Genomic DNA, 144,179 nt, shown 5'->3' with positions numbered 1-144,179 from the left:
GACCTATAGGGTGGGTTAGAGCTTTCATCCCAGTGATTGATTCCTGGTGCAGACACAGAGATGACTGGTCCTGTCAGGATCCTCTCTGTCCTGTAGCAGATCCTTCATCACTTTTGGCCCAAATGTCTGGGACTAAGGTTATGCTTCAGGTCATGCTGCTCTGATGTCCCATTGGCAAAGCACCAAACAATCTACAGGGAGGAAACGTGCTGATTGTACACACAGCACCAGGTTTGCGGGGTGGGGAGAGAACTATAGCAGGTGACACGACCTACTTTCAATAAAACGAAAGTGGGGTCTGCTTTCCCTGAAACTGTGGTATCCGTGAGGGACACCATCCACACAGTGACCCCTTTGTTGAGAGGGAACTCCTGCTCAGACTCTACTTCCTGAGTATATGGAGGCTATTTGATATCCAGTGGGAGGGGTGGGGGTGTTTTGGGGAACATCAGACAATCTGTGCTACCTCTTCTGTCCCTGTCTGACTGAGCTGGGAAACCTTCAATGAGGCAGGACAGCCAGCAGGTCCAGTCCTGGGCCATGAGACATGTGGGAAAGTGAGAATGAGGGTGACTGGGGGAAACCACAGCCCCAGAAACCACCCAAGCCAGTGTGTGTGGCAGGCCCTCCCCCACAGTTAGCCTGAAATGGGGAGTTCAGCAGCCTGTTCTTTAGGAAGGGGCTGTGGTGACAGAAGGAACTATGAAAATGGGGTACGTGCACAGCCGAATGACAGGAAGGAATCCTGACAATTATGAGCCTGAATTTTTGTCATTTTCTCACAGTCTGCCTTCAATACAACAAGCAGAGGTATAATTAAAATTGACTAAGGTGGAAAAAAGTAAAAATTGAAACCTGCTCTAGAGTAAGTGAAGAGATGATAAGCTTTTAGTAAAGGATTACAAAGTTTGAACAACATTCCTGATAAGCATCACATAACTATGGGAAACCAGCTGGGAAGATGATGAAAACAGATTATCACTGAGGACTTGGGTGTAGGTAACATGGCACAGGGGTGAAGAGCATGGGCATTGGGTCAGTAGGCCTGGATTCAAATCCATACTGCCTATCTTCCTGGGCCTCTATTACTGTCAAGAGATTTAACCTCTCTGAGTCAAAATGAATACTGATTAATTTCTTGTAAAGCTCTTACAGCAGAGTCTGGCACCATATAAAATTTGTTCATAATTCTACTTCTAATGATACGAACTTTATTAGGATTTGGCCACGGTCCTTTCACATACTTCTGGTTTTATGCATTGTAGTTCACACCGTTCTATCTGGATGAATGTTTACCTTTGAGGCACTTGCTCACTATAGAAATTCCAGCTCAGGGGACCTATTGGTCCTATTGTCCCAGGGGCCTGACATCATGTCCCTGCTTAGTGTTTTCCCTAAGAGTCTGCAGGGCTTGTTAGAGTGGCCAAGATCAGGGTTGGTGTCAGAGGATACGAATTCTGACTCTGCCAAATACCAGTTAATCATGGAGTGTAACTCCTCTCTGTGTCTTAGGACTGTTTTTTCCTGGGCTCTAAAACAGGGAGTAATCCAGTGTCTTGTAGTTGGAAGGCTCAGGAATGAGACATGGAGCTCCCAGCACAGAGCCTGGTTGCCAGGTTCCATTTGTCCTGTGATGGACCCTGCCTCCTCCCTTGAAGGCAGCGAACATAGCAGCATGTCCAGCTCTCCACTGAGGCAGCCGTCTCTGTTTCTCAGAGTGTGAACAGTCCACCAACATCATTGAATCCATGCTGGGGGAGGAGATGCTGTGTGAGAAGGGCAAGCGGGCAGACATTTTGGCTGAGAAACTCAGGCAAGGAAGGCTCTGTGTGGGATGCTGGAGGGAAGCTCTGGGCATCTTGACTTGGGGAAGCAACAAATCTGGACCTGAAGAAGGGCAGAAACCATCATGGACATCATATTATACAAACATATCTAAGACAATTTAAAGAACAGTGATTGGTAAACAATGGACGCCAATGACTCAGAGCCTCATTCTCTCCTTTGGAAAGAAAAAATCATATTCACCAAATTCAAGGGAACAATTTGTGACATTTTGCACATTGACAATGTTGTGAGATTAACACCTCATTTATCTTTTACATGGTCAGTACCTGGCTGACCACAGTCTGCCATGCTTTCTTTCAGAAAATGCTGTCTTCTTGGCCCTGCCATTCTCCTGAGTGCACCAGTGAACAACAGCCATACTGTCCACACTTCTGTGTCTGGTGCTGTGTCCATTCATTACACGCTGCACTATATGTAGTTTTCCAGGGAAATGCATGTGCCCCAAGAGAGCAGCTGAAGGGACATCTCTCTGAAGTGTGCCGAGGAGGACCCCTGGCTTTGTTTACAGAAGGAAGATGCAAGGGATGTCCAGGGCATGAACAGGAACACACTCAGATACAGAGGAGACCTTGATTAACCTACTTTCTCTGCCACAGAACAGGTCACCACACAGGCCAGAATTCCATGGGCTCCTTGAGGAAATTCTGCCAGAAATCTTCACAAAAGCTCTTATAATCTATTACTCAACTCTGCATTTTACAATTTTCTCTCTGTCCCACCTTAGGCAATATTATATCCTAATCAAATATCAGGATAATGTGCTAACCCATTTGTATCAGAAGTTACAGGAAGGGAAAGATGTTTCCCAACTACTCAGTAAGCATCTCTAGGACCTACCTCCTCACCCATGATGATGCTGAGCATTTCCAAGGGCAAGGTTTCCAAGGGCAACTGGCTGAGGGTTGCAGTATGGCCAAGTGCCTTGCCCAAAAGCCCAGCCCAGGTAAGATGCCCTGATTGGCCCCTGCTTCTCCAAGTCCCTGAGCTTCCAAGAGTCTCCCCACCTACTCTCACAGTTGCAGCAGCTGTCCTGGGTTCACCATTGCACGTGGGGCCATGAGAGGACCAGGACTGGGAGGTGGGAGCAGAGAGAAACAATTCACAGGGTGGAGATCACGGTGGTCCACCCTGAGGGGACACAGACTTTTGTGTAGGAGACAGCATCAACCATCGTTAGATCCCAGAAAGGGGAATGAGACAGGAGGCAGCTTATAACTTGTGCAAGAATCCCTGCAGTAGTGGGAGCTTACCAGACTCAGCACGGTCTGTATTAACTGTGAGTGGGAGACTGAGTGTTACTGTCTCCATTACTGTCTCCTCATCTGTAAGGTATATAAAATAAATGTTGTCCCTGTAGTGATCAAATGGGAAAAATCCTTAAATGCACTTCAGTAAAAAAGAAAGTCCCTGGGCACCTGGGTGGCTGAGTGGGTTAAGCCTCTGCCTTCATCTCAGGTCATGATCTCAGGGTCCAGGGATCAAGTCCCACATCAGGCTCTCTGCTCAGCAGGGAGCCTGCTCCCCCCCCCCCCAAGCTGCCTTTCTGCCTACTTGTGATCTCTGTCTGTCAAATAAGTAAATAAAGTGTAAAAGAAAGAAAGAAAGAAAATAAAAGAAAGGCCCTGACAGTGTGGCGTTTGATGAGGTACTGGATGCAGTAGGACTTGGGGGTGGGAATGCAGTTTAGACTGGAACCTTTTCATAGACAGGTGTCCCCTTGAGACTACTGAAGACCCTGTGAGGGTCCATGAAGCCCCCATTGGAGAGATGTAGGACAGGGTGGATGTCCTATTGTGAGGGCAAGGAGGAGGCTCTGTGTGAGAGCTGTGAATGCACAGAGAGTCTGTGCCTGGGGTGGGACTTGGGATATGCTGCATGACACTGTTGCAGAAGTTAAGACTGAACCTGGACAACAGTCCCCTGATATGGACAACAAGAGAGAGGAGAAACAGTTGTCCAGGTTCAGTGATGCTGAGCCTCACTGCCTGATGGATCAGAAACCCAGACCACAGCAATTCTCAAATATGCTGCCCTAAACTCAGTAAAATATCTACTTATATAAAGAAACTTACGTCTCGAGGGCCATAGAAACCACTTTGTTTATAGTGGTGATGTGGGAAATTACTGATGGGACATTTCTGGATTTCTTTGCAGAAAATTATGACAAAGCAGATGATGAAGAAGAAGAAGAAACACTGACCCCAGGGTGACAATGAATATACAAGAACTGGTAATGTGTGGGTAAAAATGTACAGGGATGTAGAAAGAAAAGTAAATGAGGTCAAGAGAGCCCCGGGTGCCAGATGCAAGGATACATAAGACTGCAGAGGGTCAACCCCGGATGCCCTGTGAGCCTGGCTATCTATTGTCTCTATTGGGCTTGTAATACTAAGATGAATTAGCAGCTTTAGGGTTCCCCATACATACAAAATATCTGTTCTTTCCTGTAAATGAACACGGGGAAGAGATGCAGATCTATTTCCTACATGGTTCTCTAAGATCTGTGGTAGGAAGGTGACCATAAAGGAATTCATAAACAGACAACTAGGAAAATTAAAGACCAAGAGAAGTACCTAACAAAAAACCAAAAACATGGTCTTTGCATTAGTGTCATGTGACACTATTTATACAAAGGTACATAGGAGGCACAAATTCCTGCCATCTGCAAACACTCCAGAGCTGGAACCACTTGATTAATCCATGTTGAAGTCAACCCAACTCAGGCACGTGGTGATAGCACCTGGGCTGGTCTCCATCTGCGCTTCATTTTGTGACTGTACCATACTAGGATAGTTGAGTCTCATACCTTGTCAGTTTTTCTGTGGCTGGTGCTCTGAGTATCTATCTCCCAGTATGAGGGCAGCCACACTCTGTCTCTTGTAGAATGGATAGCTTTTCCCCCTCCAGGCAACAGCCCTTTGCTTCTACTGACACTCCCTATTAACTCCCATCAAAACCAGCAAGGAAGCCACACTGTCTGATCTTCCTGGTTTTATCTTCTGTCGTTCCTGTCTCACCTGGCACAGCAGGGAGCAGCACAAAGTTGAAAAGATGGAAGTCCCACAGGAGCAGATGAATGTGTTCTGATACCTTCAACTCTGCAAGAAGGGCATGACAGTGCCCATTCTTACAATGATGGAGAATTTCCATTAGAAGAACATATATTTGGCTCCACTCCAGATTTAGCCTGTGAATGCTCCCATTCTAAAGAGGCTGAAAGTCCACGTGTTCCCTCAGGTTGTGTCCATATTGTTTGTTCCGTACACCTTGTCTACACCATGGAAGGTCATCTCTATACACAGGCCTTATAGAAACACATTGTTTAACTCAGGACATAATGGATTTGGAAACACAGAGGTCAGGTGGGTCAGGGAGCCTTCAACCATCCTAGGTAGGAGCCATGCCTTGGCCTCCATGACCCGAGTGTCAAGCCACTGCACCTGTGTTCAGGGGCAACAAACTCTATCCACCTCAGTAGGACATCCACAAAGATGTTGTCAGATACGCCCCTGTGAGTGGCTTCTGTGAGGCTCAGGGAACGGGCACCTTCACGGATGTCCTCTGACCAGAGGGCCGGGAACCTTCCCCAGACTTCTGTACTATCTCGCAGCGTGTCTCTTTCTCTCTTCATCAAGGAGGCCTGCACGCAAAAGGCAGCTTGGCCTCAGGCTTGTTTCTTGGAGTTAAGGCCCTGGTTTTCTCTTGCGTTGTGCAGGCTTAGGTTAGAGAAGGCATCCTTCTCCGTGGCACAACGTGTGCGGGGACGGTTTTGGCATCCCACAGTGACTCTTTTCCCACAGGGATGCACAGAACTTTACCTCAGGGGTTCACACAGACTCTGAGTTAGATCATTCCCTACGAAGGAGGCCAGGCGCTGAACCGTCAGAGTCCAGTCCCCCAGCCCTCATGCTTGCTCCTCAGGTCTCCACCCTTCTCTCTAATCCACCCTTCCTTCTTTGTTGACACAGTTCGGGGAGAACGCTTTTCCCAGAGAATGCTGTTGCTCTGAATTGAGGGCCCCGCTGGCTCATTTGGCTTCCAGGCCCCTATGCGAATTGGCTCTGTCTCCCCGAAACACGTTGTCCCACCAGAAGTGCTGGTGGCACCTACAGGTCCCCGGTGGGGGGGGGGGGGTCAAAGCCCTCGGGGTGTGTGTACGTTCCACAGTGGCTGAGAGAAGGCTTTCTGGCTTAGGCAAAACCTCTGACTGGGCCTCCTCTGTGAAGTTCATTCATGGAGATGAGGTGTTGGAGACTTACTCTGTACTTCTTGGCGTCACAACTGCTTCTCTCTTCACGGGACTGAGTGTGGCCTGTGGGGCAACTTCGTTGTCTCGAAGTATTCCCTTGGCACTTGCTTTGGGCTTTGCCACCTCCCCCCAGCCCAACCCTGTGGTTCCCCGCTTTTCGGGCAGGCCTCCCAGCTCAGGACACCTCCAAGGATGCGTGCCCCAAGGAGGGCGTCGACGTCCTGTCCTCTCCTCCAAATGGGTATGCAGCACAGTGCTTTCCTAAGGCTTGCTCAAGTGGGCCCCACCGAAGGTGACGGTCACAGTGAGTTAAATGGGGCTGCTGTGAGAAGTACTCCTGTGCTAGCTGTCCTGCTGTGTTTACTGTGCTGTGGGTCCCGCGGTTAGGGTAGCCTGACCAGTCAAGAGCCTGTTAGACATCCCTGTGAGGATCTTCTGTGAGTCCCAGGGAACGGGCGCCTTCACGGATGTCCTCGGACCCGAGGGCCAGGAACCTTCCCCAGGCTTCCATACCAACTCGCGGGCGCGACTCTTTCTCTCTTCGCCAGGGAGGCCTGTATGCGGAAGGCAGCTCGGCTTCAGGCTTGTTTCTTGGAGGTAAGGCTCTGGTTCTCTCTCGCATAGTGCAGGCTCAGGTTCAAGAAGGCATCTTTCTTCGTGGCACGACGTGTGCGGGGACGGTGCTGGCGTCCCACATTGACGTCTTTCTCACAGGGACGCAGAGGGACTTTACCTCAGGGAGACATTGAGTCAGCAGATCGCTTCCCTGTGTATGACTCAGGCGCTGAGGCAGTAGAGGTCAGCCCCTCAGCCCTTGTGCTTGCCCCTCCAGATGCGGGCCACTTACTCTCTCATCCAAACTTCTCTCTTTGTTGACAGAGTTCGGGGAGGATGCTTTTCCTGGAGAACGCTGTTGCTCTGAATTCAGGGCCCCACTGGCTCATTTGGCTTCCCAGCCCATGTGCGAAATGAATCTGTCTCCCTGAAACACACTGTCCCACCAGAGGTGCTGGCGGCACCCCCATGTCCCTGTGGTGGTGGCCAAAGCCCTCGGGGTGTGTGTACATTCCCTAGTGACTGAGAAAAGGCTTTCTGGCTTAAGTGGAAACCGGAGCTGTCTGGGCCTCCTCGGCGAAGCTCCTTCATGGAGCTGAGGTGTTGGAGCCTTGCTCTGTGCTTCTAGGACTCATGATTGCTTCTCTCTTTAAAGGATTGTGTGTGGCGTTCAAGGCAACTTCATCATGTCGACGTACTTCCATGGCACTTGCTTTGCGCTTCCACCCCTCCCCCCACGCCCAACCCTGCCGCCCCACCTATTTCGGGCAGGCCTCCCTGCTCAGGGCGCCTCCAAGGATGTGTGCCACAAGGAGGGTGTCGCCGTCCCCTCTTCGCCCTCCGTGTCCCCGTGGCCATCCCCTCTTCTCTGCGAGACAGTTATAAAGGCTTGCTCCAGTGGGGCCCACCGAAGGTGAAGGTCACACTGAGAGAAACGGCCCTGGTGTCCGAAGTACTCCTGTGCTTGCAGTCCTGCAGTGTGTGTTTTGCTGTCAAGGTAGCAGCAAGAGCCTGTTCGACGCCCCTGTGAGTGGCTTCTGTGAGGCCCAGGGAACGGGCGCCTTCTTGGATGTCCTCCAAGCCGAGGGCTGAGAAACTTCCCCAGGCTTCCGCACCAACTCGTGGGTGCAACTCTTTCTGTCTTTGCCAGGGAGGCCTGCACATGAATGCAGCTCAGCTTCAGGCTTGTTTCTTGGAGGCAAGGCTCTGGTTCTCTCTCATGTTGTGCAGGCTCAAGTTTGAGAAGGCATCCTTCTCCATGGCGTGACATATGCGGGGACGGTGTTGGCATCCCACACTGATTTCTTTTTCACAGGGAAGCCGAGGGACTTTACCTCAGGTGTTCACACACAGTCTGAGTTAGCAGACCACTTCCCCGCATACAATGCAAGGCGCTGAGGCGGTAGAGGCCGGCCCTCAGCCTGCGTGCTCGCCCCTCAGGAAGCAGGCTGCTTCCTTTCTCATACACACTTCTATGTTCTCGGACGCTGTTCAGGAGTGGACTTTTTTCCCGGGAGAATGGTGTGGCTTTGAATTTAGGTCCCCATTGGCTCGTTCACTTTCAGGTCCTTGTGCGCAATGACTCTGTCTCCCGAAACATGCTGTTGTGCCAGAGGTGCTGGCGGCACCCATAGGTCCTTGGGGGTGGAGGCCAAAGTCCTCCCTGTGTGCATGTTCACCAGCGTCTTAGAGAAGGTTTTCTGGTTTGGGGGGAAACCGGAGCTGCCTGGGCTTCCTCTGTTAAGGTTGCTCATGGAGCTGAGGGGTCTGTGCCTTGCTCTGTGTTTCTAGGTGTCACGACTGCTTCTCTCTTCATGGGACTGAGCCTGGTGTGCTGGGCGACTGCGTTGTCCTGAAGTCATTCCGTGGCTCTTTCTTTGAGCTTCTGCCCCACCCCTTCGCCCCGCCTCCCCCCGTTTCGAGCCGGCCTCCCTACTCAGGGCACCTCCAAAGATGTTTGCCTGAGGGAGGGCATCACCATCCTGTCCTCTCCACGAGACGTGTATGCAGTACGGTGCTTTCCTAACGTTTGCTCAAGTGGGGCTGACCAAGGGCCAGGGTGGGTCTGGCTGAGAGAAATGGGGCTGTTGTTAGAAGTACACCCGTGCACTCAGACCTGGAGTCTCTGTTCTTTATCTCGTGGAAGCTCCTGAGGTAGGCTCTTCCCTGTGGCTGTCCCACGGTTTATTGGAAACTCTTCCCTCTTCCCAAAGGAAGCTGTCTGCCAAGGTTGCGTTCCCTGCACACCCCTTTCTCTATTGGCCTATTCCCGATGTGTCCTCACCCAGACTGGGGAAGGCTTCTGTCTTCAGACTGCAAGAAGGTGGAGGAAGGGTAGCTTCTCTGGGCCCCTCTTTCTCAGATTTGGGGACATGGCCCCTTCCTTTGGCTGCCAGGCACCCGGTGGAAAATGTTTCCTTCCAGAGGAAAGAGAAGTCAGCCCTGTGGAGGGATGGTCTCCTCCAGCGTTGCTTTGCAGAGCGGAGTCTGTGGCATGCTCCTTTTTCCGTCCCTGTCTGTTCTGCAGCATGCAGGTCTGGTGGGCGAGATGGAGACCGTTCCTCCACTGGGCTGTCTCTGCGGCTTCAGCGTATGCCACTTAACCTACGTGTGCACCCCCCCCCCACACACACACAGCTGAGTGGGTGGACCCCACCCACACTTGCTTTCACAATCCCCCTTGGTGCTAGGGTCATCTGGGAAGACATTTTGAAGCAGGGCGTGGTCTGTCCCGTGCCATTTCTTCGTTCTTCACTTGGGGTTCCCTTGAGCCTCCACAGAGCTCTGAACAGGGTTCTAGCTTCCAGAAGCCAAGGTACAACTGTGAGTCGCGCTCTACCCAGACTGGCTTCTCAGAGTGGAGTGCATAACACGTTCATCCCCCCGATCCCCACCCCACCCCCCAGGTTTGGGAATGCACTTCTAGCATCAGGGGAGGCCATGTTACTAGAAAACCGGTGTCTCTGCACTGTGTCATCTTTCTCCAGTTTAAGCGCCAGGTGCTTTCCTCCTGCTGCCCCACGGAACCTGGGAAAGGGTCCTCTCTTCTGGAAACAAGATGTCTGCTGAAAGCTGCCTTCCAGGCCCATGCACGCCTACAAAGGACATGCACCGTCCCTTCCCCCTGCTTCCTCACCCACTGGTCAAAACACTTCTGTCTTCAGGCAGCCAGATGTTGAAGGAAAGGCGGGTTCGCGGGGCATGGTGGTGGTCGCTTTTGTTGATGGTTGCCAAGTCCCACCCTGAGAGCTCCGTGGAGGGCCACAGCATTCGGCTGAGGCTCGGGGTCCGGCAGCGGCCATGCTGGGTGGGTGGAGTGGTGGGCGCACACTGTAGCTGTTTCAGGTTGGTGGCTGGAACCCCGGGGTCTCGCAGCACCAGGAGGCTGCAGTCTGCACGGTTTTCTTCTGTAATCCTGAACAAGGAGTGTGCCATAGGTTCGGGGAGCCATTTCCATGGCGCCCTTAGAACCAGGGTTCTGCCCCAGTCAGATGCCAAGCCCAGGCTAGGGTTCCAGTTAAGGTCTGGGATGTGTGAGGAGACTGTCCAAAGGGCAGTGAAGAGCCCTGCCCTGAATCTTGAGTGGAGAGTGAGCCTTAGGGCATAGCTCAGGATTAGAGTGGTGTGGGGGGAGCTCTCAGGGCCTAGGGCTATGGCAGGATCAGGGTTCAGGTAGTCACTGAAAACATGCCACCAGCTCCACTATGGCACTCGCTGGTGCATTCCTCGTGTCTGTATTCCTAGAGAACTAGTTCCACGCAAGGCCTGTGTCCCAAATTGCTTTGGTCCTCAGACTCAGAGTTCGGGGAACTGCAGGGCCAGTGCCAAGCCCAGGGTTAAGAGTGATAACCCAGGAGGTAAAAGGCACCTCATTGACGGTGGTGCTGAGAAGGGCCCTGGAGTTTGGGGGAGGGCAAGCACTATAGGGAGCGGCCACCTTCCAGTTTGGGATCAGGGAGACACTCCTAGTGTTCCTGACATGTAGGCGCATCACAACAAGCTGGGCGGCGGCAACTTCTCCACCCGTTCCCAGTCCCCCACTTCAGATTCTTGTTCTTGCCTGAGTCCCTCCTGTGCTGCTCACTGATTCATCTGGCATCGGTCAAGGGCGTCAGCTCCATCGCACCCTCAGAACTCGGGTTGAGGCCCAGTCAGTTCCACCACCAGGGCTACCGTCAGGGTTGCAGTTGGGGAGATGATAGGAGTCGATCCCATGCCAGTGTGGGGCTCTGAAGCCCGAGATAAGGGTGAGCTCTCTCGGAGTTTCTCAGATGTTAAGGGTGGGGTCCTTTTCTTTCTGGTTCCCCACAGGCCACTGAGCATCTTTCAGTCTTCAGGAAAGAAGTCATTGTGAGAGATGGTCTCCCTTCAGGATCCTCTCTTGGGGGGAATTGTAGGGCGCTTTCATGTGGGACTTCCTCACAGATGTCTGGTTGCCGCGGTGGGCACTGAGTGATTTCTCACAGGTAAGGAAGCAGAGGGCATTTTCCGTTGGCGTTCTTGCTTCCCATTGAAAATGGGCCTCCACCTTCCAGAAACAAGAAACCATCTGTACAGCTTGGTTCCTCGAACCTAAGTACATGGGCCTTTTGCCTTACATTGCTACACTTCCTACTGCCAACACTGTCTCTCTTCAGGGACGAAGATGCTCATTGTGGAACTTTTTCCCCAAAGTGGTTTCTGTGAATTCCATGTCCCGCATGTCTCCAAGGCTTCTGCCTCTAACTATAGGGATAATACTGAAGGGGGTGACTAGCACTATTTGCCAGCGAGCTAACCATAACAGGTATAAGAAATACCTGTTCCCGGGCAATGGGAGCCTTCATTGGCTAAACCTTGAGCCATTTTAGTAAGAAACTTGAATTCCTCATGCTGAAAGAGAAAGAAAACTTCTTGCCTTGGCTCTTTTCCCTCTGCTGATCACCAGTGAGCACAGTTACAAGTGGCTTGGGTATATCAGTGGTGCTTTGGGCAAATAGCAAATGTTTTTAACTGGGTCTCTTGGCAGGATTCCGTGCAAGGGAAAAAAGTGTTCTGGGCTTGATTTTATGATGAAGGCTTGTCAATCAGCAAGGAGAAGGAGACAAGCTGGGTGCTTATCAGCAGGCCAATGCCATCCAATCACGAAGAAATTAGTTGTTTGTGTATCTCTGTGTCTGTGTTCATTATATCAAGAGTTTGTGGTTTGCTGTGTGTTCTGTGTTTGGATCTGGATGTGTGCCCCTAGTGTGCAGATTGAGCAGGGCCATCACCAGCCTGAGATGGTGATTGTTGTATTTTTGTCTCCAGATGAAGTCTGGAGGCCTCCCTTGTTTTCAGGAGCCACTCAAGAAGAGAAGCTACAAGAGGTCTTTCAAACAGCAGGAAGGATGGGCCTGCCCCCTTTTGTACAGATCCAAACCTCCAGAGGAGACCTTGATGCCACTCTTCCTCTGCACCTGCTGCAGGGACCAGGAGGAGTCAGAGTCCCATCTGGCTGATGGGGATGAAGGACAGACAGCATTTCCTGTTGTTAAAGAACCCTATCTCCCAGTCTGCTCAGCCCAGCACTGAGCAAAACATGCATAGTTTATATAGCAGCTTGTGACACTGCTTCTAAATGCTGCACCGGCCTGGGAACAACCAATGGCCATTTTTTGCTCCAGTGTCTGTCCTCAGATCATCAGCTCAGGGGACACAGGACTCTGCTTCTTACAGATTCTGGGAGCTCCATAGTCTTTTCTGAAGTCCACGAGGGACAGCGTCACCTTGAGGCCAGTGAGGTTCAGTCAGCACTACTCCCAGATCCATGCATCCCCTGGTCCAGCTCAGCACAACTGCCGTCATCGTGGGCATCTGTCTACAATGCTGCTCCTGAGGTTTTTTTTTTTTTTTTTAATTTATTTTTTATTTATTTTCAGCTTAACAGTATTCATTATTTTTGCACCACACCCAGTGCTCCATGCAATCCATGCCCTCTATAATACCCATCACCTGGTACCTCAACATCCCACCTCCTGCCCCTTCAAAACCCTCAGATTGTTTTTCAGAGTCCATATTCTCTCATGCTTCACCTCCCCTTCCAATTTCCCCCAACTCCCTTCTCTTAACTCCCCATGTCCTCCATGCTATTTCTTATGCTCCTCAAATAAGTGAAACCAAATGATAATTGAGCATTGGTGGTATAGTGGTGAGCATAGCTGCCTTCCAAATGATAATTGACTCTCTCTGCTTGACTTATTTCATTCAGCATAATCTCTTCCAGTCCCATCCATGTTGCTACAAAAGTTGGGTAATCATCCTTTCTGATAGAGGCATTAACATTCCATAGGGTATATGGACCACATCTTCCTTATCCATTCGTCCATTGAAGGGCATCTTGGTTCTTTCCACAGTTTGGCGACCATGGCCATTGCTGCTATAAACATTGGGGTACAGATGGCCCTTCTTTTCACGACATCTGTATCTTTGGGGTAAATACCCAGGAGTGCAATTGCAGGGTCATAGGGAAGTTCTATTTTTAATTTCTTGAGGAATCTCCACACTGTTCTCCAAAGAGGCTGCACCAACTTGCATTCCCACCAACAGTGGAAGAGAGTTCCCCTTTCTCCACATCCCCTCCAACACATGTTGTTTCCTGTCTTGCTATTTTAGCCACTCTAACTGGTGTAAGGTGATATCTCAATGTGGTTTTAATTTGAAACTCCCTGACGGCTGGTGATGAACATTTTTTCATGTGTCTGATAGCCATTTGTATGTCTTCATTGGAGAAGTGTCTGTTCATATCTTCTGCCCTTTTTTTTTTTGATTTTTAATTTTTTATTTTTTATAAACATATATTTTTATCCCCAGGGGTACAGGTCTGTGAATCACCAGGTTTACACACTTCACAGCACTCACCAAAGCACATACCCTCCCCAATGTCCATAACCCCACCCCCTTCTCCCAAACCCCCTCCCCCCAGCAACCCTCAGTTTGTTTTGTGAGATTAAGAGTCACTTATGGTTTGTCTCCCTACCAATCCCATCTTGTTTCATTTATTCTCCTCCTACCCACTTAAGCCCCCATGTTGCATCACCACTTCCTCATATCAGGGAGATCATATGATAGTTGTCTTTCACTGCTTGACTTATTTCGCTAAGCATGATATGCTCTAGTTCCATCCATGTTGTTGCAAATGGCAAGATTTCATTTCTTTTGATGGCTGCATAGTATTCCATTGTGTATATATACCACCTCTTCTTGATCCATTCATCTGTTGATGGACATCTAGGTTCTTTCCATAGTTTGGCTATTGTGGACATTGCTGCTATAAACATTCGGGTGCACGTGCCCCTTTGGATCACTACGTTTGTATCTTTAGGGTAAATACCCAATATTGCAATTGCTGGGTCATAGGGCAGTTCTATTTTCAACATTTTGAGGAACCTCCATGCTGTTTTCCAGAGTGGCTGCACCAGCTTGCATTCCCACCAACAGTGTAGGAGGGTTCCCCTTTCTCTGCATCCTCGCCAGCATCTGTCATTTCCTGACTTGTTGATTTTAGCCATTCTGACTGGTGTGAGGTGATATCTCATTGTGGTTTTGATTTGTATTTCCCTGATGCCGAGTGATATGGAGCACTTTTTCATGTGTCTGTTGGCCATCTGGATGTCTTCTTTTCTTCTGCCCATTTTTTGATATGATTGTCTGTTTTGTGTTTGTTGAGTTTGAGGAGTTCTTTATAGATCCTGGATGTCAACCTTTTGTTTGTACTGTCATTTGCAAATATCTTCTCCCATTCCGTGGGTTGCTTCTTTGTTTTCTTGACTGTTTCCTTGGCTGTGCAGAAGCTTTTGATTTTGATGAAGTCCCAAAAGTTTATTTACGCTTTTGTTTCCTTTGCCTTTGGAGACATATCTTGAAAGAAGTTGCTGTGGCTGATATTGAAGAGATTACTGCCTATGTTCTCCTCTAGGATTCTGATAGATTCCTGTCTCACATTGAGGTCTTTTATCCATTTTGAGTTTATCTTTGTGTACGGGGTAAGAGAATGGTTGAGTTTCATTCTTCTACATATAGCTGTCCAGTTTTCCCAGCACCATTTATTGAAGAGACTGTCATTTTCCACTGTATATTTTTCCTGTTTTGTTGAAGATTATTTGCCCATAGAGTTGAGGGTCCATATCTGGGCTCTCTACTCTGTTCCACTGGTCTTTGTGCCTGTTTTTATGCCAGTACCATGCTGTCTTGGTGATCACAGCTTTATAGTAAAGCTTGAAATCAGGTAGCGTGATGTTCCCAGTTTTATTTTTGTTTTTCAACATTTCCTTAGCGATTCTGGATCTCTTCTGGTTCCATACAAATTTTTGGATTATTTGCTCCAGCTCTTTGAAGAATACCGGTGGAATTTTGATTGGAATGGCATTAAAAGTATAGATTGCTCTAGGCATTATAGACATTTTAACAATGTTTATTCTTCTGATCCAAGAGCATGGAATGGTCTTCCATCTTTTTGTGTCTTCTTCAATTTCTTTCATGAGTGCTCTGTAGTTCCTTGAGTACAGATCCTTTACCTCTTTGGTTAGGTTTATTCCCAGGTATCTTGTGGTTCTTCGTGCTATAGTAAATGGAATCGATTCTCTAATTTCCCTTTCTATATTTTCATTATTAGTGTATAAGAAAGCCACTGATTTCTGTGCATTGACTTTGTATCCTGCCACATTACTGAAATGTTGTATGAGTTCTAGTAGTTTGGGGTGGAGTCTTTTGGGTTTTCCAAATAAAGAATCATGTCATCTGCAAAGAGAGAGAGTTTGACTTCTTCATTGCCAATTTGGATACCTTTTATTTCGCTGTGTTGTCTGATTGCTGTTTCTAGGACTTCTAATACTATGTTGAACAAGAGTGGTGAGAGTGGGCACTTTTGTCTGTTCCTGATCTCAACGGGAAGGCTGCAAGCTTTTTCCCATTGAGGATGATATTTGCTGTGGGTCTTTCATAGATAGATTTGATGAAGTTCAGGAATGTTCCCTCTATCCCTATACTTTGAAGCATTTTAATCAGGAACGGGTGCTGGATTTTGTCAAATGCTTTTTCTGCATCAATTGAGAGTACCCTGTGCTGCTTCTCTTCTCTTATTTTTTTTTAAAGATTTTATTTATTTATTTGAGAGAGAGACAGTGAGAGAGAACATGAGCGAGGAGAAGGTCAGAGGGAGAAGCAGACTCCCCATGGAGCTGGGAGCCCGATGTGGGACTCGATCCCGGGACCCCAGGATCATGACCTGAGCCGAAGGCAGTCGTCCAACCAACTAAGCCACCCAGGCGTCCCATTCTCTTCTCTTATTGATTTGTTTTATCACATTGATTGATTTGGAATGTTGAACCATCCTTTTAGCCCATGGATGAATCCCACCTGGTCATGGTGGATAATCTTTTGAATGTGCTGTTGGATCCTGTTTGCTAGGATCTTGTTGAGAATCTTAGCATCCATATTCATCAGTGATATTGGTCTGAAATTCTCCTTTTTGGTAGGGTCTTCGCCTGGTTTGGGGATCAGGGTAATTCTGGCTTCCTAGAAAGAGTCTGGAAGCATTCCTTCTGTTTCAATTTTTTGAAACAGCTTCAGGAGAATAGGTGTTATTTCTTCTTTGAAAGTTTGGTACAATTCCCCAGGGAATCCATCAGGTCCTGGGCTTTTGTTTTTTGGGAGGTTTTTGATCACTGCTTCAATCTCGTTACTAGATATCGGTCTATTCAGGTTGTCAATTTCTTCCTGGTTCAATTTTGGGAGTTTATAGTTTTGCAGGAATGCTTCCATTTCATCTAGGTTGCTTAGCTTATTGACATATAACTGTTGATAATAACTTTTGATGATTGTTTCTACTTCCTTGGTGTTAGTTGTGACCTCTCCCTTTTCATTCATAATTTTATGAATTTGGGCTTTCTCTCTTTTCTTTTGGATCAGTGTGGCCAATGGTTTATCGTTCTTATTGATTCTTTCAAAAAACCAGCTTCAAGCTTCATTGATATGTTCTACTGTATCTCTGGTTTACCTCATTGATCTCAGCTCTAATCTTGATGATTTCCCTTCTTATGTGTGGAGTTGGTTTGATTTGTTGTTGGTTCTCCAGTTCTTTAAGGTGTAGAGACAGCTGCTGTGTTCTGGATTTTTCAATTTTTTTGAGAGGCTTGGATGGCTATGAATTTCCCCCTTAGGACCGCCTTTGCTGTATCCCATAGGTTTTGGACCGAAGTGTCTTCATTCTCATTGGTTTCCATGAATTGTTTCAGTTCTTCTTTGATCTTCTGGTTGATCCAAGCATTCTTAAGCAGGGTGGTACTTAGCTTCCTGGTGTTTGAGCTCCTTCTGACCTTTTCCTTGTGATTGAGCTCCAGTTTCAAAGCATTGTGATCTGAGAATATGCAGGGAATAATCTCAGTCTTTTGGTATCGGTTGAGTCCTGATTTGTGACCCAGTATGTGGTCTATTCTGGAGAAGGTTTCATGTACACTTGAGAAGAATGAGTATTCTGTTGTTTTAGGGTGGAATGTTCTGTATATATCTATGAGGTCCATCTGGTCCAATGTGTCATTCAATGCTCTTGTTTCTTTATTGATTTTCTGCTTCGATGATCTGTCTATTTCTGAGAGAGACGTGTTAAGATCTCCTATCATTAATGTATTCATATCAATATGACTCTTTATCTTGATTAACAGTTTTCTTATGTAATTGGCTGCTCCCATATTGGGAGCATAGATATTTACAATTGTTAGATCATCTTGGTGGATAGTTCCTTTAAGAATGATGTAGTGTCCTTCTGTATCTCTGACTACGGTCTTTAGTTTAAAATCTAATTTATCTAATATGAGTATCACCACCCTAGCCTTCTTTTGAGGCCCATTGGTGTGAAAGATGCTTCTCCATCCCTTCATTTTCAGTCTGGGTGTATCTTTAGGTTCAAAATTGGTCTCTTGTAGACAACTTATGGTTGGGTCCTGTCGTTTTATCCAATTTGCAACCCTGTGCCATTTTATGGGCACATTTAGGCCACTCACATTGAGAGCGATTATTGATAGATACGTTTTTATTGACATGAAGTTTTCTTTCTGTAGATTGTCTCTATATTTCTGTTCAATGCTATTAGGATTTTTCCTCTTTTATAGAACCCCCCTTAATATTTCCTGCAGTGGCAGCTTGGTGGTTGCATAGTCTTTTAAGCCTTGCCAGTCTTGGAAACTCTTTATCTCTCCATCCATTTTGAATGTCAGTCTTGCTGGATAAAGTATTATTGGCTGCATGTTCTTCTCATTTAATGCCCTGAATATATCTTGCCAGCCCATTCTGGCTTGCCAGGTCCCTGTGGACAGGTCTGATGTTATTCTGATGGGCTTTCCTCTGTAAGTAAGGAGCCTCTTTGTCCTAGCGGCATTCTAGAGATTATACCTACAATTATGATTCCTCAATTTGACTATCAGGTGTCTTGATGTTTTTTTAGAGTGTATAATCTTGGGTGGAGACCGTTCAGCCTCTAGTACATGAACGCAGGTCCATTTGCGAGATTGGGAAAATTTTCATGAAGAACTTGTTCCACTATATCTTCTAGACTTCTTTCTTTCTCCTCCCCTTCAGGGATTCCAATAATTCTGATGTTGGAACGTTTCATGGCATCATTTATTTTCCTGATTCTGTTTTGGTGGCTTCTAAGCTATTTGTTCCAGGCTTCCTCCTGATCCTTTCTCTCTTATCTGTTTGTCCTCCAGATCACCAATTCTATCTTCTGTCTCAGCTACCCTAGCTTTGAGAGAATTTAGATTAGATTGGAACTCATTGAGAGCATTGTGAACCTCAGCCCTGGTAGCTTTTAGCTTTGCCCTAACATTGTGAACATCATCTCTGTTCACTTTCAGCTCGGCCCTAATCAATTCCATTTGGTCATCTATGCTTTCTCCAACCTAGCTATTGCCTGGATAATTGTTAGTCGGAGTTCTCTTTCCGACATATTGTCTATGTTGATAGCCATTAGCTCTGTTGCAGAAGGTCCATCCTCTGTATTTTTCTTCTGTTGGGCATTCCTCCTCTTAGTCATTTTGGTGAGAGATTGCAGAATGGGTGTAACTGGATGTATCTACCGTGGTGCAGTCAAGGTGCACCCTGGAACACTTCTGAGCAATCAGGAATCCCCACCCATATGAGAGTCAAGAAAAAAAAAAAGAAGAAAAAAAAAGAGAGAGAGATAGGAAAGAAAGGGAAGATGAAAGAAAAGGTCAGCCCAAATGGGCCCCAATGTACGATTTATGAAGTATACAAACAAAAACAGACAAACAAAAAGACTGATAAAATTATATGACAAAAAAGGGGCGCCTGGGTGGCTCAGTGGGTTAGGCCGCTGCCTTCGTCTCAGGTCATGATCTCAGGTTCCTGGGATCGAGCCCCGCATCGGGCTCTCTGCTCAGCGGGGAGCCTGCTTCCCCTTCTCGCTCTGCCTGTCTCTCTGCCTACTTGTGATCTCTCTCTCTCTCTAAAATAAATTAATAAATAAAAATCTTAAAAAATTATATGACAAAAGAAAAAATATATATATATATGCAAATAAAGAAAGAACCTTGTCGAAAAGAACCCAAGTGTAAGATTTATATACTATCAGGACAAACACAAAAACACAGAAACACTGGTGGAGGAAAAATATGGGAGAGTGGTTATAAATTCTCAGTTGGGCGAGGAAGGTTGTTTTGATTCTTCCTGGATGTATCTTGATATCTTTGTTAAAGGACTCAACTCTCCTAAGATAAAGGGGATTAACAATTGGTTTACCTATAGGGGTTGTATTGATTGGGGAAAGGGGATTACTTTGAAGTTTAACTCTATATGAGTATTAGAAAATAAAAATAAAAAGGAATAAACTAGACTAAACTAAACTAAAATTAAAGAAAAATAAATTAAAAAAATAGAAATGCACAAGAAAAACACAGGTGTATGTATCAAAAAGTTCAGGTTAGAAGGTTATTATGGACAGCTCACTGTAATGGTAAATAGGTTAAAAAATGATCTATATTAAAAAAATGGACCAGAATAGTGGGAACGAGTTAAAAATAAAAGTTGTCCTATAAAGTAGTGGTGGTTGTTCTCTTGTAGTCTTTTTTTTTTTTTCCTTTCTTTGTTGGTTTTCTGGGGGAGGGAACTGCCACGTGGGTTTTCAGTCAATGATGTTCCCTGAGTTAAGTCCTCCTGCCTCCCTCAAGGGGGTGGGCTCTGAGGAAACTGGTTTTTTTCAGTCTTTTGTTCTCTGGCAGTTTTTATGTTTGTTCACTATTTTTTTTCTCTCACCTTGACCGCTTTTGATGTTTTTTGTAGTTGCAGAGGAAAAAAAACTGCACCCTGACCTCCCTCTCAGAGAGAAGCCTCAGTCTGGCTGCAGAGCCCAAATAAGTTCCCCCTTGGCCGCTGGCAGAGTAGGTTCCGAGTTGCGGTCCCTGGGGATGCAGGACCTTTTGCTTGTACCCCCAAACCATGGCAGCGGCAGGTGTCTGGGCAGCTCCAAACCGCCAGAGAGGTTCCAAGCAGCAATCACGCACACTGAGATTTTCCCAATGGCCCAGGCTGGGAGTGCCTGGTCTTCTGGGTCTAAGAGCACCCGGCTTGTGTGTACCTCTTTCCGGGGAGGCTGTGGGTCGCACACGTGTTTCAGGTCTGAAAACGGGACGTAGGCCCGAAAGCACCAGACTGGGCCTTCACGCACCTCTCTCAGGGGAGAGTTTGGGGCGCATGTCTTAGGCTCTGAAACAGTGGCACGGGTCAAAGAGAGCCGGCTGGGCCTTTGTGTACTTCTCTCAGGGGAGGATCAGGGGCGCCTGCCTCTCAGGCTCTATAGCATGGCTTGCGCATTCTGTCATCTGGTGAGGCTCCCAGCCCCTCACAGGAGCCAGACCCCATGCATTCTCCCACACGCTGGTGGCTTAGGGACCAAGATCTGGTTTCTCCGCTGCACTCTCTCTAGCTCAGCACCAGGGGAGGCTGTCCTGGGACCGGGGACTTAAGCCCCTGTCCCTAGCTGCCCCAATTCCCACAGTTCCCCCTCCCACCCCGCCACAATCCTTTGCTCTTTTGGAATGCTTTCAACTAGTCTCCAAGTTAATGCTGGTCCCCAGACACAGGGCACTCTGGCTTATATTAGGGGTATTACTTTCCAACCGGTCACCTCTGGTGGCTCTGTCCCCCTTTTGTTTATCTTCCGATATCAGTCTGCCGTTCCCACTCCACTTTACCTGCCCACTGGCATCTTCTGCCCCTGTAGAGATCCAGATGTGTATAATTCTGATCTCAGGCTGATTTCATGGGTGATCGGAGTTCTTTGGTAGGTAATCAGCTCACTTTAGGGTACAGGTTTAAAAGGCGCCTCCTCCTCCTTCCCCGCCATCTTGTCCCCCTACCGTTCCTGAGTGTTTTGAATGCACACTGTTATAGCTGTGGCTTCCCACATGCCATCTCCTGGTTAGCCTAACACCTATTCTTTTAAAATCTCCAAAGTTTTACCTCCTCACCCTACTTATCCTGTCCCCTTTCATCACCCTAACTTCTCTCCAGGGATTAGGGACTCATGACCAAGGCAAGTCCATTGAAATTCCTGTGTAAGACAAAAAGGATCATTTTTAAAACAATGATGTTATCTATTTGACAGATAGAGAGAAGAGAAGCAGGAGGAGAATGGGGAGTGGCAGGCAGTCGGAGGGGGAGAAGAAGTCCAAGGAGCCCAAGGAGGGTTTTGATCCCAATAACCTTGGAACATGATCTGATCCGAAGGCAGATGCTTAACTGACTAAGCCACCCACCCACATTTCATGGGTGTAGCTGTCAGTGGTGGCGGTGGCTGCAGTGGTGGCTGGCTCCCTGGATCCGTGGGCTCATGTCCTCTCCTGCAGCTGCTCCAGTCCCAACATTTGCCCCTTAAGCCCCCGGGTTCTATTTGAGTACTATTATCAGTCCCTTGCTATCCCACCACCACTGCTTTCAAAGCTATCACTGGTCTCCCAGGTGCAGGAAGCTTTTGTATTGGGGTATTACTTGTCAGTGGCTAGCTTCTGGTGGCTCCCTACCTCTTCTGTTTATCCTCCAACATCTGTCTATGCAATCACTACTTCTTCCTTCATACCTCTTAACTGAAGATCTTTCTCCATAGAGATCCAGACATATGATCTTACATCTTAGGCTGATTTTGTGGGTTTTGGGTGTCTTGAAAGATAACTAGCCTTAATATAGGAAAGGTGGAAACAGAGTCCTACACTCTGACATCTTGCCCTCCAACAAGAAGAATGATTCATCATATAGATCGTTTAGAAGTTTGTTGTGAAAATGTGTATGCTGCCAAGAACAAACAACACTTTCAATGAAATCCCCATAAAATACCATTAAATTTTTTCATGGAACTGGAACAATACAAAAATTTGTATGAAACAAGAAAAGATCCGGAATCGCCAGGGGATCTTTGAAAAAGGAAAATCAAAGTTGAGGGTATCAGTGGCTGACTTCGAGTTACATTACAAAGCTGTAAAACAGCATAGCATTGTCACAAAAACAGATATATAGATGAATGGAACAGAATAGAAACCCCAGAAAAGGACCCTTTACTTTATTTTCAACTAATCTTCCAGAAAGCAGGAAACCATATCCAATGTAAAAAAGACAGTCACTTCAATAAATGGAACAGGAAAAATTGGATAGCCGTATATAGAAGAATGAAACTGGACCACTCTCTTACATTCATAAAGATAAATTCAAAATGATTGAAAAAGCTCAGTGTGAGAAAATAATCCATTGAAATCCTAGAGAAGAACATAAGCAGTGATCTCAACAGCAGCCACAGTAACTTCTTTCAAGACACATCTCCAAAGGCAAGAAAAACAAATGAAAAATAACTTTTGGTACTTCATCAAAATAAAAATTTCACTGCAAAAGAAACAGTAAATAAAATTAAAAGAAACCCAGGGAACATTCAAATTAAAACCACATTGAGATATCACCTTACACCAGTTAGAATGGCCAAAATTAGCAAGACAGGAAGCAACATGTGTTGGAGAGGATGTGGAGAAAGGGGAACCCTCTTACACTGTTGGTGGGAATGCAAGTTGGTGCAGCCTCTTTGGAGAACAGCGTGGAGATTCCTCAAGAAATTAAAAATAGAGCTTCCCTATGACCCTGCAATTGCACTCCTGGGCATTTACCTCAAAGATACAGATGTCATGAAAAGAAGGGCCATCTGTACCCCAATGTTTATAGCAGCAATGGCCATGGTCGCCTAACTGGGGAAAGAATCAAGATGCCCTTCAACGGACAAATGGATAAGGAAGATGTGGTCTATATACACTATGGAGTATTATGCCTCCAATCAGAAAGGACGAATACCCAACTTTTGTAGCAACATTGAAGGGACTGGAAGAGATTATGCTGAGTGAAATAAGTCAAGCAGAGACAGTCAATTATCATATGGTTTCACTTATTTGTGGAGCATAACAAGTAGCATGGAGAACAAGGGGAGATAGAGAGGAGAAGGGAGTTGGGGGAAATTGGAAGGGGAGGTGAAGCATGAGAGACTATGGACTCTGAAAAACAATCTGAGGGTATTGAAGGGGCGGGGGGTGGGAGGTTGTGGTACCAGGTGGTGTGTATTATAGAGGGCACAGATTTCATGGAGCTAAAATAATGAATACTGTTATGATGAAAAAAAAAAAAAAAAAGAAAAAAGAAACCCAGGGAATGGGAGAGCTATTTGCAAATGGCATTTTGGATAAAGGGCTAAACATGCATGGTTTATAGAGGAGCTTGTGACCCTGCTTCTAAGCACCAGATAAAGATATTATCCAAGATCTGTAAAGAACTTCTCAAACTCAACACCCAAGAAATAATCCAGTTAAGTAATGGGCCTAAGACATGAGCATACACTTCTCCAAAGGATACAGTCACATAGCTAGGAGATACTTGAAGAAATATTCAACAATACTATCCATCAGGAAACTACAATTCAAAACCACAATGAAATACCATCTTATACCATTTAGAATGGCAAAATTAAAAAGAAAGGAGACAAATGTTGGCAACGATGTGAAGAAAGGGGAACCCTCATACACCCTTGTTGGGAATGCAAGCTGGTGCAGCCACTCTGGAAAACTGTATCCTGAAATCAATTCCTCAAGACTTTAAAAATAGTGGTACCCTATGACAAAACAATAAAACCACTAGGTATCTACCCCAAAGATACAGATGTAATGAAAAAGGGGGCACCTGCACCCCAAAGTTCATAATAGCCATGTCCACAATAGCCAAACTATGAAAGGAGCCAAGATCCCCTTCAAAAGACAAATGAATAAAGAAGATGAGGTCCATATATACAATGGACTATTACTCAGCCATCAGAAAGGATGAATCCCTGACATTTGCATCCACATGGATGGAACTGGAGGGGATTATGTTAAGTGAATTAAGTCAAGTCAAGAGAGACAATGATATGGTTTCACTCATGTGTGAAATATAAGGAATAATGTGGAGGACCATAGGGAAAGGGAGGGGGAACTGAACGGGAAGAAATCAGAGCAGGGAAACAATGATACACTGTGGACTCTGGGAAAGAGACTCAAGGTTAGATAAGTGAGGAGTGGATAGGGTAACTGGGTAATGTTTATTGAGGAATGTTGTGATGAACACTGGTTGCAACTAATGAATTGAACACTATATCAAAAACTAATGATGTATTTTAGGCTAGCTAATTGAACATAATAAAAAAGACTTTTAGAATCTGCTTCTGTTGAAATTTTTGTTAGGAATCTCCATAATAAACTTTCAGTAGCCTCTGCAGGCCAGAAACCAATGCTGCAGACCTGCCTGTAATACATGAAGATGTGGGTGGATTCCTCTTCATGAGTTTTTCCTATATATCCTGAGGTTCCTGCTCCTGCTAGGAAGTGGCGTTCTTTATTCACCTGATGATCTTGTTTCCAAGGAGTTTTATAGCTCCATGTTTCATAACATCAACCTTAGTTCCTCAAAGCTCTTTGGTTCTGAGTTTATGCAAGTCTCTCTCCAATTTGACATTACAGTCAAATCCTTGGTAAAATAACCAATGTTTCCAATGATGTCCAATTATCAGGAGAATAGATCCCTATTGACTTATGCGAATGATTATAATTTCCATGGATGGAAGAACACTCACTGGGACCTTTTGAATTTCAGAGGTTTTATGTAACAAGAACAGTAAAATGCTTCAATTTGTTCACAAGTGAATACTTTATCATGTTTCTGTAAGTCATAGATATTTTTTCTCTTAAGAATTTCCTTAATCTGGAAGAGTAAACATTAGAGAACCAACAGTGTTTCAAATAACAGTCACAAGTGTGTGATTTTTTATTTCATTTAGTCCTAATTGGCTACTTCTTATTTAATTTGAATGCAACATTTTAGTCAGTTCTTACCCATTTTATTTTTACAACCTTAAGGATAAGGACTACATGTTTTGTACTAAAAGCCCTTTCGATGCACTTCCTTGAACATGAAATGTATTTTGCAAGAGAATAAGAATTATTAATGACAAAATTAAGAAATAGACATTGTTAAGGTTCTAAGAATTTATTATGATGCAAATCACAGGAAATTGTTATTTCTTTGACAAACAACACTTCAATAATCAAAATATCAAGTGATGACCTCATAACAGAAGATAATATACTAATGAAATAAACTTAACTAGTCAGGGAGACTGTTCATTATTTAAATCAAGGGAAATTTTGTTAAAACTTTAGAGTTCTAAACCACATGGCTATGTAGGTTTAGTGATAGTCAAAGACTCGATAAAGGTAAAATATAGAAATCTGTTTTTTGGGGCAGGCAAAGAGAAAATAACTGTACCCATTTTCTCATCAAGAGCAGAACAATTCAAGAAAACTTGTCTTTTTGACTAGAGAGAAGACTTTCAGTCTTAATATCAGTGTACTTTTTAATCCACTCTTTTCAATCTTGGTCCTGACCACACCTAAATTTACATTCCAAAATTTTCCCATCACAACCCTTCTATAACTTTCTTTTTGCACACAGACTTTCTCCCAATCCATTTCCTTCCAAACAACCTGTCTCATTTAGAACAAAATTACCTTTTTTTTTCTTTCAACAAAAATGCACTCCTAGTCCTTTTATCTTTCTTACATATCCCCTACTTTTCTACATAGAGTCTTCTTTCCCTTATTCCCTCAGTCTCAATAACACTAAGCAGAATTTTGCACTCCTAGAAGCCTTAGTCTCCATTGAGGACTAAGTAATAGCCAATTGTGAACTTTTCATGAGCATTCTTTAGAGAGCAATTTTATAAACTGCTTAAGCACAAAGCATCTTTACCTCAAGACTCTAATATCTTTAGGTTTTTTGTGATAAGAAGTCAAAAGACAAAAATCTATGTCCAATGATAAATGATTTAGCACTTTATCTTATTTGGAGAAGACCTTGACGTCCAGTGAAATTATTCCCATTTATCATTCAAGCAAAACTTTAGTTTCAGGTTAACAAAGTATTTGAAATTTATCTTAAAAATTACTAATGAAACACTTGGAGAGAGAGGAAATTAGCCATCATTTCAAGCCATTTTTGTTAAAAAATTGCAAAGGAGAAAATATGAGCTTATTTGACATTCAGCCAACTTCAGTAGAGTAAGAGTTTTACATTTAACATTGATAACTTAATGCTCTTTTAATTAAGCCAAGAAAGTAAATTAGTTTAAATAATGAATTTTTTCCCACATGAGTCACCTTCCTATTGTCAATTCTTACCTGAGACACTGTTGGAGAAATCTGGAGTGGGCAGTGTTAGGTCCAGGAGGTGTTCCACTTCTCTCCTTGATACTGAGGGGAGATGGAGCCATGATGTCTAAGGCACTGAGGATGGTACAGAAGCCAGAGAGGCAGTCTGCCCCCAAGGTCGTGTAGAAATGGAAGGAGGAGGGGAGACAGAAGATTCAAAATGCTGCCAAAATACAGCAGAAGGCAGACTCATCAGCTCCAACAGAGGAACAGATGCCATATTTTCCCACCAAGGGGGAAATAATTCATGGTGGGCTAGAGAGAACAGGGAATTTCCTGGAAACAAAGGGAATTTGAGCAGCTGCTTGGGAATATTCCTTAGACTAACCACAGCTGCCTCCAACTCTATTAACCCAGGATAAGAGTGAGGGAGAAGACCCACAACTAAGAGAAGGAACAGTGAGAGAGTCAGAGGCCCCTTTGTGAGGGAGGGCCTGTGTTTCCTCCAAAAACCTGGGTTTATTTGGAGGAGTCAAATTTAGATAATTATCCAGTATGCCAGGAGAGAGGTTAATAGCCAGACATATTTGGGTAAACATTCTGCCTTGTTGCCTACAGAAGACATCTGATAGATCCTAGAGAAGCAGTTTTATAGGAGTTCAGTCCTTTCCTATGTTTTGCAAACTGAATTGTTTCCAGTGGGTTAAAGTTTAACTTTAAGGGAGAGTCCTTGCAAACCAAAGGTGAAGCTTACTGAGGCCATGTTACCTTAAAACTAAAGGAAATGGAATGCCCATTACCAAACCTCCCAGATGCAGGGTGGCCTCCCAAGCAGGATATGTCAGAGGTTCCTGTCAACCAAGAGACTGGAGAAACAAGAAATTTCTCAAACAAGAAATCTCGACTTATCATAATCTTGCCATCCTGTGAAGGCATTCCTGCAATAAAAGGCCCCATAAGATGGAAGCTGGTGTCTCTAATCTACCCTAGGCACATCCTAGTTGCATCCTAGGCACCTGATGGGTGCTTAGCACTGAAATACTGTGATGTGCCATCCTTTGCCCTGAAGGTTGCATACTGCTCTGCCATTTTTAACTCATGAAGAATACTAGAAATAAAGTTTTACAGTGTGGGAAATTACTAAATTTTGTAGTTTAAGTAATTAGTAGAGGACATTGGCAGAAAACAATAAGATAGAAACACAAAATGGTCTAAGTGACATTCCAACACAGTCAACTTCCCCAGGAAATGGTCCACAATGGCGTTTGAATTCCATCTGGAACTGGTTTTGTTCACCTTACACCTTGAGAACCCCAACCACCCTAATCCTAAGCTATGCCCTAAGGCTGACCCTCTACTCAGGCTGCAGGGCAGGGGTCCATGCTGCCATTTGAGGAGTCTCCTCACACTTCTCAGACCGTAACTTGAACCCTATCCTGGAGAGTGGATCTGATTGTGGCAGAACCCTTGTTCCAAGGGTGTGTAAGGAAATGACTCCCCAAACCCACCCCACATGTCGTTCAGAACTACAGAAGGAAAGCATGTGGCCTGCAGCCCCTGGATGCTGCAGGACCACAGGGTTCCAGCCACCAGTCTGAAACTCAGCCACAGTAGGTGTCACCCCTCCCCAACAAGGTCACCGCTGAACTGTGAGTCTCACCCTAATGCTGTGGCCCTTCACGGAGCCCTCAGGATGGGACTCTGCTGTGCTAGGGGTTTCATCCATAGTGCCTTCAGGATGAGCATGCAAAAGCTTGGGCTGGACAGGGTCGTAACAGGTCCAGAACCCAAGTGGTGAGGCAAAAGTCGATTTTGGACACCTGGGTCAATGCCAGGCTAATCAGTCAAGAATAAAGAAGGACATTCTGGTGCTAGGACAGACTAGGAGTGTTTCTGAGGACCGTGAGCCTAGGGAAGACTAGAGCTTAGGAATACTAAACATATTTTGCTGAGGCCAAATTGGAAGCCAGCTGCTCACCCCAAGGCTAGCCCTCCATGCAGTGCCCTGGGTGCTTCTCTGCAATACGTCATCACATAGGAGCCTACCAGCTCCGGTTTCTCTGCCTAACCCTAGCAAACGCTCTGGCCCTGTCTGTGAATGCTTGAGTTAAGTGCTATGTAGTTTTCTCAAAACAACAAAACAAAAACAGAAACAAAAAACCTACACTATACAAAACCCTCTGCCAACAAACATCCTCCATCCTGAACAGAGACACCTTTTTGAAATTTGTGCATGGAAGTGTAAGGAAAGGGCCATCCATACCCTTACCTCTGAGGAACAAGTTTGGGTCGCAGGCAGCACAAGGTCACCTGAAGATAGAATCAATGTCTGGAAGCATAAAGAAACTTCGAACCACCAAAGGTGAAGAAACAGCAATGTTAGAGAACAGCCTTCACTTAAGGATTTTCATGCCTTCATGGAAGCAGTCTCATAAGTGTATGCAAGAGCGTACTTAGGTAAGGGTCATCTACTCTACCCTGAGAAATGAGTCTGTGTAGAATGCAAGCCTAAACTCACATCTTATTTCAGGAAGAGAAGCACAGCAGTGTTTTCTAAGTAAGAGCAGAAGCCTAGGGGATGTATCATATAGTGAATCCTAAGAAACAACTCTGGAGAAATAGTCCTTCTACTAACCTTCTTTCATGAAGAGAGAAGTGTAGAGGGTGTGGGAATGCAAGGAAAATGCCCATGTACTTAGGATCAAGGAACCAGTCTGTACACTTTCTTATTTCTGGAAGGCAGAGGCCCTTTCAATGGGAAGTGAGAAAGCCTAAGGAAAATACCATCTACTTCCTTACCTGTGAGAAATCACTCTGTGCCTATGGTGGCTACCAGATGTATGTGAGGAAGCCTAAAAATAGTGCCATAACCTTCATTCCAAGAGAGGAGCCTGAAGGTAGAATGTGTCTTGCTATGACATCTTCTTCCTGAAGACAGAATAGTGCTCACTGGTCTGTGGGAAAGCATAAGGGAAAGGGCTCTACTCTTACATCTGAGAAACTCTGAGAAACCTCATCCTTAACTCAGGCCTCAGAGCACGGACACACGATGCCATGGGATTGACTCCTACCATCTCCCTGACCACAACCATTCCTGGTGGTGGAACTGAGTGGTCCCCAACCCAAGTTCTGAGTGCAAAATGGGTCTGACTCACCTGGCCAATGCCCGATGAATCACTGAGGAACACAGAAGGGAATCAGGGAAGAACAAGAACCTGAAGCGATGGACTCAGAATGCCTGTGGATGTTGCCAGTGACCATGATATAGTGAAGAGGAGCGTCTTGCTGAGTCTCAATTGAAAGGCAGTTTGCTCACTCTACTGCTTGCCATCAACCAAACCACAAGGCCCTTCTCAGAGAGGTTCCTTCTACTTCCCCGGTTGTCATTCCTAACTCTCGGCTTGGCTCTGGCTCTCTGGGGCCTTGAATACTATCTGAGGATCAAAGGGATATGGGACATGCACCTGACACGGGACGAGTTCTACAGGAATACAGAACCAAGGTTGCCATGGGCAAGTGCCAGAGTGGAACCAATGGCATGTTTCTTTTTAATATATACATATTTTCTTTATTGATTTGACGGATCATGAGTAGGCAGAGAGGCAGGCTTCCTGGGCAGGGAGCAGGCTTCCTGATAAGCAGAGAGTCTGATGCGGGGCTCAATCCCAGGACCCTGAGATCATGACCTGAGCCAAAGGCAATGGTATGGTATGTTTCTGATGAAAACCCGAACCTCAGTCCCACGAGGGACCTACATACTGAGACCCTCCCCCTTCTACCTCAACCATGGGCTTCACACTAAGATTGACCATCTACTCGGGCTGCAGAGCAGGTCTCCACGATTCCAATTGGGCAGTTTCCTCACACTTTCCAGACCATACCTTGAACCTTAGCCCAGCCTGTGAATCTGACTGTGGCAGAACTCTTGTTCTAAGGACACCATGGAAATGGCAGCCCGAACCCATGCCACATTTGGCTTTCAGGACCACAGAAGGAAACTGCCGCCTTCAGCCCCTAAGTGCTGCCAGATCACAGGGTGCCAACCAGCAACATGAAACTCAGCCACAGTAGGAAGGACTTATCCCCACCATGGCCGCAGCAGAACCTTGAGGCTCACTCTAATTCTGTGGCCCTCCAGAGAGCCCTCAGGATGGGACTCTGCCATGCTAGGGGCTCGCCCCTAGTGTCTCCAGGAAAGGTACACAAATGCTTGGGCTGGACGGTGAAGTGGAATGTACAGAAACCTAGAGGTGAGACAAAAATGGATTGTGGACAACAGGGCAATGCCAGGAACTCAGGCAAGAACAAAGAAAGAGGAGATTTGACAAGATGGCAGGAGGTGCCATTTCAACCTGTACCCTAAAGTGAGCTGATTACCTACCAAAAAACTCTGATCACCCATGAAATCAGCCTGAGATGAGAATTATACACTTCTGGATCTCTACGGGGGCAGAAGACACCAGTGAGCAGGTAAATTGGAATGGGAACATTGGACTGATATCGGAAGATAAACAAAAGGGGGAGGGAGCGACCAGAAGTGACCCATTGGAAAGTAATACCCCAATACGAGAGTGCCCTGCGACTGGGAACCAACATTAACTTGGAGTCTGGTTGAGGGCACTCAAAAAAAGCAAAGGATTGTGGGGGGAAATTGTGGGAATTGGGGCGGTTAGGGACAGGGACTTAAGTCCCTGGACCCAGGACAGCCTCCCCTGGTGCTGAGCCAGAGAGCATGGCTAAGAAACCAGGTCTTGGTCCCTGAGCTGCCAGCACTCCTGAGAGCGTCTGGGTGGCAGCTCCCATGAGGGGCAGGGAGCCTCACCAGCCAGCAGAACCACAGCCTTTTGCACTCTCCATGCACGCACCGTGCAATCAGAGTCTGAGTCACGCCCCACACGCCCCCCTTGAGAGAGGTGCATGCACCTCAGCTCTAAAAATAAAGCTTCCCTATGGCCCTGCAATTGCACTACGGGGTATTCACTCCAAAGATACAGATGTAGTGAAAAGAAGGGTCATCTGTACCGCATTGTTCATAGCAGCAATGGCCACAGTCGCCAAGCTGTGGAAAGAACCAAGATGCCATTCAATGGACAAATGGATAAGGAAGATGTGGTCCATTTACCCTATGGAGTATTATGCCTCCATCAGAAAGAATGAAAACCCAAATTTTGTATCAACATGGATAGGACTGGAAGAGATTATGCTGAGTGAAATAAGTCAAGCAGAGAGAGTCAATTATCATATGGTTTTGCTTACTTGTGGAGCATAAGAAATAACACAGAGGACATGGGGAGATGGAGAGGGGAAGGGAGTTGAGGAAAATTGGAGGGGGAGGTGTACCATGAGAGACTATAGACTCTGAAAAATAATTGGAGCGTTTTAAAGGGGTGGGGGTTGGGAGGTTGGGTGAGCCTCGTGGTGGGTGTTATAGAGGGCACGTATTGTATGGAGCACTGGGTGAGGTTCATAAACAATGAAATCTTTTACACTGAAAAGATATTTTTTTAAAAAAAGAACAGAGAAAGACACTCTGGTCCTTAGACTACCTGGTGATGTTTCTGAGGAACGTGAGCCTAGGGAAGACACCAAAGCTCTGGAATACTAAGAATGTCTCACTGATGCCAATTTGGAAGCCAGTTGCTCACCCCATGGCTAGCCCTCCATCCTGTGCTCAGGGTGCTTCTCTGCAATGCCATTGCATAAGTGTATACCATCTCTGGTTTCTCAGCCTAACCTAGCAAATGCTCTGGCCCTGCCTGTGAATGTTTGAGGAAAGTGCTATGTAGTTTTCCCAAAGAGACCACACTATAGAAAGCCTTCCATCAACAAATGTCCTCCATCCTGAACAGAGACGCCTTTTGAAATTGTGCATGGAAGCATAAGGAAAGGGCCATCCTTACTGTTACCTGTGATGAATAAGTCTGGGTAGAAAGCAGCACAAGGTCACCTGAGGATACAAGCAGCCTTAGTGTCTGGAAGCATAAGGAAACTTTGAACCACCGAAGGTGAAAAACCGCAAAGTTAGAGAACTGCCTTCACCTAAGGCTTTTTGTGTCTTCACGGAAGCTGTGTCTCTTAGGGGTTTGTGGAAGCATCATTAGGTAAGGGCCATCTACTCTACCCTGAGGAATGAGTCTGTGTAGAATGCAAGACTACACTCACATCCTGTTTCAGGAAGACAGCAGCAGCAGCAGCATCTTCTAAGTAAGAGTAAGCCTACAGGATATGCTGGATACTGAATCCTAAGAAACAACTCTGGAGAAACAGTCCTTCAACTAATCTTCTTCCATTAGGAGAGAAGGGTTTTCAGTAGGAGGTGTGGGACTGTAGAAAAAAGGCCCTATGTACTTAAGTTCAAGGAACAAGTCTGTACAGACAGTTTCTTGTTTCTGGAAGGCGGAGGCCTTTTCAGTGGATGCTTGAGTGCCTTACCTGTGGGAAATCAGTCTGTGCCACAGGCAGCTACCAGATGTATGCAAGGAAGCCTATCAAAAGTGCAGTACCCTTCACTCCAAGAGAGGAGCCTGAAGGGAGACCATCTTTCATGATGACCTCTTCTTTCCTGAACACAGGAGATTCTCACCGGCCTGTGGGGAAGCCTAAGGAAAAGGCCCTACTCTTATATCAGAGAAACTCTGAGAAAGCTTACCCATAATTTGGACCTCAGATCACAACCCCGTGCTGTCATGGGATTGACTCTTACCATCTCTCTGATCTAAACCCTGACAGTAGCCCTGTTTGTAGAACTGACTGGGTGCCAACCCGAGTTCTGAGTGCACAATGGACCTGATGCATCTTGGAAATGCCAGACAAATCTGTGAGGAGCACAGAAGGGAATCAGGCAAAAACCAGGATCTGAATTGAGGGGCTCAGAGCGCCCAGGGATGTTGCCTGTGACCATGTTGTAATGATAAACCTACACTTCAGAAACACTAGGAATGTCTCCCTGAGTCCAAGTGGAAGTCAGTCACTCACCCTTCCACTTGCCCTCAACCAAACCGCAGGGCCCTTCTCGGCACCACCATCAGAGAGAAGCCTTCTACCTCCTAGGTTATCACTCTTAACCCTCAGCTTGGCTCTGGACCTCTGGGGCCCTGGAAACTGAGTCCGAGGTTTGAAGGGATTTGGGCACAGGCCTGTCACAAGATGAGTTCTCCAGGAATACAGAACCACGGTTGCCATGGGCAAACTCCAGAATGGAGCCAATGGCATGTTCCTGAAGAAAATCTGAGCCTCAATTCCAAGATGGACCTATACCCGGAGACCCCTCTCCTACCCAAGCCATGAGCTACACCCTAAGGTTGACCCTCTACTCAGGCCACAGGGCAGGGCTCCATGCTGTCATTTGGGCAGTCTCCTCACACTTCCTCAACCATAACTTGAACCCTAGCCTGGGCTGTGGATCTGACTGTGGCAGAACACTTTTCTAAGGGTACCTACAGAAATGTCTCCCCAAGCCACATTTGTTGTTCAGGACCCTGGAAGTAAACTATGCCACCTGCTGTGCCTGGGTGCTGCAGGACCATGGGATTCCAGCCACCAACCTGAAACTTGGGCACAGTAAGTGACTGTCCTCCAAAAAAGGTCACTGCTAAACCCTAAGCCTTACCCTGACACTGCAGCCCTCCACCGATACCTCACTATGAGACTCTGCCATGTTGGGTCTTCATCCTTGGTGTCTACAGGACTGGTATGCAACACCTGGGCTGAACAGGGGCATGACAGGTCCAGAAACCTAGTGGTGAGGCAAAAATGGATTGTGGACACCTGGGCCATGCCAGGGACTCTGGCAAGAACAAAGAAGGACACTCTGACACTTAGGCCGCCAGGAGTTTTTTCTGAGCATTGTGAGCCTAGGGGAGACTAGAGTTCAGGAATACTAAGTGCATCTTGCTGAGGCCAAATTGGAAGCCAGGGGCTCACACCAGGGCTTGCCCTGTTTCTGGTGTCCTGAGCCGTTCTCTGCAACTGTGTCACATACGTGCATACCAATTCTAGTTTCTCAACCTAACCCTAGCAACACTCTGGCCCTGCCACTGAATGCATGAGGAAAGTGCTATGTAGTTTTCTCAAGGAAACCCTCTGTCACTGAATGTCTTCCATCCTCAACAGACACCTTTTGAAATTGTGTGTGGAAGCAAAAGGAAAGGGCCATCCGTACCCTTACCTCTGAGGAACAAGTCTGGGTAGAAGGCAGTACAAGGTCACCTGAAGATAAAAGAGCCCTAAATGCCTGGAAGTGTAAGGAAACTTTGAACGACCAAAGGCAAAGAAACAGCGTTGGAGAACTCCTTCACATAAGGCTTTTTGTGTTTTCATGGAAACTCTTTAAAGGGTATGCAGAAGTGTAATTAGGTAAAGGCTATCTACTCTACTTGAGAAAGGAGTCCATGTAGAATGTTAGCCTGCACTCACACCCTGTTTCAGGAAGAGAGCTGCAGAAGCATCTTCCAAGTAAGAGTGGAAGCCTATGGGACGAGCTGGTTACTGAACCGTAAGAAACAACTTTGGAGAAACAGTCCTTCAACTTATCATTTTTCATGAAGACAGAAGCTTTTTCAGCAGGAGGTCTGGGACTGTAGAGAAAAAGCCCCCTTGCACTTAAGTTTGAGGAGCCACTCTGTACAGATGGTTTCTTGCTCCTGGAAGGTGGAGGCCTTTTCAAAGGGATGCTTGAATGCCTAAAGGAAATACAATCTACTTCCTTACCTGTGAGAAATCACTCTGTGCTGACATCAGCTACCAGACGGCAGGGAAGCGTAAGGAAAGGGCCGTCTGTACCCTTACCTCTTAGAAGGGAGTCTGCAGGGAAACCTCCTTTCATTTGAGAATTTTCCTGAAGGTTTGTCTCTTGCACAAGAGAAGTTATGCATGGAAGTGTATGGAAGGGGTTGTTCTTTTGCATACTCCTGAGAAACAGACTAGGTAGAATGGAGGACAAGGTCACATGAGGCTAGAAGCACTCTTACTGTCTTGAAGAATAAGGAATGTGACAACAATATAGATAAGGTTCAAGATGGACATGCAATATAGGGGATATTGAGGTTAATGAAGATAGAAGTGAAAATCTTATACATCAGGAAAACAAGGATCAGCACACTGCGACCAAACTGGAACTGTGATGTTTAAACTAATGTTAGAAAACATCTCACACATTTGGCCATTACTAAAGGAGAGTACACCGCCATGCAGTGGTCCCCTAACAACACTGGCACTATAGCCCAAGGGGAGTTCAGGCTGTGGCCCTCCCCAAAGCTGAATCCCATCTGTGAGGCAACCTTATATATTGGATACCCGGGAAAGACTCTGAAAAAGAGGCAAGATAAAAGAAGGAAACCCTGGGACACCTGGGTGGCTCAGTGGGTTAAAACCTCTGGCTTCATCTCGGATCATGATCTGAGGGTCCTGGGATCGAGTCTCACATCGGGCTTTCTGCTCAGCGGGAAGCCTGCTTCCTCCTCTTTCTCTCTCTCTGCCTGCCTCTCTGCCTGATTGTGATCTCTGTCTGTCAAATAAATAAATAAAATCTTGAGAAGAAAAAAAGAAGGAAACCTTGCCATATGCAACCCCGGTGGATGTTGCAGGTGTCCAAGTGTCTAGGGAAGACACTACACAGCAGGAAGGCAAGGATCAATTCCCTGAGGACAAACCAGAATTCATATGCTCACTCTAATGCTAACCCTCAACTCCCACCTCAGAGCCCTTCTGTGTGCAGTCGTCTGATCTGTGCCTCCCATCTCCCTGAGCCTTGCTTGCCATGGCACTGGCTCTTCCTTGACTTCAGTCGACAGGGTGAGGAAGGACAGGATTTGGGACCTACGACTGGTGCAGGCCAAATCCTCCCAGAAAGAAAAAGGAAACCAGGCCTCATGCAACCACAAGCATGAAGCTAAGAACATGGCTCTGAAGCCATCTTGCCCCTCAATGACAAGATGGGCCCATCTTGAGACAAAAGCCTCATCTTGCACTTCCTCCTGAAGCTCTCCCTCACTTCAGGCCTCAGGCCCTGGCTCCACACTCACAGCTCATACACGCTTCCAGCTGCAGGCCAGATCACAAAACCTAGCACCAGGTGTGGAAAAGATTTGTGCCAGAAAGAGAGCCCTGAGGGGGTACTGCATTGGACTCACCTTACCGACGTCTCAGAATTCCTCAGGGATGTGGCAGGAATCGAGCCACAGGAAGTCATGCTGTTGCTGCCCGACACCTAACTCTGAGGAAGCATGGGTTTGGCTCACATAACCTAGGCCAGATCGTCCATCAGGAAGAGAGAAGGGAAACAGGCCACTTGCAACCACCACATACCACTGGATAGGCAGGATTGAAGCCCCACACCTGAAACTCTACCCAGCAGGATCCTCCACCTGAGGCCACACCAGACCCCCGAGACCCTCCACACAGCCCTCATGAGAGGACACTGCACTGCCTCACAGGTGGCCCTTACCAACTGCGGGACTATGACCCAAATACGTGCCCTGGATGGGGCCCAGTCCAATATCTATCTGTACTTGTGAGGTGACAATGGACTCTGGAGACCCGGGAGAGGCCGTGCTAAATAGGCAAGAGCAAAGGAAGAAACCATGTGACTAGCAAACCCTGGTGGAGATGGCTGCTGACCATGATTCCAGGGAACGCACTGTATTGATGTCAGGATCACAAAGAGCATTTTCCCAGAGGCCACACCGGAACTCAGGTGCTCCTACTCCTGCTAGGCCTCCACTCACAACTCATCTTCTTACTGCCAGTGGATTAATTGTTTTGCATTGCCTGGATTCTCATCGTGTGTTTCGGCAGGAATGAGACATATGGGATGAGACATAGTTTAAATTATCTTTTCTGATATTCCTACAAATATGTGGACAATTATTCTGCATCTGACCAAGGCAGGGGCAGGGCCATGAAGGCAAGTTTGGGGAGGAGGTGGGGATGTAGATTCATGTGGGGGCAGGACTCTAAGTGGGAGCCCAGGGCAGTAGCAGTATGTCTTCTGAGACATGGCACCCTTTTTGCCACATCAGGGCCCTGGAGGTTAGGTCTCCCCAGCACCTGCATTCACCCTAAGCTAGCGCTGGACTCTGCTGGCAGTGTGGAGCACCTTCCTGTCCTTGAAGAAGGTAGAGCAGAAGATCTCATCATTCAGCCCCTGCCCCATCGCCTGTGTGGAGCTCTATTAAGACAGTGCCTGGCAGCCAGGCAGGAGGCCTCAGAGCCCTGTCTGACTGAATTTGCTGGTCTTCAGACCCAAGGGACCATTTCAGATATACCACACCACAGTAAGCACCCACCTCCACCAAGAAGAAAAACACGACACAGCTTCAGGGCTTTTGATGTGCTCTTACACAGGAAAGAGGCACCTCAGGAATCCTCTTTCCACCTGGCCCACCATGACATTGGCGTGAACATGCAGGGATCACTAGGGCATCCACTGCCCTGCAACATCCTTCAGCTCAGGGGTGGGACCTCCCCACATATCTCTCTTTCCCTGGAACTCAAGAGGAGGGGATGCGGCTTCCCTGGGATGGCTGAGAGAGGTAGCTTGACCTGACCTAGGCTGCTCTGTATTACCTTATGGCACTTCCTGCTAAATTCCCTAAGGCATTGGGGGCGAGGTTTGAGTCAATGCCTGCAGCATGTAAAAAAGCCATTCACTGGGGGTTTCTGGAAGCCAGAACTCCAGGAAGTAGGCAAACAGCAAGAGAACATCCTTCAGTATCAAATATCATGTCTCCAGCCAAGTAACACTGATACTGGACTACACTAGAATGTGTGTACCTGGTTGCTGGGGTTTCAATTTCTGTTGAGGTCTATGGTCAAAGAAGTGACTTCACTGCCTGGGATCACATACCTGAGTCCACTCGTGGACTGACAGTGTTCTGGGAGGCTGATTGCTCATGCCCTTTCTGCATGCAAGGCATCCGTACACAGTGACACCAACACACCCCTCTCCACAGGCCCCCAGGAAAGGTCTGGGTGCAGACAGGGCCCCAGCTTGGGAACACACCTGGCTTCAGACACAACTCTCCACTCTTACCTGTTTTTGACCCTGGATATGCCATTGTGCCTGTCAAAGATGTTCTGTGTCTTGTCTGTACAATACAGATTATTCTAGCCTGTACTTCCTCCAGATGTCCAGACATGTATGTGGTTAACACCTATGAAATTGGAGGAGGGGTGTCACAAGGAGGAAATAACTCCAACTACATTTTCTTCCTCTTCTCACTTTCTCTAAGTCTGCTACTGGTCAGATCCCACCCCGCAGTCCCTACTGGGGTGTGTGTGTGTGTGTGTGTGTGTGTGTGTGTGTGTGTGTGTTTGTGTGTGTATGTGTACGTGTACCCTCACTCATGTGTGGACACATATATTCATCAGTGCTCACATTCTGGGTCCCAAAAGATGACAGCCCCACCTATGGAGGGATGAGCAATAGCTTCCCAAGACCTTAGGCTTTTTAATTTTCAAAGCAAACCCTAAAGAAGGGATTGGAGCCTTGGCCCTTGAAGATCAGAATCCACCCTTAACCCTAGAGACTGCCTGTCCTTTGAGCCATTACCTCCTTTCCAGTGATGTGAGTAGGGGTCCATTCAGTGGGTTACCATGATCTGGACTCCTACTGAGACAAGAAATTGCTGGAATGCTTCTTGTCTAGGATATCAACATTTACCCTCACCCCCATACCATCTCCATGTCTGTACCACTTACTTCAACACAACTTTCTCCAGAGCCCTCAGTGAAGGGCTAGGTGCATCCAAGGCCTCAACTTGGAGAACACTCAAAGAGCTGGGTTCATGCCTGGTTCAGCCTTCTTACCAGTCTGTGACTCTGGGCAAGTTACTGACCCTGCAGGGGTCTTCTCCTTCTCCTCTAAGTGGTTCCCTGAAATCCTGTATCCTATTTACACATCTTTGTGTAACACCATCCCCTGGAGTGTGGTCTGGACTTGGTGACTCAATTTCATTCCACCGAACATGGCAACGTGACCCAAAGCCCCTTCTGAGATTTGGTTATAAAAGCTCTGTGCCCCAGCAAAGAAAATAGTCAAGAAAACAAAGAGGCAACCCACAGAATGGGAGAAGATATTTGCAAATAACAGTAAAGACAAAAGGTTGATATCCAGGATCTATAAAGAACTCCTCAAACTCAACACACACAAAACAGACAATCATAGTAAAAAATGGGCAGAAGATATGAACAGACAATTCTCCAATCAAGACATACAAATGGCTATCAGACACATGAAAAAATGTTCATCATCGCTAGCCCTCAGGGAGATTCAAATTAAAACCACATTGAGATATCACCTTACACCAGTTAGAATGGCCAAAATTAGCAAGACAGGAAACAACATGTGTTGGAGGGGATGCGGAGAAAGGGGAACCCTCTTCCACTGTTGGTGGGAATGCAAGTTGGTGCAGCCTCTTTGGAGAACACTGTGGAGATTCCTCAAGAAATTAAAAATAGAACTTCCCTATGACCCTGCAATTTCACTCCTGGGTATTTACCCCAAAGATATAGATGTCGTGAAAAGAAGGGCCATCTGTACCCCAATGTTTATAGCAGCAATGGCCACGGTCGCCTAACTGTGGAAAGAACCAAGATGCCCTTCAACAGACGAATGGATAAGGAAGGTGTGGTCCATATACACTATGGAGTATTATGCCTCCATCAGAAAGGACGAATACCCAACTTTTGTAGCAACATGGACGGGACTGGAAGAGATTATGCTGAGTGAAATAAGTCAAGCAGACAGAGGCAATTATCATATGGTTTCACTTATTTGTGGAGCATAACGGATAGCATGGAGGACATGGGGAGTTAGAGAGGAGAAGGGAGTTGGGGGAAATTGGAAGGGGAGGTGAACCATGAAAGACTATGGACTCTGAAACACAATCTGAGGGTTTTGAAGGGGCGGGAGGTGGGAGATTGTGGTACCAGGTGGTGGGTATTATAGAGGGCACGGATTGCATGGAGCACTGGATGTGGTGCAAAAATAATGAATACTGTTATGCTGAAAATAAATAAAAAATAAATTAAAAAAAAAAAAAAAAAGCTCTGTGCCCATCCCCATGCTGACTGTGACCCCTGTTCTCTCTCAGATCCCCACACTGGGGAACAAGTCCCTATGTTGAACCATAACATAGACATGTGCACATGGCCTGGTACTAAGGAACAACAATAGACAGAGAACTCAGGCCTTCAAGATCGACTGAAACCTGCCAAGACCCCTAAGTGAGCTCAAGTTCTAAATGAAGCAGGTCCTACCTCGCTATTGTCAACAGCTCCAACCTACTGAGAGGCTTTGGCAGGAGTCCGCAGCTGAGCACTTCTGGATTCCTGATCCCCTGATACTGTGAGACAGTGTTTGTGGATTAAGCCACTGAGTGTGGGGAAATTGTAGTCACATAGCACTAGGAGCAAGGTACTGACACTGTCGACCTGCACCGGCCCCTGCCCCTCCTCGCCTCCCTCTCTGTTCTCCTCAGCTTCCTCCAGACACCCTGGCCTCCTTTCTAACCTCTACTCTGGCAAGATCAAGTTCTTCCTCCAACCATCTGCACCATGGTGCCCTCTACCAAGCTAAATATACTCAGATTTGTGCATGGATGTTTCTTTTTCCTGCCACAGGAAATCTCAATTTCACCTCAGCACAGCCTTGTCTGGCCCCTCACCTGGTGAAACTCAGGACTCAGTTATAGTCTCTTGCTCTTTTCCTATGGAGCAATTGCTATTTTCATTCATGTTTTTGTTTTATGTTTGCCCATCTTCCCCTCTAGACCCTGAACTCCTTCATGCAGTCTTTCAGGAAGCCAGAGTCCCCCCACCATGAGTGTTCTCATTGGCTGGGAGCTCAGGCATCTCTGCAGCCATCAGGACAAGGGGAGACATGACAAAGAAATACACACAAGAGGGTGTTTCCAGCCAGGTCTAGAAGGTCTAAATGCTCAAAATTTTATTTTTTTAGGATTTTGTATATTTATAGAGAGAAAAGAGTAAAAGCAGGGGGGGGTGGCAGAATGAGAAGGAGAATAAGAGAGATGCTGTGATGAGAAAGACATGAGGTGGCTTTGCTTGGGAATTGCTTGGGCAACACAGAGCATGTCTCTATTGACTGTGGTTCAGCCAGGAGTAATGAGTACTCTCAGGTCCCTATCTCTATGACCTGCCATCAGGGGAGACCTCCCAGGGATTGCTTCGTGGACTCAGACAACATTGAGTGGCGAGAAAAGTTTCCTTTATTTAGAAGGGACATGAGAAGTCAATCATGGCTATGATTGACTTTCTCTTCTTGGAGCTACATCACCAGCTCCAGAACAAGATTCTGAACCACCTCAAGAACTACCTTTAGCTCCCACTGTGGTGCATGTGGCAGCTTTAGAGCTTAAGAGGTAAGGGTGGGAATAAGTTGTGTGGGTGATATAGCTGAAGATACATCAGAGGGGGAGGCACCTGTCTTAAGGAGGTTAACTGTAATGTTTTTTCAACAAAGAAATGCACAACTGAAACATTCAGGAGTCTACTACTTTGGGGGATGTCTCTGGCTTAAAGGTGTTCAAGATGGGTGGAATCCAAGGTGTGACAGCATGATTGCAGAATCATGGAGGTCAGAAGAACAGGGGAGGCCTGAATGCTTCAGAGTTCCCAGACATCAGTTGGGGAAAGTTGGATGAAAACCATAAGTCTGGCTTTCTGCTCTATGTAGCCCCAAACTTTGAATCAGTACATGGTTGTTGATCTCTTTCTTGAGAGGGGTCCAGCAAAAAACAGAAGCATGGCAAGATCTTAGACACCCAGGAGGTACAGAGTGGGTCTGTGCCACAGGAATCCATAGAAATTAGAGTTAGAATTCAGTTGTGTACCTGAGATAAAAAAGCTTTGTCACTGGCAAGGTGAACACAGAGTTTTGACAGAAACTGAGGAAATAGACTGATGGATTGCTTTTCTGTGAGGGTTTAGTGAAGAGCTGGGGGGCAAATATTTAGCACCTGCGTAGAGAGCAAGGTGCAGCCATATTCATCCCACCCATTGGTGTTGCAAGCCTTCAGGGAGTAAAACAGCACCATATACTAGAATCCAGAGCTGCTTGCATGAAGGCCTGCCTCTGCTTAGGAGAGGTGCATTTGCACTAGCTGAAGTACACCTGAGAATCACTGCAACATCCCGTTCCCCAAGAGACCGCCACAAACAACGCATTCCTGTTAAGTTTCCTGATCATAGAGGGCTGAAAAGCTTCAGCTCTTAGGCAAAACACTAAGTAGCATTCTTTATAATTTTTTTAGCCTTTTTTTTTTAGTTTTTTTTCGTTTTTCCATCTTTTTAAAATAATTTTTATTATATATACGTGTGTGTGTGTGTGTGTGTGTGTGTGTGTGTGTGTGTTCCCTTCTTTGTATTTTATTTTTTCTTTCCTCTTTTCTTTTCTGGACACAATGACGTGATGGAGAAATTCACCCGAAAAGAAAGAAATAGAGGTAGTACTCACTACCAGGGATTGAATCATGTGGATATAAGTCAATATCTGAGCTAGAATTTAAAACAATGATTTGAAAGATACTAGGTAGGCTAAAAAAAGGCATAGAAGACATTAGAGAATCTCTCACTGAGGAAATAAAAGAACAAAAATCTAGACAGGCCCAAATTTAAAATGCTATTACAGAGATTCAGTACCATATGAAGATTATTAAAAGGATGGTGAATGAGGCAGAAGAGAAAGTCAGTGATATAGAAGATAAAATAATGGAAAATAAGGAAGCTGAAAAAGAGAGAAAGAAAACTATTGGATCATGAAGGAAGATTTTGAGAAATCAACATTTCCATAAAGTGAAATAATATGCAGAAAATAAGGGTCCCAGAAGGTAAGGAGAGGGACAGAGGGGGAGAAGGTTTATTTCAAAAATTGGAGCTGAGGACTTCCCTACCTGGGGAAAGGAAACATGTATTCAAGTCCAGGAGACACAGAGAACCCCTCTCAAAATCAATAAAAATATGTCAGCATCTTGACATAAAACAGTCAAGCTTTCAAATTTCAATGGTAAGAGAAAATCCTGAAAGCTGCTCAAAACAAGAGAGTCTTAACCTACAAGGGTAGATACATAAGGCTAGCAGCACACCTGTCCACAGAGGATTGGCAAGCCAGAAAGGACTACATGATCTATTCAATGTGTTAAATGGGAAAATTATGCAGCCAAGAATTCTTAATCCAGGGAGCCTGTCATTCAGAGTAGAAGGAGAGATAAAGAGTTTTCCAGGACAAACAAAAACTTAAGGATTGTGAACATTAACCCAACTCTGAAAGAAACATTTCTGGGGCTTCTTTGAGTGGAGAGAGAGCCTAAAGATAACAAAAATCCAGAAAGGAACAGAGACGATCTACAGAAACAGCAACTTTGCAGGTAATACAATGGCACTGAAGTCATATCTTTCAGTAATTACTCTGAATGTAAAGGACTCAATGCTCTAGTCAAAAGATGTAGGGTATTAGCATGGATTAAAAGAAAAACAAGACCTATCAAAATGCTGCTTATGAGAGACTCACTGTAGAGCCAAAGACACATTGAAATTGAAATCGAAGGTATGGAGAATAATTTATTATGCTAATGGGCATGAAAACAAAGCTGGAGGAGCCATTCTTATATACTAGACAATCTAGATTTTAAACCAAAGCCTTCATAAGAGATGAAGAAGGACACACTATATCATAATTAAAAGAGTCTATCTAACCAAAAGATCAAATAATTGTAAGTATTTATGCCCCTACCTTGGAAGCAGTCAAATATATACATCAATGAATAACAAAATTGAAAAAACTCATTGATAATAATACATTAATTGTAGAGAACTTCAACAACACACTCACAGCAATGGCCATATCATCTAAGCAGAAGATCAACAAGGAAAGAAGGGTTTTGAATGACACACTGGACCAGATGGACTTCACAGCGATATTCAGAGCATTGCTTCTGAAAACAGCAGAAGGCACATACTTTTGGAGTGCACATGGAACATTCTCCAGAATAGATCACATACTGGCTGAGAAATTAGGTCTCACCAGCACAAAAAGATTAACATCATACTATACATATTTTTAGACTATGGTGCTATGAAGTTAACCACAAGAAAAAATGTGGAAGGACCACAAATATGTGGAAGTTAAAGAGCAGCTTATTGAAGAATGAATGGAGAACCAGGAAATTTTTAAAGAATTAAAAATTCATGGAAGCAAATGAAAATGAAAGCAGGGCAATTTCAAGCCTTTGGGATGCAGCAAAGGCGGTCCTAATAAGGAAGTATATGGAGATGCAGGCCTTGCTCAAGAAACAAGTTATATTCTCCAATATATGACCTAACCTTAAACCTAAAGGTGCTGAAGAAAACGGAAAGTAAAACCTAAGTCCAGCAGGTGAAGAGAGATAATAAAGATTAGAGTGGAAATCAATGATATAGAAATTAAACAAAAGATAGAACAGATCAATGAAACTAAGAGCTGGTTCTTTCAAAGAATTATTAAGATGGACAAAACCTTAGCCAGACTTACCAAAAAAAAAAAAGGGAAGGACCCAAGTAAATAAAATAATAAGTGAAAAAGGAGAGCTGTCAACCAACATGGAACAAACAAGAGAATATTATGTGCAATTAAACACCAAGAAATTAGGCAATCTGGAAGAAATGGATGCATTTCTAGAAGTCTATAAACTACCAAACTGAAATAGGAAGAAATAGAAAACTAAAAAAGACCCATAACCAGCAAAGAAATGGAATAAAAAACCTCCCAACAAACTAGTCTTGGGCCTGATGGCTTTCCAGGCAAATTCTAGCAAATATTTAAAGAAGAATTAATATCTATTCTTCTGAAACCGTTCCAAAGAATAGAAATGACAGGAAAAGTTCCAGATTCGTTCTATGAAGTCAGCATTACCTTGATCCCCAAACCAAAGACCCCACCATAAAGAAGAATTTCAGGCTAATATCCCTGATGAACATGGATGCAAACCTGCTCCCCAAGATAATAGCTAACAGGATCCAACAGTACATTTAAAGGATTATTCACCACAGCCAAGGGGGATTTATTCCTGGGATGCATGGTTGGTTCCCCATCTATAAATCAACCAATGTGATACACCACATTAATAAAAGAGAGGACAAGAACCACATGATCCTCTCAACAGATGCAGAAAAAGCATTTGACAAAATACAGTATCCTTTCTTGGTAAAACCATCTGCCATGTAGGGAAAGAAGAAAACACCTAAGCATCATGAAAGACCACAACAAATATCATCCTCATCAGAAAAAACTGAGAGCTTTTCCCCTAAGGTCAGTAACACGACAGGGATGATCTGTACTCTCACCACTGTTGTTCAACATACCACTGGAAATCCTACCTTCAGCAATCAGAGAACAAAAACAAATAAAAGGCACCCAAAGTGGCAACAAATATCTTTTGCAAATGACAAGATATTCTATGTAGAGAACCTAAAAAACTCCACTGAAAAATTGCTAGAACTGATACAGCAATTCAACAAAGTCTCAGGATATAAAGCAAATGCACAGAAGTCAGTTGCATTCTTGTACACTAACAATGAGGTATAAGAAAGAGAAATCAAGGAACTGATTCCATTAACAATTACACACATACACACACACACACACACACACAAAATGACACCTAGGATTGACCCTGACCAAATATGTAACAGATCTGTACTCTGAAAACTATAGACACTTAATGAAAGAAGATGAGGAAGATACAAAGAAATGGGAAAATATTCCATGCTCACAGATTGGAGGAAAAAATATTATTAACATATCTATGTTACCCAAAGAAATGTACACATTCAATGCAATCTCTATCAAAATACCATCAACATTTTTCAGAGAGCTGGAACAAACTATTCTAAAATTTGTGTAGAAGCAGAAAAGACCCCCCAAAGGACAACAGAATGTTGACAAAGGGAACCAAAACCAATTCCAGACTTCAAGCTATGTTTCAAAGCTGTAATCACCAAGACAGTATGGTACTCACACAAAACCAGACACCTAGATCCATAACCAATAGAAAACAACAGTGTCTTCAACAAATGGTATTGGGGCAATTGGACAGCCACGGGCAGAAGAATGAACCTGGACCACTTTCTTACACCATACACAAAAACAAACTCAAAATGCATAAAAGACCTGAAGGTGGGCTCCTGGGTGGCTCAGTGGGTTAAAGCCTCTGCCTTCAGCTCAGGTCATGATCCCAGGGTCCTGGGATCGAGTCCCACATCAGGCTCTCTACTCCTCGAGAGCCTGCTTTCTCCTCTCTCTCTAACTGCCTCTCTTCCTACTTGTAATCTCTGTCTGTCAAATAAATAAAATCTTAAAAAAAAAAAAGACCTAAATGTGAGGAAGGAATCCATCAAAATCCTAGAGGAGAACACAAGCAAAAGCCTCTTTGACTTTGGCCACAATGACTTCTTCCTAGACATGTCTCCAGAGACAAGGAAAACAAAACCAAATATTAACCATTGGGACTTCATCAGAAAAAAAAGCTTTTTGCACAGCAAATGAAACAATCAACAAATGTAAAAGGTAGCCTACAGAATGGGAGAAGACATTTGCAACTGACCTATCAAATAAAGGTCTAGTCTCCAAAATCTTAGAAAAATTCATCAAACTCAACACTCAAACCCCAAAAAACCTAGCCCAGAAATTGCCAGAAGGATTGTGTTCTTTGTGTTTTACATGTGTCTGTTAGCCATTTATGTGTTCTTTGCAGACAAATCTGCAAAGAACACATAAATGGCTAACAGACACATGTAAAAAATGTGCAAAGAACACATAAATGACAAATCTGCAAAGAACACATAAATGGCTAACAGACACATGTAAAAAATGCTCAACATCACTCTTCCCCAGAGTAATACAAATCAAAACTATAATGAGAGACCACCTCACATAAGTCAGATTGTTAAATGAATAGCTCAGGAAACAACTTATGTTAGCAAGGATACAGAGAAAAGGGAACCTTCTTCCATTGCTGGTGAGAATATGTAATCTGGTGCAGTCACTCTGGGAATAGTATGGTGGTTCCTTAGAAAGTTAAAAATAGAACTACCCTATGACCCAGCAATTGCACTAGTAGGTATTTATCCAAAGAATTAGAATGGGCACATGCACCCCAATGTTACTATAGCAATGTCCACAATAGCCAAACTATGGAAAGATCCATGATGTTCATCGACTGATGAATGGATCAAGAAACCTTGGTATATACACAATGAAATATTACTCACCCATTGGAAAGAAGGAAATCTTGCCCCTTGTAACAGTGTGGATGAAACTGGAGGGTATTATGCTAAGTGAAAGAAGTCATTCAGAGAAAGACAAATAGAACAAGATTTCACTCCTATGTGGAATTTAAGATACAAAACTGATGAACATGGGGGAAGGGAAGGAAAAATAAAATAGGCTAAAAACAGAGAGGGAGACAAACCATAAGAGACTCTTAACTACGGAGAACAAACAGGATTGCTGGAAGGGAAGTGGGTGGGAGGATGGGGTAATTGGCTGATGGGCATTAAGGAGGGCTTTCGGTGTCATGAGCCCTGGGTGTTATATGCAACTGATGAATCACTAAATTCTACCTCCAGATTAACAATACACTATAATTTAGCTAACTTGAATTTAAACAAAACTGAAATATAAAGGTTAAAAAAAAGGTGTGCAAAAATGTGAAAAAATCACTCATTACTAGTTTTTTTAAAAATATATTGTTATTTTTCATTTTAAACATGTGTTAATGGAAGATGTATGTTGAATTTAAGAAATGACACAGATGACCATATGGGAAGGGGGGAAAGAAAAAAAAAATAAGAGATGGAAACAAGCCAGAAGAGACTCTTAAGGGTAGAGACAAATTGGGGTTTGATGGAGGGAGGTGGATGGGGCTTAGGTTACATGGGTGATGTGTATTAAAGAGGACACTTGTTGTCATGTGCACCGGGTTTGTATGTACATGATGAAGCACCAAAGTCTACTCCAGAAACCTATTTTGCACTGTCTGATCTCTAGCTAAAATTTAAATTAAACAAACAAACCTGTGTTGAGATGAGTGTGCTAATAGTACTTTAAGTGAATTCATAAGTATTTTAAACCTTAACATTTCTAATATTGGAGACATTAATACATGTAACCCATGTAATGCAAAGCTCTTTGATATCTTCAACAACATTTTAAGTGTGACCTTAAACGCAAAAATTGTGAAAATTGGGATCCCAGGAATGTCTCCGGCTGTCCTGTACCTAGTAGGCCACAAGAGGGCAGCATGCTCTCTGGTACTCACCCCACAGGGGTCTCTCCACATCCCTTTATTTCCTTTGCACTCTCTTGCGCTGCACAGCCTCTTAATTACCGGAAGTAAGCTTCTAAGCATGGTTCCATCAAGCCCAAGGCAGTCACATATTCCTCTGTAAATGTTTATCAGATGTCTCTATGCAAAGCTTATCACCCAGGGCTGAGTGAATAGGAGAATCCCCTCTCTCAAAGAGTTAAGTATCTAGTGAAAGAGCAGGACCCAAAGGCCAGAAATTAGAACAGCAACAATGTAATGTGTGTGAAATCCTCTTATGCTCTATAAAGGACTGAATGTTACAAAGAGATTCCTGACCTGACAGAGAGAAGAAAACCAACAGGGAGATACTGAGATACTGGCCAGGAATTTCTGGAAGGATCTGGGTCCTCAGGAGCATAATAAAGACAAACACCATGTTCTGAGAGAGATAGGAGAGGAGGGATTGGAAAACTAGAAACCAGGGAACAGAAGGGGAACACTGGATTTTTCTATCTGGAAGGTGAGATTTCCCAGAAGTCAGGAGAGTTTGAGCAAAGACCACGGTTAAAATGGGGGGTAGAAGACATTCTTACTTGGGAGGAATGCAGGTGGGGATCTAGGGAGCAGGCCTATCAGAGGGGCCTCATTATAGAGGCAGAGTCAGAGTCCAAGGTCTCCCAAGCAGTCTGTCTCAGAGAACACAAGACACTGGTGCATGAAGGCCATGAGCAAGCTAGCGGGTAGTCAGCCTTGGTGTGCACTAGCCCGAAGGTACAGGGCAGTGGTCTGATTTACCCATGGCCATCCTAATACACCAGAGACATAGAATGAGCAGTGTGAGGGCAAGGGTATCAGGAGGCATATGGTCAGGAGTCCAGATCAAGAAATCTCCATGGAAGAACATCTGGAAGTCCTGGGCTGGTATGGAGGGAAGGAGGATGGGGACGAGGGAGGGCGGGAGGTGTGTAGGACGAGGCAGCAGATTGTGTGACCAGGAATGAGCTCTGTCCCAGGAGTCATCTGCCCTGTGGGAAGAGGGAGCCTGACTTTTTGACTGGGGGAGTTACAGGCAAATGGAGGGTATTGGGGAAGGAAGCAGACAGGGCCCTGGAGGCCTGAGGCCTGTGGTATTGAGGGAATCCCAAACCTCCTCCAGATTCAACAAAGCCTGGAGGCAGTCCTAGAAATGACTCATGGTCAGCAAGTTTAGCCTCCTCACTTGTGAAGATGAAAACAGGTATAGCAGATGAACATAGGGGAAGGAAAGGAAAAATAAAATAAGATGAAAACTGAGAGGAAGGCAAACAATTAGAGGGGCTAAGGTAAAGGAGTCCTGGACAGTGGAATGAATAACTTCCACCAAAGCCCACCCAAAAAGTCTGGCAGAGTTAGGGCTGGAACCCAGTTCTTTGCTCTCCTTCTGCCATGACCTTTCACCCAGGGTACCACAGGGGAAAAGAAGCAGAGCCTGCAGAGGTCCCACTGTGTGCCTAGTATCACCTCACCTCCTTTACAAATCAGCTTGGAAGGGGTGAATTTCCTTGGAGATCAACACAGCAGGATGTTTGCCTTGAGGGGCAGAGACAACCCCAGTCTTGGTCCTGGGCATGGGGGAAGAAGTACAGAGACAGGAAGAGAGCCACCTGTTTTCCCACTGGCTTTAACTCAGCTAAGGAAACCACATCCTTTTCTCCCAGGGACAACCTCCCAGCTTCTGTCCAAACTGAGAAATCTCCTCAACTCATTGTTAAGGCCAAGAACAGGCTGCCCCCAAATGTGCCATTTTGGTATGCTGATTATTTATTTATTTATTTATTTATTTATGATTTTATTTTTAAGCAATCTCTAAATGCTACCTGCGTCTTGAACAAATAACTTCAAGATCAAGGGTCCCAAACTCCACTGACTGAGCCAGCCAGGTGCCCCTGGCATGCTGATTTTCAGTCAAAGTTACTTAAGAGACAACCTACGCAAGGACACTTAGACCTTTCTCCATCCCCCTGAAAGTAGGAAATACATCTCGCATGGAAAAGTATCCTCCCTGAAGCAGGAGGTAAAGAGATGCCTTATCACCAGAGGTGGGGATTTTAGAGCCAAAAAGCCTTTAGAAACAACTCTTGTTACTTTTTACCAATTCACTCCTCCAGCCCAAACTCCATTTAGAATTCCTTACTAATCAAAGCTCCAAAAGTTAAGTTCTCTTTATCCTTTCAATGCCTCACACATTTATTGTCACTTTGTCTAAAATGTGTAAAAGCTTCCTGTATTGGTCCCTTCTTTGAGTCTCAGTTGCATTATTGAGCCTCCAGTAATTGTCTTAATTTGTCTCACATAATTTTTATTCTTAGTGCTGATAAGACCTTGAGGGTAGAAGAACATTCCCCCCTTCATCAAGCCCTAGTAGGAGGCTGTGAGTCTCCCCAAGGGGAAGACTTACTTCCCACTACCTGCATCTCAACCTCTGGCATTGGTGAGCATTGAAGAGTTTGGGTGGGATGGAGCCACAACTGTGGGAGCCCAAAATAGGCTGCCTATGTCAGGACCTCCACTGTTCAGCCCAGCCCTCTCTCAAGTCTGGGTGGGCCTGAGGTCATGGGGCCCACTGTGGCCTTCTTATATCAAAGAACCTACTGGGAATACAGGACCCCTGAGTGGGGAGTCCCTTGTGTTTCAAAGCCTGTCTGGCCTCTCTGTCTTGCCAACTGCTGATTCTGCCTCCTGTCTCACTTTCAATCCGATTGGATGCTACAGGATCACAGTCAATAGCTCTGCAGAAAGTTGCTGGACAACAGGCGAGCACTCATTTCACACTCACTCCTTCCTTCATTTAGTTATGCACTCCCTCCTTCATTAGTGCATGCACTCATGCACTCAACAAATACTCCTTTCCTGCAAAGCCTAAGGCGGGAGTCTCTTGCTCCAACCTAGGACAACAGAGGTGAATGATCCTGCCTACCAAGGCAGGGCAGTGGATATGGGCAAGAAGGTGAAGAACTGTAGGGCCCAGCAGAGGTTACACACCACCTGCCTGCAGTCCTGTTTGGCTTGGCTTGGCCTCACTGTTAAGGCTTATGTTTATCTTTAAGATTAGTTGACACATGTTAGAAGCAGATGTTTTCACAAAGAATTCAGAGTTCCAGGACCATGGATAGAGCCAGCAACAGTGAGTCCGTTTTCCTACTGGCTGCCCTTGCCTGAGGCTGAGTTGGGGCTGTCCCCTCTGGTTAATAATGATGCCAATCACCAAGGTCTCCACCATTCCCTAGTGTCTCCAACCCCGAATCCCCCCTGTCAGTTGCCACCAGTTACCTTCCTGGTGGTGTTGTTGCTGTTCCTGGGCCAGCCAGCTTCAGCCCTTGACTCCCACTACCTGCACAAGAAGTTTGTGTGCCCTGTTCTGTGCAGAGTGAGAAGTGCTTTGACAATGACAGCAGAGGGCGCTGTGGGAGAACACAGGAGACGTGCCCAGGGGCTTGCTCAGATGGCCTGGAACCAGAGATTAGCCATACCAGTGGTGAGGAGAGAAGACACCCAAGTGCTGGCTGTGGTCTGCACTTCCATTCATTGGCTCAAACAGTGGAAGGCTGACCCCAGCAGGGTGTGCACCCCAGGTTTCCATTCATGTGTTCCTGGGCTGTCCCTGCACTGTTCACTCAGTAATAAGTGACTGATTATTCACTCAAGCATGAATCCAGCCAGCATTTATTAAATACTTGTGTGTATGGCATTGTGCCCTGCCCTGTCCTTATCCCCCAAGAGTTCAATATATGATTAGGAATTTAGCATAGAAGATTATGTGTTCTCCATGTATTGTGACTCACTCACCAAGTTCCCAGAGCATGTGGCATTAGTGTATGGCACACAATAGGTGCTCTACTGATACTTGTGGTGTGAATGAATAAAAAGATAATTATAATACCTCTTATTTACTGAGCTCTTTCAAAATTATATGTACTGTCATAATGCTCAAGGCAGGTCCTGTTACTATCCTATTTTATTGATAAAGTGAGCCCCAGAAAGGTTAAGTAAATTGCCTAAGGTCACACAGCTAGTCTGAACTCCTAGCAACTATTCCCTGTACCACTGCAGTAATGCAAGGCAAGATGCACTTGTGGTCAAGGTGTAATACATAGGGAAGCCTAGGGCTTTCAGAGGGCAGAGTGGTCATGAGGGCTGGAGCAGAGAAGAAAGTCTTCATGAAGACTGGACAGAAGGAGCGGTAGAGGAAGGAGACCATCTTACCTGATGCAAGGGGGAATGGTTGGAGGAAGGCAGGGGTTAAGGTATGGTGCCCACACATGGTATAGGTTCTCCACCCATGCTTCCTGGGTCGAGGGGCTAGGGTGCCAGTAAGGACATATCCTTCAGCAAATGTGAGGTCTTCCATATTTCAAGCCCCAGGCTGTGTGCTCAGGAGGACATGAACATGAGCGAGAACTTCCCCCCAAGAAGGACAAGAAGGCAAAGGCAAAATATGCAAATGTCTATGCTCCAGGAGAGGAAATGCTGAGAGTCAGAGTGGTGTGGGAGCAATTTTCTGGGAGGAAGAGATTGGTTGCCATTGGGAAGAACAGAGCAGGCTCCTGGATGGACTAAGGCATGAGTGGAGGTAGGATCTCACTCTGTAGTGAGGAAGGGCACCCTGGGATTAGAGCAAAAAGACAAATGCCCAAAGGGGAATGGGGCAGGTTGGCCCCATATGCCCCAGCTGAGGGCCTGGAGGTGGCTGACAGGGCAGGGTAGGCCCACTCCCAGAGGGCTATGTGTGCTGCGCTAAGCAGCTCAACTTTCTCCCCTGGGTGATGGGGAGCTAGGGGAGTTTTATAGGACAGGGACAGGTGTAGCTTAATAAGAACAACAGAAAAATACTTGTCTTCTGGGGTGCCTGGGTAGTCTAGTCAGGTGGGCATCTGAGTCTTTGTTTCAGGTCAGGTGAAGAGCGCATGGGTCCTGAAATCAAGCCCCTTGTAGTGTTCTGTTGCTAGCAGGAGCAGGGTTGAAGAGTCTCTCCCTCTGCCCCTCCCATCGTGCTCTCTCTCTTTCTCAGACTTTCTCAAATAAATATATCAATCTCTCTCTGTCTCTCTTACATAAATAAATAAGTAATAAATCTTTTAAAAATTAGTTGTCTTCTAAGATATAAGTTCCTTAAGGGCGTGGCTCTAATTGTGGGAAAAGGGTTACAAAGAGTAATGTTGAGGGATGTAGAAAGCCATCTACCCTGAGGATTTCTCCTCAGACTCTGGGAGGAGCAATGTGAATTGCCCTTTACCAGGAACCAGGATGTCTGGGCCCAGTTCCTGCTGCATCACTAACTCACTGCATAACCTTGTTCAGGTCACTCCATGGAGGTCAGTTTCTTCATCTGTAATAGAAGGTGCTAATCCCTTGTGAGGGCTCTTCTAACCCAGCACACCCTCTATTAAGCTAAGATCCCATGCCAACCCCTCATCCTCCTAAGAACACTGGACAGATCCAGGCAGATATGGGAAGGCTCAGCCATCCTTGCTGGGCTGTCCACATGAGAGAGGCAGAGTGGGACAGTTACCCAACAGAGTCTTCAGCCCCTACCAGCCACTGGCTGACCCAGGTGGGAAGGCCCAACCTCCCAGGAAGCCTGAAGATAGCTGAAGTGTGACAGGTGCCAGAGGAGAGGAAGAGCAGGGGGTTGAGTGGAGGGGAAGGGAACTAACCCAACAGCTTCCTTCCAAACCAGCTCTGTTTCACTCAGTATTTCACTAAAGGACAAAAGAGCTCTGTGAACATTTCCTGCCCTACTCCAGCCCACTCCTCTCAGTGACAACTCAGCTCAGGGTTAGCTCTCTGTTGGCTCCTCAAGCAGTCTTCTCAGGAGAACTGAGTGTCCAGGCCAGGGCTTGACTAGAATTATAGGCTTAGCACCACACTGTCAGAGCCTTTAGTGTGGCTCTCCAGCCTAGGCAAGTGAGCTGCCAGCTTCCTCAGACAGGAGCCCACCCTCCAACTCTGTTTTCCTCCATGCCCCTCTACCCACTTAAATTCTATAAAATATTCCTTGTGGAGGCCCTCCTTGACTGACTTGTTCACATTAAAACTTCCTTCACATTTCTTAGCTCATGATCTGCTAGAGCCTTCTGCCTTCAAATGTTCTGCTTTCTGGACTTCTCCAGATATTTTAAAAAGCATTTTTTCCATGTGTGGGACAGGGCCTTCTTCCAGTTCAGTTGGATACCATGCTTTTTATACTTCGTTGACTCCTTCATTCCTACCAGCAGCTTGATGGCATTGTCTTCTAAGCCCCCTAACACCTACTTTTCCATCATCCAGGGAGAGTCCCTGCTCTTGCAACCAGGGCTACCTGGTGTTTCTTATTAGATGGTCCCCTAAACCACCCTCAGGATCCTCTAAAGGGGGGTTGGTGAGTAAACTTGAACCCTACCTTCAGGGGGAATGCTGCCTATTGGGTAGGCTAATGTTTTCCCCTAAAAGCCCAGTTCTGGGGCCATTGGCCTGTTCCAGATCACTGGCTACACTACACTTCTTGGCCTGCATGTAGGCAGGGTGCACCCATTTGGCCAACTAGGGCCTTACAGGCACTTGCAAGCCTATGGAGCTGGAGCCCACACCCAACCACCTGTACATTCACCTTAACATGGTAGATGCCTGTCGGTGACAGTCTGTCCCCTTTGGACTTGCCACCATGGCGTCCCAGGCTTCTCCAACAACCAGGGCACTGAGTGTCTCTTATTGGAGCTTACAATAGCCAACTTACTGGCTCTGACTTAGCAAGGCAGGGCAGTGTGCTCTCTTTCTGCCTTTAGGAGAAATATGCACATTTATGTAGATGAGGGTTTGGGATTATACAAATGCCTTGTTCCCCCCAAGATCCTGCTCCTGTATCCCAGTGTCTCCTGACTCCTGCCTTGTTCTGAGTCCCTGGCTACCATGACCTTCATGGCCCAGACATGGACAGCTCACGTTCATCACTGGACTTGGGTAGCTGGGGCCCTGCAGGCCGAAAGAGATGGAAGCCTGGCTCCAATTACTTCATTGTCTCCAGCATGGAGAGGGTGCACACACTTAAGATCACCCTGAGGCAGCAGTGACAAACTGATGCCCGTCAGTCCCTACTGGGTCCTGCTGCCTGAAGGACCCCTTGGTTCTCTAGTAGAAAGAGTTTCCAGGTATCTTCTATTAGGTGATACCCCCTTCCCAAGCCTTCAGGGCCCACACAGGCAAGGCAGTCAAGGAACCTCCAGCCCTCCATTCAGGAGGACTATGTCCATGCATGTCCTGTTCCACATCCGGGGCTACTCTGCACCAAGCTGGAGTATGCAGAGCACTCTCCTTTCAGCTGACCTGAGGCCTTTAGGACACTGCAGGCTCCTGGAGCCACGGCTGATCCCTGGTCACCTGAATTGTCTCCAGAGTAGTGGGGGCAACACACAAAAAATCATCCTGATCTTGAGGGGGTAGTTGACATATGCCAAATTCCAAGCACTAAGCTACACAAATGCTCAACTTTTCCCCTACGGGTAGAACCACAAGTATCTGCACCACCTTGCCAGGATGGACCCAGCAACTGATAAAAGTAGCCCGAGCCCAATAGGAGACCTGGGAATACTGAGTGCTGATTAAGTCTTGGACCGTAGCAGGCAGACTCTCACCATTTCAAAGCTGCTCCAGAAAAATTTTGGGGTTGACTCCCTCTATCCTGAAAGGTATACAAGTGGTTAGGGAGCAGCCTGATCTCAAGAGGCCTGCCCAAGCATGGCTGATGGGGGGTTAACTGCACATGCACACACTGTGCATCAACAGGGCAAGAAACAAGGAGGGGCTGGTCACTGGAGCAGGCTTGTGTGGACTCAAGGTCATCTGCATCATTCCAAACTCTAATTACATAGTTTTCTGTTGAAGGTAGAGATGGAGAAACCAATCATTCCAGGGCAGAGCTGGACAGGCTGGGCAAGGCATCTTCTAGTAAGACACACAGGGGAGACTTTATTGCTGGTCAAGCCCAGGACCCCATCCACAGTGGGTCCAAATGGGTACTGACCATGGCAGCTGAAAACTGCAGGCTCCATGGAGGTATCACATTCCCTAATTTCAAGCTCTACTAGAAAACTCTAGTAATCAAAACAGTAGGGCACTCAAACATATAGAAATTAACATGTTTTTCCCAAAGACACAGCTAGAAGATACTGGAATATATTCCCAGAGCAGTGTTAGTTGTCTGGAAGGTGATTCTTCCAAGAAGACTCCTCTTAGTTCCCTGGTTCTGGAAGAACCCTTGACCTGACTAGGCACCAAGCCCAAATAAGGATTTGCAGTTCTGCCCCAGTGTGATTCTCGGGAAGTGAGATGGAGACTGTGCCACCAAAATCCGGGCCCAAGGCCCCCCACCTGCTCTGTGTCACCCTGCAAGCAGGTGAGTGCCAGATGAAGCTGGTGAACTCTCAGGCTGAAGTCATAAATTTCTCATTCTCGGAGGTCTTCTTCCATTCATATTCACTTCAAGTCCCTTTCCACTGGATTGCTAGGGCCCCGTGGTAGGGAGAAATTACCCATTGTGCCCCAACTCAACATCCTCAGGCCTCCACTGGAAGCTTTATGGTTGAAGGACCTGGGGTTTGCTTGCCATGCAGCCAGGGCCAGGCTGTCACCAAAGAGGCGTTTGTAAATGCTGCATGAAGGATGGATTCCTCTATGAAGTCTGTGATGGAGGGAAACAGGAGCTCTCCTGGAGTACAAATCTCATAGGGTCAAAAACTCTACCTCCTAGCCTGTGGGAGGAGTCTCCCACATGTTCAGAAGCAGCCTCTATTAGAGAGCACAGCACTGTCCTTCATAGCTTCTCCCAGCCCTGAGAGACCCTATGATATCTAAAAGCAAAACAACCTAGGGAGCCAGTTCTGATGTGGGAAACAAAGGCAGAAGAAAAATTATTCAATTTCTGTACTACCTACACCCACTGATAAGTCCTTGAAACAGGCAGAGTAACTTTCCTCTAGGGACTCAACTGCCTTGATGTTAATACTTTGCTACGGGTGAAAGGCAATTCTAGCCCCAAACCACTCCCACCTCCCAGATCCTATAGGTTGACTTTAACATAGAAAAATTCCTTTGGAAACTTCCCTTATCTCTAAATCCCCCAAGATATGTGCTGATAATCACCTCCCAAGCATATGGCCTACCCATATACATCTAAAGGGTCTCATTACTAAGGTTTTATTAGATGGTAATAAATGACCTTTTCCCAACAATATGTAGTCCCCCAAAGGCCTTGGAAAACTTACTTCCAAAATTCCTTAGAGACTTTCCCTATCCCTAACCCCCTCCCAACCCAAAAGTATATAATGGGCCAATCCTCATGACCCCAGTGCAGCTCTTTCTGCCTGTGGGTCCTGTCCCTGTGTTTTTATAAAACCACCTTTTCACTGGAAGTGGTATTGTCTGTTATGCCAGAGTTGCAGGGGCCTGAAAATAGTCCTTTTGTCTTCAGGGGAATGGAACACATCCTGGAGAAAAGTAAGCTTTTTTTTTTTTTTTTTTTTTTAAGATTTTATTTATTTATAGAGAGAGAGGGGGGGAGAGATTGAGCACAGGCAGACAGAATGGCAGGCAGAGGCAGAGGGAGAAGCAGGCTCCCTGCTCAGCAAGGAGCCCGACGTGGGACTCGATCCCAGGACGCCGGGATCATGACCCGAGCTGAAGGCAGCTGCCCAACCAACTGAGCCACCCAGGCATCCTGAAAAGTAAGCTTTTAATTCATTCTAAAGTTATGCTTAAATTGTAGTCAGTTGGGCCTATTTTTAGACTTCAAATAAAAGGTCCTTCATTGTAGTATGCAAAGAGACAGTGGTCATGTATGGGCAATAATTTTGTGTCCTTACCCAGAATTACATACACAGAGGGCAAAGCATGGTGCTCAATCAGTAAGTCCATAGCAGCGCTGTGACAATAGTGCAGGCAGACAGTCCTTCCATCTACCTCCCTTTTACAGTATCATCCTGTCCTCCTGGAAGACATGGGACACTGATGTCCCACCCCTCCCCAGTATATTGGCTGCAAAAGTAAATGCAGGTGCAAAAGTAAATGCAAAAAACAGCCTCACGAGTCTGTGGAAACAGCAGCTGCAGTACCAGCAGCTACCTTTATCCTAATAGTGATACCTTGCATAGTTAGAGTTTTGCCTTATTGTTGTTCAAGAAAATCCACTAAAGGGATTTGGATTGGTTAGACTGCCATTGCCCAATGTGAACTTAGGACGTTGTGCTTCTGAACATGAGGACAGTGCTTGTATGTGCTGGGTGGTGACCAGGTTTATGGAAATACAAGTAAGGGAAAGCTGTGTTGCACTATGTGTGACCCAAGGATTTAGAGGATATGGAGTCTTATCACTGTTGGCACCAAATATATTGAGCTGTTGGATTAGAATATATTGAGAATTTCTCAAATATATTGAGAAGTTGGATTAGATTCATTATATACAATAAAAGCCACCTCCCTTCTCATATGGATTATAAGATTTGCATTTTTCCTCTTGGTTTAACTACTCAATAAACGTAGTACTATTAAGGGGACTTGGTTGGCTCAGTCTGTAGAGCATGTGACCCTTGATCTTGGGGTCCTGAGCTCAGCCCCATGGTAGGTGTAGAGTTTCCTTAAAAAAAAAAAAAAAAAAAAAAAAAAAAGAGAGAGAGAGAGAGAGAGAGAGAAAGAGAGAGTGAGTTTACTTAATACCTAAGAAAAAGGGTGGGGGATCCGAGTGGCTCAGTTGGTTAACTGTCTGAATTCTGATCTTACCTCAGGTTTTGATCTTAGAGTTGTGAGTTCAAATCCTGCTTTAGGCATGGAGCCTACCTCCCCAAAAAATAAAGTTTACTTAAAAAAAAATTAATTCCTGTTTTTTCTGAAAATAAATAAATTAATTAAAAAATTAATTCTCTTTTTTCAATATACTTTATTGTTTGTATTCATTTTGTTATCTTTTGATTTTCCCTATTATATATGGTTGCTGACATTATTTTTGTGAGTCTATGATTGTCCATTTAGAGGTTTGCATTGAGGTTAAGTATTTCTTAGGGACTAGAGGCTCATAAAGTACATTAAGAAGCAAAAGGATGATAACTTCAGTAAATTCATTCTAATAAATGCAGTTGAATTCTTCATGGAAAGCTTCTTGAACAGACTCTTCATTATGGACAAGAAATCTCTTTTGAAAGAAAACTAAAAACAATGGACAACAATAAAGATCATCTTTGCAAGTCATATCCAACCTACATACTTGCAAACCATTGTCTCCTCTATTCCCATCCCTGCCTTGTAAGCTATAGACCAGTACTTCCCTGTGTGGAGAGGTAAGCTATGTGAATTCAATATGAGAGGTGTTCCACTGTGTATCTACCTGACATGTTCTGCCAGCTGATTATATCTTACTGTCCCAGTAGTACTGTCTTGATTAAATGGATTTGAATAGAACCCTGGCAGTTTATTTCAGCTTATAAAGTTCAGTTTTTAGAAAAATCCAAAAATGTGTCAGATCTTTTGGATTCATTACAACCAGAGTGGCATGCAAAGTTGAAGAACTTGAAGTGGAGAGAAGTTTATCTGGGCTGAAAAATGTGGTATAACTAAAAAAGTTATCCTGGAAACCTTTCATCTCTGACTTGGGTTATTTCACTAGGGAGCCTCATTTGATTCTAAACTCACATATCAGTTTCACTGCTATCTGCTTTGCCATAATGAAAGCTGCTTATATGGTCCTGAGTTTACTTTTAGGCCAAAGCCCTAAGATGGGCCCCCCAATTCCTTTTGTAGTGCCCCCTTGGATTCATTACCAGGTAAAGTTACCAAGAGGCTGTTAGGTCTGGATCTATAGCTCTGTCTCTCTCCTGGGCATCAGGCATATCCAACTTAGAAATCACAGGTCTAGGAGAGTCACTGTGCCTCAATTACACTTAATTATGTATCCCATCCTCTATACACCCCCTCTTGGGTTTCTGAGTCAGGCCACTGTCCCCCACCCCCACCCCAGATACCATCCTTCTCCTACTTGAGCTTGACATCCATAACCTTTCTATTTTCTCTATTATTCAGTAACTCCTTACCATGTGTTCTAATTTCTGTTCCCTTCTAAGACAAACTTCAGCAGCCTTTGGAAAAACATCCACAGACTTGGGGGGGGGGGTGTATTATCAAGTTTAGTGCTCCATGCTGCTCTAGAACATTCTAAAGATTGAGAGTTCTTTAGACTCTATATACCAGGGGCTTGTTTCACCTTTTATGTGTGTGACTCGTGTTCCCTAGAACTGGGCATGGTGGTCCCTCTGGATATTCCTCACATCCTATTTGAGAACTTGGTGGACTCAGGTCCTCTGTGGTCCTTAGTCTGTGTCCTCATCTCATTGTGCCTCTTCTCTCTTGTCTCTATTAGGTAAATCATAAGAAACAAAAGTTTGCTACCCCAGTGTTATGGTTCTGAGGAGCAGGTGAGAAAATTACGTTTCTCTCTAATATGTTCCTTCTCTGGGTCACACACTTGCTGGTCAGCTCTCATCTCTTTTCATGAGATGAGGCCTTTGCCTTCCTCCCTGTCTCTCATTTCCTGCCCTTCCCCCTCACCACCTGTGAATGTCAGCCTCTGACATTTCTTTGCCCAAGTGGTGGCTACTAATTGCTCCCACAGAGCACCATCAGCAGAGTAAACAAAAAGAGAAAGGAAGGTTACCCAGGAAATTCAAAAGGCTGGGTACATCTTCAGAAGAAAGATGTACTGCCCATCACCTGGCCCATCCTCAAGGGCCCGCCTCCAGGGAGGCAGGAAGTGTTTTCAGGAATGAGAGAGCAAACCAAGGCTCCCCTTTCCCATGTGGTATCCCAGACCTTGGCCTGCAGAGTTTTCTCTGAGTTTCTCTACGTTGGTTTGTGCAAACATCAGCAGCCTTTGCAATGGTGATGACCACTGGCTTTGCTTACCAGACCTTGCTCCTCTGGGAGACTTCTGAGCCAAGTGACCTCCCAGTGCTCCCTCCTAATGACCATTCTCATCTGTAGAGTAAACTCTGCTGCAGAAGCTGTGCAGTCAGCAGGAGAATGGGTATCTAGGAGTAGCAGAGAAGTTTTGTTCATGGATCATTGCTATGGGTCTTCTACTTCCTTTTGGTGACTGCTTCCAAATGCCCAATCAAGTTCAGCTCTGTCGGTGCAAGAAAGAGAATTTACTTCAATCTCTGAGGCAGGTTATACCCAAAATAGTGACTATGGTGTGTGTCTGCCCAATCACTCTGTAATTTAAAACCAACAAGTGATGCTGGCAGTTCTTGCTTCAGCCACTCATCAGCTCAGTATGTCTGTGTATCTGCCATCTTTTTTTTTGGCTAGGATATTTTTCAATATATTTAACCAAATCTATCTTTCTTTCTTTCTTTTAAAGAAGAGGGTGGAATTTAATCTTAACTTACAGGACATTTCAAGATAGGAGATTCCACATAGAAATAAGAAACCCACTGAGAGGAGGAGCTCCATATAGTTCATACAGTTTCGAACTGGTCAAGTAGAGCTTTGTTGTAAAAAGTGCTACAATAACAAAACACATTTAAAAAGAGTTCTTAGTAGAGAAAAAATAAGACAAATTTCTACCAAACGGAGTACACAACAAACAACTTTCTACCTCAGCTGTACAATCTTAAAATTAAGGGTCCCTGGAGTGCTATCCTGAACCTGGAACATATACCCTTCAGAGGTAGTTTCTGGCACAACATTCTGATCTTCCTCTTCCTCTACAGAGAAATACTTCTCAATCAAGTTTAATGAAGCTTTGTACACAGACTCATTTTCATGGTTTTGTAGAGCCTCAATTTTGTCCAAATCTACACATTCTTCAATCATTATACTAAGTTTCTCCATTTCACCTAGTTTCTCAGCCGCCTGAAAGATGTTTGAAATGGCATCCAGAATAATTTTGGTATCCTTTTCAGTTAAAACGTTCATCAGTAGTTCTATTATGCCACAGTGAATGAGGTGTACAATCTGTTCAACTGTTCCACCACTTGTATAGTTGGTCATAGCCCAGACAGCTTCCTTTTGTGTCTTAAAGTCTGCCTTAGAGACAACACCAATGAGGAATGGGACTAGTCCATGATTCACAATTTGCTGTATCTGGTCCTGGCGGCCAAGTGTGATGTTTGACATTGTCCACGTGGCTTCCTTCTGAATATTAGTTTTGGGGCTTGTTAGCAAGCTGGGGAAAACAGCAAGTGCTTCTGCATCCATTAGAACCTAAGTCTGTTCATCTGTCCAGTGACAATATTTCCTATGGTTCTTAGCACAGGAGTCACAATGGGCAATTCAGTAACTCCTAGAAGCTTCACAAGCTGGGGCACAACTCCTGTTTTCACAACCATTTCAATCCATTCTTTTGGACCATCAGTAAGATAGAAAATGGCCCAGTAGGTATCTGCCAAGACTTCTTGATCATCATGCGGGGGGTGCAGGATTCTTGTTGCGACAAAGGTTTATCAAGTAAGTGTCCAAATAAGGTTACATAATTAATCACATGCTAACAATGACATCAGGAACTGCAAGGAGAGCCAAAAGCGGATCAACTGCACCATACTTGATAACCAAGTCTTGAAAAACTGAACCACACTTGCAATATTTCCTAGAGCCCATACAGCTTGTTCACTGATGGGGGCATGGGAAGATGCTGAGAAATGAATGCTGGGATAGCACCTTCATCTACCACAGCCTTGGTCTGTTCTGATGTCCCGGAAGCAATGTCAGTGAGAGCCCAAGCAGATTCAAACTGAATGGGACTACAATCAGTTCTTCCCAAGAAGGACACAAATTTTGGATTCCAACCCACCTGGATTATGTTGTCTATGGGGGGCTGCCTTTTCCTAGAAAGCAGTTTCCTAGCAGCTTGAGTAGCCTGGAACTGGTTTTTCAAATTGTTGCTATTTATGACTTTGTTAGTGTCATCAGCACACCAGTTTATAGTGTGCTGGTTGTTGTGGTTTTCCTGCAGTGTAGAGGTAGCATCATGGGGACATGAGCTTACATTTCTCCTTTTCAGCATCTGATCATCCTTCTTAGCTTTCCTCAGCTCCACATTAACTTCTATTCGATGCCACCTCATTTCTATACTGGCTTTCCCCTTGTTCTTAAGGCAGGCAGCTGGTGAATTAGCATTCTTGTTGGTGGACATGGTTATGAGACAAAGGGAGAAAGCTACATGGCCAGCTCAGGCTTCCATGGGAGGTGGTCCAGGACGCACAGGCTGTGGGTCAGCTGCCCTCAAAACGTGACCACAGATCACCCCAAAGATAGTATCCCAAATTTCCTTTCTTAATAGATGACCCATCTTGACAATGTCTAGCCTGCTTCAGTGATGATTTTAATGTAGCTCTGAGCTTATATTGTTGACTTTTCTGGTCACAGACATTCCTTCAGAAGTGGTGCCATGCAGCAAGAGATTTGTTCTCAGTGGGCTGCAAGGTTCCACCTAGACCCAGAGGGTGGGGTGGTCTTCAATCCTGGGACAGGGTGTCCCAATTCCCACACACTTTGTGTTAGCTCAAAATGAGTCAGAAGTTCTACTGGAGGTCTGGTGGATGGGTTGGCTACAATCTTATCTGTTTACAACTGATAACAAGAAAGAACCTTCTCCAGAGCCAGGGATCTGCTGCCCCTCACCAGGCTTCCAGCCATTCTCAGGCAGTCCCTTCCAGCTGGACCTTGTTCCCAAGTAAACCTGGGCTCCTCTGCCATGAAATGCAAAACTCCTTTTTACAATACCTGTGGTTAAATGAGAGCAAGGGACAGAAAGCTGAAAAATAGCAGCTTTCTCCCAGCTAGGCCATCAGCTCTTTCCCTCCCTGGAGCTGTCTTAAGCAAACAGCCAGAGATGGGACATTCCATCCCTCTGCCTGGACTTTCAATCCTGTCTTGCCGGCAAGACATTTCCTTTGTTTTTCTTACAGATTCCTTTAAAATGCATATTTTCAGAATCTTATTTGACATAGAAACTATCATGCTTTCTGAGATTTGCTTTCAAAGACTCCAAAAGAAAAATGGAGCTGGGTGCAAAATAACTAAGATTGGCAAAGGTTGATACTTAATCTATGAACACCAGTCAGTGAATCATTATCCTGGATCTTGTATACATTCAAAAGTGTCCATAATACAAAATATAATACAAGACATGATGGGGAGAAATTTGATTTTGGATACTACTCTTAGAACATTAATGTCATCAGAAAGTTTTAGGTTCATTTGATAACATCACATAAACTGAAGTTTTAAAAGTTCTTATTCAAAAAAATATAGTCCTTTAGATTTTGCATGGTTTTATTTTATTTTATTTTTTAAGATTTTATTTATTTGATAGAGAGAGATCACAAGTAGGCAGAGAGGCAGGCAGAGGGGGCAGGGGAAGCAGGATCCCCACCTAGCAGAGAGCCCCATGTGGGGCTCAATCCCAGGACCCTAAGATCATGACCTGAGTCGAAGGCAGAAGCTTAACTCACTGAGTCACCCAGGTACCCCAGCATGCTTTTATTTTAGTGTACAACCCATTTTGCTCAAAGAAGATTCTATTGGTTTAGGGCCATATACTTTTATAGATAACTAAACTATATGGTTAACAAGTAATAACCATCAAGTCTAAAAGTATATTTGTTATGACTGCAGTTACAGATGTTTTCCTGCAGGTGTGAGGGGCCTTCTCCCCCCCATAGTTTGCCCAGCCAGGTCTGCTGGTCCTGAGATAGTCCTGGCAGCCCACAGAACTAGTCCTTGGGAGACCCACAGCAGGCAGGCTCACCAATTCCCTTTGCTTTATTGCTTTATTTAACAGCTTCTTTAATAAATCTCACATTTAAAGGTTTTAAAATTAAATCAGTATCAAAAACTATTTCATCCTTAGAAGAAGCATGCTATTTCTAAAGAGCTATTTTTATATTAAAATCACAGAAGGATTTGCCCCAGAGTTGTGAAGTACCCTCTTCAGAGATGATAAAAGGTCCCCAGTCCTTATTTTGGCAATCACTCCCTTCTTGCTTGGATCCAGAGCTTAACATCAGACAATGACTGGGGCAGTCACCTGTACACTCCGTGGTCTTCATACCCTGAACACACGGTAGTCTTCTTCTCATAAAATCAGTACATTAGGGGCACCTGGGTGGCTCAGTGGGTTAAAGCCACTGCCTTTGGCTCAGGTCATGATCCCAGGGTCCTGGGATCAAGCCCTGCATCGGGCTTCCTGCTCAGTGGGGAGCCTGCTTCCTCCTCTCTCTCTGCCTGCCTCTCTGCCTACTTGTGATCTCCGCCTGTCAAATAAATAAATAAAATCTTTAGAAAAAAATCGGTACATTACATATTGTTTGAAGATCCACCTGCCACAGGGACTTAAACTAAGCCTTTGTTGCCTGTCCTTTTACATGGGGGATAATAAAAACACTGCCTCAGAGGCATGCTGTATTAAATGGGTAATGTATATGATATAGCCACCGTGGTGCTGGGCACAGAGAAAAAGTTCTCTCTGTGGAAGGACCCATACATCCTCAAAAAGCAGGGGATGAAATGTCTTCTTTTATATTCCTGCTCCCCAGTCAGTACTTTAGGGACACATGCCTGCTGCCTAGGTCTCACACAATGGTTCCCTTCTCTTGTTAGACCCTCACAACCATACAGGGGTAGGCAATATAAAATTTGCATTTTCCTGTGAAAACTTGTTCTCATGTTGAGATTTTTATTTTTTTTATTTTTTCCCAGCGAGGGAAAGGCTTATTGCCTTAGCCACCAATGCTTACAGCAGGGGTTGACTACCCTGCTGCTGTCAGCACTGTTAACACTACTGAGGAGAGAATCAGCCCAAGTCTCCAACCTCCACCCCACCCCCACCTGGTCTCAGTGAGGGGACAGTCCTGGAGGCTCAGCATAGGCCCTGCCTGTTACAGCAGCTCACTGCCTAATGGACTTCCACAGCAGAACCCGGAGATCTCACTGCTGTTTCTCACAGCCTACAGAAGGAAAGGGAAGATCTGTATCTTCTTTTCTTATTCATTTTATGTCCTAATGCAGTTATTCCAGGACCTGGAGTAAAGATATATTTAAATACAAAACGCCTTAAGACTCTACTTCCTTGGAAACTGATCTGCACTCCTTTGGAAATTGATCTTCAAAGTACTGATGAGAGAAGGAGACTTTCACACCAGAAGACGTGCCAGTGGGAAATGACCTGGAGACATCCTGTTAGGTAAGGACACACATCATTCAGATCTCAGGGCTGAGAGGGGCATTTAAAAGTGTTCAGAATAAACTGCAACATATGTACAAATGTTTTTTCTCATTAAGGGACATGCACACTTTTTTGGTCTCAAAATCTTTCGAAGTCACAACGACATTAATTAAGTTACATCTACAAGTTACAGAATGATGGCATAATATTTATTAAATGTTAAATTTGTATATATTTATGTTTATATATGATTGCTTTACATTTTAAGCATATGGACATTTCTACTTTTACTTTTTTTACTTTTACTTTTATTATTTAAACCAATAATTTTCTTTAAACATTCTAGGCTTCTGTTTTTTGTCAGTTTGGCATTACACATCATCCACTTGGGAGACAACAGTAAGAAGCATTTTATTTAAAGTCTCTTTTTATTGTATATTTATTTCTTAATATCATCAGTCTCACATTTTCAATGTTTTTAAAAGATTATCAAAAAGAGAAACATAAAGGTAACAGAGAAGAAATCAACAATGCTACAGCCCAGAAGCTCCAGGAGGAAACACTCAACTGGATCCTGAATAATTTGGGAGAGGGGAACAGAAGCATGGATGGGTTGCGGCCGCAGGATTCAAGTACCTACTTCAGGGCTTTCTCAGGTAGTAAGTGGCATTGCCCCCCAAAAACTTTTCTGATCCTCTCCATTATTGTCCTCCCAGTTTAGGATTTGAGAACAACCTGGAATAGATTAAGGATAAAATGAAAAACCCAACAAACCACAATTTATCATCTTCACATAAAGATATACTATAAAGTGAAAAATATGTCCTAGTGAGGTGCTCTTTTGCTGTGAAAACAAGTTTTACTCTTTCACTGGTAAAATATTGCATTTACTCAGGAGGTCTCGAGGAGTGTGATTTAAATATATTCAAAACAAAGATTCCAACTCAAGTTAAAAGTAGGCCCTTGCTTGGCTTATTGCAGACTCTCAGGCTCCAGACCCCATGTCTCTTGGAGGCAGGGTGGGGGAGGGGCCTTGTCCCCCTGGTGGGGACAAGAGCTTGGGAGGGTTTTCTGTAAGTCATCCCACTGTGGGTGGTCCCCGCCTTGAAGGCCTGTTTTTAATCACTGTCCAGGGAAGTCACCTCCTGACTTTAACATCTGAAAGGAAAGGAGAGAGAAAATCCTATTTGCAGGGGCCAGGGTTTCTCCTTGGGTCCTTGAGCGGCTTCCTGACCCTCCAGTACCCCTGGCAGTTTGTTTCTAATCCTTAAATTAACAAGTAGGGTCTACCTGAGCAAACACACTTGGCAGGGAGTAAAATTTTATTGCCTCTCCAAGCAATCTCATGAGGCCCTCTCAGGGGTAGTCTAAGGCAAAGGGACAGGAAGCAGGCAGACTTGAACACCCAGGCCTCCCACCCACAGGTGTACCCCCAAGGCTCAGCTGCTGCAGGAATGGTGGCACCTGCGTGCTGGGCAGCTTCTGCATATGTCCTGCCCACTTCACTGGCCGTTATTGTGAGCATGATCAGAGGCATAGGTGGGCCTGTGCAGGAGCCTGCCTGCAAGTGGGGCAGGGACATGGGAGGGGATGAGGGGAGAAGAGGGGCTTGAGCTTGCAGAGGGGAGTGGGTGTGGGTAGGGGGGCCTTCAGGGTAGCATGCTGGGGAGGGGAGTGGGGTGTGGATGGGAGTGGGTGCAGAGGCCCTGTGGGGCTCGGCATGTCTGGGAGTGGACACTAAGGGTGGAGAGGATAGGCAGTGTGGGGGTTGGGCATGGGTAGTGCACATGAACCAGAAGGGCTGACACTGCCTTTCTGTCTCCTTAGTGAATGTGGTGCACTCATGCATGGAGCCTGGACCTTCCACAGCTGCCGCCTTTGCAGGTGTGTCTTCGCAGTCCTACACTGTCTCCCTCAGCAGACGCCAGACAGCTGTGGTAAGTGGACCTACGTCCTGTGCACACAGTCCACACTGACAGGGATTTCTCCTTTGTAACTCCCAATCCATAGATATCTAGCTGTTCCAGGTGACACAGAAATGAGAACATGGTTGATTGATCACTTAGGAAAGTCACATTCATTGTGAATCACATAGCATATTATCACTATTATTTAAAATGATTCCTAAGTTTACTATGCCCAGGTACTGGGTTTAAATGTGTTTTCCAAACAGCGTCCTTAACTGTCCTCTCAGTGAGCAGACTCTGGGGAGCGCACAAGTTGCTAAACAGAGCCAACTCTGGCAGGGAGGTTACTGACTAAATCTCTAGCGATTTTCCTACACCACACCAACACCATCTCCTCAACTGTGAAGTGAGGAGGGTACCGGAGCAGGACAGGAATAGGCATGGATGATCTGGTTCTGCCCTTTACAGCCATTCACGCAGTCCCAGAGAAGGAAGGTATCTTGTAAGCAAAATTCAGGCCTGCCACGCATATTAAGAGCCACATCGGGTGAACACTCATTTGTGAGAATTCTGAGCAGTGAGCAAACTCAACACAAATATTTCACTCACTGTAAAACTCAGTGAAGAGTGTGAATTCTCTGCATCAGAAAACAAATGTAACACTCTGCTGTTGATCTTGGGCAGGGCCAAGGGGCACAGGTAAAGAAGGCACAGCATTTCAGTGCCACATGCTGTATCCTCTCCCCTCTTCAGCATGCTCCGCATGGACTCCAGTGAATGAAGGCACAGCCCTTCAACCTCTTCATCAGCCATGGGAGCCTTGGTTGTACAGTGAGCAGTCAAAGCTTCTAAAGCCCCTTTTCTGTTCCTCTGTCCACCTTCTTCAGCTCTGGCCAAATCACAGATGTTCAGCACCACTTCCCACCCCTTTGTCCATGGTCAGGATGGCAATGCAGGGGCACCACCACTGGGGGTGGAGCCCTCCAAACCAACCTCCTGCCCCTGCCTTCCTGGTGGGGCCAGTAGTGGAGGAGCACACTTAATGAATGCTCAGCTTCCAAGCTACCTTTCTTGCTCCTCCCTTCCTCTTCTGCAACCTTGGGTAAGATGAGCTGTCAAGAGATGTTTAATGAACAACCCATCAACCCCTCTTTCAGCCCCATCCCTTCTCATCTAGCTGTGCATAGTGTGGGCAGTGCCAGTAGGAAGAGAGAAAGTATAGTACAGTATTGCAAAGTGTTGCAGCTTGTCCTCCTTCTCTCATGCCCACTATGTTTCCAAAGCCCTTCCTCTCTTTCAGTTGCTGGGCTTATGCCCCTGATCCACTGGCTGCTCCTTTTGCGCCCCCAGAGAATGGAGGACACAAATTAAGGAACAGTTATTGGAATTGCAAGTGGGACATGTGTAGTCCTACATGTGAAGTTATTTCCTACATGCCATTGGTGCTCCCAGCAATAATGTGGGAAGGGGCTAGTTGTGGTCGTTTTCAGTCTCCTATGCAAGGCCACTTTGGGTTCAGAAGCAACAGGGCAGGGACTAGATTTCAGATTATCTGCTTACTGTTTTCTATTCTTGGAAACATCCGAGGGTGCAAATGCTGTCTGCCAAGGACAGTGACAATGGCTTCTACGTGTGACTTCTGCTCATCATAGTTAAACAAAATAATAATATTTCACAGTAATTTGTCAAGTGTCAAAGAACAGGAACAAACAGTACTTTTTGTACTGTTTGACCCACTGATCCTTCCTCAGGGCAGATGACTGGTGGCTTGCTGACAGAGATGATGATGATGATGATGACATGAAGGATGATGATGAGAATGATGATGGCTGTCAGTTATTTCAGGCACTTTATTCACTTTATCCTATTTGAGTCTCTTAAGTCCATGAAATAGGTATTACTATACTTTTTATATTTAAGGAAACCAAGGCTTATAGGAGTTGATGCCAACAGCTAATAAATAAGGTCTGATATTTTTCTCTCAAGAGATTAATCACAAAAAGCTAATTGCTAATTTAGAAATACTTTATAACATTTAATTATTGAAAAATACTACAAATAAACATACCATAGCATATTTGATATAATTAATGTTATTTTATGAATAGTGAGAATATTAATTCATATTCATAGATTCACATTAATCTATGAATCTATTAATCTATTAATCTATGAATAAAATTGTTACCATTTATGGACATTGTGAGGACATTCCTGAATTTTGTCAAATACTTTTTTTAGTTGTGATATAATTTGCATATAACATTGTATTACTTTCAGGTGTGCAACACAATGATTTGATATTTTTATATGTTGTGAAATGATCAGCACAATAAGTCTACTTAACATCCATCACCTCACATAGTCATGGTTTTCTTTCTTGTGATGAGAACTTTTAAGATCTACCTGCTTAACAACTTTTTTTTTTTTAATTTTATTTATTTATTTGGCAGCGAGAGAGATCACAAGCAGGCAGAGAGGCAGGCAGAGAGAAAGGGGGAAGCAGGCTCCTGGCTGAGCAGAGACCCCAATGTGGGGCTCAATCCCAGGACCCTGAGATCATGACTTGAGCTGAAGGCAGAGGCTTAACCCCCTGAGCCACCTGAGCCACACAGTTGGCCCCCACACTTAACAACTTTTAAATATAGATTTATTATAATCACCATGCTATATATATTATATCTCCATGAGTTATTTATTTTAAAACTCGAAATTTATACCTTTGATCTTTGATCTTCTCCCACTTTGCTCACCTATCAACCCCCACCTTTGACATTCACCAAACTTCTTGTTTCTTTGAGTTCTGTTGTTTTTATTTCTTTTACGATTTTACATGTGAGAGCTTATGGTATTTTTCTTTCTCTGTTCAATTTATTTAATTTGGCATAACACCCTCAACGTCCATCCATGTTGTCACAGATGGCAAGATTTCCTTCTTTCTTATGGCTGAAAACATCCCATTATATGTGTTCATGTTATCTATCATATATCTTCTTTTATTGACATTTATATCCTAGTCATTTAATTTATATTGCATTTATACATATTTATATCATATATGCTCTTTGTCATTCATCCATCAATGTTTGCTTAGGTTGCTTCCATATTTTGGCTATTGTAAATAGTATGTGGTGAACATGGAGGTACATACACATTTTTGAGTTAGTATGTTTGTTTCCTTTGGATAAATGCCCAGAGGTGGAATTGGTGAATCATTACAGAGATCTATTGTTAATTTTTTGAAGAATCCCCATACCTGTTTCCATAGAGGCTGCACCAACTTACATTCCCACCAACAGTGCATAAAAGTTCAGGATGTAAATCTTAACTACTGTGCCATTTCTGTACTCTTTCTATAAGAATAATTATCAATACTAACTAAAGATATTTTTCATAGTGTTATTTAGAATATTGAAAATATGGCCATATTCTAAATTAAACAGTAAGTAACTGTTTTAAATCCTTTAATAGGATGTTGTAAGGATTTTTAAAAACATATGGGAGGTAGAATAGAAATTTATGTCCATAACATAATGAAAAAGATGTGAATCAAGGATACACGTCGATGGGCAAGTCACCAGTAGATGACAAAACACTACAAAATCATGACCCTCTGGCACTTCCAGGGACCTGAAGACCAAACAACCTCTAAGGGCCCTTCTTGCTTTGATGCTCTGCAAGTATAAGAATGACGGGCTTTCTTAATGCTGAATAGAATGTATTTTCAAGGGTATATTTTTCCATTCTAATTCAGAAGAACACTAACTTTTCTGTTTTCTTGTAAAAGAAGGATAATCTACCCTCTACTCTCACATAGATCTTGAAAGATAAAATTTATGCCAAATCATCTTGTTTGTTGGTGTGAGCTCTTTTGTCATTTTTCTCTTCCATGATCTAAAATAGTGTTTTGTGAATAATATTCTCAATAAATATTGAATGGATGGCCTTTGGCAGTTAGTTCCAAATATATATTCAAAGAAGAAACACCATATAAGCCATTATCTATTATTACATTGCAATCAAAAGAAACCATTTCTTGTATTCTAAAAACAGTATGCTTGAGGCAGGCAACTGGCATTATCTCTACTATTTTCTTCATTTACATTTGTTAATTTTGCATTAAAAGAGACAGTGTAGCATAATAGAAAAAGCTTGGGAAAATCCCTCCAAAATCCTTGTTCAAATCCCCCCAAATACTTGTTATAATATTTACTATCCTTATGAAGGGTTGAATAACTTGTTTGTGTTTCAGTCTCTGCAAATGCAAAATTAGAGCTGAATATTTACCCCATTGATTTATTAAGATGAGAAGGACTTTACCTGTTATATATGATGCACAAAATAAATTATTATTTTATTATCATCCTCATCAGCAGTGTTCCAGTCAACATACTGAGGTTTAAAAAATTATTTCATAATCATGCATTTATATGCAAGTTTACTGAAATGTGTTTTCTGGTTTGTGAACAATATCCACTAATTGAGGAGCATTAAGTTTAACAATAATTAGTTAAAAAAACAAAACAAAACAAAAAAACACAAGCATCCAAGTAGCAGGAAGCTTAGTGTCGAAATAGGCCCCAAACTCATTATACCAAGAGGGTGGTTCTTCCCACATATAGCCCCAAAGAATTAAGTATTTCATTAGCCTAAAGAACCAGTTTAGTGTTCTAAAATTTATAGTCTAAGTACTGACACAGTGAAGTAGCAAACTCAAGTGCCTTCAGGGTTAAACAGGGAATGTGAATGTCAAGTTAGGGTCAGTTCAAACCTCACATCATGCTTCCAACTCAGTTCTAAAAAATATATTTCTGGCACCAACCAACCCCCCAAAAAATGAAACAAAAATCAAAGGGCCATAACCAGCCTATAGGCCTATGGGAGAGATGGCTTTCCAGGATCATGGCCCCAGCCAGCTCCAACATGCTTTGTCCTGCTCTCCAGGGACATTCTCCCATGATAGGTGCCATTCCAATGGGTAAGGTTCTCTGGGTGACCTGGCAGGAGGGGTAGTCATCTGGCTCCCGGAGATATCTGTAAACTGGAGAGTTTTAGGAATACTGGTTCCGGACCTCACATTATAATATGATATTACCTTCATTCAAGGTGGTCTTGAACTTTTTTCCATTTTAATTTCCCACTCCACTCCAGTAAAAATACTTGAGTATGTTCCCCATTCAGTGGTGGTGAGACAGTTGCCATGCAGAGCATGTGCAAACTTGATTTTACCTATATCTTCTTTTCACATAGGCACAGGACTAACACACATGATAAAAATCTTTGCTATGCCTGACCAAGTCTAAAAAAGGCCTTTTGATAAGAATACAATAAAAATCCTAGTTTATAGTAAGTTATACACTGGTAGCAGTTTCCTTTTAAATATGAAGTGAGTTAATGGTCATAGAACAATTGATTCAGTCGATTCTAATCAGTACAGTAAATACTGTAAGGCTTAGTTTTAAATTTTCCTAAATGTAGAGTGGAAGAATATTTTCTCCCTAAGCTTAGTGAGCAACCTGGGGCCTCCTGAGAGGGACACCATGTGGTACTCATAGCCCCACTTTGTGGACCCCTGCTGACTGAGCTGACTTGGTCTAATCAAATTCCCAAAGCTGATTAAAACAACAGCCTTTGAGCTTATATATAATAAACGACTGCCAAAAAGGGCCTTAATCTTTTCTAGCAGGCAGCTTGCTTCATTCTACTGGGGAGAGTAAAAACTGAAGCTCAGTATGGACAGACCCCTTTCTCACCTGAATAGCTTCTTACACGCAGATCACCTGTCTTAGGATCAGCTTTTCTGGAGCCTTCCCTGGGTCCAGATGTTAGACTTCCTGTTTTGTGAGGTTTTCGTACACTGGAACAACCCTTTCCCAGAGTGGGATAGTATAGGGAAGTGGTACCCAGGCCTAGAGTGGGCCACACCTCAGTCCTATTCTGAATCTAGCCTCTTAGATGGCCCCACCATAGCCCACCTGTGAATAGGTGAAGAGTGGGTACCTGTTTCCATTGCTTGCCATCCTTATCTGTTAACTTCCACTGTGTCATGCTCACCATAGGTTCTTACATTCAGAGAGCAACTCCTGGAGGGCTTGTAGGTGGCAGGACAAGGCAGGCCTGTCTGAAGTCTGGTGGTGGGGTGAAAGAGGAAGAACACCAGGTGGGCCTCTGCCAAGCAGTCCGGGTAGAAGTTCCTGTAGTTAGGCCCTTCCTCATCTGCATGTTTGCCTGCCCAGTCAACCATACATAGGCCCAGATTGGCCTGTGAGAATGCTTTAGTGCAGTTGGCACCCCTGCCTGCCCATGGTCAGCTTCACATCATAATCACTCATAATCACTCAGCAGGGATTTTAGCTGCTGGGTCCTACTGCTCCTGGGACTCCCACCCAACACCTTTGGGGTGGGGTCCCTCCCGCACAGAAAGCCAGACTCACTTCTTAAGGCTAAGAGAAGCCACACTGTGACAGCCAGGAAGGTGAGCACCTTGGGGTGTGACACCAGTCCCCAGATTGCTGGGAAGCTATTCATTTTTGTAACTTCCTCTGTGGGAAGAGTAGCCATTGCTTTCAGAATGGGTGCTTTCTCCTGTTTAATAAGCGGTTCCTAGCCAAGGGGATGGTATTAGGACTCATTTGGAGAAGAGCTGGACCTTCTTTGCAACACAGGGATGCGAGCTATTTTATTTCATTGTATTTCAAATCACACCTCTTTGCCCCTAATTGCTAAATGACCTGATATGAAATTCTCTGAAAGATCACCTTTGGTCAGCACATAGGCTAATTGAGAAGGGCTGAAGAGTTGTTTGTTAAGCTCTAAAAATGTAAATTCTCTTTCAGCTCTCTAAGTCCCACAGAAATCCCCTTGTTTCTGTTTGCAAGGAAGGGACTAGGAAAGCTCCAGGAAGGTGCTTCTACCTTGAAACGGGCCTCCTACAGTGGGGCTTCCTTCCTATGCCAGGTGAGCCAACTGTTGCCTCAGGCCTAACCTCAAAAACCTCTAGCCCTGCCGCAGAGCCCCAGGAGCAAAGGCTGGTAAGGAACGTGAAACAGAATAGGGCCTGTATCAGAGCAGGTGGAGACAGCTCTATTTCAGTTTCTTAAAACCAGCATGTGACAGTGTCTCTCCCACCCTCTGGATTTTTTTTTTTTTTCAGACCTGGAAGAGTTTCTTGCTGCGCGCTCAAATGGACAGAGCGCACACCGCATGCAGAATGTTCTCGTCCTTCTTCTGTGCTCACTCTTACAAAGGCTCCTCAGGGAAGGGAGAGATGGCTGACTAGACCCTAGGGGGCCTACCCCACAGTTCCACACTGGCAGAACCTTGGCCTCCCCAGCGCAGCTTGAGCAAGCCTTGTCCTCTGTGGGAAAGCTGGGACTTGTGCGGCCTCTCAGTTTCTGTGTTGTAGGTAATAGATTTGTTTTATCTCCTATCAACTGAAGCATTAGATGAATATATTCATTGTTTAATAAATATTTTCATGAAAGAGACTGTCTCATTTCCCTAAGCCTTATTTCTAGGTCTATGATTTAGACACCATGAGTAAACACTTGAGCTGGGGCCTATTCAACCCTAAATTCTCTCTGATGATTTCAGAGTGAACTGAGCACACTGCCCCTCCCAGATGACAACTCTTCCTCGAGTCCCCCTTCATACTCCACCCCCACCCCTCCAGCACGGAGATGTGCCATGGACGTGGCAACACTTCACATCATGCATTTGTTCACTATTCATCTCCCCCACTACTCCCTACATCCTTGGGAGGTAGACACAGCACCACATGGGCTGTGCTCTGGGTCAGTCAAGGAGCTAAAGCCTAAAAAATGCTTCATTGAGAAGGAAGACAAGACAGGGGAGAGACAGTGGGAAGGAGGGATCCAAGACTTGAGTCTGACAGCCATTTAACCCACCTCCTTTTCTGTAGCTTCCTCTACTAGCCAGGGCTCTTGTGATACACTTTTCAGGGCGATTAGCACTTACTGGGATTATCTATCGCCCTCGCCCCGCAAGGATGACTAGAACCCTGGTTCGGATGCATCTTCTCCCTCTTTATTTCCGCAAGTCTACACACTTATATTGAAAGACTCGCGGATCCCCTTACCCAAGAATTCAACACTGCCACAGGATGCAAACAGCAAGAGGTTCTTTATTGTTACACAGGCGCCTGCGGGTGGTCAGTAGCGCCTGCGGGTGGCCAGCAGTTCCTGCTAGCTGAGCACACCAGGCTGGGGTGGTGCAGGATTTTTATAGACAGGTACATACAAGTCCCGGATGGGACGGGGCTGATTGGCTGACAATTTGAACATTTGAAAAAAGGCATACTTGGTGTTAGCGGATTGGCTTTGGAAGACCTACATTCTGGCCAGTCACCATTCAGATAGTGTACTGTAGAGGGTACATGTTGAATTGCACGTTTCTAACCTTTATCTATATACGTGCTGAACCGCACGTCTCCGGCCTTGGTACGGGAGACAACCCTTATCAATTTTACTTAGGAGTAGGGGAAATTCTTAACAAGGGGGGCGAGGGTTTAAGCAATTTTTCATTTCTTAGCAAAGCATTAGAAGCATTATTATACAGAAGCCAGAAACAGCTGGGTTAAACACAGATTTTTTGCTATTCGTTATCCTGTTATGCTGCTTGCTGACTCCCTTATCTATGGTCAGCTGGCCACAGTTTCTTAGTTAGCATAAGCTGGTTATAAAAAGAATGTTAAAACTTATAGGCTATAGTATAGTTCTGACCTGGGGTCCTTTTTCTTTAACATGGATATAATCTTATATCCATTTGTTTTGTTCTTCAACTGAGTCCTTTCGGGACTCTACTTGTTTAAGTAGTTGGTACTGCTGAGTTAAGACCATAGTCTGAACAACAGACAGGTGATCTTTAATGAATTGTACTAACCTGTTTAAGACACAGGGCCAAAAGTTAGAATTAATAACAGAATGATGAGAGGGCCCGTTATAGATGACAACAAAGTAGTAAGCCAAGGCGATCTGTTGAACCAGTTTTCGAACCATCCCTGCTGGGACTGAAAATCCCTTTTTCTTTGAGCAAGTCTTTCTCTGAGTTTATCCATAGTTTCTCTGATTACTCCAGTTTGATCTGCATAAAAGCAACATTCTTCTTTTAAGGCAGTCAGGGGTGCCTGTGGAATGTCACACATATTACCAAAGGGAGTGGGTGGAGAGGGGGTGCAAGGCATCAGCCCCTGCTCCATCTTCAGCCAGCCTCCTGCTCCCTCATTCCCCCCTGAACAATTTTGACCCTGAAATCTTTAAGGGGGTTGAAGGTGGAAGGTCTCATCTTCTATAACTTCTTCGTGCTGAATAGGGGCGTAGAGCTGTCCCTACCTACTGGGGTCAATATCGATCAGGGTAGAAATGTATAAGGGAGTTACGAAAGGTGGAGACAGCTGAATCCAGTGCTGACAGTGAAGAGGCATCCTCCTGTGCGATAAGGATCATCTGTCGTGGTGTAGTCATTGTAGCAATGGGAGTCTCGACACCAAGTAGAGAAACATGGAACAAAGCAACATATTAAGGTTAATAAGGCGATAAGAATGAGAAGCCCGAAAAGGAGATTCGGTCATAGTCCTCCTTCAAACCAGGAACTTAACCATTCACTGAGAGAGAGAGAAGGATCTTGTAGGGCCTTAATTTGGGTATTCATATATTTTATTAGTCCTGTGACATTTTTGTGATAGTCTGGGATGTACACACAACATTCTGTCTTGATAATTGCACATGTCCCATCCTGGGCTGCTGTCAGGACATCTAAGGCCATCCTATTTTGTAGGACTGCCTTGTGTATCTGTGACACTTCGGTATTAAGTAGGGAGATGCTATTTAGTGAATCATTGAGTGCCTTTGTAGTGTATTTATTAAGGGCTTCTACATGCCACATGACATCCTCTAGTTCCGCAGATGGAACAAAAATGGATGCTAAGTGATCATACCATTTAAAACAGATCGCGTCCATCTTTGTTTCAAGTTGGGGAGATTAGCTGGGGTTGTAATGGTTTTAGTAATGCACCCATGAATTCAGGCAAATCCTAAAGTACAGCGACCTATCTACCCTGGAGGAAGCCAGGGCCACAGGTTGGTTCCACATATCCAGTGGGTTCCGTTTGGAGCTGGCCATCTAATGCCAGGTCGCCTTGCCCAGTCAGTAGCAAACCAGTCAGTAGCCTGGAGTACTATTACTTGGGAACACGTTTCTAGTGATAGCCATCCCAGATATCGTGCGTTATTTGCCCAAGTATCATACATATGATTTCTTTGTTCCCAGCATAAAACTGCCTTCTGACTGAGCCGTCCAATCGTGGGTGTAAGCCACAGATATGTATCTCAGATTTGATATATATTATCCTTAGTATAGCGATAAGGAAGGTTTTGTAACTTAGGCCCATATTGGATTGGGGAGTTATGGCTTGGTAGTAATCCCCTTTCCTTCCAAATAGCTCCATGGGCATGTAGTACCAGGAAAGCATATTTGGAGTCAGTGTTAATGTTTATTCTTAGGCTTTGGCAATTGCAAAGTGCTAGTGAGCACTATGGCACACCTAGCTTTTCTTATTTTTTTTATGAAAACTACTGTCATCAGTAAACTGTCATTCACATTTTTAACAGATGCATCTTAAATCTGGACAAGTAGAGTAAGCAAGATCAATAACCTTTGAACATTTTTGCTCTATAAAGAAAGAAGTACAGTGGTCAGGTTCAGGCATATAGGTAACCCAAGGTTTATCACTAGTTCAGTAGTACTTCATGAGCAACTTCACATACCAAGGAAAAGCCTGAGTTAAAGAGATTTACAATTTAAATCTTGTCAACATTTGCTAAGATCTCAGAAAGTTTTGAAGCACATGCCTAAATATAATTAGGGATGTTAAACACCTGATAAAACAAAACATAGGAACTGAATTTTCCAGGCAGGCAAAGAGAAAACCATTTACACTTTTTAACAGATCAATTAGCTAAGAAAACTTTGCCCCTTTTAAACAGAAAGAAAACCAGCTTTTTATACCAGTGTCTTTCCCTTTTTTATTTTATTTCTAAGTGTGCAGTCTTAAAATAGGAGTTTTCTGGGTTTCCCTCCCATCATGAATGATGTCGCAGACAAGGGAGGGGGATCTTTCCCCTGCTGTCCTGTTCCCATCCCTCATGGGAATTTAGGAGCGTCTTATCTAAGGCCTGTCCGCATAAGCCCCGGACCAGGCTACTCCATGGAGTAGATGACCATTATGCCGTATGATGCCCCGCGAGACTCAGGGTGCAGCCCACTCAGACTCCGTAGCCGAAGTGGTGGAGCCATACAGACACATTCACACAGTCAGGCACTCTTCAGATTCAAAAAGGTTGGATACCCTCCCCTTCTGGGCATCTCTGGCTAATGGGAGGTGATCAGTCTCCCCTTTCACTCTTTACAGATTAGAGTGAGTTTCTATGGTTACAGGCAATGGAGGATGGTAACAGGGTGTTTTCACAGTCCCTCAAGGTTGGGCTGCTTCCTTAATCTCTCAAGGCCAAATGGCCCTTATACTTGGAAGTATAATCTGTGTGGAGGCAGGTCAGGAGAGTGCTAAATTACCTTGGAGGCTGTTTTTCTTTCTTTTTTTAGTCTGTCCTGACCATATCTAAAATTTCTTTTGTGAAGATTTCCGTTCACAAATCTTCTACAACTTTCCTTTGCATTTAGGTTTTGTCCTGAGTCATTTCCTTCCAAACAACCATCTCATTTAGGACAAAATTATCTTCCCTTACCTTCAACAAAATGTATTCCCATTCCTTAAATCTTTCTTACATATCTCCTACTTTCCTACATACAGTTTCCCTTTATTTCTATCAGTCTTAGTTACACTAAGCAGAACTTTGTATTCTTAGAAACACCTTTAGTTATTAACCAATTGTGAACTGTTAACAATTCTTTAGATGACAAATTTATGAAACAGTGCAAATTTATGAAAAGTGCAAAACACGTTTACCAACAGATTTAAATACTCTTAGTTTCTTTGCAGTAAGAAGTCAAAAGCACAAACCTACATCCGATAATTAACGACTTAGCATTTTATCCTGTTTGGTTAAGACCTAGATGTCCACAATTTAATTCCATTTGTCATCCAAGCAAAACTTTAAAACTTTCAGGTTACCAAAGACTTTGAAAGTTACTTCAGCAATTACCCATTAGAACTTTGAGACAGACAATTAACCATCAGTTTAGTTATTTCTTTGCTAACAAATTTTAATAAATAACATGAGCTTATTTGACCTTCAGTAAACTTCGAAGTTTCACATTTACTGCTGATAACTTAAAAGACAGGTCTTATCTTAATTAAACCAACAAACTTAACTTAGTTCCAACACTGATTTACGTTCCACCTGGACCCATTCCACTTTGAATGTTTACCTGAGACATGGTTGGGAAGATCTGCAGTGGGGGGGGTGTTAGGTCCAGGGGCTGCTCTTCTTGCTCCTTGACAGTGAAGAGAGAAGGAGCGGTGGTGCATGATCTAGAGGCCAGTCATGCAGGCTGCACACACGTTGGTACAGAAACACGTAAGGGTGAAACAGAAGAAACAAAGCACCGCAAGGAGGCAGAGAAAAGACTCCCGGTTTTAGAGCTCATAAGGCCCAACAGAGGAGCAGACACCATGCTTTCCCCTCAGCAAGGGGGGAGGGGTTAGGCAGTCCAAGTCAAGCCAGAGAACACAGGGAAACTTCCCCGAAACAAAGAGAGTTTCGGCAGCTGCTTGGGAATATTCCCTATAGTCTGTGTCTCGAGTTAGACTAACCCCAGTTGGCTCCAGTTATAGCCATTAACATGGGAAGTGAGTGAGGGAGAAGCCCTCATATCTATTAGGAGTAACAGAGAGAAATAAAGCCAGAGTCCCCTTTGCTAGGGATGGCCCAGCAACCTGGGTTTACTAGAAGAAGGCTTATTTACGTAATTATCATTGAATATGTCAGGAGAAAGTTTACAGCTGACTCATTTGGGCAAACACATTCTGCAAAAGCCCCTTAGTCTGGGGTCCCTGATCGAAGACTCGCTCTTTGACCTGCAAAATAACATTAATATTAAAGGTCCCATCTTTGGGCCACCCAACATTAAGGGTGGGTCATTCTGAAGTACAGAGAGTCTGCCATTTTCTTCTTTTAATTTCCACCGACAGGTTGTTGGCTCGAATTTGGACATCTCTCCAGTGACCTAGAGTGAGACTTAAGGGGGTAGTAATTGTTTGCCCCATTTTAGAGTCAAAGAGAACACCAAGGACAATAAGCAAGACACACAAAACAATTAACAAGAAGGACGCTGCGCGATTTCTGTACAGAACCAAAAGTACAAATTCAACCGGCCCAAGGGAGCCTCGAGGTCTCCCTGTGGTGGACAAAACCCGCCCAGGGGAACCCGGAGGCTCCCCTGTGGCGGACAAACAAACGTATCCCTTGGATACTTGTGGGGCCCCGAAAAAGCGGGCCCCTCTAATCCCTGGGGCGTCCCCCAGGGTGGCAGGGGAGAAGTCCGAGTTCGTCAACTCCTTCTCAAGCTGCCCAAAATACGAAGCAACAACGCACGCTGTTGTACAATCCTATACAGGCGTATAGGCAAGACAGACGAAAACACGAGATAGGAGACAAAAACACAGTTATTAAAGCTTAAATGCTGGCCAGCTTACCTCCCGGTGGGAGTCGGTTGGATCCTTGGGCAGGAGTCTGATGATCTCGGTGGGACCTCCAAATGAAAGACTCGCGGATCCCCTTACCCAAGAATTCAACACTGCCACAGGATGCAAACAGCAAGAGGTTCTTTATGGTTACACAGGCGCCTGCGGGTGGTCAGTAGCGCCTGCGGGTGGCCAGCAGTTCCTGCTAGCTGAGCACACCAGGCTGGGGTGGTGCAGGATTTTTATAGACAGGTACATACAAGTCCCGGATGGGACGGGGCTGATTGGCTGACAATTTGAACATTTGAAAAAAGGCATACTTGGTGTTAGCGGATTGGCTTTGGAAGACCTACATTCTGGCCAGTCACCGTTCAGATAGTGTACTGTAGAGGGTACGTGTTGAATTGCACGTTTCTAACCTTTATCTATATACGTGCTGAACCGCACGTCTCCGGCCTTGGTACGGGAGACAACCCTTATCAATTTTACTTAGGAGTAGGGGAAATTCTTAACAAGGGGGGCGAGGGTTTAAGCAATTTTTCATTTCTTAGCAAAGCATTAGAAGCATTATTATACAGAAGCCAGAAACAGCTGGGTTAAACACAGATTTTTTGCTATTCGTTATCCTGTTATGCTGCTTGCTGACTCCCTTATCTATGGTCAGCTGGCCACAGTTTCTTAGTTAGCATAAGCTGGTTATAAAAAGAATGTTAAAACTTATAGGCTATAGTATAGTTCTGACCTGGGGTCCTTCAATATACACTTACATGAACAATCAGTGAGCAGGGTACACAGGAGGGAGCGAATCAGGCTGTGCACCTAAACGAACAACTACGCTAGCAACCAATGCTGTTTACTTCCTCTTTGGGCGTTCCGCTTAGTCTCACGAGGCAATCCTAACCCGGCAACTAGCCAGGCGCCATCTTTTAATGGTGGAGGCCGCCCTGGCCAGGGGCCTGCCTCCGACATCTCCCCTTTTTTTCTTTTATGGCAGGGATTGTGCCTGTCTTAGGTTGTCAGTGGCGGGGAATATCCTTACCCGTCATCAGACGGCAGATATCAATGATCTGCGTCCTGTCTTAGGTTGGTATATTTCCCCCACTAATCTTACCCGTCGTTGACTACCGATCCAGCATACTTAGCCACACTTGGGGGGATGTTCCAGCCTCGATGGCTAACAAGGCCTGCACCATGGCTTGCTGTTGCCTATGTTGCTGTCGCCTCCAAATTTGCAGTTTCCTTACTAGCAGAATCAAGCCCACTACGAGGATTGTCATCAGACCAATTACACTAGCCCATTGTTTTGTAAAGGTTAACACATCTTGCAATGTTTTGATTATCTCTGGGAGGGTTGCAAGCTCACCTCTGGTGTTATTTATCCTTGTTATGCCTAGTAGCAGGTGCTGAGTATAGTTTTGGAATTCTGCGGACTAATTCCCCCGCAAGTATTGGGAGAGCTGTTGAGAGACATTCTGTTAGTCACTCATATTAGTATAGGATATGGGAGTTACACAAATTGCCGGGAAGGGTGCTATACATCCCAGTCCCAATAGGGCCCCCATATGTCCACTTGTTCTTGAACCAAATCCACTCTCTGGTTGACTATCAGGATTCCTGCTTGCAGATGTGCATTGATCTGAGTCTATGTCTGAAGGGCAGCCGCCGTTCCTTCTGCAAGGGTGTTCACAGCTTCCGCAGTGGGTATAGTTGCAGCAAGTGAGACTGCTGCTGCCGTGGCAGCTGCTGTAGATATAGCCAATGCTGTCACAACGGCAGCTGTGATACCAAAATCTTTGTTCTTTCTGGATAGCACCACCGGTAACTTGTCCTCTGGAATGGAAACTGGGATAGGAACATGGGTAGGGATATGCATAATCACAGCCAGCTTGAAGGCCGTGACATTCCAGCACTGGGAAAGATAGCAATTCTTAGTGCAATTCAACGTATCATTCAGCTCGCTAGCATTTGTTACGAGGAAAAGGAATGGTGGCGAGACCCATATGGGAGTGGGCTGATAAGTAATATTATTGGGACAAGACACATTAACTGTTGTCTCAAAGATACTAGAGTCATTTTGTTTATAAGAACAGTTGAGGAATTTGCCACCATTTAACATGGACACTGCTGAGATATCAGTACATGCTCCTAGCAAGTTACAGACCTGCCATGCATCAAAGGGAGAGGAGGGAATATGAGAGAAGAGTTAGTCACTGGTAAAGGATATAGCCATGCTTTAACCACTGCTCACAGCTCTCTGGCTTGAGTCTGCCACAGGAGGTGTAGCATCCCCAGAGTTATCATCAGCATCTTCAGCATCATGACTGGTGTCTGGAGGCAAGGCTGCATGCACCAGCCGCTCTGGGATCCAAATTGGAGCCTCCTTTTCCTGTGGAAAAACACATACAGACCCCCTACTCCATACTAACACTGGATCTGGTCCATTACACTTTCCTGTGAGGATGTCCTTCCAAAGTACTAAAGGCTTAGGGGAAGCAGCAGCATCACTTGCATGTCTGTCTGCAGCTGATTTACCCGTTTTGTCCAACGTTAAAAAATTCAAAATAAAGAGAATGGTGTTGAGCTTATCTTTAGGGGACCTGAAGGTGTCCCCTATTCCCCCTTTTTGTTTATAAAGCGCATTTTTTATTGTAAGATGCGCACGCTCCACAACACCTTGTCCTTGTGGGTTATAGGGTATTCCATGTATCGAGTCAATGTCAGGTTGTTGTAGGAAGGCTTTAAAGGGTTGTGGGCTATAGGCTGGACCATTATCTGTCTTTAATTGGCGTGGCTTTCCCCATGCCGCAAAAGCCTGTAGGCAATGGGCAATAACATCTCTGGATTTTTCCCCCGTATGCACTGAGGTGAAAATTATTCCAGAGCAGGTATCTACAGACATGAACATACCTTAACTTTCCAAATTCTGAAACATGTGTGACATCCATATGCCATATATGATTAGGTAACAAACCCTTAGGATTAACCCCCAAGGACGGTGCAGGTAGTAAGATCACGCAATTTCTGCAGGAGACTACTATGTCCAGTGCCTGTGCTTTTGTTATGTTAAATTTGAGGCGAAGAGTTAAAGCATTGTTTCTTCAAATCCTCCCCTAAGTGGTCCCATTGAGGTATGTTTAGCAAGCCTTCATCTAGCCGCCTTTTCCACTGTATTCAAAAAGGCCCGAGCAGTTTTTGCTTTTAGTGGAGTTCCATTGGCTTTCAGCAGGTCTTCTAAAGACCCTTCCAACCACACTTTAGATACTTCAGATCCCATTATGAACACACAGACAACAGACGTGGACGTTAAAGACTCGCAGCTAAATCCCGGCTCTAAGGCCGCCCTGCTTCTTATTGCGGACTTGCTAAATCCTGGCTCTAAGGCCGCCCCGCTTCTTATTGCGGACTTGTACAAGATTCCCACCACTTTGATCGTGGTCCCTTCCCCGCTTACCTGCGGTTTCGATAAGAAAATCCCGGCTCTATGGCCGTCCCGCTTCTTGTTGCGGTCTTGTACAAGTTTCCCACCACCTTTGTCGTGGTTTTACCCCGCTTACCTGCGGACTTCTCCCTTGCAAGGTTTTTCTATTTTTACTCCCCGCTTTACCGCGGAATTCCCACTTTTGAACGTGGCCTTTACTCCCTGCTTTACCGCGGAATTCCCACTTTTGAACGTGGCTAATGTCCCCGCTTACCTGCGGACCTTTACTCCCCGCTTTCCTGCGGATTACCTTGCAAGATTCCTTTATTTAGTTCCCGGGTGCCGGCGCCATTTATCGCCCTCGCCCCACAAGGACGACCAGAACCCTGGTTCAGATGCATCTTCTCCCTCTTTATTTCCGCAAGTCTACACACTTACATACGCTTACATGACCAATCAGTGAGCAGGGTACAGGAGGGAGCGAATCAGGCTGTGCACCTAAACGAACAACTACGCTAGCAACCAATGCTGTTTACTTCCTCTTTGGGCGTTCCGCTTAGTCTCACGAGGCACTCCTAACCTGGCAACTAGCCAGGCGCCATCTTTTAATGGCGGAGGCCGCCCTGGCCAGGGGCCTGCCTCCGACAATTATCACCATCTCCTTAGAAGGAGAAGATTCTATACAGTGGAACCCATTCTAAAGACAAGGGAGAGGGAGAATTCAGCCAGAAGAGGTTACAGGCTCTAGGCTCAGGCTCTAGGCTAGCCCTCCTCTCTTGGAGTCATCTCCTAGCCAGCCAAGCAAGCACAGCTTATATGCTCTGGGTCAGCCACTAAAACTTGTTACAGACTCGAACTTGCCCATGCCCACGATGCACCTTGATCTTTGTTCCCAAAGCTGCGTTGCTCTGTTGAACCTAGGAATGTTACATATATGTAGTGATTGGGGAAGGAGTTGAGTACATGAGAAGAGGCTCATGGGTTTCATGAAGCCTTGAAACAACCCAAAGGTGTGTATTCTTTCAAACAGTGAGGTGCCATCCAGGATCTGGTATGATGGGGTGAATCAGATAATTTCAAGACAGATGTTACCATCTGATCACTATCAGGTACTATAATCAATGGGCAAACAAGGAATAGGGAGTGGAAGAAAGCAGGGATAATGATTAACATACATGGGGCTGAGAGGAGCATAAGCCATAAGTAGGGAACATAACAAAAAACAACATGAAGCTAGGTTAGTAACGTAACTCATACAACTATAGTACTGCTTATGCTTTCAAGACAGGTCCAGGAAGCAAGCATCCAGCCTCAATCTGAACCCCAATCTGAAATCTGAAATCAATCTGAATTTGCAAAAAATGAAGGGACTGAAGGGCCCATCTTCCAGTCAATGGTGCAGTGATTGGGAGTTAGGGGTTTCTAAGCTGGATCTGCCAATGATATTAGCTCTCTGATAATTAATCAGCCGTGTTCAGACAGTTACCAGCTAGAGATCAGAGGAGTGAAAATAAGAATATTATAAATTATTCAGGTGAACAAATAAGAATAAAATGGGAGTGAGAAAGGACTCTGGAATAGATAATATAGCCTGAATTAATGTATTAATTGATCAAAATATTGATATTTTATAAGGCTTATAGAATTTCATTTAAAATGTTCACAGCTGAACTCAATGGAAAGGCCATCCTACAACATCATATTGTCCATGTGATGATGTAACACTGCATGTACTGGAATGCTTTTAGGGACAGAAAACTGCCCTGTCCCGAGACAGTTGCCACAGTGCTCTACTGTCAACTGCTGCACTGGAGGGTGGTTTTTTGACTCCATCTAGATAATAGAACACTACACATCTAGGTGAATCAAGTTCTCGCTGTGAGCACTGATATGGGAAGTCATGCTGAATTAACCAGGCTGCTACTTCAGTGCTCTCCATAGCACACACATATGGAAGTATGTATACCCATTTATCCATTTCCAGATACTTAGATTGTTTCCATTTCTTGGCCATTGTGAATAATGCTGCAATGACTAGGGGTTTGCAGTTATCTCTTCAAGACACTTTTTTTCCCCCCTTCACATATATATCCAGAAGTGGAACTGCTAGATCATAAGGTAGTTTCACTTTTAATTTTTTGAGGAACTTCATCCTGTTTTCCATGATGGTTGTACCAGCAGTGTACAAGTATTTCACTTTTTTCGCATCCCTATAAATACTTACTATTTCTTGTCTTTGGCATAATAGTCATTCTAACAGGTTGGATATGTCATTGTGGTTTTGATTTACATTTCCCTGATGATTAGTGATATTGTGTCCCTCTATTCATATACCTGTGGATCATTTGTACGTCTTCTTGGGGAAAAAGTCAGGTCAGGTCAGTAAAGAGTTGATTTGGACTATTGTTCCTGAAAAAGTAATTACTAACATTTTGAGACATTAATATTTCTAGGTAATTGTGATTTTTTTTGAAGAAGATTTTTTTAATTCATTTGACAGACAGAGATCACAGGTAGGCAGAGAGGCAGGCAGAGAGAGAGGGGGAAGCAGGATCCTGCTGAGCAGAGAGCCCGATGCAGGGCTCTATCCCAGGACTCCAGGTTCATGACCTGAGTCGAAGGCGGAGGCTTTAACCCACTGAGACACCCAGGCACACCGGTAATTGTGATTTTTGATAGTAAAGTTGTCTTTGAATGGTTTCTAGTACATTCTGAGCAGTACCTTTTATTGAAGCTCAATTATTCTAGAAACAAACAAGTGATGAACTTTGAAAGCTTATCTTCAGAACCTGATGAATAAGTTTATAGTATGTGTAGAAAATTTACAAAATGCTTTTTACACTTTTTACTCTTATAGCAACAGGAAGTATGCTGAAAAACACAGGCAGATAAAAAGATACATTGTCTTACTTCCAATGGTTATACTTGGGAAATTGAACTGAGAAGACTGTCCCACATTTGAGAAGTTGTAATTGTGATTAAAAGGAAAAGTAAAGTGTGTTCCTTATTAGTATGAATATGTAAGATATAAACATTCATTTACCTTTTAAGTAGAAAATTGGATCCTTCTAATAGAAAAACCCTGATTATAAATAAGAAAACCAAATTAACTATTTTATCTATCATCAATCTATCATCATCTATCATCTACCTATCATCTATCTTCTACCTACTGCCCTCCCATTCTTCCTAAGAAATCTTTTCCTACCTAACTCAGAAAAGAACATAAATTATCATCTAATAATCGTGGAAAGTAAGTCACCAACTTCTTCTGTGGTGCATGAGAATTGAAGGATAAAAGGTATTTTCCCTATGAATAGCTCCCCAGGTGTCTAGAGAGATCATTAAAAAGCAGACAATCCCTTGGACATGAAAGAGGATCCTGGGCTCATGGTTGGAAACTTCACATAAATGTGTCACATATCTTATCTCCATCCTGTCATGGAAAGCACACACAGACAGCCTTTCTAGGCCAGGATCTCAGAGCTGCTCCATTCCAGGATGAGCCTTTTCACACCCCTGGTCTTCCTCACTCTGACAGCTGATGAAGTGACCTCCTTTGGACACAGAAATTACAAGCATTCTCCTTGGTGGGTTGTTGATAGGAGCTACTCTTTCCTTGCCAGATTTCCTTCCCAATTAGTCTACACTGGCATATACTAGAAAAGTAGGAGCTGTTATCACAAGGCCATGTGAGATCTTGCTAAGGCAGCCACTTGAGGACACTGAGAAAAGGAATAGGAAAAGCCCCAGGGATTGATACAAGTCACAGGGTTTCAATTTTCTGACCTTTCACAGCTTTATTTTATTTTTTTTAAAGATTTTATTTATTTATTTGACAGAGAGAGATCACAAGTAGATGGAGAGGCAGGTAGAGAGAGAGAGGGAAGCAGGCTCCCTGCTGAGCAGAGAGCCTGATACGGGACTCGATCCCAGGACCCTAAGATCATGACCTGAGCCGAAGGCAGCGGCTTAACCCACTGAGCCATTCAGGCGCCCCCTGACCTTTCAGAGCTTTAAACCTACTTCTGCATTAGAGTTTACTTCAGAGTCAAAGCAAATGATTGCAGGGCCAGGAGCACTTTTGTAACTTTCAGCCACATCACAAACCCTCCACCCCAACCTGGAGGCAATTACTTTTTGGTTAGGAGTATTAAAAGGAGCTCCAAGTGTATACTCAATGTTTGAGGCCTGCAAAAGCCACTCTGGCAGAAATAGCTTTATATCACATAGGTAATAGATCCTGTGCCTGACCTTTCTATTGAACTTATCTTAGAATCTTTGTTAAAATTATGTTCTAGAAGCTTTATATACACAGGCCTTTATCATTTCACCTGGACTGTCTATTCTTGGAAAGGAAAACAAGGAACCATGTCTCCTCCAGTTAGAACTGCTGGGCCCTCCACTGATCTGACCAGCAGTCGGATCCCAACTAGACATTACAAAATTTGTAGCCTCAGAGATTGTTGAGGCCTCAGCAGCTGAATCCTGGCAAGCTGAATGGGAACATGCCTAGAAATGTCTGCAGCACTTCCACTGGTGTTTACATACTGGCATGCAAGTAAATGTTCCGTAACTAGTTTTCCAGAAAGAACTCAATCTATAAAAAAATATGTATTGTTACCTATAATGTTTACTTTATATATTTACAAATATGTTATTATAAGTGGACATATCCACCAGTTTATTATGAGAAAGCTAGATACAGTTTGTTATATATATATGTATATATATATATATATATATATATATATATATATATATCTCAGAATTCATACATCATAATAAAAACAACATGTATAATACTCTGTTGTAAGTTCCATGTAGCCAATAAGCTCTTATTGAGATTTTACCAAATTTTGCAATTGAATGCAATCTATGATTGTGATTCAACAACTTGACAAATGGTGCTGCATTCTAATTCACTCTTTCTCCAACGAATTTATTGTCATTACTTCTGACATGTGATCTACTATGGAACTATTTCTAATGCTCATACAAATGATGTTAATGACCTGAAACATCTTTGAACTTTGGTACTACATGTGTGAGAACTTCACTGCTTGTGACATGAGTGACTTCTTTGCTGTTTTAAAATGTACCTGGGACTTGTTTTCATCAAGTAGGGTAAGACACACAGACATAGAAAAGACTGTCATGAAGGAAGAAGTTAATGTTGTAGATCCCTGGAAATAGGAGGCATGAGACACCACACAGAGCCATATGGGGAAGCACTGGGCTCATTCAGGAGACAAGGGTACAAGGGAAAGTATAGGCAAAAGCCTTACATGTGGTTTCCTTAGGAAGGAATGGGCAAGACATGGTAAGAAGTCTTAGGATTGGCTAGTTTGAAGAATTCCAGCAGACTCTGGGGTGTAGAGGCTGTCCTGGTACAGTTTCCTGGTACATTTTTCCCTTGCCCCCTCTGCCTCCTAACTGACCCTGTGCTTAGCCATGTGGCCTGGTGTGCCCTATCTTATTGAGATCCATGAGGATAACTGTTGTGCCCAAATTTCGAGACCCCCCAAAGACGACCACCAGAGTCCAGAGTCAAAGCCAAACAGAAAGGGTCGTTTATTATGAGTTCGAACCCGGACCTCTGTGCACTCGTTGCAGGTGACGCTAAGAGGTCCTGAGCTCAGGATCACAGCACTTTTTATACTCTATTTTGGGGAGGCAGGGACTTAGCATACATCATAGTATCTCGTAACAAATCACTACATACCGTGGGAAAATCAAACAGCAACTCTATAATATGACTGGTGCGCTACAGAGCGGGAAAAAGCTGAGAATAGATTATTGGTTAGATCAAAGGGCTGTCATTCTTTAAACTGCTTAGTTGGCGCTGCTAGGGTACGTGCCCCCTCAGGATTGGCCAGGGTCTCCCTGTCAAGCCGTGGGGAGCCAGATGGTTATTATTTCCCGTACCCAAAGCTGGGTGGGGGGTCCAGGGGCACTCACGGTTGTCACATCCAATTCTGGGTGGGGGTTTCTCTGGCGCCAGACAGCTGTTATCTCTCGGCCCAGAGCCGGGTGGGGGTCTAGGAGCGGCCACTCTGCTAGGTTCGATTCTGGGTGGGGGTTGTGTGGTTACAGAGGACCTCCAGAAAGTTTACTGGTAATTTTCCATCTCCTCATGGGTTAGCAAGTGAAGGTACAGAAGCAGAAATAGTGGTTATGGTTATAATTTAGGCATCTCAATAACAAACTATCTTTGCAATGGCCTCACCATACCTAAATAATAATAGAAGCTATATCTGAAGACATTAGGGAAGAGCTGTTCATACATCAGAACTGTAACGACTAAAGAACCGCTTAAGCATTGGCACAGGGTCATCACAGTGAAAGCTTCTACAAATGCTGGTATGACAAATTTTTTTTTTTAAAGATTTTATTTATTTATTTGACAGACAGAGATCACAAGTAGACAGCAGGCGGGGTGGGGTGGGTAGCAGGCTCCCTGCTGATCAGAGAGCCCGATGTGGGGCTCCATCCCAGATCCCTGGGATCATGACCTGAGCTGAAGACAGAGGCTTTACCCAATGAGCCACCTGGGTGCCCTGATATGACAAATTTTTAACTCATGTTGATTGAACTTCCCCAAAGGCCAGTCCTGCACGTAATGCCCAGAGGTCAAGACAAGGATTGTTAGTAATGAACATCCATTTGGACACCGTGCATTCTCTTGAGGGAAGCCTGGTGCTGCTTGGGCCTCTGGAGTTTATTGTACATGAAGGGATACCTCAATAAAGCTGGGGGAGGGGATGTTATCACCATTGAAGAACATGTTCACAGGGTTGTAAATGAACAAAAACTATACTTCAGAATCTCTGTTACTGAGTCAGTAGCAACTTCATCTAATAATAAACCTCATCTCTGAGCAGGCTTTTAGATTTCCCTCATGACATTTGATAAAGCATGAGAAAAGAAAAGGCACCATCACGGTCTTTGTGTGCTGTGTAAGGGAACAGAGGCTTGAGGAATAAGTGGCCAGCACATGGCCAGCATATGAGAAACGGGACCCTGAAGTTTTGGTGTCTTGATTCCAAAGCCCATGCACTTTTTTTCACATCTCTACTGCCTGGAAGGGACTGTAAATGTCTGCTATGAGTTTGGCATCAATTGTGACCTCAGTCCTTGCTCTAGAGCCTCTGGTGGGGTGAGGGGTGCTTGCCAGGCCCATGACTTCAGCAAACCAGTTCTTGCTCAGCACTCAAGTACTTTTAGCATACCACACTGATGTTTCACTGTTTCCCCTTCCCTCTCTCACAAACTCTCTTGATGACAGGCAGTTTCAAACTTAATCTTCCCACAGTCTTCTGGAGCAGTGCTCCTTCATGTGGCAGTCAGGCCCTGGGGCAGCCCCGTTGCATACCCAGCTCAGGTAGGACTCTGAGAAAGGAGGAGCCTTCAGGCAGAAATTCACTCCAAATTTCCCCAAATGGGATTTAACATTTCACCTCAGATAATGTTGCCAAAAGTGGAAATGCCATTCCCTTTTGGAAAATCTGTCTTCCTCATGTGGGCCAGCCATGGTTTCCATAAGATAAGTAAAAGACACTGTACTATAAAAAAGGCAGCAAAATATGTTTTTCAGAGACTGATCATTAAGGTGGGCCTCTGTCTTCCTTCTGAAGAGGAGGAAAGAATAGGCTGTATGTTGCAAGGTGGAGTGAGGGAAGCTCAGTGATGGGTGAGGAAAAACACCACTTAGGTTCCTATCAAACTGACCAGTTAATATAGGCTCTTGCTGTCTTGTGTGGACCTTTGGAAGGAACAAACCTTGGTCATCATTTTAAGTAAATATAAATATATAATGAGACAAAATATGTTTGAATTTTTGTTTTCAATCATGTATAGGTATGAAATATGTTGCATTTAAAATGGACTTCATTTGCCCTGTCAGTGTCAATATTTTCCTCTGCAAAACCAAATCTGAGACTGCTGAATTGAAAAATGTCACTTAGTCACTCCAGAAACTCCTAGAAATCCATAATCTCCAGATTATCATTTCCATGCCATCAACAGGGAGGGTCTAAGGATCAAGAGAGCTACCTGGCAAGCTCCATGGGTGAATGCAGCACTCAGAGCATAGGGCTGGACCTTATGAGGAAAAAGATTTCTGAGGGCAGAAGGAAGACACTTGGCACAGGGTCTAAGGTTTCAAGATCAGAGGAGTTGGTAGAGCATCATCACCTGAGCCAGCCATGGCTGGCTGACCATCCCTTCACCAATATTTGTGCTGCTCTGAGTAGGGATGAGGCAAGATATCTTGCTGCAGCTGGCATGAGCACCATGCAAGACTGCCATAGAGCTTCCTTCTGTTTTTTTGTCTTCTCCAACTACCTGTGTGACTTTCTTCCATGACTTTAGAAATTTCACCAACAAAAGTTGGTGAGAAGGCAGATAAATGAAGTCAGGTCTCCAAAGATTGGCCCAGAAACACATTCACACTGAAGAGCAATTTCAAGGGCTAGGGCCGCTACAATAGCATGCTCTAGTATAGTAGAAGTGGAGAGGGCACGGGCTTCAGTACAGCACAAACAGAGATGGGAGTAGAGCCTAGAGCTTAGGTGGTCCTTGCTGCTCCCTTTGTGGCCTGGAGGACATCTGTTGGAGTTTCTCTAGTAGGATTTTGGAATTCTCAGGCCCAGACTATCTCCCCCTGTGTGTCTTCCCATTCACACTGACATCCTGCAACCTCCCCTCCCACCCCCCACTCCTGGGTGGGACAATGGCAAGGCCTCTGGTATCCCGGTATCTTGTGGGTCTTCTTTAGGAAATGAAAGTTCTTTTGAAACCTCCCTTTTTCATTACCTCCCCCAACCCTGGCATATAAACAGCCACCCGCCCAACCCCAGGTCAGCAACTCTTTCTGCCCATGGGTCTTCTTCCCGTGCTTTAATAAAATTACATTTTTGCACCAGAGACATCTTAAGAATTCTTTCTTGGCCATCAGCTCTGGACCTCACTTATATCTTAAAACTTCATCATTTGGTTCCCAAATGTGGGGCTTTGAGTCTTTACATCTGGACTCTGAGGTTTGGTCCAAAATTGGTGAGTACTTTGGACTTTGCTCTCCTCTTCTTTTATTCTCATTTCATGAGGACTTTTCAAGGACTACGGTCTTATTGGAACACTTTCATGTTGATTGCTCAGGCTGTAATCCTCTAGCCCATGGCTACTGTACAGGAAGGAAAAGGTCTGCCTTTCGGCTGAAAGTTAGTACCCTGGCTGGAATGGTAGTAAGACCCAGAAATTTGATGCCCTCTCTATTCCTCTTCTTATACAAAGTAATTGGTCTTGGGCATGTGACAGCCGCCTGTCACCAGGATGTCTGCCAATCTTAAGACTCCCATGTGAGGTTTCCTCCTGATTGATCTAATGTGATCCCCTCCACATCTTCAGCTAGCCATTCTGGCTGTGGGGCCTCCACTGGGAGCCAGCCAAAACCAGAACCTGATTGAATTAAAACCCAATGGGGGACCATTTCCTAGCAAAGTTGGCTGTAAGGACCATAATGGCTTAGACCATGACGGATTTCAATCTTTACTGTTTCCTTCCTCTACCTACTCCTTAAAACTACAAAATGGGGTAATTTACCCTTGCAAAATTTTTCTAGTATTTTCCATGGGTTAAAAGTTACAGGGCAATAACAACTTCCAGAGTGTAGGGCTGCATAGTATCTTCTTAGTCCATTCACCAGGCACCCATCTGTAGCTTGTGGTATGATGGGAAAGGGGAGGGAATGATGCTGGGACCCACTCCCCCCCCAGGGCCTTTTACAGCAGGAATGCCTTTACAGGAAGGCAGGATGGTGATCAATAGCTATTTTTGTTGAGGAATGCTTTTGGGCGCTTTTGACACCTGGTACCTCTGACATATCCAACTACCCAGGAATCAGGGGTGAGGGAGCATAATTTTGGTAATGGACCTTCTTTACTTGTATAGGAACAGGGGATCCTCCTCTTCTGTTCCCAAGGTTTCTACTTTGGGATACTTTTTAACCCACTGGAATCGGTTTGGACTGCAAGATTTAAGATTTAAGAAAGAAAAAAAAAAATGATCTTCTGTAACACTGAATGGCCTAAGTACCACTAAGGAGAAGTGGCCCATAAATGGGACATAAAGTTTCAGCTCTCAATCAATCGTTAGACTTCTTTTGCAAGGAGAGGGGCAAATGGACTGACGTCCAAGCCTTTATGGCCCTAAATCAGGATCCAGACCTATGGGGACTCTTGTAACCCCCAACCAGCTTAACAGACACATCCCTGGATATATTTGATGAGGGAGCACGAGACTGGCTGAGGACAAAGCAAAAGCTGGCGCCTTGTGCCCCCCCCCCCCCCCCCCCCCCCCCCCCCCCCGCCCATCCGCTCCCCCTCAGTCCTATGTGTAGCATCCCTCAGGCAGCCCGGACTGCCATGAACAGTAAGCAAATAGTTAACTTGCAGAGCTCACAATCCTGCTAGACAGGAGTCTCCCTTGGCTTGCAAATGTCCTAAATCTCATTAACAAAGACGATTGATAGCAGGATTGTGACATCCCAGCAAAAAGTCTCCCAACTATCTTAATGTTAATGGCTGGTCTGAAGACAACATTGATCAAGCCACAAGGGCAAGGCCTCCGGTAGGCCTCGGATATCCTGGCACCTTGTACGCCCTCTTTAGCATATGAAAACTCCCGTTGAAACCTCCCTTCTCCTCACCTTCCCCCAACCGCAAGGCATATAACATGCCTACCCTCACAACCCGGGGCAGCAGCTCTTCCTGCCCAGGGGTCCTGTCCCCGTGTTTTAATCAACCACCATTTTGCACCAAAGATGTCTCAAGAATTCTTTCTTGGTCATCGGCTCCGGACCTCAGCCCACCGAACCTCACCTAGGTTCTAGAACTTCATCATATTGGGTGATGATTATCTAAATATGCCTATTCCTTTTAATGTACCTGGGATGTTGGATAAATAGCAGGCCAGTCCAAACAAAGAGGACACTGGCTCTATTGCTATTCCTCCTCCTTATAAACCCGAAGACTCCTCTGCTCCCAGGTCAGTTGGACATACCAGGAGTGGGACTCCCTATCTTCCAGGAGCTCCATCTATGGGTTGCACCTTCTTAGGGAAGTTGCTAATGGAGTAGTGGCCATGTCCCATTCTCCATGGCAGATGTGGCTCAGTTAAAACAATTAGGAATATAATTCTAAAAACATCTCTCAATTTGTTGAGGACTTTCAAGAAGTATCTATTATGATTGATTTGACCTGGAAGGATATATATGTCATTTTAAGTCATTTTCGTACCCCTGAGGAAAAGAAACAAATCTGGGAGGGGTTACAAGAGTTCACTGATGAACTGGCAAGGAGAGATAGGAAACGTTACCCATTTGGGAGTGCTGCTGTCCTTAGCACCAAACCACACTGAAACTATCAGGAGAATAGTCCAGGGAGAAAAAAATGAGACCATGTGATCCCTTGTTTAATAGAAATAATGAAAAAAAGGATTTTCTAAACCTGTAAACTTTGATAAACTTCAGGAAGTTACACAGGGAACTAATAAAAATCTAGTTCTATTTCAGGGACAATTGGTAGAAGCCATCTGTGTAAGTATACAAATTTGGACCCAGCCTCACTCGAGGGAGTAACCATACTAAATACACATTTTATAAGCCAATCAACACCTGACATCCACTGAAAACTAACTAAAATAGCTTTAGGCCCTCAAACTCTCAGCCAGTGCCTACTAGAAGTAGCAAGTGAAATCTTTAATAGAGATATGTCCTTACGGCAAGAAAAGGACTGGAGAACTAAATTGCAGGGTAAGATACAAGCTCAAATAATGGCTGCTGCTATGGAGGATTCCCCACAGCACATACTAACTAGGGGCAAAAGAAAAGGTCGGTAACAGAACTAGATAAATCCACATGTTATAAATGCAGCCAGATCAGACATTGCAGCAGAGAATGTCCAAACAAACACTCTGTACTAGGGCCATGTCCTGTCTGTAAAGAAACAGGACATTGGAAGAGAGAGGAAGACAGGAACTCACTTCCCTGCCTGAGAGCCAAAACTGGAAGAACTAGCATAATGGGGCCCTGAGTCTGGTCTGTCTCCCTTCGACAAGATACTGAACCCTGGGGTTATCCTGGATGTGGGAGGTAAGTTCATCAATTTTCTTATTGATACAGGAGCCACTTACTCTGTCCTCATTCAGCACTCTGGCCCTACTTGTCTAACCTTAAAATCATTGGCATAGAAGAGGAAACTAAAACATGCTTCCAGACAATGCCCTTAACCTCTAAATATAAAAGTCAGTTGGTCACTCATGTTTTTCTAGTTTTTCCATCTTGTCCCACTCCATTACTTAGGCAAGTCTTAATGTATAAATTGTGAGCAGCCAGTTTGCTTTTACTATAGAGGGAGACAGCTTGTCCTCTTTAATGTCTGGAGAGCTAAAACCATACCCTACTATCTCATCCAATGTGTGGAAGGAAGTAATTTCACAGATCTGGGACTGTGATATCCCAGAACAGTCTCTTATAGCCCAGCCTTAGTAAAGGTGACGTTAAAAAACCCAACCAATATACCTCATAAAAAACAATACCCTCTAAAACCTGAGGCCAAAGCTGGGTTGCAACCACTTATTGATAAGTTTCTGACACATGGTATTTTAAAGGCTTGTGATTCTCCTTTTAACACCCCAGTTTTACCAGTAAAAAAGCCAAGTGTGGAATATCGTATGGTACAAGACCTAAAAGCTATAAATGAGGCAGTAATGCCTATTCATCCCATAGTACCAAATCCATACACCATTCGCACCCAAGTCCTTGGTGACACCAACTGGTTTACAGTACTTGACTTAAAAAATGCCTTTTATTTTTTTGTATCTCATAAAATGAGGAAATGTGGTCACTATTTGACTTTGAGTGGACCCCACCTTCAAGCCCAGAGGCCAATTAATCTGCAGTCTTGCCACAGGGATTTAAAAACAGTCCTCATCTATTTGGAGCTGCATTTAGCAGAGATCTCTGTGACATATCCTTGTCTGAAGGGACAATAATCCAATATGTAGATCAATCCTAATCTGCAGTCCTACGAAGGAGAACTCTGATAAAAAATTTTTTTGGCAAATAGAGGGTATCATGTATACCCTAAAAACACACAAATATCTTAACAAAAAGTACAATATTTAGGATACAAATTGACCCCCATATTGTCTACTGGTAGAAAAAAGGCTGTACTAGATCTTGAGCCTCTAACTACAAAAAACAACTGCACTTTTCTAGGTGTGGCAGGTTTTTGCCATCTTTGGATTCCTGAATTTGTACCCTTAGCCAAACCATTGTATTAATTAAAGGCCTCAATGAGTAAACCTTGCCCTGGACTAAAACTGAGCAGACAGTCTTTCAAACATTGAAACCTGAACTTTTGTCAGCTCTAGCTTTGGCATTAATAAATTTAGAGAAACATTTTCACTCTACATAGTAGAAAAGCAAAGCCAAGCTATGGGAGTTCTCACCCAAACATTAGGAAATGAAGCAAGACCTGTGGGCTATTTTTATTTTGAACTTGATAATGTAGCCTAAGGGAGCCTGGCTTCTCTTCAAGTAGCTGCCACACTCTCCTAGTAGAAGAAGCCTAAAAGCACACTATGGGACAGTCCCCGACTTCACATCAGATCCAGAGTATCTTAGAGACCAAGAGTCTCCAATGGATGACCAGAGGCTGCCTTACTAAATACCAGGCTATGCTTTTATTTTTTTTATTTTTATTTTTTAAATGATTTTATTTATTTGATGGAGAGAGACACCGCGAGAGAGGGAACACAAGCAGGGAGAATGGCAGAGGGAGGGGGAGAAGGAGGCTCCCTGATGAGCAGGGAGCCCGATGTAGGGCTCCATCCCTGGACCTGGTATCATGACCTAATCCAAAGGCAGACACTTAATTACTCAGCCACCCAGGCGCCCCCAGGCTATGCTTTTAGATACACCTGAAATCATAGTTAATGTAAGTTTTATAGGCGAGATAAACACGACAGCAGGCAAAGTGGGTGCAAGGCAAGATTTATTAAAGGCACTCTCCCACCAAGTTTCAGGGCTCGGGAAGGGGAGCCAGGAAAGTTGCGCTGGAAGGAGGTGGGCACCCTCAGGTGAGGTTCCTAGACTCTGGAAAGGGGAGTGGGGGAAGCTGCACTGGGAGGGAGTTGGCAGGGGTCTATTATCTATCTCCTGCATAGGTATCGGGTTACCTATGGAGACATGACCAGGGCATACATCCTTTTGGCGGGAGAGTCAAGGGTCAAGGGTTAAGGGGGGGGACGGCAGACTGGAAGACGGCGGGACCTCACAGCCATTTCCATTGCTCCTCATGCACTCCTGGAGTCCACCAACCCAACATTCCCCAACATTCCGACCTTTTTGGTGTAATAGGGGTGGGGACTCAGATCTGGCTACTTCCTGCTGGCAAAGGGGCATCGTCATAGGGTCCTTCAGATGTGGGTAGGCGGGTATAGGGATGCAGGAGGAATTGGTTGCCAGTGACCCTGGAAACCTCGGGGATGGGATCCTGAATGAAGCGAAGAACACAGGGGGCAATAAGTGTTAGTAGGCAGAGGAGAATAGGGGCTTAGGATTGGAAGGAGCCAGGTCGTTAAGGGGGAGAGCCACCACTGAGAGGGGTTTATTCCAGGGCGACGCTGGCCACCAAGGGAGTCGCACATTTTTGCCAGGGCACCAGTATTGGTTTGGACTATACCGGATTCGTTGATATAATAGCAGCATTCTTCATTCAGGAATAAACAGGTTCCTCCCTTGTCTGCGGTGAGCCGGTCCAGGGCTTGTTGGTTCTGTAGGGCTACCTGGGCCACTGAAGTAATCTGTCATTGTAGGGATGTGAAGGACTCAGCTGAGACTTCCATGGCTGTTCAGAGCTGTACGGATAAATCTCAGGTAGCGTCTATGGAGTGAGCTAGGGCGCTGGTGCCCAGCCAGGTGGCCACTAGGGAAGACGCCAAGGAGACCCCAATAACCAGGGGAAGAAACAGCCCTTTTTTGTCACAGGCGGGGGTTTGGAGAGGATGGCCATTTCCACTAGGACTGACACCCTCTGGGCTGGCAATCTGTGGTGACCAGCTGACTAGCCTGTGTGGTGTCCCCATGGGTCCAAGTTTCCACTAGGGAGAAGTGCCATCTGAACCCAGGGTCACTGGAGGGGCAGCTATGGGGGCGGGTAGAAGGAGGAGGGTGAGGAGAAGTGGTGTGGGAAATCTGAAACCGCATTGCCCCCAGGGTTTGGGAAGCCCAGCCATCCTGTGGTGGGGCTGGTTTTAGATTGGAAATGTGTACCCAACAGGTGGTGTCCTAGGAGTTTTGCCGCTGTGGGAGTTGTGAGAATAACAGTATGGGGGCCGGTCCACCTGAGCTGTAAGGACTTTGGGTGAAGTTCTCATAGGAGAACTTGGTCCCCAGGATTTAGGTCCTGGGGGAAGTCTCCGCCCAGGCTGTCAGGGGCGGGGGTGAGCCCTTAGGAGGGCTCCTAAGAGGGTCAGATAGGAGAGAGAGGATAGGGGGTGTGGAGGAGAGGCAGGCAGGTTGTGATTAAGTAGGAAGGGCCTGCTATACAGGAGCTCAAAGGGGCTGAGTCCTGACGGGCCAGGAGGAGAGGCTCTAAGGCGGGAGAGCGCTAGTGGGAGAAGGGTTGGCCAAGAGAGGCTGGTTTCAAGAGTGAGTTTGGTGAGTTGTTCCTTGAGGAGGCCGTTGGCCCTCTCCACCTTACCTGAGGATTGGGGGTGATAGGGGATATGGAGTTTTCAGGTGATGTTGAGGCTGTCAGAGATCTGTTGTGTGATGCTGGAGATGAAGGCCAGTCCATTGTCCGATTGTAGAGTTTGAGGCAGTCCAAACCTTGGGATGATGTGCTCAATGAGAACAGCGACTACCACGTCTGCTGTTTCCCCAGTCGTGGGGAATGCCTCGATCCAGCCTGTGAAGGCATCACAAGAGTTAGTAGGTATCTAAAGGTTTTGTGTCGAGGCATGTGAATGAAGTCAAGTTTCCAGTCCTCGCCTGGCTGATGCCCGCAGAGCTGGTAGGTGGGTCCCAGTCTGCGGAGGCTGCCCTGGGCATCGACCACAGAACAGGTTCTGCAGGCCTGGTGTACCTCCTTAATGGTCTTTTGGAGAAGGGTGGTGAAAGAGAGGTCGAAGAAATTGGTAGAGGGCCTTTGGACTGATGTGGAGAGACTGGTGGATGTCAGTAATGAGGGTGTGGATTAGGCTGTTCAGGAGGGCAATTTTGTCCTGGACAAGAATACCATCCCTTGTCATCCAACCTGCCACCCTATGTTTTATCGGCCTGAGTCTCCTCATCAGTGTACGAGGGACTGTGAGGAGTGTTGAGAAACAGGAGAGGGGCTGGAGAGAAGTTTAAGGCTATCTGTCAGGCAGTAGAGTCAGCCTTGTTGTTCCCCAAAGAGATGGGGTCATTGGAGGCCTTATGGCCATGGCAGTGGACAATAGCCACCTCGGGGTAATTGAGAGCCTCGAGGAGTTTGGCAATAAGTGGCCCATTAACTATGGAGGTTCCCTTGGTCGTGAGAAATCCCTTTTCTCACCAGAAGACAGACTGAGTGTGAGTAATAAGGAAAGCATCATTGGAGTCAGTATAAATAGTGACCCGTTGTCCCTCAAATAAGTGAAGGGCCCTGGTGAGAGCCACGAGTTCTGCCTTTTGAGAAGTAGTCCAATGGGAAGGGGGGCCGCTTCTAGGACTGCGTCCAGGGTGGCCACGTGTCGCCATCTATCTGGAGCTATGAGGGAGCTCCCATCCAGGAACACAGTGTGATCGGGGTCAGGCAGCAGCCGGTCTGAAAGTCCTGGATGGGAGGGAGAGAGTTCTTCCAGGAGTTGAGAGCAGAAATGGGAAGGAGTGTGGGTAGACAAAGGTGTCGGCAAGAGAGTGGTGGGATTTAGGTGAGGGGAGACAGAAAGTGTGACCTGGGGGTATTCTATGAACAGCAGGTGGTAGAGTTGGAGATGGAAAGGAGTGAGTTGTGCCAAGGATTTGTGGCTGACTAAGTCCATCAGTCGAGTGGGGGAGATGACCATGATGGGCTGTCCTAAGGTAAGTTTGAGAGCCCCCTTTGTCAGAGAAGCGGCTGCCGAGGGGCCCTGAGGCAGGGCTGCCAGCCCTGGGCAGTGACATCTAGTTGCTTGGGGAGTTAATGAGGATAAGAAGACCCTGCTGCCAAAGGCGGTGGCTGATAAGCTTAAGTCCTCACTGGTGGGTTGCTACTACAGGTCTGGAAATGTCCCATACCTGCGGGTCTACAAGGGGAGACAGTCTGGGATAGAGGATGAGTCAGAGGGGAGTAGAGGGAGGATGAGGTGAGCAGAAGTCGAGGGAGAGGGAGAGATATGAATGGTGGCCTGACGTTTGTGGAGGATGTCCCAGCCTAGTAGGGGAACAGGGCAGGAAGGGATAATGAGGAAGGAGTGTGAGAAAGGGAACCCATCCAGGCTGCAGGTAAGGGGTGGGCTGGCCTTTGGAGTGGAGGAAGTACCATCAATTTCCATAACTGCAACTGGGGAGGGATGAGTAGGACCCCAGTAGGAAGGCAGGACAGAGTGTCCCGTGTCCAACAGAAAGGAAATGGACTTAACCCATTACCTGGAGTGTGACCCTGGGTTCAGCATGGGTGAGAGGGATCCGTGTCTGGGCTCCATCGGTCATCCTCCAATCTGAGAAGTTGGAAGGCAGGACTTACTGTCTCAGGGTCTCCCCCCAGGCTGAGGCAGTCCAATTTCCAGTGGCCTATCATGTGGCATTGAGGGCATGGCCTAGTAGGAGGTTTGGATTGGGGCATTGACGGACCCAGTGTCCCTTGGCTCTGCACTTGAAACAGGCCCCTGGAGGGATGTTATGTGCTCCCTTCTGTTGACTCCTAGAACCTGCCAGACTCAGGGCTGCTACCAGGGCTTGGGTCTGCTGTTGAATCTTCTGTTGCGAGTCTGGCTTGGCGCTTAAGTTCTGCTGCCTCCTCTTGAGAGTTAGACTTTAAATTCCATTTTCACCAGATCATAAATGGGAGTTTGAGGGCCCTCCTCCACTTTCTTTAATTTTTTCTGAATGTTGGCAGCTGACTGAGAAATAAAGTGATAGCTAAAACAGTCGCTCCTGCCGGAGAGGCCAGGTCTAGGCGAGTGTATTGAGTCAGCGCCTCAGGAAGTCGGTTAAGAAACATGGCCGGGTTTTCATTGGGTTCCTGAATGATTTCCCTTCACAAACCTTCTACAGCTTTCCTTTGCATTCAGGTTTTGTCCGAAACAACCATCTCATTTAGGACAAAATTACTTCCTTTTACATTCAACAAAATGTACTCCCATTCTTTAAATCTTTCTTACATATCTTCTACTTTCCTACATACAGAGTGGCTTCCTTTATTTCCATCAGTCTTACAGTTAGCAGAATTTTGTACTCTTAGAAACACCTTAACCTCTAGTCAGTTATTAATCAGTTGTGAACAGTTATAACAGAATTCTTTAGATGCCAATTTATGAATCAGTTAAGCACAAACCAAGCTTACTAACAGATTTAAATATTCTTATTTTCTTTGCTGTAAGAAGTCAAAAGCACAAACCCATGTTCAGTAATCAATGACTTGGCATTTTATTCTCTTTGGAAAAGACCTAAATAGCCAACAAATTTAATTCCATTTGTCATCCAAGCAAAACTTGAAACTTTCAGGTTACCAAAGACTTTGAAAGCTATCTCAGCAATTACCCATTAAAACTTTGAGACAGACAATTAACCATCAGTTTAGTCATTTCTTTGCTAACAGATTTTAACAAATAACACGAGCTTATTTGACCTTCAGTAAACTTTGATTGAAGTTTCAGGATTCCTGCGGATAACTTTGTCAGGAGTTTGGATAGGAGTGGGGAGGGGGAGGGGCAGACGAGGGCGCCGGTTCAGAAATCCTGAACTTGAGGGACCTTGGGGTAAGGGATCGCGGTAAAGAGGAGGAGGAAGAGGAACCAGGGGCCCTCTTGGTGGGTGGGTGAAGCTCTCCTGGGGTTCAGAGAGGGTAGACAGGGAGGAGAGGTCTGGGTCATTGAGAGCAGTGGGTGGCAGGGTAGTGGGAGGGGCCAAGAGGACCTGTGAAGTGGAGTAGTGAGAGCAGAGGGGCGAGAGCCCAGAGTCCAGAAAGCCTGGATGTAAGGGACCTTGGCCCATCTGCCTTGGTGTCTGCTGAGGTTATTTAGTTCCATGAAAATCTGATAATTAAACGTGCCTTCCGGAGGCCATTGGGACTGATTGTCTAATCGGTATTGTGGCCAAGCGATAGTACAGTAATGTCGTTTTTGCAAGTCCTGGTCCACTTCCAGGGTTTTAAGATTGGCCAACAGGCCTAACACACCCCCGGGATATTTTAGGGTCGAATTTGGATTGGGAGGTCCCCATGATTCGTTGCCAGGCAACCCTAGGGCTAGAGGAAGGCGTTCTCTCATCCACCACTGAGTTGCAAAAAAAACTGTGTCGACTACCATAGAGGTTATGACATCTCCAAGCCTCTCAGAGTCACAGAGGTCACCTGGTGATGTCCACCCTGACAAGGCCACGATTAGGGCAGGGCTTTCTGGATGGAAGCGCAGAATCAGGGGAAACTCACCATGGCTTCGGAAGTTCCTTTGGGACAGGCAGGTCTATGTTCGGCTAGGGAGAGGAGAGAGCCTCCTTACCAGGGTGGGGGCTCAACTCCTCCCCGGTTTCGGGCACCAAATGTAAGGTTTTGTAGGCAAGATAAACACAACACCAGGGGAAGTGGGTGCAAGGCAAGATTTATTAAAGGCACTCTCCCGTGAAGTTTCAGAGCTCCGGAGATGGGGAGGACGTGGGCACCCTCGGGCGAGGTTCTGTGACTCTGGAAAGCAGAGTGGCGGAAGTAGCAGTGGGAGGGAGTTGGCAGGGATCTTTTATCTGTCTCCTGCGTAGGTATTGGGTTGCCTATGGAGTAGTGACCTGGGCATACATCCTTTTGGTGGGAGACTCAAGGGTTAAGGAGGGGGTGAGGGTGGCGGTCTTTTCTATTGTTCCTCCTGCACTCCCAGAGCCCACAGACCCAACAGTTAAAACTTGTCAAACTTTAAACCCAGCTACTCTTATGTCTGCACCTGAACATTGTACCTCTAGAACATAACTGTTCAGAGATCATTGATCTCCTCTGTTCTAGCAGGCTAGATTTAAAAATTATTAAAAATGCAGATGATATTTGGTTTACTGATGGAAGTAGCTTTATGGATAAAGGAGAGAAAAAGGCTGGAGGTGCTATAGTTAGTATGATTAAAACTATTGAGGAAAAATCTGTTCGAATCAAAAATTCTGCTCCAAAAGCATAAATAATAGCACTCACCTGTGCTCTTCAATTGGCAAAAGGTCTAAAAATTAACATTTATTCTGAGTCCAAATACGCCTTTCTGATAGTACATGCTCATAGAGCTATTTGGAAGGAAAGTGTCTTGCTATCAAGCCATAATCCCTAATCAAATGTGGGCCTGAAATCATTACCCTTCTTGAGACTGTACACCCACCTGAGGAGGTATCTGTGATTAATCTCAAAGGATATCAAAAGGATACGACCCTAGAATCTAAAGGAAACAATTTAGCAGACCATGCAGCCAAAAGCACAGCAAAAGATAAACAGATATTAAGCCTTATACCAGTCTTAACTCCTACAGAATCCATAACTCTGGTCTGTTCAGACCAAGAAGTTCACATAGCTCAGAAGTGCGGATACACTAAAAATACACAGAACTGGCTTGTTCACAATGAGGGAAATGTGTTTATACCCAAAATAGTCAATGGAAGGTAATATAGGGCCTACACCAGGCTACCCATTTGGGCAAATTAACTTATATTCAATTAAAAGTGTTTGTTTGATGAGGGAGCAGGAGGCTGGCTAAAGACAAAGCAAAAGCTGGCAACTTGCACCCCCTCTTCACCTGCTCCCCTAGGAAATGTGTGTGACATTCCGCAGGCACCCCTGACTGCCAGAAAGGAGAAACAAATAGTTAATTTGCAGAGATCACAATCTGGCAAGACAGAGTCTCCCTTAGTTTACAAACGTCCCAGAGATCTACAAACAAAGAAGTAACCTTATCAATAGCACAATTTCCAGAGGGAAATAACTCAGTTCCTCAAGCCCTAAATAAAGTTAAATTTCTTCTAAACCCAAATCTCACTAACAAAGACGCTTGATAGCAGAAATGTGAATGGCTTTCCAAAAGACAACACTGACCAAGCTGCAAGGCCTAGGGTATCCTGGCACATTGTAGGCCCTCTTTAGCATATGAAAGCTCCGTTGAAACCTCCCTTCCTCTCACCTTCCCCCAACCACAAGGTACAGAACCTGCCATCTCTCACAACCTGGGGCAGAGCTCTTCCTGCCCACGGGTCCTGTCCACGGATCCTGTCCCCGTGCTTTAATAAACCCCATTTTGCACCAAAGATGTCTCAAGAATTCTTTCTTGGTCATTGGCTCTGGACCTCAGCCCACAGAACCTCACCTAGGTTCTAGAACTTCATCATGTTGATAACTTCACCAGATGGATAGAGGCCTTTCCATGAAAAATTGAAAGAGCCATAGAAGTAACTAAGATTTTGTTGTGAGAAATTATTCCTATATTTGGCCTTCCTCAATCTCTTCAAAGTGACAATGGTCCTTCTTTTACCACTCAAATAACTCAACAAATAGCCCAAACCTTAAGAATTAAATATTTCTTGCATTCATCCTGGCATCCACAATCCTCCAGGAAAGTAGAGAAGAGTAATCATACTTTAAAATGCCATCTTGTTAAACTTAGTCTAGAAAGCCAGGAAAATTGGGTTGCTCTCTTGCCAGTAGAACTTCTCAGGATAAGAACTGTTTCAAAACAACCTCCAGGACTTAGCCCTTTGGGGTTATTTGATAGAAAAAACATTTCTTTCTATAGATCTGTTATTAGATGAAGATTATAATGCCTTATTAAATTACTCACTGAAAGCTGGCTTAATTCACAAGTTACTCAATGAATATACTAGCCATGTACTCCAAAAATCTGATTTAATTATAACTGAAAACTCAAGTCCTGTAAATCCCAGAGACATGGTTTATTTAAAAAATTTGAAGTCGGATATAGCAGGAAACCTAAATCCAAAATGGAAAGGTCCATATCGGGTCATACTATGTACTCCCACTGCGGTAAAACTAGAAGGACATTCTTCATGGGACCATATATCTAGAATAAAACCACTACCTCCTTCACAGGCAGCCAGTGAGCAAACTAATGGTGCCTACTCCTATAAACCCACAGAAGACCTCAAACTACTCTTCACATGAAAATAAAGATTGTATATGTTCTCCTTATTTTCCTTTCATCCATTTTAACAGACTTGAACTTTCTACAGTGGACATATCATTATGCTGAACTACAAAATCAAACAGTTGTTGGGTATGTGGAATTTGCCTATGTCAAGTATGTCTGGGTTACCTTGGTGGGTTTTCCCTTTATAGGGCACTGATTGGCACATTCTACATGATTATATTTCAGAAATAATATATAGAGATAGTATGTATCAAGATAAATCTATCACTAATCAAATGTTTCTTCCTGGCCCATGATCCGTAAGACATGGAGGTTTACCAGGACATAACCAAACTTTTTCATACTCTCAAACTACTAAAATTTTAACTGACAAACCCACAAATTAATACCCGCCAACCAGTGCCCAAGCTACAAAATCCTACTTATCACTGTACTGAGGATGGCATATATCAAATTTAGGATACATATTTGTGGATCACATCCACTATCAGACAACTCAGCCAAAAGCAGTTTTATGCTGGGAGCAGAGAAATTATATATATGATACTTGGGCAAATAACATACGACATCCAGGATGGCTATCGTTAGAAGCATATTCCCAAAGAATAGTACTATGGACTACTGTCTGGTTTTCTGCTGATTGGGTAAGGTGACCTGGCATCAGATGGCTAGCTCCAAATGGAGCCCACTGGATATTTGGAACTAACCTGTGGCCCTGGTTTCCTCTGGGGTGGAAAGGTCGCTGTACTTTAGGTTTTGCCTGGATTCATGGACAAATTACTAAAACCAACATTATTTCAGCTAATCTCTCCAATTTAAAGCAAAGATAAACAAAATCTGTTTTTATTTTTTAAAAGATTTTATTTATTTGTGAGAGAGCACACAAGCAGGCAGTGTGGCAGGCAGAGGCTGAAAGACCAAAAGAACCCCCCTGGCTAGAAGTGCATTTTTATCCTGGTAACCGCTAGTTTCGCTTCTGTATGAACGCTTGCTTTATTCGCGCGCGCGGGCTAACCGGCCTGTTCTGCTTCTGTAAGACTGCTTTGCTGAACCAATCCGCTGGCGCCAAGTATGCCTGTTCAAACTGTCAACCAATCAGCTCAGCCCCACCCGAAACTTGTTTGTATCTGTCTATAAAAACCCTGCACCAACCCAGCTCTGGACCTCTCGGCGTTATCAGCAAGGAGCGGTGCAGAGGTCCAGGTTCGAACCTGCAATAAACGACCCTTGCTGCTTGGCTTTGACTCACGTCTCTGGTGGTCTTTTTAAGGTGGGAGTAATACTCAGTTGGTATTTCAAGGCGGAGAGAGAAGCAGGCTCCCTGCTGAGCAAGGAGCCAGATTTGGGACTTGATCCCAGGATCCTGGGATCATGACCTGAGCTGAAGGCAGCAGCTTAATGGACTGAGCCACCCAGGTGTCCCAGACACAATCTGTTTTTTTGTTTTTTTTTTTTTAAGATTTTATTTATTCATTTGACAGAGAGAAACCACAAGTAGACAGAGAGGCAGGCAGAGAGAGGGAAGCAGGTTTCCCGCTGAGCAGAGAGCCCGATGTGGGACTCGATCCCAGGACCCTGAGATCAGGACCTGAGCCGAAGGCAGCGGCTTTAACCCACTGAGCCACCCAGGCGCTCCCACAATCTGTTTTTAAATAGTATGATCACTTATCCATTTTTGCTCCATCTGTAGGGCTAGAGAATGTCATTTGGCATGTAGAAGCCTGTAATAAATACACCAAGAAGGCACTCAGTGATTCACTAAATCCAATCTACTCACTTAATATTCAAGTTGAACAGATGCACAAGGTAGTCCTACAAAATAGAATGGCCTTAGATGTCCTAACAGCATTACAGGGTGGCACGTGTGCAATTATCAAAACGGAATGTTGTGTGTATGTTATGACCCAATAATGGGGTTGGTGATTAAAGGAGCAAGACTGATACAAAGCAAAGGTCAAGCAAAGCTTTATTTCACGCCAAGCATAAAGAATTTAACCAAACGTTTGGGGATGCACCTCTTACAAGAGAGGGCAACCCATCTCTGTTTCAGTCTAGCTTTTAAGGGCAAAGGCCATGGGGTCGGGCCTGGCCACACACAGGTGACCAATGAGATTTTAACACACACAGGAAACTCCACCATGATGCTAGGTGACCAACTGAGTTACAATTTACCCTAGTAGACATTTGACCCAGCCTATTACACCTTGATTAGGAGTGGCGCCAAAAAGGCTCCCAAAGGGCTGGGGGGGGTCATACTCCTTGGTAGCCAGAGAGACATATGCAACACCCCACTGATTGATGTCTCCAACTGGCCTGACCCACCCTTGTATCTGGCCCTTGTTACCTGGAGCTGGTTTCTGGGACTTAGTTTTTAAGTGAATCCCCTGGGGGAAGGGGAGCAGGGACAGTTTAAGGGTTAAACAACAAAGTTACTGTTTAACCTCAATGGAAGCCTCTGGCTAAAATAAAAATATAAAATAGGTCCTTACAGTGTATATCCCAGATTATCACAAAAATGTCACCAGACTAATAAAATATATTAATACCCAAATTGGGGCTCTACAAAATCCTTTCTCTCTCAGTAATTGGTTAAGTTCCTGGTTTAAAGGAGGATTATGGTCAATGATAAAAGATCTCTTTGTTGGACTTTTCATTCTTATAGCCTTACTAATCTTCATGTGTTGCCTTCTTCAGTGCGTTTCTTTCTACCTGGTGTTGAGAAACCTGCTGCTACAATGACTTCACATTGACAGATGATACTGTTGTATAATGGGTCCGTGATTAAAGGAGCAAGACTGATACAAAGCGAAGGTCAAGCAAAGCTTTATTTCGCGCCAAGCATCAAGAACCTAACCAAATGTTTGGGCTGCACTTCTTCCAAGAGAGGGCGACCCTTCTCTGTTTCACAGGCTAGCTTTTTTTTTTTTTTTTTTTAAAGATTTTATTTATCAGAGAGAGAGAGGGAGAGAGAGCGAGCACAGGCAGACAGAATGGCAGGTAGAGGCAGAGGGAGAAGCAGGCTCCTCGCCGAGCAAGGAGCCCCATGTGGGACTCGATCCCAGGACGCTGGGATCATGACCCGAGCCGAAGGCAGCTGCTTAACCCACTGAGCCACCCAGGTGTCCCACAGGCTAGCTTTTTAAGGGCAAAGGCCAGGAGGTGGGGCCTTGCCACGCACAAGTGGCCAATGAGATTGTAACACACACAGGAAACTTCACAGTGATGCTAGGTTACCAGTCGAGTTACAATTTACCCTAGTAGACATTTGAACCAGCCTATTACACCTTGACTGGGATTGGCGCCAAAAGGGCTCCCAAAGGGCGGGGCCCATACTCCTTGGTAACCAGGGAGACAGTATGCATGCCCCCTACTGATCGGATATCTCCACCTGGCCTGACCCACCTTTGTATCTGGGCTTTGTTACCTGTAAATCCCCTGGGGAAAGGGGAGCAGGGACAATTTCTAAATAGGTCCTCACAATACTTGCCACCCAAAGAGATTCTTTACTGTCAGCAGCATTGGATTCAGCTGCCTCCATCTTTTGTAACTCCCCTACACATTCCCCAACTGACCAATGTTGACCTGAGTAGGTAGGGACAACTCTACTATTCAGCAGGAAGAATTTACAGAAGGTGAGACCTTCCACCTTCAACAACCTTAAAGATTTGAGTCAAAATTTTTCCTGGGGGAAATGATGAGGGAACAGAAGCCTAGCTGAGGATAAAACAGAAACTGCAACCTTTCCTCCCAACCCCATTCCTGGGTGGGACATGTGTGACATTCTTCCAGAAATCTTCCAACTATTTTAAAGTTAATCCCTTGCTAAGAAGGGAAAAACAACCTTGACAATGGCAAGGCCTCTGGTATCCCTGAATCTTGTGGGTCTTCTTTAGCATATGAAAATTCTTTCAAAACCCCTCTTTTTCCTTGCCTCCCAGGGCAGCATCTCTTTCTGCCCATGGGGCCTGTCCCTGTGCTTTAATAGAATCACCTTTTTGCACCAGAGACATCTTAAGAATACTTTATCGGCCATGGGCTCTGGACCTCACTTATATTCTAAAACTTCACCTCGGCCTGCTCAGTGAATGTGGCACACTCATGCACGGGAGCCCGAACTTTCCACCACTGCCTTTGCAGGTATATCTTCTCAGTCCTGGGCTATCTCCCCCAGCAGACATGGGACAGTTGTGGCAAGTAGATCTACATCCTGTAAAGTTTTCCGACGAAATAAACACAACACCAGGTGAAGTGGGTGTAAGGCAAGGTTTATTAAAGGTTCTCTCTGGTGAAGCTTCAGGACCCAGGTGAAGGGGAGCTGAGAAAGTTGCACCTGGAGGAGGTGGGCACCCTCGGGCGAGGTTCCTCAACTCTGGAAAGCAGAGTGGGGGAAGTCACGCCCAAGGCAGGGAGGAGGGGGCTTTTAAGGGGTCTTGGGGAAAGCTCAGGGGTCTTTTGGCAAGTTTCCCTTATTCAGATATCCCGCCTTTCGGTCGGGATCCCATTGGTCCACAGGAGCCCAGGGCGGGGGTCTCAGATTCCTGCTTGGGCCTTTGTTCTCCTGTCTGAGCTCAGGTCTTGTGGCGGGAACTTTCGCCATCTTTAGTAGCCCTTCCTGCCAGCCCAACACATCCTGTGCACACAGTCCACGTTTGCAGGCATCGCTCCCTTGTACCTACTAATCCATAGAGATCTAGCTGTGCCAGGTGACACAAAAATGAAAACCTGGTTGGTTGATCATTTAAGAAAGTCAAATTCTTTATGAATCACATAACATATTAACATTTTTATATTAATTATGTTATGATTAATTTATTATATAATATAATATATATGATGATTATATGATGATAATTAATATTATCATTATTATATAAAATGATTCCTAAGTTTACTGTGCCCAGATTGCAGGGTTTAAATGTGTTTTTGAAACAGTGTCCTTAAGTGTCCTTTCAGTGAGCAGACTCTGGGGAGCACACAAGCTGCTAAACAGAGCCAACCCTGGCAGGGAGGTTATTGACTAAATCTCTAGTGATTTCCCTACACCACACCAACACCATCTCCTCAACTGCGAAGTGAGGAAGGTACTTGTTAGGTCCCCCCCAAAATGGGTACCCCAATAATTGGTCCGTGATTAAAGGAGCGAGACTGATACAAAGCGAAGGTCAAGCAAAGCTTTATTTCATGCCAAGCATCAAGAATCAGACTGACCGGGGCGCCTGGGTGGCTCAGAGGGTTAAGCCTCTGCCTTTGGCTCAGGTCATGATCTCAGGGTCCTGGGATCGAGTCCCACATCGGGCTCTCTGCTCATCAGGGAGCCTGCTTCCTCCTCTCTCTCTCTCTGCCTGCCTCTCTACCTGCTTGTGATCTCTGTCTGTCAAATAAATAAATAAAATATTTTTAAAAAAATGAATCAGACTGAACGTCAAACAGACCGGTTGGGGTTGCCCCTCCCTGCTTTCCAGACTAACTTTTATAGAGCAAAGGCCTTGTGGTTGGGCCTGGCACACACAGGTGGCTAATTGAATTACAATTCACCCCACAGTAGCCATGAAAACTAGCCCATCACCTTGGTAGCTAGGAGACATTATGCGCCCCCACTGATCAGATGCCTCCAGCTGGCCTGACCCACCCTTGTATTTGAGCTTTGTTACCTGAGGCTGGTTTCTGGGACTTGTTTTTAAGTCCCCTGGGGGAAGGGGAGAAAGGGAGCAGGGACAGTTTAAGGGTTAAACAACAAAGTTATTGTTTAACCTCAATAGAATCCTCTGGCTAAAATAAAAATATAAAATAGGTCCTTATAGTACTAAAGCAGGACAGGAACAAGCATGGATGGCCAGGCTCTGGCCTTTACAACAAACCAGGTAGTGCTCCCAGAGAAGAAAGGTACCTTGTAAGCACCACTCAATACTGCCACGCATATTAAAAGCCAGGAGGTTATGGAGAACACATGGGGTGAACACTCATTTGTGAGAATTCCAAGCAGTTTATACAAATACACAAACTATATTCAAACTTGATAACTTTATCTGCAACTAATAAATTAAAACAAATACATACTTGGGGGAGGAGTCAAGATGGAGGAGAAGTAGCAGGCTGAGACAACATCAGGTAGCAGGAGATCAGCTAGACAGCTTATCAAACAACTGCGAACACCTACAAATCCAACAGGAGATCAAAGATAAGAAGATAAACAATTCTAGAAATAGAAAATTGACCACTTTCTGAAAGGTAGGACCCGCAGAGAAGTGAATCCAAAGCGATGGGAAGATAGATCACAGGGGGAGGGGCCAGCTCCCAGCAAGCAGTGGAACAAAGCACAAAATCAGGACTTTTATAAGTCTGTTCCACTGAGGGACATCACTCCAGAGGCTAAACCGGGGTGAATCCCATGCGGGGTCAGTGTGGCCCCAGGTCCCGCAGGGTCACAGAAGAATTGGGGGTGTCTGAGTGTCACAGAGCTCACAGGTTTTAGAGTAGGGAAACTGGCCACAGAGACAGAGCCAAGGAGTGAGCTCCCAACTCGGGGTTACCTTGAACTGTAATCCGTGGCACAGGTCACTGCTCTGTGAGTGGGGTCCCCACAAGATCCAGGGAGACTCCCCCTGGAAGAGCTCAGGAATCTGGTGTTCAGAGACTCCAGGCGGAGCTCCATGCCAGAGACAGAGACGCTTGGTCACGGGGTGGGTGAGCTTGGAGCATAGCCGGAGGTCAGGGAGACAGGAGTGATTGAGCATTTTTCTCTGAGGGTGCACTAAGGAGTGAGGCACCAAGCTCTCAGATCCTCTGGGCCAGAGATTGGGAGGCTGTCATTTTCATTCCCGTCCTCCGGAACTGTACAGAAAGCATTCAGGGAACAAAAGCTCCCAAAAGTGAACCTGAGGAGATTACTTAGCCTGGCCCCTGCTAAGGGAGATGCAAATCTGCCTCAGGCAAAGACACTAGAGAATCACTACAACAGGCCCCTCCGCCAGAAGATCAACAAGAAATCTAGCCAAGACCAAATTCACTTACCAAGGAGAACAGTGGAATTCCAGAGGAGGAGAAAGCAAAGCATGGAATTCATGGCTTTCTCCCCATGATTCTTTAGTCTTGCAGTTAATTAATTATCTTAATTTAATTTTTTTCTTCTGCTAAATTTTTTTTTAACTTTTACCCTTTCCTCTTTTAATGTTTTTTTAAACTAATTTATCTTAAGAATACCTTTCATAAAAAAATAATATTTTTTGAACCTTCATTATTATAGTCATATTTTATCCTTCATTGTATCTAATTTTATTTTTTGTATACACATAGGGATTTTTCATCTAAAAAACTTGGGGTCAACTTCTAATAGATCAAAATATACCCTAAATCTAGCTCTGGGCTTGTTTTAGTCTCCAACCCAAGCAAATTCTCTCCACTTTCTTTTTCTTTATTCTCCCAACCAACTTACTTTATCAACTCCTTTTTTAGAAATTAAAAAAAATATATTTTTCCATCTTCATAGGCATAGTCCATTCCTTCATTGTGTTTACCCTTATATATGTTTTTCATTCTTTAAAATTTTAGGAGGTAGTTTCTTCTAAGAGACCAAAATACTCCAAAACTAAGTGGGTAACTCTGTTCTAGTCACCAGTCTAATATATATAGATAGATAAATATCTATATATATATTTTTCTTTTTTATATTTTTTCTTTATTTGTTTTCTTTTCATAATTTTTTTTTCTCAACTTCTTTTTATCCTCTTTCTCCACCCCCCACCCCCCCACGATTTGGGGTCTCTTCTGATTTGGTTAAAGCTCATTTCCCTAGAGTCTTTGCCAGCCTTTTAGTATTTTATTTTCTCCTTCATATATTCTTATCTGGACAAAATGACAAGGCGGAAAAACTCTCCACAAAAAAAAAAAAAAAAAAAAAAAAGAAAAAGAGGCAGTACCGAAAGGTAGGACCTAATCAATATGGACATTGGTAATATGTCAGATCTAGAGTTCGGAATGACGATTCCCAAGGTTCTGGCAGGGCTCGAAAAAGGCATGAAAGATATTAGAGAAACCCTCTCTGGAGAAATAAAAGCCTTTTCTGGAGAAATAATAGAACTAAAACCTAACTAAGTTGAAATTTAAAAAGTTATTAATGATGTGTAATAAAAAATGGAGGCTCTTACTGCTAGGATAAATGAGGCAGAAGAGAGAATTAGTGATATAGAAGACCAAATAACAGAAGAAAGAAACTGAACAAAAGAGAGACAAACAAATACCGGACCATGAGGGGAGATTCAAGAGATAAGTGATACCATAAGACAAAACAACATTAGAATAATTGGGATTCCAGAAGAAGAATAAAGAGAGAGGGGAGCAGAAGGTATATTGGAGAGAATTATTGTAGAGAATTTCCCTAGTATGGCAAAGGGAACAAGCATCAAAATTCAGGAGGTGCAGAGAACCCCCCTCAAAATCAATAATAATAGGTCCACACCCAGTCATCTAACTGTAAAATTTACAAGTCTTAGCGACAAAGAGAAAATCCTGAAGGCAGTCGGGGACAAGAAGTCTGTAACATACAATGGTAAAAATATTAGATTACCCTAAACATACAAACGTAGTGATCCGAAGGAGCACATGCACCCGAATGTTTATAGCAGCAATGTCCACAATAGCCAAACTATGGAAAGAACCTAGATGTCCATCAACAGATGAATGGATAAAGAAGATGTGGTATATATATATATATATATATATATATATATATACAATGATACAGCCATCAAAAGAAATGAAATCTTACCATTTGTGATGACGTGGATGGAACTAGAGGGTATTATGTTTAGTGAAAGAAGTCAATCAGAGAAAGACAACTATCATATGATCTCCTTGATATGAGGAAGTGGAGATGCAATGTGGGGGTGTTGGTGGGTAGGAAAAGAATAAATGAAACAAGATGGGATTGGGAGGGAGACAAACCATAATAGACTCTTAATCTCACAAAATAAAATGAGGGTTGCCGGGGGGGAGGGGATCAGGAGAGGGTGGTGGGGTTATGGACATTGGGGAGGGTATGTGCTATGGTGAGTGCTGTGAAGTGTGTAAACCTGGCGATTCACAGACCTCTATTCCTGGGGCCAATAATACATTATATGTTTATAAAAAATAAATAAAACAAATACATACTTAACTTCAGATATTATTGGGGCACCTCGGTGGCTCAGTGGATTAAGCCTCTGCCTTCATCTCAGATCATGATCCCAGAGTCCTGGGACTGAGCCCTGAAAAGTGTTCTCTGCTCATCAGGGAGCCTGCTTCCCCCATCCCTCTCTGCAGGCTTCTCTGCCTACTTGTGATCACTGTCTGTCAAAGGAATAAATAAAATCTTAGGAAAAAAACACTTCAGATTCTATCATTACGGTTATGGAAAAGCCACAACCTTCTATTAATCTGTAAGTGTTAATTATGAGTCTTTAGAGAATAAGCATATGTCTTCAACAGGTTTCTAACAATATTCAATTTCAACTTAGGGTTTAAATACCTGAATTTCTTCTCCTTTCCCCTATGACTAGATATAGCACTTCATTTTTATCAGTAGTTTCACTGAACTGGTTTCAATAATTTAATAATTATAGGCTTTCCAATAATGGTTCCAGAAGGCTAGGTGATTCCCTTCTGTAGAAAACAAATATAAGCAAGTGTAGGGAAGGTGTTTATTATTTAGCTTTTAGGATAAAATTTGTAAAATGATTAAAAATCCCAGCCATTTAAAGGCATTGGATACTGACTAGAGGCATATAACAAATTTAGAAGTGTTTATTTAAAAAATTACAGGAGCTCCAAGTAAGAATGGTGGAAGACAATAATTTTCTTGCCTAGAACTTCTAACTTTTCTATTTCTCCTCAACACACATCCAGATCAATCTGGATGAACTCTAACTTTACCTTAAAGATAATAGGCTCTTCTGCCAGAGGTGTCAATCACAGTTGCGGGTGGAGAGTGAAAACCTGTAGGTTTGCTCATCTTAACTGGCAGATTTGGCTTAAAATCACAGAGCAAATCTGTAACTATGTTAGCCCAAGTTTGTATTCTGGTTTGTGGCAATCAGCAGACCAAGGCCAAAAGTTTATGGGGGAGAAGTTACACATAAAACAATCAGAAAAGGAGTGAAATAACCTCTCACTCCTAAGCTTTCTCATCTGAAGCAGACTCTAGAAATCCTGGCAAAATGCAAAAGGCGAGGGAGATGGAGAACAGATTACAACCTTGAATGCCTCTCTCAACCCACATACTGTTCCATTGGCAGAGGCTGGAAGCCTTATAGAGGTGTTTGAGCACAAATTCTATGTATCAAAATCAAAGTGCTAAGGCAAAGGCAAAGGAAGTATCGCTTAAGCTACAAGTGTAAAACAACTCATCATATGTGGGGACATGTTACCATGATTTCCCATTAAAAATGAGGAAGGTCAAGAAGGCAATAGGATGATATGTTCAAAGTGCTAAAAGAAAAAAAAAAAAAAACTGTCCCTCAGAATTCTTTTTCCAGCAAAACAAAACAATCCCTCAAAAAATGCAAAATAAACTGTTGGATAAGTAAAAACAGATAATTTTACTAGAAATCACCACCAAAAAAAAAAAAAAAAAAAAAAAAAAAAAAAAAAAAAGAAAAAAAAATTTTAAGGTAAAAAGAAAATTGTAACTTGTAATCATAGAAAAAGTTGAGGAGCACCACAATATATATATAGAAAGAACATGAAGCAGAATGGATCAATGAATCGGATTTGAAGTTGTTAGATTTTACAAAGTAAGGCAACCACTATAAATAGCTTGAAAATATAGGTAAAAAACAGTAGAGTAATTTAACTGTTATAATAAATACTTGTTTACAACAGAAATAAGAGATAAAGAAGGATCATAGGGACTCAAAATGTTGATGCTTACACAAATAACAAAATGGCAGATGAAAACTGAACTTTATTACTAATTACATTAAATATGAATGAACTAAACACTAATCAAAGTCAGAGATTATCTGGGTAAATGTAAAGAAAAACTCAGAGATTGTCATATTGGATTAGAAAAAAAAACAAGATCTTACTACATGCTTTATTTTAATTAATGATTTTTACTACTTCATGAAAGCCATTGTTTTCTTAAGTAGACTTTCCACCCAAAATGAGGCTTGAACTCAAAACCCCAAGATCAAAAGTTTCATGTTCTACCAACTGAGCCAGCCAGATGCCCCCTATACACTTTCTTATACAAAGTTACAGTGCTAAATAGTAAGAAGTGCTCAAAACAAAAGCAAAAATCACAATGATGGACATATATCGAAAGGACAAGGAAGGAACTGGAAGAGTTCCTAAAAGCCAAAGCTGGAACAATATGAACAATAAAATAAGATAAAATAATAATGGATCATAACTCCAAAATATGAGATACTATTCATGAATCCATAATAATATAAACAAATGATCAACTAAATTAATATTAATATATATGGGGGGAGATAAATCTCCTATGTAGAAAAATTCCAAGTCACTTATCTAGATACAGGCATACCTTGTAGATATTGTGGCTTGGTTCTAGACCACTGCTGTAAAGCAAGTCAAAATTTTTTGGTTTTGGTTTTGATTTTTGGTTCCAGTGCATATCTTATGTTTACACTGCACTATGTTCTATTAAGTGTATAATAACATTGTGCCTAAAAAACAATGTACATGTCTTCATTAAAAATACTTTATCAAAAAATACTTTATCAAAAAAATTAAAAATATTCCTAAAAATGCTATCATCTGATCTTTCAGCAAATCATAATCACTGATCACAAATAACCATAAATAATAAAGAAAAAGTTTGAAATATGGTGAGAATTACCAAACTGTGATATATAAACATGAAATAAGCAAAAGCTGTAGGAAAAATGATGGCAGTAGACTTACTCAAATCAGGGGTGCCAAAAGCCAATTTGATGATCAGGAATTTTGTAAAATGCCCCTCAACTGCGATTTATCTGACTCGCTTCTCTGGGGGTACGGTCAGTACCCCTTTGCAGTATCTGCAAAGCTCAATGAAGTGAAGTGCAATAAAATGAGGTATGCCTATATGCCACTTCTTCTTCTTCTTTTTTTTAAAATATATTTATTTGACAGAGATTGAGAGAGAGAGAGAGAGAGAGTGAGTGCACAGGGGGAGTGGCAGGCAGAGGGAGAAGCAGGCTTCTGGCCGAGCAGGGAACCCGATGTGGGACTTGACCCCAGGACCCTGGGATCATGACCTGAGCTGAAGGCAGATGCTGAACAACTGAGTCACCCAGGTGCCCCTGCCACTTCTTAAATGTAGTCTGCACATAGTAACCTCCTTCCAAAGAGCAGAAGATAGAAGGTTGGAGGGCGGTGTGTAAGTTTAAAATAAAGAAATCTAACAAACAGTACATCAACTAGGTCATTAAAGTTAGCACCAATAGTGATATCATGCTGATAGTATGTATCTTTAGTATGACATGATGAAAATAACACTTCATCCTACTGGTCTTATTTCCCAAAACCCCTACCCCCAGAGAAGCGAGTCAGATAAATCGCAGTTGAGGGGCATTTTACAAAATTCCTGATCAGCAATCCTCAAAACTGTCAAGGCCATCAACAAGGGAAGTCTAAGAAACTGCCACAGCAAGAGAGACTTCAGGAGACAACTAAATGTACATAATGTGGTACCTGTATGACATCCCAGGATAGAAGAAAGACAGGAAAGGAAAACTGAAGAAATCCAAATGAAAAGTATGGACTTCAGTTGACAATATATCAATCCTGGTTCATAATTGTGACAAATGTGCCATAATAATTTTAATGTTAATATCAGAGAAACTGAGCATGAGGTAAAAGGGAATGCTCTGTTTTCTCTTTGTAATTTTTCCAGAAACCCAAGACTATTCTAAACTTTGAAATATAATGAAGATATTGGTAACCTAACCTGAAAATTTAAATGGAAATGAACCCAGAAGAGCCAAAATAATTTAAAAAAGTAGAACAAATTGAAGGACTTAACTTCCCTGATTTCAAAATTTACTTTAAAGCTACATTAGTTAAACCAAGTGTTACTGACATAAAGCAGACATCAATGGAACAGAACTGATCTTTGGTAAAGTTGGTAATTCATTGTAGAAGAGTCTTTTCAGCAGTTAGTGCTAGAAAAGTTGGATATCACTATATCAATATGCAAAAACAATCACACCATACAAACATGCAAAATAAATTACCTTAAAGTGGATCAAGGATCTAAATTTAAGAGGTAAAGCTATGCAAGTATTGGAATAATATATTAGAGACAATTTTTATGGTCTTGGGTTAGGGACAGAATAGGGTATAGGGAAGTTCTGGACTAAGTTGTTTTGTGTTTAATAGTTCTTTGTTAATCCAAAGTAGATACAGTCCACTAGCCACTGGTCATATTCAAAATATGTCATGAGGGATCCAGAATGAGTACTAGCTGATTGAGTTGGATGCTAATCTTTAATCCTAGCAGAATATATCACTCTAGCCACCATCTCAAACAATGGGTGATATATCTATTCCAGTGTTCATAATTCTGGAAGGAGTATAAATTTTAATACCCTTTCAGCCACTTCTTGAGTAAAGAACAGGAGGATGAGAAAAGGAAGAGAACCATATAGTTGACCTGTCTTCAAATGCTGACTGAAACCAAAAGCAAGGGTTTGGGAGAGGATGTGAGGGTTAGGGGAGACACAAAAGACACCCAAACACCTCATTTATTCTGCCAGAGTGTGAATTAAATTTGTACAATATATCTTAAGTACTTTTAGGTAACATTTTATTTGTTCTTTCATCCACATGCCAGTGCTCTGAATAAATAGGAGGAGCAAAATAAATGTGAGCAAATACAATTAAAGAAAAGTAGCCAGAAATGTTCTTAAATTAGAATTTTGATTCTGTCCCTTGACATGTCCACCTTTATCACTTTGCTGCCATCCTTCAGTTTTTGGATCCGCTGCCATCTCCTGGAATCCTTTTTTTTTTTTTCTGTATAGTGAATTTCAAACACTGGTACACTATGGTAGCCAGACTTCATTTTGGAATTTGTTATTGCAACATTGGTTGTACATTCTGAACACATTTTTTTTAAAGATTTTATTTATTTATATGACAGGCAGAGATCACAAGTAGGCAGAGAGGCAGGGAGAGAGAGAGGAGGAAGCAGGTTCCCTGCTGAGCAGAGAGCCCGATGTGGGGCTCGATCCCAGGACCCTGAGATCATGACCTGAGCCGAAGGCAGAGGATTTAACCACTGAGCCACCCAGGCGCCCCCTGAACACATTTTTAAGTAGGCTCTTCTGCCAAATGTTGTCCCTCATAAGCCTGATGTTATACTGTGATTACTCCAGTTCTCCTCATCCAGGGTTGCATTTTCTCTGACTGGGGGCTGGTATAGTGTAGATTAATTTAGGTGACTGATGGTGTATTTATTTTCTAGGAAAATTCAATGCTTCAGATTAGAAGGCAGATGCCAATTTTTCTCTTCTACTTTATCATATCTCTCTCCTCATCTTCATTTGTCTTCTCAGCCTATATGTTTAACAGACATTATAAATGTTAGCAACAGAGCATACTCTTGGAGAAGTTAATGGATTTGGAGATAGAGTAACTTTAATTTTCTACCCTCAGTGAAGGCATCCATTCTTTTTTTTTTATGTATGGAGATTTTAAAAGTAATGGTGGTTAGGTTTAAGGAAAAAAGATGCTTTTTTTTTTTTCTTGTTAAGAAGTAGGTGGCTTAGAGTTGAAATGAAGCACATAGATTTATCTTTTAATTTCATTTTCTGATATATTGAAAATGACTCAAAGTGGAAAGAAATATTGTGAAGATTGTCCAATAAAATCTTTTTTTAAAAAAGATTTTATTTATTTATTTGAGGGAGAATGAGTGAGAGACAGCATGAGAGAGGAGAAGGTCAGAGGGAGAAACAGACTCCCCAAGGAGCTGGGAGCCCAATATGGGACACAGTCCTGGAAGTCCAGGATCATGACCTGAGCTGAAGGCAGTTGCTCAACCAACTGAGCCACCCAAGAGCCCTTCTATGCTTTATCTTACCTTCACTTGGTAGCTTCATCCTGCTTGGTAGCTTCATTCTAACAATCTTCAGTATCCAAATAACTAAATAACAGAAGTTTCTGACATGTATAAGTTCTGGATATTATATTTCAAATGAATTTATCATAGCAGAAGTTTAGTTTGGAAGGTGTTAAATGTGACTTAGATGGGGAAAAAATCAGTTCTTTCAACATTCTTTTCAAAAAATGGATACTGTTGTGAGTCATTGGCAAATCTGCTTTAACTATATATCTAAATTCTTTCTGTACAAAACTCTCTTTAATTTTCCAGAAAGAAAATTACTGAGAAAGTATCAGATGTGTGACTTAGTGGAGAGCCCTTGATATCAGAGACACGGTTAATGGGAGCCTTTATTTATTTTTATTATTAACATACAATGTATTATTTGTTTCAGGGGTACAGTTATGTCACTCTTCAGTCTTACACAACACAATACATATCCTTTCCAGTGTCATTCACCCAGCCATCCCCTCCCCCCACCCCAACCCCTCCAGCAACCCTCAGTTTGTTTTCTGAGATTAAGAGTCTCTTATGGTTTGTCTTCCTCTCTGGATTCATCTTGTTTGATTTTTTTCTCTCTTCCCCTATGATCCCCTGCCTTGCTTCTTAAATTCCCCTTTTCAGTTAGATCACATGATAATTGTCTTTCTATGATTATTTTGCTTAGTATAATACCCTCTGGTTCTGTCCACATCATTTCAAAGGACAAGATTCCATTTTTTTGATGGTTGAATATTATTCCATTGTATACCCATGCCACATCTTTATCCATTCATCAGTTGATGGACATCTGGGCTATCTCCATAGTTTGGCTATTGTTGACATTGCTGCTATAAACAGAAATAAATGGTATCTGAATCAGCAAAGAAGAAGTCAAAATCTCACTCTTTGCAGACGTTATGATACTTAATGTGAAAAACCCAAAAGACTCTACCCCAAAACTGCTAGAACTCATACAGGAATTCAGTAAAGTAGCAGGATATAAAATCAATGCACAGAAATCAGTTGCATTTCTATACAGCAACAGAGACAGAAAAAAGAAATTAAGACATGTCTCCCATTTACAATTGTACCCAAAACCATAAGATACCTAGTAATCAATCTAACCAAAGAGTCAAAGGATCTGTACTCAGAAAACTATAGAACACTCATGAAAGAAATTGCAGAAGATACAAAGAAATGAAAAAACATTCCATGCTCATGGACTGGAAGAAAAAATTTTGCTAAAGTATCTTTGCTGCCTAGAGCAATCCACACAGTCAATGCAATCCCTATAAAAATACCATCAATCTTTTTTCACAGAACTGGAAAAAATAATCCTAAAATATGTATGGAACCAGAAAAGACCCGAATAGCCAAAGGAATGTTGAAAAAGAAAATCAAAGCTGGTGGTATCACAATTTCTGACTTAAAGCTCTATTACAAAGCTATAAGCATAAAAATAGTATTATACTGGCACAAAAGTAGACATTTAGATCAATGGAACAGAATAGAGAACTCAGAAATGGACCCTCAATCATATGGTCAAGAAATCTTTGACGAATCAGGAAAGGCTATCTAAAGGAAAGAAAAAAGTTTTCAACAAATGGTATTGGGAAAATTGGATAAGCACATGCAGAAGAATGAAATTTTACCATTTCCTTATACCATACACAAAAATAGACTCAAAGTGGATGAAAGATCTAAATGGGAGATAAGAATCCATCAAAATCCTTGAGGAGAACACAGGCAGCAACCTCATCGATTTCAACACAGCAACTTCTTGTTGAACATGTCTCCAAAGGCAAGAGAAACAAAGGCAAAAATGAACTATTGGGACTTCATCAAGATAAAAAGCTGTTGGACAGCAAAACGAACAGTTGACAAAACCAAAAGACAACGTACAGAATGGGAGAAAGTATTTGCAAATGTCTTATCTAGTATCCAAAATGTATTAAGAACTAATCAAACTCAACACCCAAAGAACAAATAATCCAATCAAAAAATGAGCAGAAGACATGAACAGACATTTCTGCAAAGAAGACATCCATATGGCCAACAGACACATGAAAAAGTGCTCAACATCACTCAGCATAAGGGAAATATGAAAATACAGCATCAGGGGAAAACTACAGTGAGATAACACCTAACACACCAGTCAGAATGGCTAAATGTCAGGAAAGGACAAGTGTTGGTGAGGACGTGGAGAAGGGGAACCCTCCTACACTGTTGGTGGGAATGCAAGTTAGTGCAGCCACTCTGGGAGACAGTATGGAAGTTCCTCAAAAAGTTGAAAATAGAGCTACCCTATGACACAGCAATTCCAATACTGGGCATTTACTGCAAAGATGCAAATGTAGTGATTTGAAGGGGCACATGCACCCCTATGTTTATAGCAGCAGTATCTACAATAGCCAAACTATGGAAAGAGCCTAGATGTCCATCAACAGATGAATGAATAAAGAAAATGTAGGAAACGCACACAGACACACACACACACACACGAATATTATGCAGCCATAAAAATTTGAAATCTTGCCATTTGCAGTGATGTGGATGTAGAGTGTATTATGCTAAGCAAAATAACTAAATTAGAGAAAGACAATTATCATATAATCTCACTGATATGAGGAATTAGAGAAACAAGACGGAATTGCTGGAGTGGGGGGTGTGGGAGGGATGGGGTTACTAGATGATGGACACTGGGAGGTTATATGTTATCATGAGCACTGAATTGTGTAATACTGATGAATCACAGGCCTGTAGCCCTGAAACAAATAATACATTATATGTTAATTTTAAAAAGGAATCAAATATCATAATCTGTGGGGGGAAAGGCACCAACACAATCATAGTACTAAGATAGTGGCGTTGGAAAACAGGAAAAGATGGGCTTAAATTCAATCAAAAAGTGTAGTGACTGGATTTTAAGGCACTGGGACCTCTAAATATCTTCATTGAATTTGTTATTTTCATATTCTGCTTCTTATTCTTAAAAAATATTTTTTTAATTTATTTGAGAGAGAGCACATAAACAGGGTAGGAGCAGAGAGAGAGGGACAAGCAGACTCTGTGCTGAGCTCAGAGCCTGACCTGGGGCTCAATCCCAGGACCCCAAGATCATGTCCTGAGTTGAAATTAATGAGTTGGTAGCTCAATTCACTGAGTTACCCATGCACCCCTTCATTTTTTACTGGAAATGTACTAAACTAAAATCAAAATTTTTAGTTATTGTATTTTAAAGTGTAAGATACTTTGTATCTTGATATACATGCAGTACAAATATTTTTAGCAATGTACCATATAACTATATTTGCTTAAAATGGAAATATGAATATGAGTGGAATACTTCCCAATTACATCATGATCTTGGAGCTATAATTTCAAAACTCTGTCTACAAGCAAATGTATTTAGAGCCTGGTATCTTTCAAACTATTGTTTCTGGTAGACATTGTCTTTTTTCCATATTGATACACACACACACACACACATATATATCTTAAAATAATCTCTTTTATATGAACATTCTCATGTAAATATTAAAAACTATTATTAGGCAGTGAATAGCAAATAAGTTATTTGCTTTCAAAATTAAGTAACAAATATAAATATTAATTTATCTTAAAAATTTAGATGAAAGACAATGTCACCAATTTTGCTGACAGAAGAATCTTTATATTAGGCATAGAGAAGAGGAAGTTTGAAGTGGTATCATAACATGAAAGTACAGAGTAAGTGGTAAATAGAAATGCAGAGAAAAAAATGGCCTTTTTAGTTTTGGTGACTTAGAAGAAATCTTGTGATAGCATTTTAAATTCAATTGGGTAAGTATTAAATAGGTCACAGGCTAGACTGTTGCCTGTGATTTGTCTGTAGGGAAAAGCATAGCTTCCTTCTCTGTTAAGAACAGAAATAAGAAAAATAAAAAAGAAAATTCCTAAATATGCTCAGAAATCAAAGCTAAGGGCTGAGGAAATTGTTATACCAAACACTTCCTTCTATTCTGCCAGATAAGAACAACTTAAGTGAGCTAGTTCAAAGAAGTAAAGGATTAAAAGTAGGTATACCAAAAAAAAAAAAAAAAAAAAAAGTAGGTATACCATTATTTTTAATTATTCTTTAGTTACTCTTTCTATTTCATCATAAAAATAGTCTACTCTTTCTGAATTTTGTTTTGGATATTTCCTTCTAATACTTAAGTACATATTACATATTTTGATAGGTCATCAATAATTTGAATGAAGAAAATCATAAACTACATTAGAGTACATCTTAAGTACTCTAAAGATGCTCAAGAGACCCACGGTTTGCAAGAGAGCATAATATTTTTTTCTAATGTTCAGTTAGCCACTTTATAGTATATCATTAGTATTTTTTTAAAGATTTTTATTTATTTGACAGAGAGAGAGAAATCACAAGTAGGCAGAGAGGCAGGCAGAAAGAGAGAGAGGAGGAAGCAGGCTCCCCGTGGAGCAGAGAGCCCGACATGGAGTTCGATCCCAGGACCCTGGGATCATGACCTGAGCCGAAGGCAGAGGCTTTAACCCACTGAGCCACCCAGGCACCCCTATATTATTAGTTTTTGATGTAGTGTTCAGTGACTCATTATTTGCGTATAACACCCAGTGCTCATCACATGTGCCCTCCTTAATAGCCCTCAAGCCCCTCCCTTCTGAAACCCCCAATTTGTTTCCCGTTGTCTATAGTCTCATGGTTCCTCTCCCTCTCTGATTTCTCCCCATTCAGATTTCCCTCCATTTCCCTATGGTCCTCCATGCTATTGCTTATGTTCCACATATGAGTGAACTATATGATAATTGTCTTTCTCTCCTTGACTTCACTTAGCATAATCCCCTCCAGTTCCATCCATGTTGATGCAAGGACCACATCTTCATCCTATTGTCTATTTATCTTGGCTCTTTTCACAGTTTGGCTATTGTAGACATTGCTGCTATGAAAATTGGGGTACATGTGCCCCTTCTTTTCACTACATCTATATCTTTGGGGTAAATAACTTGTAGTGCAATAGCATCGGGATTTTTGACTGAAATAAGAATATATGTCTGTATTTGATCTTGTCAGCAAATTCATGTTGTTTCCTGATCAAGAAATATAGGCTTATCTACATATTTTTATAATTTTGTTCTTAGTCTAATGGGCCCTTGGGATGTAGAGTGATGACTTAATCGGTTGTATATTTAAAAAGGTTGGTATTTTCTTCATGTGGGAACTTGTGCATTCTCTCAGAAAACTATAGCTCAGTGACATAGGATGACCTGTAAATATTAAAAATGTGTTCATTTACAGCATGGGAAGAATCAAAGAAAGATAGTTTTAAATGATACTTGAAATTGTAAAATGTGTAAGAAGAGAATGAAAAAGACTTTAGCTATTTAATGGAAAATCTAGACTATTTTCAGAGAGTAGGAATAAGAACCTATAATAATATAACAAGATTCTGTATTTTTAAACATTGGGCAAAAACTATTATGTTTCAGTTTCCATATTATAGGTAAAGAAAGGTAATACTATCAGAATAAAAAAGATAGAAAATTGGAATTTTTTAATACCAAATACTGTCAAAGACCTTAACTTGACCCTGCCTGAGAAAAATTCTCTGATATTTGTCTTTACAAAGATACTCTTACTTTAATGATGTGGGCAGTTTTCAGGTTACTCCTTTCCTAACAGGTATGTGACATGCATTAGCCATGACCATGACCAAGTAAGAAACTACAGATGACATTAGGGAACTATAAAAATTCAAGGACTGAAAGTGGGAATGCAAAGTTGCAAGTAGCCTATTTTTATTCTTTTTTTTTTTTTGATGACATTTCACTAAGGCACATAAACGTGCAAATGGCACAGTAAAATGTAAAGACACATTCCCCGAATTTTGAAACTTATTATGGTAATAGTAACTTGAATTAATTTGAAACCGTTAGTTCTTCCAGGGATATAGCAGATATTATAAGTAAACTTTAAACAACCATTTCCCATTTTTAAATTTGGTATGCATCACTTTACTGAATATGCGAGATCTTTGGGAAAAGTTGACTCCATCCCCAATGCTAGAGGTGGGAGAGGAAAATGGGACACAATATCCGTGGAGATAGAATGGGGTATTCCGGGCGCCTGGGTGGCTCAGTGGGTTAAGCTGCTGCCTTCGGCTCAGGTCATGATCTCAGGGTCCTGGGATCGAGTCCCGCATCGGGCTCTCTGCTCAGCAGGGAGCCTGCTTCCTTCTCTCTCTCTCTCTGCCTGCCTCTCAGTGTACTTGTAATTTCTCTCTGTCAAATAAATAAATAAAATCTTTAAAAAAAAAAAAAAGAATGGGGTATTCCTTACTCCTTACCTTTTCAGTAATCCCATAAATATCTTCTGCTAGACAATCTCCAACCCATACAAAAAAGTAATCACATTCTTTGAGAAAATGAATAAAGAACTAATTTAATATCAGAAACAACCTCGGTAGAATAGGAGCTAAAGGAGAATAATGGATTGTCCATAGTTATTTTTCTTTATATAAAAGGATAGTTTGTGGAAATGGGTCAACAAAGGGAATGGCTAGAATCTGTTCAGCAAATGGAATTCAATTGGTTCTCTTTTCTTGTAGTTTTTGCATGACTTTTCATCTGGAGATAACCTCTGTACAAAAATCACTGAATTGGAATGAAAGCCCCCAATAGAAGTTAATTTAACAATAACAGAAACTTTCTTTTCAGTTGGCCAATATAGAGTACATCATTAGTTATTGATGTAGTGTTCAACAATTCATTAGTTGTGTATAATACTCACTGCTCATCACAACATATGCCCTCCTAATTACCCATCAGCCAATTACCCCATCCTCCATCGCCCTCCCTTCTATAACCCTCAGGTTGTTTTCCTGGAGTCCAGGGTCTCTCATGGTTTGTTTCCCTCTCTAATTTCTCCTTATTGATTAATTAGTTAATTAATTCAAGAAACAGTTATTGAAAAATCTATGTAGAAGGTATTGGTCACTTTGCTGGAGATGCTGCAAGGGTCTGCTGTATGGGATTTTCATTATACTGTGGTAGAAAAGCATGAAAAAAAATAAACATAAATAGTACTAAATTAATTTCAAAAAGCAATTAAACAAACCAGCCAGTTTTGTGATAGAAGATGATGGGGATAGAGTAGTAGACCATTCAACAGGATAATCACAGAGGGTCTAAAGAAATATATTTTACTAAGAACTGAATGAAGAGGAGGCAGATGAATGATAACCAGAGGAATTGTCATCGTCTTAGATGGGGACCACAAATTCAAAGGCTTCAAAAGGGAAAGGGCTGGGATCTGATTTGTTAATTTTCTGTTAACTCCCTAGTACCTGGAAAATATTGAATACATGTTAAATGTTAAGTTAATAAATGATAATATATTTTTTACATTTGGAAAGATAAAATAATGGAGTGATTTTTTAATTTGCCATGTACACATTTTAGGAAGCTGGAAGTCATAGATGAATCTTGTGCTTCCTTGAGTTTTATTACAGTTTCATTTCCATAATACACTGTTTATTAATTGGATTTATCAATGTTTTCTCAAACCTACAAACAGTTTTGTCTTATTGATTTACATTAAATATGACAGTTACAAATTCCATGGTAAGCAGTGTGAAATTTTTTACTTGAACTCTGAATAGACACAAAAGTGCTGAAGGCTTGACATAAGAAGATGGAAATATATGGAACTAAACATTCATGTGGGGAAAAAAAAGAACATGGGAAAGATCTGTTACATAGGCTAAGAACAATATTTATTTAAATGCACATGATAAACATTTTTGCCACCTAGGTTTTTGTTAGAACAAATTTAAGGTATTCCTAATGAATTACGAAAGGTATTTAACTTTGAAAATTAAAAATAAGGTAACATTGAATTGTAATAATATTGAGGTTGAAAATATTCAGATATATTAAAATATTTTCAGCATATTGTATTTCTGGAAAGGCTACAACTTCTTTCCTTGTTGTAAACTTCCCACCTGGTTAGGTAGAATTATTTAAAATCCTTGAAGTGAGTTGCTATGCAGAACCTCTTGGCAAACACAGGGTGTGTTTCTTACTGAGTCTGTCATCCTACTACTATGGCAATTTCACATTTGTTACCATAGCAAAATCTAAAATTACTTTTGTGTTCTACTTAAGTCTCAGTACATAAATAATATATATCATAGACAGTTTGGCCTGAAACTAGATTTAACTTGAAGTAGTGACTTTCTATTTAAAAGAAAATATGCTATACCAGTACAGAAATCTAATTTCTCATCTAGTTAATTTATGGATGTCAGCAAACTAATTCTAAATATACCTGACGGAACTGAAGATCAAGAATAACCAACATAATATTGAAGGAGAAGAACACAGAACACAGATAATACTCTTTAAAAATATTCTCAACAATATCCTAGCTAATAGAATCCAAGAGTATATAAAAGGTTATTATCCACCATGACCAGGTGGGATTTATCCCTGGGATACAAGAGTGGTTCAATATTTGCAAATCAACCAAGTGCTAGAACACATAAATAAGAGAAAAGAAGCACATGGTACTCTCAATGGATGCAGAAAAAGCATTTGACAAAATACAGCATCCTTTCCTGGTTAAAACACTTCAAAGTGTAGGGATAGAATGAACATTCCTCAACTCATAAAATCCACCTATGAAAAATCCAGAGCAAATCAGATTCGATGGGGAAAATCTGAGAGTCTTTCCACTGAGCCCAGGATCATGACAAGGTTGTCCACTCTTTCCACTGTTGTTCAACATAGTACTAGAAGTCCTAGAATCAGCAATCAGACAACAAAAAGAAATAAAACGTATTCAGATTGCTAACGGAGAAGTCAAACTCTCTCTCTTTGTAGACGATGTGATACTTTATGCAGAAAACCCAAAAGACTCCATTTCCAAATTGCTAGAACTCATACAGCAATTCAGTAACGTGGTAAGGATACAAAAATTGCTTTTTTATACACTAACAATGTAACTGTAGAAAGTGAAATTAGAGAATTGATTCCATTTACAATAGCACTAAAAATCATAAAATATCTTCTGAACTGTAAATTAGCTGTCCCTGAATATTTACTGATTGAAGATATCCTACTAAATGTTAAAGGTGATTAGTTTGAAATAAATAAAATTAAATTGCAGGTAGAAGCTGTAAAATGTATTTTTTTTTAATTTTTTATTTTTTGTAAACATATATTTTTATCCCCAGGGGTACAGGTCTGTGAATCACAAGGTTTACATACTTCACAGCACTCAACAAAGCACACACCCTCCCCAATGTCCATATTCCCACCCCCTTCTCCCAACCCCCCTCCCCCCAGCAACCCTCAGTTTGTTTTGTGAGATTAAGAGTCAATTATGGTTTGTCTCCCTCCCAATTCCATCTTGTTTCATTGATTCTTCTTCTACCCACTTAAGCCCCCATGTTGCATCACCACTTCCTCATATCAGAGAGATCATATGATAGTTGTCTTTCTCTGCTTGACTTATTTCGCTAAGCATGATAAGCTCTAGTTCCATCCATGTTGTCCCAAATGGCAAGATTTCATTTCTTTTGATGGCTACATAGTATTCCTTTGTGTATATATGCCACATCTTCTTGATCCATTCATCTGTTGATGGACATCTAGGTTCTTTCCATAGTTTGGCTATTGTGGACATTGCTGCTATAAACATTCGGGTGCACGTGCCCCTTTGGATCAATACGTTTGTATCTTTATGGTAAATACCCAGTAGTGCAATTGCTGGGTCATAGGGCAGTTCTATTTTCAACATTTTGAGGAACCTCCATGCTGTTTTCCAGAGTGGCTGCACCAGCTTGCATTCCCACCAACAGTGTAGGAGGGTTCCCCTTTCTCCGCATCCTCACCAGCATCTGTCATTTCCTGACTTGTTGTTTTTAGCCATTCTGACTGGTGTGAGGTGATATCTCATTGTGGTTTTGATTTGTATTTCCCTGATGCCGAGTGATATGGAGCACTTTTTCATGTGTCTGTTAGCCATCTGGATGTCTTCTTTGTAGAAATGTCTGTTCATGTCCTCTGCCCATTTCTTGATTGGTTTATTTGTTCTTTGGGTGTTGAGTTTGCTAAGTTTTTTATAGCTTTTGGACACTAGTCCTTTATCTGATATGTCGTTTGCAAATATCTTCTCCCATTCTGTCAGTTGTCTTTTGATTTTGTTAATGTAAAATGTATTTTTTAAAAGATTTTATTTATTTATATGACAGAGATCACAAGTAGGCAGAGAGGCAGGCAGAGAGATAACGGGAGACAGGCACCCCACCGAGCAGAGATCCCAACTCAGGGCTCAATTACAGGACCTTGGGATCACAACCCGAACCAAAGGCAGAAGCTTCAACCCACCGAGCCACCCAGGTACTTAACATATTTTTGTGACAATGTTTTTCAAACTTCTTTATGCCATAAAACAAGGAGTCTTTGAGTTACAAAGCTCTCAGTGACAGTGGCTCCTTAAAGCAATTGATTCTTATTGACTGTGGTATGTTCATATCTAAGAGTCTGTAACAGTGCAAAAATGACCGATTTTCTTCCTGACAAGTATTTTTAAGTGGTGTGGTGAGCAGATGTTTTATCCTTACTTGATCTCTATGGATGCTAAATCTGCCCCCAGCTTCATCCTGAATTTGTAACTATATTGATAAATATTTAAAAGGCTATTGCTTAAAATTCCCACATTGAAAAAAAGGGAAAGCACAAAACAAATGATCCAATAACAGTTCTTTTAATTATATACATACAATTACGTTCTAGTTGTGAATTATTCTCTTATCCTAGATATCACTTGTCAACAAAACAAGGCAAATGTGCAGAAAGAAAAGAAAAAGATAGGCTTTAGAGATAAGTTTAGAGGTGTCTGTTAATATCTATTTACCTGGGTGAACTCTGGTAAATTTCTGACTTTTTAAATTATTTTTTGTTTTATTAACATAATGTATTATTTGATTCAGGGTTACAGGTCTGTGAATCATCAGTCTTACACAATTCACAGCACTCACCATAGCACATACCCTCCCCAATATCCATAATGCAGCCACCCTATCCCTCCACCCCACTGCACAGGAACCCTCTGTTTGTTTCCTGAGATTAAGAGCATCATGGTTTGTTTTCATCCCCAGCCCCACCTTGTTTCACTTTTTTCCTTCCTTCTCCCCAATGACCACCCCCCTGCCTTTCAAACTCCTCGTATCAGAGAGATCATATGATAATTGTCTTTCTCTGAGTCACTTATTTCAATCAGCATAATACCCTCTAGTTCCATCCTCGTCATTGCAAATGGCTAAGATTTCGGGGGTTTTGATGGCTGTATAGTATTCCTACACACACACACACACACCCCACATCTTTATCCATTCATCTGTTAATGAACATCTAGGTTCTTTCCATAGTTTGGCTATTGTGGACATTGCTGTGATAAACATTTGAGTGCACGTGCCCCTTCCGATCACTACATTTGTATCTGTAGGGTAAATACCCAGTAGTGCAATTGCTGAGTCGTAGGGTAACTCTATTTTCAACTCTTGAGGAACCTCCAGATTGTTTTCTAGAGTGGCTCCACCAGCTTGAATTCCCACCAATAGCATAGGAGAGTTCACGTTTCTCTGCATCCTCTCCAACATCTGTCTTTTCCTGACTTGTTAAGTTTAGCCATACTAACTGGTGTAAGGTGGTATCTCACTGTGGTTTTGATTTGTATTTCCTTGATGCTGAGTGATGTTGAGCACTTTTTCATGTGTCTGTTAGCCATTTGGATGTCTTTGCAGAATATCTGTTCATGTCTTCTGTCCATTTCTTGATTGGATTATTTGTTCTTTGGGTGTTGAGTTTGAAAAGTTCTTTATAGATTTTGGATACCAGCCCTTTGTGTGCTATGCCCTTTACAAATATCTTCTCCCACTCTAGGTTGTCTTTTGGTTTTGTTGACTGTTTCCTTTGCTGTGCAAAAGCTTTTAATCTTGATGAAGTCCCAATAGTTCATTTTTGCCCATGCTTCCCTTGTCTTTGGCAATCTTTCTAGGAAGAAATTGCTGCAGCTGAGGTGGAAGAGATGGTTGTGAAGAGATGAGATGGTTGTCAAGGATTTTGTTGGATTCCTGTCTCACATTAAGGTCTTTGATCCATTTTAAGTCTATTTTTGTGTGAAGTGGAAGGAAATGTTTCATTCTTCTACATGTGGCTGTCCAATTTTCCCAAAACCATTTGTTGAAGAGACTGTCTTTTTTCCTTTGGACATTCCTGCTTTGGCAAAGATTAGTTGGCCATAGAGCTGAGGATCCATTTCTGGGCTCTCCATTCTGTTCCATTGATCCATGTGTCCGTTTTTGTGCCAGTATCATACTGTCTTGATGAATACAGCTTTAAAATAGATCTTGGCATCCAGAATTGTGATGCCACTAGCTTTGGTTTTTCTTTTTTAACATTTCTCTGGCTATTTGGGGTCTTCTCTGGTTCCATATAAATTTAGGGATTATTTGTTCCATTTCTTTGAAAAAAAAATTGATGGTATTTTGATAGGGATTGCATTAAATGTGTAGATTGCTTTAGGTAGCATAGATATTTTCACAATATTTGTTCTTCCAATCCATGAGTATGGAACATTTTTCCATTTCTTTGTGTTTTCCTCAATTTCTTTCATGAGTACTTTCAGTTTTCTGAGTACAGATTCTTTGGTTAGATTTATTCCTAGGTATATTATGGTTTTGGGTGCAATGATAAATGAGATTGACTCCTTAATTTCTCTTTGTTCTCTCTTGCTGTGGTATACAGAAATGCAACTGATTTCTGTGCATTGGTTTTATATCCTAAACACTTCACTGAATTCCTGTATGAATTCTAGCAGTTTTGGGTGGAGTCTTTTGGGTTTTCCACACAAAGTATTATATCATCTGCAGAGAATGGAGGTTTGACTTCTTTGCTGATTCAGATGCCTTTTATTTCTTTTTGTTGTCTGATTGCTGAGGCTAGGACTTATAGTACTATGGTGAATAACAGTGGTGATATTGGACAGCCCTGCCCTGTTCCTGACCTTAAGGAAAAAACTTTTAGTTTTTCCCTATTGAGAATGATATTCACTAGGGGTTTTTCATGGATGGCTTTTTATGATATTGAAGTATGTAGACTCTATCCACACACTGTGAAGAGTTTTGATCAAGAAAGGATGCTGTCCTTTGTCAAATGCCTTTTCAGCATCTATTGAGAGTATCATATGGTTCTTGTTCTTTCTTTTATTAATGTATTGTATCACATTGATTGGTTTGCAGATGTTGATGCACACTTGAAGTCCAGGAATAAATCCCACTTGGTTGTGGTGAATAACTCTTTTACTGTACTGTTGGATCCTACTGGCTAGTATTTTGGTGAGAAATTTTGCATCCGTGTCTGAAATTTTCCTTTTTGATGGAGTCTTTGTCTGGTTTTGAGATCGAGGTAATTCTGGCCTCATAAAATGAGTTTGGAAGTTTTCCTTCCATTTCTATTTTTTGGAAAAATTTCAGGAGAAAAGTATTAATTCTTCTTTAAATGTTTGCTAGAATTCCCCTGGGAAGCTGTCTGGCCTTGGGCTCTTGTTTGTTGGGAGATCTTTGATGACTGCTTCAATCTCCTTACCAGTTATGGGTTTGTTCAGGTTTTCTATTTCTTCCTGGTTCAGTTTCAGTAGTTTATATGTCTCTAGGAATACATCCATTTCTTCCAGATTGTCAAATTGGCTGGTGTATAGTTGCTCATAATATGCTCTTACAATTCCAAATTTCCTTTGGTAGTTTAGTTTAAGTTTCAAAGCATTGTGGTCTGAAAATATGCAAGGAATGCTCCCAATCTTTTGATACTGGTTGAGACCTGATTTGTGACCCAGGATGTGATCTGTTTTTGAGAATGTTCCATGTGCACTAGAGAAGAATGTGTATTCTCTTGCTTTGGGATGGAATGTTCTAAATATATCTGTGATGTCCATCTGGTCCAATGTGTCATTTGAAGCCTTTATTTCCTTGTTGATCTTTTGCTTGGATGATCTGTCCATTTCAGCAAGGGGTGGGTGTTAAACTCCCCTGCTATTATTATATTATTGTATGTGTTTCTTTGATTTTGTTATTAATTTATATAATTGGTTATATATTGGTTTGTATAATTTGCTGCTTCCATGTTAGGGGCATAGATATTTAAAATTGTAAGATCTTCTTCTTGGACAGACCCATTAAGTATGATATAATGTCCTTCCTCATCTCTTTGTCTTAAAATCTAATTTATCTCAGGTGCCTGGGTGGCTCAGTTGTTAAGTGTCTACCTTTGGCTCAGGTCAAATAAATAAATAAATAAATGCTTTAAAAAATTTCTAAAATTTCTTTTTATGGTAACAGAAGTCTTGATAATTTAATTGATTTTCTTTATAGGGGCTAATGACCATAAAGGACCATAAGGATTGCTTCTGGGCTAATGTTAATGTTCTATATCTTGAATCAGGTGGTCCCTGGTTGATCTGTTGGTCATCTTGTAAAATTCACTGAATGCTTTAAGATTTTTGAATATAAATATATATAAAAGCCTCTAGAAGAAGAGACTGTACTTTGTACACTATATAGAGTGAGATCTGTACATGTAGCAGCTATATATAAAAATGTATTTTATAATTCTTTTATAAATTTGTCATTCATTGTGACCATCCTTGTCAGTAAATACTAATACAATATCAAAATTTGTCATATCTTTCATTTATTTATCTGATTAAAATCTGGATCATTTTTAACTCCAAGTACTTCATATTTTTAATATAAAAAAATAAATAAAAATATATAACTTATAGCAATTTACCAAATTAGCCATATTTCCCATTAGGTATATATTGATCTAAAAAATTCTGAGAAATAAAGTAATTTCAGTGAAATTATTTTGAGACAGTTTAATTTCACATTTTTTCTTTCTGGGTGAATCATTTAAGAAGGGAATAGCGCTGTGATTTGAATTAGCTAGTCATGGAATGCCAGCTTTAAAAAACTGATGACAATTAAGACTTCTGTATAAAGACTGTAGAACATTCCTAGACTAGAGTTTTTAGGTGGACACACAAGTTAGAATAAAGTAATATATTTTTAGGTTAATTAATTGAGATGCTATCTTCCTATACCTAGAAAAATCTTATGTATCCTTCAAGACACTGCTTAAATGATGCCCTTTTTGCATTAGTTCTACACGTTAATACAGATTCCTTCTTTCCATCCTTCTTTGGACAAAATCAATCAATGCCACTCCTGTACTGCCTAATGTCTAGGTTTGTACCCTTATTTTAAAGAATTGATGTTAATTTTACATATCCATCTCTCCTTACTAAAAATGGATCCAGAGGATGATACTGGCCTACATGGGCAAATGTTCTGCATTAAGGAAGCTCTACATTACCCTCAGGATCCTCTCTCATTTCTTCAGATTATTGTTTGCTTAATATTCCACAGTTACTAAAATTAGTTGCCACAAATATTTTGAGAATTTAGTTAAAATTATTTCAAAATCTTTCCTAAAACAGAAGTGGGCAACAGAAGTAGAGGAAAAATTAAAAAAAAAAAAAAACAGGAATAAAGGGTGTCTGTGTGACTCAGTGGGTTAAAGCCTCTGCCTTTGGCTCAGGTCATGATCCCAGGGAATCATGCCCCACATCGGGCTCTCTGCTCAGTGGGGAGCCTGCTTCCCTTACTCTCTCTCTGTCTGCCTCTCTGCCTACTTGTAATCTCTGTCTGTCAAATAAATAAATACAATCTTAAAAAAAAAAAAAGAAAAAGCAGAAGTGAAAGTAGGTCTGTGGTAGGTGGGAAGAAACTTGAACTGAGAAATCCCTTAGAACAGGAGGCTGAGGCTAGTAGATCACGAGGGTGGGAAGGAGGCAGTGTTTATGGAGTACTCATTATATGTCAGGGATACATCCTCATAAATCTCTATTTTACTGATAATGAAAATGATGCTCAAAAAAAGCGCCAGAAATTGGTAGGCAATAAGGCAGAGGAGTAGGAGACATAAATATCATTGGGATCCAGGAGTTCTGCTAGATAGTTACCAAACCATTCTGAACACCTATAAACTCAACAGGAGATCCAAAAGAAGAAAACCAGCAATTCTAAGAACAGAAAAGTGACCATTTTCTGGAAGTGTATATTTTTCTGGGGTTGTTGCTGCCCTTTTAGTGTTTTGTTCTCTAAACAAAACACTAAATCTATTTTTATTTGGATATCATCTATTCTTATCTGGATAAAATGAGAAGGTGGAAAAACTCAATTCAATAAAAAGAATAAGAGGCAGTACCAATAGCTAGGGACCTAATCAATACGGATGTTAGTAAGATGTCAGAACTAGAGTTCAGAATGACAATTATCAAAGTGCTAGCTGGGCTCAAAAAAAGCATGGAAGATACTAGGGAATCCATTTCTGGAGAAATAAAATAAGAACTAAAGTATAACCAAGTTGAAATCAAAAAGCTATTATTAATGAGGTCCAGTCAAAAATGGAGGCTCTTACTGTTAGGATAAAAGAGGCAAAAGAGAGAATAAGTAATATAGAAGACCAAATGATGGAGAATAAAGAATCTAAGAAAAAGAGAGATAAAAAAAAAATACTACACCACAAGGGGAGAATTCAAGAGATAAGTGATACCATAAGATGAAACAGTGTTAGAATAATTGGGATCCCAGAAGAAGAAGGGGGGGCATAAAGTATATTGGAGCAAATTATAGCACAGAATTCTCTAATTTGGCAAAGGGAACAAGTATCAAAATCCAGGCACACTGAGAACCTTCCACAAAATCAATAAAAATAGTTCCACAACCAGTCACCTAATAATAAAACTTACAAGTCTCAGTGACAAAGAGAAAATATTGAAAGCAGCCAGAACAAAAGGTCTGTAGCATACAATGGCAAAATTAATAGGGTGGCAGCTGATTTATCCACAGAGACCTGGCAGGCCAGAAAGGATAGCATGATATATACAGATCACTAAACAAGAAAAATATGCAACCAAGAATACTATATCCAGCTAGGCTGTCATTGAAAATAGAAGGAGAGATTAAAAAAAGTTTCCAGGACAAACAAAAACTAAAAGAATTTGCAAACATCAAACCAGCCCTACAGGAAATATTGAAAGGGGTCCTTTAAGCAAAGAGAGAGCCTAAAAGTAACAGACCAGAAAGGAAACAGACAATATACAGCAACAGTCACCTTACAATACAATGGCACTAAATTTGTATCTTTGAATAGTTACCCTGAATGTAAATTGCCTAAATGTCCCCAGTCAAAAGACATTGGGTATCATAATGGATAAAAAAATAAGGCCCATCAAAATGCTATCTGGAAAAAATAATTTTAGACCCAAAGACACCTCCAGATTTAAAGTAAGGGACTGAAAAATAATTTACCATGCTAAGGGACATCAAAAGAAAGCTGGGGTGGCAATCCTTATATCAGAGAAATTAGATTTTTTAAAAGATTACTTCGTTATTTATTTATTTTACAGGAAGACAGAGAGGTCAGGGGGTCAGAGGGACAAGCAGATTCCCTGTTGAGCAGAGCTGGTGGGTTGCTGGGCTCTGGCTGGATCCCAGAACCCTGAGATAATGTCCTGAGCTAAAGGCAGACCCTTAGTCGACTGAGCCACCCAGGTACTCCTGTTTTAGAATTGCATGGAAAGAAAATAATATTGTATATATTCTTTTGTTTTTAGTATATTTCACTCACTATATGTTGTTGAATATAACAGTGATACATAGATATATATTATGTATAATACATATGACTCAATTACATGAATATTCTTTTTGATGACTATGTGGTTTCTTTTTTTCTTTAAAATGTTATTTATTTGAGAGAAAGAGAATGAGAAAGAGGAGGAGAGAACACAATCAGGGGGAAGGGGTAAAGGGAGATTCAGACTCCCCACTGAGCTGGGAACTGGATGATGTGGGGCTTGATCCCAGGACCCTGGAATCATGACCTGAGCTAAAGGCAGATGCTTAAATGACTGAGCCACACAGGTGCCTGATGACTAAGTGCTTTCTACAGTTTTAGGTGAATATTTGAAATTTTGATCCCCATTTTTGATAATTAAGAATAATGGTTCTGTATATACTCTTGATGTAATGGTTTAAAGAATGGGATTGGGAATCCCATGGCTTAAGTTCAAGTCCTAATTTCAAAACATCAACTGTGTGATCTTGAACAAGTTGTTTAGTTATATTTGCCTCATTTCTTCATCAGTCTAATTGGTAATTATACTCACACTATTGGTTACTATGTTTATTATGTTAAAGAATACAAAGTACCTGAAATAGAGCTTAACACAGATTAAGAACTCGGTATCTATGTTTGTTTTTCAGTTACTTTTTTTTTTTTTTTTTGGCCTTGAATTGTGTTATCCATGTTGCCATTTCTGCATAGGCCATTTTAATTTCTGTAGTGCACTTTTATCTGTTCCCTTTCTTTCACCAATTCTGTGTTAATCTTTTAAAATTTTGATGGAATATCTAGATACAGAATTCTTACAGAAGTTTTATGGAAAATAAGCCTTTGAATTCTTGAATGTCCAGAAAATACTTCTGTAGTCAATGCCGTTATATTTGAAGGTAGTTTGACTAGATGCACATTTTTTTTTAAAGATCTTATTTATTTATTTGATAGAGAGAGATCACAAGTAGATGGAGAGGCAGGCAGAGAGAGAGAGAGAGAGAGATGGAAGCAGGCTCCCTGCTGAGCAGAGAGCACAATGCGGGACTCGATCCCAGGACCCTGAGATCATGACCTGAGCCAAAGGCAGCGGCTCAACCCACTGAGCCACCCAGGCATCCAATGCACATGTTTAAGTTCTTTTTTTTTAATTTAATTTAATTTCAGTGTTTCAAAATTCATTGTTTATACATCACACCCATGCAATACATGCCCTCCTTAATACCCACAATGTGGCTCACCCAGCCCCCTATGCCCCTCCCCTCCAAAACCCTCAGTTTGTTTCTCAGAGTCCACAGTCTCTCATTGTTTGTCTCCCCCTCCAATTTCCCCCAACTCACTTCTCCGCTCCTTCTTCCAATGTCCTCTGTGTTATTCCTTATGCTCCGCAAGTAAGTGAAACCATATGATGATTGACTCTCTCTGCTTGACTTATTTCAGTCAGCATAATCTCCTCCAGTCCCATCCATGTTGATAGAAAAGTTGGGTAATCATCCTTTCTGATAGAGACATCATACTCCATTGTATGATTTGGAAATTCAGCTCTCTGATGTGCTAAGGAAGAGTTACTTTGTGGTTTAATATGTCTAGTCATTTCTTATTGTTATCAGGATAGTGGCAACACATCTCCAGAACTCCATGTCCTAGGCATAAAAGGAGTCTCCAGTGAATTTTTGAATCCTAAAAATATATGAAACAATTAAATAAGGGAATGGTGAAGATAACTTTTATATATTATGGTTTCTGTTCCTCAACTATGAAAATTTATGGAGAAAGTTTCTTCATGCCTTAATGATACATTTTTCTACAATGTTCTTTATGGACAAGACATCTATGACAGTCATTTCTTTCATATGATTCAAGTCACTGCTAATTGATTAAAAAGTAGTTACCCTTTAGCACAGGGTATTTTTTTTTTGTTAATTTTATCAAATTACAATGCTTGCTTTAGGAATTGTTCTTAAAATGTTTGTTCTGTGCTTACAAAAGACATTGGGAGAGTAGAGGGAGGACCTGTGGCACTATATATATTTTAATTTAATAAAAATACTAAACTATTAAAATGATAGACTTTAACACATTGAATTGACTTCTTTGCATTCCTCTAACTTGGTTTTGGACAATTTGGATTTTGTACAATTTCACCTCCAACCTCCAATCAAATTTTTATCATGAAGCAGCAAGGCTTTTCAAAATTATATGACAGATTCTGTGTGCATGATACTCATAGCCTCCAATTACTTTCCTTATTATTATGCTATCATTTGTTGAATTATTTCTTGATTCATGTCCTTTACTCCATCTACATATTTGTTTGAAGATTCACCTTTACAGAAGGCTATTCCTGCCTTATTCAATCTAAAATAAAAGCTATCCCTCCCAATATCACCATATTTTCTGCTACATTGTCTTTCAGTTTTCCTTGAAGAATGTTACAACATGAAATTATATATTTTTTTTCACCAAGGAATAGGGAACCTTTGTTTCTATCATAATTACTCTATGTTATGAATATGGGACTATATATATATATATATAACAAATGGAAATGATTACTAAAAGAAATAATGACAAAAACAACTGGTATTTTATGTGAATCCATAGGAGCTTAAGTTTCAATACCAGGTAAAAAAATTGTTACACCATCTTTCAGTGTTGTATGTAACTGTTCTGATATCTTTCTTTCAGTTTGGATGTTGCCCAACCAGTCTTGGTGATGGCAGACAACATGAGCTAAGAAAGCATTCCCAATCATTGTTATTTTGCCAGATTCCAGTTTATCAAGATACCTGTTTACACCAGCATAGATGACAGCCACTTGTTCATCACCAGCCATGAGAGAACACTGTACTTGTTTCAAGAACTCAGCAGACATACACTAAGACTCAAGAATTTTGAGTGAAAGCATTGAGGTCAAAACTGAACAGGGCAAAAGTAGTGGCCTTAGGATAATTAGGAAATTCATCAAAACTGCTACCTGGTTTATAGCCTGTTTGGGCAGCAGACCAAATGTGTAGAATGGAAAAAGTAACATCAGTGAAAGATGGATATCTTTGAAGAATAATTCCATCTTGGTCACAAGAATGAAATTACAAGAGGGTTGGGATTTGTTGT

General features: G+C 43.1%; 1 pseudogene; it reads right to left on the bottom strand.

Moving 5' to 3' along the window:
• Positions 1 to 62,336: 62,336 nt before the first annotated feature.
• LOC116567351 lies at positions 62,337 to 63,876 on the bottom strand (annotated as a pseudogene).
• Between the last annotated feature and the right edge of the window lie 80,303 nt (positions 63,877 to 144,179).

The sequence above is a fragment of the Mustela erminea genome, chromosome 10 (assembly GCF_009829155.1).
Source record: "Mustela erminea isolate mMusErm1 chromosome 10, mMusErm1.Pri, whole genome shotgun sequence".
NCBI lineage: Eukaryota > Metazoa > Chordata > Mammalia > Carnivora > Mustelidae > Mustela > Mustela erminea.
The sequence above is the reverse complement of the archived record's forward strand: the minus strand, read 5'-3'. Positions and strand labels throughout refer to the sequence as shown.